Source organism: Schistocerca gregaria, chromosome 1 (genome assembly GCF_023897955.1).
Source record: "Schistocerca gregaria isolate iqSchGreg1 chromosome 1, iqSchGreg1.2, whole genome shotgun sequence".
NCBI classification, from domain to species: domain Eukaryota; kingdom Metazoa; phylum Arthropoda; class Insecta; order Orthoptera; family Acrididae; genus Schistocerca; species Schistocerca gregaria.
Genome location: NC_064920.1, coordinates 501,832,172 through 501,976,350, shown reverse-complemented (window position 1 = coordinate 501,976,350; position 144,179 = coordinate 501,832,172). Strand labels below are relative to the sequence as shown.

General features: G+C 42.7%; 1 protein-coding gene across 1 annotated transcript; it reads left to right on the top strand.

Moving 5' to 3' along the window:
* The first annotated feature begins 28,696 nt into the window (after positions 1–28,696).
* On the top strand, positions 28,697–130,666 carry LOC126354103 (alpha-tocopherol transfer protein-like). Its single transcript, XM_050003499.1, has 8 exons — positions 28,697–28,799; positions 110,529–110,701; positions 118,688–118,847; positions 119,005–119,066; positions 128,541–128,734; positions 128,817–128,933; positions 129,125–129,218; positions 129,873–130,666. Exons 2-8 carry the CDS (start codon positions 110,530–110,532, stop codon positions 130,064–130,066), a joined length of 993 nt encoding a protein of 330 aa, XP_049859456.1. The 5' UTR covers positions 28,697–28,799; position 110,529; the 3' UTR covers positions 130,067–130,666.
* Positions 130,667–144,179: the final 13,513 nt, after the last annotated feature.

Here is a 144,179-nt window from a genome sequence, read left to right as displayed (position 1 = left end):
CTGCTCACTTGTTTCATTATTCTTATAATTGCCTTTTGTTTCCTGAAAACTGTTATGGCCTGGTGTACATTTCCCCAGAAAATGAAACCGTACTTCAGTATTGAATGTACACGAGCAAAGTATACAGCCCTAACTATTTCTGCACTAATATTGTTGCAGAGGATTCTTACTACATAACTCATTTTTGTTAGTTTTGAAGTTAGGGCTGTGCTCCATTTAAGATTTTCCTCGATATGAATCCCAAGAAATTTGAATCCCAAGAAATTTAGTTTCATTGACAGCACTAATGTTTTGGTTATCTATACAAATTACAGGTTGTGCTGGATTTTTATTTTGATCAGTGTGGAAATTCATGAGTACCGTGTTGTGGGGATTAACTATTAGCCTGTTTCTGGTAAACCATTCAGACACTGCTTTTGTAATATCTTGTGCAGATGCAGTAAGTTTTTCTTCTTTATTCCCTTCAGTCAATAGACTGGTGTCATCTGCAAACAGTACAGCTTCAGAATCCCTAACGTGTGATGGGAAATCATTAATGTACACAAAAAAAAGAAAGGGACCTAAAATGGAGTGGAACACCATGACTTAGTCCACATGGTTCTGAAAGGTGTACCTGGAGTTCATTTCCTTCCATGTACTTAATTTCAGTTACCTGAGAGCGATATTCCAAATATGATTTAATCCACTGATTTCACACACCTCTTACACTGTGCCATTCAAGCTTCCTCATGAGTATAGAATGATCAATCACATCAAAAGCATTTGTTAGGTCCAAGAATAAACCTGAGATATTCCTGTGTTTGTCCACTGCATTTAAGACTTGGTTCATCAGATTGGAAGTGGCAGTTTCAATTGATTGCTGTGGTCTGGAGCCTTGTTGACATTCAGAAATAATATTATTCTTGTTGAAGAATGTAATTAGTTTTGAAACAAACACTTTTTCAATAATTTTCAAAAACCCTGACAATAGAGACACAGGCCTATAGTTACCCATACATTGATGATCACCATTTTTATATAGGGTATTACTTTTGCCATTTGCAGTTGCTGATGGAAGACACCACATGGTAAAGATAAATTGCTTATGTCCAATAAAGGCAAAAGTATTTGTCTTGCTGTTATTTTTATAATATAACCTGGAATATCATCAATACCAGTCGAATACTTACTTCTCAGTGAATTAATGGTATGTAGGAGCTCTGTTGGGCTTATTTGACTGAGGAAAATGGATATATTATATATTTATTATATATTTCAATAGATGAAAGTTCTTTCCATGTTGTATTAGGTGGATTTCCAAATTTTTCCTTCACTAATTTTACAGCAACAGTTGCAGAAGAGAGGCATTCAAACAATCATTCTTCCCACACCCTTTACGTGAATGGAAAAGGGAGCAACCCTAATAACTGGCACAATGAAATGTACCCTCTTCCATACACCTCACAGTGGTTTGCAGAGTACAGATGTAGATATAGAATTATCTAACATAAATGTATAAGTATGTTCTAAGCCAAAAAACTGGCATACTGTGACGAAATTATGCGAATTGAATTGGATTTGGTAGATGTGATGTACCGGTACATGTACAGACTATCAAATGATTACAGTTTCATAAAAAAATTAGGTGGTTAATTCAAGAAAAAGAGCTTCACAAATTGGTTCACCTATCGTCCTTACACAAGCAGTTTTTTGGCTTGGCACTGAGTGATAGATTTATTGAATGTCTTTCTAATGGATATCGTGCCAGATTCTGTCCAGTTGTTGCGTTAGATTGTCAACATCCCAAGGTGGTCGGAGGGCTGTGCCCGTAATCCTCCAAACGTTCGCAATTTGGGAGAGATGTGGCGACCTTAGTGGTCAAGACAGTATTTGGTAAGCATGAAGACAAGCAATGGAAACTCTCGCCATGTGCAGGAGGGCATTATCTTGCTGAAATGTAAGTCCAGGGTGGCTTGTCATGAAGGGCAATGAAACGGATCGTAGAATATCGCCGACGTACCGCTGTGCTATAAGGATGCCACAAGTCTTTCTAGGTGGCTTGTCATGTAGGGCAATGAAACGGATTGTAGAATATCGCCGACGTACCGCTGTGCTATAAGGATGCCACAAGTCTTTCTAGGTGGCTTGTCATGAAGGGCAATGAAACGGATTGTAGAATATCGCCGACGTACCGCTGTGCCATAAGGATGCCACAAGTGACAACCAAAGGGGTCCTGTTATGAAAAGAGATGGCACCGTATGCTCCATATTGTTGGGCCGTATGGCAGGCAACAGTCAGGTTGGTATCCCACTGCTGTCCAGTTCGTCTCCAGACAATATTCACTGGTGATAGGAGCTAATTTGGAAGTGTGACTTATCACTGAAGGTAATTCTACTCCAGTCAACCAGAGTCCAGGTCTAAGACGGGATTCCAACCTGACTGTCGCCAGCCATATGGGCTGATGTTCTGGGTTGCCGTTTTTTTGATAGCAGGGCACCTTTGGTTGTCATCTGCAGTACCTTTACAGCACAGTGGTACGTCGACAATATTGTGTGTCCCACTTTGTTGCCCTTCATGGCATTCCACCCTGGGCTTACATTTCAGTATGATAATGATTGCCCGCAAACGTCTTCATGCTAGCCAACCCTACCTTAGCCAACAAGGCCAGATCCCTCCCAAACTGAGAAAGTTTGGAGCATTATGGGTAGCGCCCGCCAGCCATCTCGGGATTTTGATGATCTAACTCACCAAATGGGCAGAATTTGATATATCTTGCAGGGCTACATCCAACAATATCAATCAATTACAGACCGAATAACTGCTTGCATAAGGGAGAGAAGTGGTCCAACGCTTTACTAATTGCTTAATTTGTGAAGCTCTTTCTCTGGAATACATCATACAGTTTTTCTGAAATTGTTGTCATAAGTTTGTCTGTACATCACATCTATCAATTTCCGTGCCATTAGGATAATACCTTCGTGGAGCATCGTAAATTTTTGTTCCTTTTAGAGTATATTTGCCAATGAATACCGGTAACCAATTGTGTGTGTTATAACAACACCTATTTTGCAAGGAGTGCTTACAGTTGGTTTGGCTGATGAAATATTGAATACAAATGAATCCTGTGATCAAACAGGTGCCTGTGTTAAAATTATATTTTCTGCAACGAAAATTGCTGCTTTATCTGTTGACATTCTGAGCTCAAGGCATTGCATACATGCCTTTCAGTCTGCAAAAGATTATTTAGTGAAGAATTACCAGACACTTTTTGAACTAATAATAGCTATGACGAAATACAGAACGAACTCTACTTCCAAACAACAATTTAGTTCTCTTTGGCACTGATTGTGCCGAACTGCCACAACCAGTTATGAGGAAATTCCAAACTATAATGTATGTCAGTACAGTGCAAGCAGCTGCACTCAGTATTTCTGATTTATCAAAAGAGGAGAAAATGAAGAAAAATAAAAAGCCGGAAAAACACCCAAAAATTTGTGGCGAGGGCGTGTGAAGAGGTGTTTACCACATTGCACCGACATCTTAACATGGAGGAGTGACACAAATGACTACTGTGAATCATCAATACAACTGTTGCACTGTAAAGCTTTTAATATGTGCGCGTTAGAATATTTTGTCTCGAAGTCCTTTGAAGCATACCACAAGAAATGGTTGATTCATTTTTCCAATTGGAGAGCGAGAAATCTTACATAGCATCTGAAAAGATTTACAAATTAAATAGCAACATTAAAGATATTACACATTAGAATGACAATAGTTACTTTGTCAATGAGAAGACTAATCTGTACGTTGTTCACTCCACCGTGGTTGGTGATTGTGAAATGGAAATAACTAAGCGCTGTAGAAAAAAAGGGGGAGGGGAGACTGTACTTACCACATCGCTACATTTATATGATCCAGATCTTCAACAGTTTGCAAAATACGCTCTGAGTAACTAATTTTCAGTGTCATTCTCCAAAAATATAAGGGGTGAATCAAGTGTAAATAATGAAAGCAGCCAAGCTGACTCTATTATACAAGCTGAAGCACCAGATATATTTAAACTTCCAATAAATCGAGAAGAAAGCATCATATCTATCAGTAGTGAAAACTTTAAAGATGCTGCTGAGAATATCAGAGCTCTTTAGAAGAGAATTACTGATATTGTCAAAGCTTTTGTAGCCACTTATTGTCAAGATTCCTGATGGCTTCCGTCTCGGGTTCTTCGGTCGACATTGATGTGATGATTTTTCTGATCTTTTGTCAGTACGAATGGCTGACATTATCAAGGCTTTCTTCACACAAGATAAAACACTTAGAAAGCGCTCTGAGGAACAGTGGGTACGCCATCAGTTATATAAGAAGTGTTACGGAATCAAACATTCAGCGAAATAACGCATCGGAAAAAAAGTACGGCCTTTTATTAGACAACAAAGAAGGTCTCAGATCGGCAAAGGAGAAAACGGACCCTTTGCAATGTTGGGGATATACCGCATACCATGTACATGTGGAAAAGTCTGGACGATCAACCAATAGCATGAACACCGAACACAAGCAGCCTTGCGGCTTGGGACAAATGGAGAAATCGGCAGTGGAAGAGCATGCGCTGCCTAAAACCAACCACATAACAAAATTCGCTGAATGGAAGTTCTTGCTGTCGAGAAGAGCAGCTACACCCGCTTGTTCAGGGAAGCTATAGAAATCCACAAAAATGCCATAGCCTGAACAAGAAATGATGAAGCCTCAAGGTGAATGATCATGGATTCCCGTTCTGCAACGAGCGATTGTTGTGTGTAGCAGGGGAGAATCACAGCACTTATAGCCACGAAAAGCCCTCGGATATTGGTACCCCAGGTACATACAATCTCTGACCACCAGGTCCAGTTCAGTAGTGGAGGCTGAAGATGTGAATGCCGGCCACTCATGCTGGCGAACTGTCAGAAAAATTTCAAACCAAAATTAGCTGATGAACCAGAGACAGAAACCAATAGGCCACTGGTCAATCACTGGTATGTTGGAAAGAAATTCAAATGCTGAACAAACATAAATTCTCACAAACTTTGGATATGGTTTGTAGAATCTGCAGTCTCCATTAAGTATGTATTAAACCAGGGACCTAGAAACGACAGAAGGGCTTCATCCCGCCGTAGCCCTCAGTGGTTCACAACCCCACAGTAGTCCACCCACCCCACCGCAGCCCCACACCGAACCCAGAGTTAATGTGCGGTTCGGCCCTCAGTGGATTCCCCTGGGAACGTCTCATTCCAGACGAGTGTAACTCCAAATGTCTGCATGGTAGAATAATTGTGGTGTACGCGTACATGGAAATGGTGTTTGCACAGAAATTGCTGACACAGTGTATCTGAGGTGGATAAGCGTAACCAATCCGCATTTCCCGAGGTAGATGGCAAACTGCCTTAAGGGGGGTAGGACGTCAAACTGGCCGACTTGGAGCAGGAGAGGCACCACAGGACATTTTAATTTCTACTGTCTATACTTTTACAAATAAATTCATAAAACTTTGTCAGCATGACCAGGAATGGTTCAGGATTCACGCTCATAGCAGTGGAAGTTCAAAAATATAACAAAAAATTAATATTTTTTACATGTGAAATGTCATCACTTTTTCACTTACTATTGGCTGCATTCGTTGCTATAGGTACACTTTTCTTCATAAGTGAGGGAGATTCTTCGATGAATTTTGCACAACATACAAACCATACTTACAGGTGTATGAAACTCTAGAACTTTCCAAATCTATTAAAAACTGTGCCAAAAATTGAGATAATTAACCATAAAATTTGAGTTTTTTTCTAAACATGACGTTTAAAATGTAACAGCTCATTCATTTTTTCATTAATTAAATAAATTCTAGAGTTTCATACACCTGTAAGTATGGTATGTATCTGTTGAGAGGCCAGACAAACATATGATTCCTGAAGAGGGGCAGCAGGCTTTTCAATAGTTACAGGGGCAACAGTCTGGATGATTGACTGATCTGGCCTTGCAACATTAACCAAAACGGCCTTGCTGTGCTGGTACTGCGAACAGCTGAAAGCGAGGGGGAAACTACAGCCGTAATTTTTCCCGAGGACATGCAGTTTTACTGTATGATTAAATGATGATGGCGTCCTCTTGGGTAAACTATTCCGGAGGTAAAATAGTCCCCCATTCGGATCTCCGGGCGGGGACTACTCAGGAGGACGTCATTGTCAGGAGAAAGAAAACTGGCGTTCTACGGATCGGAGCGTGGAATGTGAGATCCCTTAATCAGGCAGTTAGGTTAGAAAATTTAAAAATGGAAATTGATAGGTTAAAGTTAGATATAGTGAGAATTAGTGAAGTTCGGTGGCAGGAGGAACAAGACTTTTGGTCAGGTGAATACAGGGTTATAAATACAAAATCAAATAGAGGTAATGCAGGAGTAGATTTAATAATGAATAAAAAAATAGGAGTGCGGGTTAGCTACTACAAACAGCATAGTGAACGCATTATTGTGGCCAAGATAGACACAAAGCCCATGCCTACTACAGTAGTACAAGTTTATATGCCAACTAGCTCTGCAGATGACGAAGAAATTGAAGAAATGTATGATGAGATAAAAGAAATTATTCAGGTAGTGAATGGAGATGAAAATTTAATAGTCATGGGTGACTGGAATTCGTTAGTAGGAAAAGGGAACATAGTGGGTGAATATGGATTGGGGTTAAGAAATGAAAGAGGAAGACGTCTGGTAGAATTTTGCACAGAGCATAACTTAATCATAGCTAACACTTGTTTCAAGAATCATAAAAGAAGGTTGTATACATGGAAGAATCCTGGAGATACTAAAAGGTATCAGATAGATTATATAATGGTAAGGCAGAGATTTAGGAATCAGGTTTTAAATTGTAGGACATTTCAGGGGCAGATGTGGACTCTGACCACAATCTATTGGTTATGACCTGTAGGTTAAAACTGAAGAAACTGCAAAAAGGTGGGAATTTAAGGACATTGGATCTGGATAAGCTGAAAGAACCAGAGGTTGTACAGAGTTTCAAGGAGAGCATAAGGGAACAATTGACAGGAATGGGGGAAAGAAACAAGTAGAAAAAGAATGGGTAGCTCTGAGGGATTAAGTCGTGAAGGCAGCAGAGGATAAAGTAGGTAAAAAGACGAGGGCTGCTAGAAATCCTTGGGTAACAGAAGAAATATTGAATTTAATTGATGAAAGGAGAAAATATAAAAATGCAGTAAATGGAGCAGGCAAAACGGAATACAGACGTCTCAAAAATGAGATCGACAGGAAGTGCAAAATGGCTAAGCAGGGATGGCTAGAGGACAAATGTAAGGATGTAGAAGCTTATCTCACTAGGGGTAAGATAGATACTGCCTACAGGAAAATTAAAGAAACCTTTGGAGAGAAGAGAACCACGTGCATGAATATCAAGAGCACAGATGGCAACCCAGTTCTAAGCAAAGAAGGGAAGGCAGAAAGGTGGAAGGAGTGTATAGAAGGTTTATACAAGGGCGATGTACTTGAGGACAATATTATGGAAATGGAAGACGATGTAGATGAAGACGAAATGGGAGATAAGATACTGCGTGAAGAGTTTGACAGAGCAGTGAAAGACCTGAGACGAAACAAGGCCCCCGGAGTAGACAACATTCCATTAGAACTACTGACGGCCTTGGGAGAGCCAGTCATAACAAAACTCTACCAGCTGGTGAGCAAGATGTATGAGACAGGCGAAATACCCTCAGACTTCAAGAACAATATAATAATTCCAATCCTAAAGAAAGCAGGTGCTGACAGATGTGAAAATTACCTAACTATCTGTTTAATAAGTCACAGCTGCAAAATACTAACGAGAATTCTTTACAGACGAATGGAAAAACTGGTAGATGCGGACCTCGGGGAGGATCAGTTTGGATTCCGAAGAAATGTCGGAACAGGTGAGGCCATACTGACCTTACGACTTATCTTAGAAGAAAGATTAAGAAATGGCAAACCTACGTTTCTAGCATTTGTAGACTTAGAGAAAGCTTTTGACAATGTTGACTGGAATACTCTCTTTCAAATCCTGAAGGTGGCAGGGGTAAAATACAGGGAGCGAAAGGCTATTTACAATTTGTACAGAAACCAGAAGGCAGTTATAAGAGTCGAGCGGCATGAAAGGGAAGCAGTGGTTGGGAAAGGAGTGAGACAGGGATGTAGCCTCTCCCCGATGTTATTCAATCTGTATATTGAGCAAGCAGTAAAGGAAACAAAAGAAAATATCGGAGTAGGTATTAAAATTAATGGAGATGAAGTGAAAACTTTGAGGTACGCCGATGACATTGTAATTCTGTCAGAGACGGCAAAGGACTTGGAAGAGCAGTTGAACGGGAATGGACAGCGTCTTGAAAGGAGGATATAAGATGAACATCAACAAAAGCAAAACGAGGATAATGGAATGCAGTCAAATTAAATCGGGTGATGCTGAGGGAATTAGATTAGGAAATGAGACACTTAAAGTAATAAAGGAGTTTTGCTGTTTAGGAAGTTTGCTTCAACCAAAATGCAGCGTCACTGTGAATGCCGTTTTCAAACACAGGATGAGTCGGCTGACATTCGTAAGCAGCTTGAAATCGCCCTGACTACTGCCAAACGATTGGCAGCTGCTGTGAATCGGTATGCTGGAAGAGCTACTAAGAGTCGTTTACCTGTGATACCAGTACCAGAGATACCGCAAGTGCTATCCTGTCCTGTGGATCCTGTCTCCTCTGCAGAAAGTATAGGATATGTCATTGCTCGTCCACTTGACTGCATGTGGCACGTCAGTGATAGATCTAGGCATCCTGTACAGGGTGGATGAGGAACAAGAAGGACTCGTAACCAACAAGTCTGAGGGGCCTTCTTTTACTGAAACTGAAACTGAGTCGCCGGGACTCACTTCGCCTGCTTTGAGGAAAACCGATTTGGCCAGAGTCAAGGGGAGGAAAATATGAAAGGGTAGAGGTCTATTAATCGTCGGCATTTGAACTGTATGGTTAATTATTTTACCCCTTAGCGAAATGGCAGCAAGGGACAGGAATGGACAACAGGTGAACTCATTGTGTATGCCTGGGAGCTTCATTCAGCATGTTGAAGAGGATATTCCAGCAGCCATTGACGGACCAAGATGCAACCAACTGCAGATTGTAGCACACATTGCAACAAATGATACCTGTCTTCTGGGCTCTGAGGTTATACTTGGGTCATTCTGACGACTGGCAGAGCAAGTTGAGAAGGCCAGCCTTGTGCATGGCGTTTCAACGAAGCTCACAATTTGTACCATTGCTCCTAGTACTGATCATGGGCCTTTGGTTGTGAGTCAAGTGGAAGGACTGAACCAGAGACTTCAAAGGTTCTGTGACAAGCTAGGCTGCAACTTCCTGGACTTGTGACATAGACTTGAGAACTGTAGGGCTGCCCTAAATGGGACAGGTGTGCACTGCACATCAGAGGCTGCTGCTCAGGTAGCTGATTATGTGTGGGGTGCACACAAGGGTTTTTTAGATTAGGCCAATCTCCATCCAATCCAAATAATGAAAGCTGTAGGAAACCCTGAAATATCAGTGTAAGATCAAAAGAAAAGCCACCTACAGGTGAGAGTATTCAAATTCTAACGATAAACTGCCAGAGCTTTCATAACAACGTACCAGAGCGTGAATCTCTCCTGAAAAGCAGTGAAGCTCACATAATACTGGGTACAGAAATCTGGTTGAAAACTGAAAATGATAGCAGTGAGATATTTGGGGAAAATTTGTATGTATATCAAAAGGTTAGGCAAATGGAAAATGGAGGTGGTGCATTTGTCACAGTAGACAAAAAACCCAAATCAGCCGAGATGGAAATTGAAGCTGCATGTAAGATTGTTTGAGAAAGACTCAGTATCAAGGGTGGACATAAAATGGCAACAGGATTCTTCCGCCGGCCACCAGTCTCATCTCCCGATGTAACCGAAAAGATTAGAGAAAACATCAGTTCATTTGTATGTAAGTTCCTCAACCACACTGTAACTCTCGGTGATTTTAGTCATCCAATAGTTAACTGGGAAAATTGCAGTTTTGTTAGTGATGGGCATGGTAATACATCCTGTGAAACTTAATGCCTTCTCTGAAACTACCTAGAGCAGAGAGTTTGGAACCTCAATCATGAGGGAAATACACTCCTGGAAATGGAAAAAAGAACACACTGACACCGGTGTGTCAGACCCACCATACTTGCTCCGGACACTGCGAGAGGGCTGTACAAGCAATGATCACACGCACGGCACAGCGGACACACCAGGAACCGCGGTGTTGGCCGTCGAATGGCGCTAGCTGCGCAGCATTTGTGCACCGCCGCCATCAGTGTCAGCCAGTTTGCCGTGCCATACGGAGCTCCATCGCAGTCTTTAACACTGGTAGCATGCCGCGACAGCGTGGACGTGAACCGTATGTGCAGTTGACGGACTTTGAGCGAGGGCGTATAGTGGGCATGCGGGAGGCCGGGTGGACGTACCGCCGAATTTCTCAACACGTGGGGCGTGAGGTCTTCACAGTACATCGATGTTGTCGCCAGTGGTCGGCGGAAGGTGCAAGTGCCCGTCGGCCTGGGACCGGACCGCAGCGACGCACGGATGCACGCCAAGACCGTAGGATCCTACGCAGTGCCGTAGGGGACCGCACCGCCACTTCCCAGCAAATTAGGGACACTGTTGCTCCTGGGGCATGGTGTGGGGAGCGATCTCCTACACTGGCCGTACACCTCTGGTGATCGTCGAGGGGACACTGAATAGTGCACGGTACATCCAAACCGTCATCGAACCCATCGTTCTACCATTCCTAGACCGGCAAGGGAACTTGCTGTTCCAACAGGACAATGCACGTCCGCATGTATCCCGTGCCACCCAACGTGCTGTAGAAGGTGTAAGTCAACTACCCTGGCCAGCAAGATCTCCGGATCTGTCCCCCATTGAGCATGTTTGGGACTGGATGAAGCGTCGTCTCACGCGGTCTGCACGTCCAGCACGAACGCTGGTCCAACTGAGGCGCCAGGTGGAAATGGCATGGCAAGCCGTTCCACAGGACTACATCCATCATCTCTACGATCGTCTCCATGGGAGAATAGCCGCCTGCATTGCTGCGAAAGGTGGATATACACTGTACTAGTGCCGACATTGTGCATGCTCTGTTGCCTGTGTCTATGTGCCTGTGGTTCTGTCAGTGTGATCATGTGATGTATCTGACCCCAGGAATGTGTCAATAAAGTTTCCCCTTCCTGGGACAATGAATTCACGGTGTTCTTATTTCAATTTCCAGGAGTGTATGTTGTAGCTAATGGCAACAAATAGACCCGACCTCCTTGAGGACGCCCACATCGAAACTGGTATAAGTGACCATGATGCAGCTGTGGCAACAATGATTAACAAAACACAAAGGACAACTAAAATAAGCAGAAAGATACATACGTTCAGTAACCTAGGTAAGAAAATCAGGGCAGGAGCATGTAGAGAAACTATAGCTCAAGTTTAAAAGAATAGCTGATAATGAACTGAATAGATATGCACCCAGTAGAACAGTTCATAATGGGAGGGAACCTACATGTATTACGATCACTTCTAAAGAAGCAGAGATTACTGCATAATAGAAGTACAACAAAGTGTAGGATTGTAGAAAGACAGATGCTGTATGAAACGTGTTTGACTGTCACGAGAACAATGCCTGACGTCTTCAATTACTACCGTAGCAGAGTATTATCAAACGATATTTCACAAAACCAAAGAAATTCTACCCGTTAGTGTCACCAAAGTTAGTATGCAGCCCCTAGCGAATGAGACAAGAGCTGAAATTGAGGATAGCAAAGAAAAAGGTGAAATCCTTAACTATGTTCTCGAATCTCCCTTTACGAAGGAAAACCCAGGAGAACAGCCCCAGTTTAATCCTCGTACCACTGAAAAGATGAATGAAGTAAATAGTCGTGTCTGCGGCCTTGAGTAACAGCTAAAATAAAAAAAAAAAATTGAACAAAGCTCCAGGGCCCGATGGAATCCCTGTCAGATTCTATACTGAATCTGTGGCTGAGTTAGCCCCTCATCTAACTACAGGGTGATTTTTTCCGCCGTGTAGAAACAGGACACGGAACAAAAAAAGACTAATGAAATTATCTCCGGAAATGCATGGTTTCCGTACTAGAGACCATTTATTCAGTCATACTTTGTTACAGAGACTGTGATCTAATCTCCACTGTACAATGTAGTCACAGTCACAGTATTCATGTTATCCTCATAGAAGGTGTGTTGGGACACCACTCTCAGAGGAAAATGTGATTAACAGTCTGGAAGACGACCGCCATGTCAGTACTAGGCAGTTGGCCCACCAACACAGGGTAAGCCAAATGTGACTGCGTGGGACGTTCTCCATGACCATTGTTACTACCCTTATCATTTACCTAACAGGCCAAAACTATTGGCGTTTCCTCTGGAGGACTTTGCCTCCCCTGCTGTAAGAAGTGTTATTGATGATTCGATGGGTTTTGCGGCTGCTACTTGATGGTATTCGAGCCCACTTCGCCATTACCGCCCAGGCACATCTCAATCGTGTCTTCCCTGGTCGATGCATCGGACGAGGGGGTCCAGTTGCATGGCCTGCTCGTTCACGAGACTTGAACCCGTGTGATTTCTGTTTTTGGGGCCATCTCAAAATTGTCGTGTATGCAGAGCCCATTCCTAAATGTGGAGACAATGGTGTAACGTATTAATACCGCCTTTGACACTGTTCCATGCAGCCTGGCCACTTGAACTTGAGAGACAGAACATGCAACGGCGCGTACACGCACGCGTTGAGGCACATGGAAACTATTTTCAACACATACTGTAGCTGTGGGTGCGCATATTAGACTGCAGTCTCTGTAACAATGTATGATTGAATAAATGGTCGCTAGCGTGGAAACCATAAGTTCACTAGACCTATTTTGTTCCTTATCCTCTCATCAATCAGTCCGTAGAGTTTGTACACGGATGAAAATGTCACCCTGTATAGTCTATTGTAGATCCGTTTAACGAAAAAAACATGCCCAGTTGTTGGGGGAAAAGTTCAGGTCACACCCATTTAAAGGAAGGGCATTAGGAGTGATCCACAAAACTACAGTCCAATATCGGTGACATCGATTTGTTGTAGAATCTTAGAACATATTCTGAGATCAGACTTAATGACGTATCTTGGACATAATCACCTCCTCAATGCCAGCCAGCATGGATTCCGAAAACATTGGTCACTTGAAATCCAACTCGCTCTTTTCTCACATCACACACTGAAAGCTTGGTATCAAGGCAGTCAGATAGATGCAGAAGTACACGATTTCCAAAAAGCATTTGACTCAGTACCACACCTACGCTTATTGTCAAGGCCGAAATACTAAATGCCTTCTTCCAAAGCTGTTTCACAGAGGAAGACTGCACTGCAGTTCCTTATCTAGATTTTCGCACAGATGACAAAATGGTATATATCGAAATAGACGACAGAGGGATGGAGAAACAATTAAAATCGCTCAAAAGAGCGGTCAGCCGTCTTCAGGCTGCTGCCTCGGAGTGTAGCGGCAGTGGAGAGTCTGGTACGTCGCAAGGTACACCCCAGGTGTTACATGCTTCACTCACTGTCCGTGCTGTCGAGACATGTTCGCGGGTACCGGGCGCGGTTGGGCCACCCTCTCCCCAAGGGGAGTGGCGGGTTCAGCGGCGTTCACGGCGCATGAGGCGGAGGGTCAATGTGGAGGCTGGCCGTGTGGCGTCGCTCGCTCTGCCTGTGAGTGGACATGTGGCTGCTCCTTCAGCAAGGTCCGAGCAGGCACACGGGGGGAGGGGTTTATTAGTTATTGGGAGCTCCAACGTTAGGCGGGTGATGGAGCCCCTTAGGGAAATAGTGGAAAGGTCGGGGAAGAAGGCCAGTGTTCACTCTGTCTGCTTGACGGGGGGTCTCATCCGAGATGTGGAGGAGGCCCTACCGGCGGCGATAGAGAGCACTGGGTGCACCCGACTGCAAATTGTTGCTCATGTCGGCACTAATGACTCCTGCCGTCTGGGTTCAGAGGTCATCCTCAGTTCGTACAGGCGGTGGTCGGAGTTGGTGAAGGCGGAAAGCCTCGCTCGCGGGGTGGAATCAGAGCTAACTATTTGTAGTATCGTTCCCAGAACCGATCGCGGTCCTCTGGTTTGGAGCCGATTGGAAGGCTTAAACCAGAGGCTCAGACGATTCTGCGGAGAGCTAGGGTGCAAATTTCTCGACCTCCGCTATCGGGTGGAGAAATGTAAGGCCCCCTGAATAGGTCAGGCGTGCACTACACGCCGGAAGCGGCTACGAGGGTAGCGGAGTATGTGTGGAGTGCACATGGGGTTCTTTTAGGTTAGAGAATTCCCTCCCTAGGCCCGACAAGACGCCTCCTGAGACGCGGAAAGGCAGGAGTAGGCAAAATGCAACAGGGAATAACAATATTAATGTGCTAATAGTAAACTGCAGGAGCGTCTATAGAAAGGTACCAGAACTGCTCTCATTAATAAACGGTCACAACGCCCATATAGTACTAGGGACAGAAAGTTGGCTGAAACCAGACGTAAACAGTAATGAAATCCTAAACTCTGATTGGAATGTATACCGCAGAGATAGGCTGGACAGTGAAGGGGGAGGCGTGTTTATAGCGATAAGAGGTGCAATAGTATCGAAGGAAATTGACGGAGATTCGAATTGTGAAATGATTTGGGTGAAGGTCACGGTTAAAGCAGGCTCAGACATGGTAATTGAATGTCTCTATAGTCCCCCGGGCTCAGCAGCTGTTGTGGCTCAGTACCTGAAGAATAATTTGGAAAATATTTCGAGTAGATTTCCCCACCATGTTATAGTTCTGGGTGGAGATTTTAATTTGCCGGATATAGACTGGGAGACTCAAACGTTCATAACGGGTGGCTGGGACAAAGAATCCAGTGAAATATTTTTAAGTGCTTTATCTGAAAACTACCTTGAGCAGTTAAACAGAGAACCGACTCGTGGCGATAACATATTAGACCTTCTGGTGACAAACAGACCCGAACTATTTGAATCAGTTAATGCAGAACAGGAAATCAGCTATCATAAAGCGGTTACTGCATCGATGATTTCAGCCGTAAATAGAAATATTAAAAAAGGTAGGAAGATTTTTCTGTTTAGCAAAAGTGACAAAAAGCAGATTTCAGAGTACTTGATGGCTCAACACAAAAGTTTTGTCTCAAGTACAGATAGTGTTGAGGATCAGTGGACAAAGTTCAAAACCATCGTACAATATGCGTTAGATGAGTATGTGCCAAGCAAGATCGTAAGAGATGGAAAAGAGCCACCGTGGTACAACAACCGAGTTAGAAAACTGCTGCGGAAGCAAAGGGAACTTCACAGCAAACATAAACATAGCCAAAGCCTTGCACACAAACAAAAATTACGCGAAGCGAAATGTAGTGTGAGGAGGGCTATGCGAGAGGGTTTCAATGAATTCGAAAGTAAAGTTCTATGTACTGACTTGGCAGAAAATCCTAAGAAATTTTGGTCCTATGTCAAAGCGGTAGGTGGATCAAAACAAAATGTCCAGACACTCTGTGACCAAAATGGTACTGAAACAGAGGATGACAGACTAAAGGCCGAAATACTAAATGTCTTCTTCCAAAGCTGTTTCACAGAGGAAGACTGCACTGTGCTTCCTTCTCTAGATTGTCGCACAGTTGACAAAATGGTAGATATCGAAATAGACAGAGGGATAGAGAAACAATTAAAATCGCTCAAAAGAGGAAAGGCCGCTGGTCCTGATGGGATACCAGTTCGATTTTACACAGAGTACGCGAAGGAACTTGCCCCCCTTCTTGCAGCGGTGTACCGTAGGTCTCTAGAAGAGCGAAGCGTTCCAAAGGATTGGAAAAGGGCATAGGTCATCCCCGTTTTCAAGAAGGGACGTCGAACAGATGTGCAGAACTATAGACCTATATCTCCAACGTCGATCAGTTGTAGAATTTTGGAACACCTATTACGTTCGAGTATAATGTCTTTTCTGGAGACTAGAAATCTACGCTGTAGGAATCAGCATGCGTTTCGAAAAAGACGGTCGTGTGAAACTCAGCTCGCGCTATTCGTCCACGAGACTCAGAGGGCCTTAGACACGGGTTCACAGGTAGATGCCGTGTTTCTTGACTTCCGCAAGGCGTTTGACACAGTTCCCCACAGTCGTTTAATGAACAAAGTAAGAGCATACGGACTATCAGACCAATTGTGTGATTGGATTGAGGAGTTCCTAGATAACAGAACGCAGCATGTTATTCTCAATGGAGAGAAGTCTTCCGAAGTGAGAGTGATTTCAGGTGTGCCGCAGGGGAGTGTCATAGGACCGTTGCTATTCACAATATACATAAATGACCTGGTGGATGACATCGGAAGTTCACTGAGGCTTTTTGCAGATGATGCTGTGGTGTATCGAGAGGTTGCAACAATGGAAAATTGTACTGAAATGCAGGAGGATCTGGAGCGAATTGACGCATGGTGCAGGGAATGGCAATTGAATCTCAATGTAGACAAGTGTAATGTGCTGCGAATACATAGAAAGATAGGTCCCTTGTCATTTAGCTACAAAATAGCAGGTCAGCAACTGGAAGCAGTTAATTCCATAAATTATCTGGGAGTGCGCATTAGGAGTGATTTAAAATGGAATGATCATATAAAGTTGATCGTCGGTAAAGCAGATGCCAGACTGAGATTCATTGGAAGAATCCTAAGGAAATGCAATCCGACAACAAAGGAAGTAGGTTACAGTACGCTTGTTCGCCCACTGCTTGAATACTGCTCAGCAGTGTGGGATCCGCACCAGATAGGGTTGATAGAAGAGATAGAGAAGATCCGACGGAGAGCAGCGCGCTTCGTTACAGGATCATTTAGTAATCGCGAAAGCGTTACGGAGATGATAGATAAACTCCAGTGGAAGACTCTGCAGGAGAGACGCTCAGTAGCTCGGTACGGGCTTTTGTTAAAGCTCCGAGAACATACCTTCACCGAAGAGTCAAGCAGTATATTGCTCCCTCCTACGTATATCTCGCGAAGAGACCATAAGGATAAAATCAGAGAGATTAGAGCCCACACAGAAGCATACCGACAATCCTTCTTTCCACGTACAATACGAGACTCGAATAGAAGGGAGAACCGATAGAGGTACTCAAGGTACCCTCCGCCACACACCGTCAGGTGGCTTGCGGAGTATGGATGTAGATGTAGATTTGTGACTGTATTAAGGACTTTTTGGTAGGGACGACTCTGCATATTATCTTGGATGTAGAGTCATTATCAGATGTAGAAGTAACAACAGGTGTGACCCAGGGAAAAGTGCTTGGACCCTTGCTGTTCATTTTGTACATTGATGACTTTGCAGACAGTATTAATAACAACCTCAGAATTTTTGTAGATGTTGAAGTTGCCTCTAATGAAGTTCTATCTGAAAGAACTATCTGAAAGAAGCTGCATAAATATTCAGTTAGATCTCGATAAGATCTCAAAGCGGTGCAAAGGCCATGCTTTAATTATTCAGAAATGTGAAATTGCGCACTTCACAAAACGGATAAAACGTAGTATCCTATGGCTATAATATCAATAATTCATTGTTGGAATCAGCCAACTCATACAAATTCCTGGGTGTAACACTTCGTAAAGATATGACATGGAATGATCACATAGGTTCAATCGTGGGTAAAGTAGGTGGTAGACTTCGGTTTAATGGTTGAATACTGGGTCATTGTAATCAGTCCACAAAAGAGACTGCTTACAAACCACTCCTGCGACTGCTTCTAGAATATTGCTCAAGTCTGTGGGATGCATACCAAATAGGACTAAAGGGGGATACTGAATGTATACAGAGAAGAGCAGCACAAATTGTCGCATGTTTGTTTGATCCGTGGCAGAGTGTCACAGAGATACTGAAGGAACTGAACTGGAAGACTATTGAAGATAGACGTAAACTACCGCAAGAAAGTCTATTAACAAAGTTTCAAGAAACGACTTTATATGATGACTGCAGCAATATACTACAATCCCCTATGTATCGTTCACATAGTTATCGTGAGGATAATATTAGAATCATTACTGTACACACAAAGAAGCATTCAAACAATCATTCTTCCCTCGCTCTTTACGTGAATGGAACGGGAAGAAACCCTAATAATTGGTACAATGGGTTGTACCCTCTGCCATGCGCCTCACGGTGGTTTGCAGAGCTTAGATGTAGATGTAGATATGTCAAGGGATTGGATCTTCTTCGCCCTGCCTTTAACCTGGTAGTTGCCTGGAAATCCTCTCCGAAAACCCGTAACAGACCGGTATGCGGTATTGTGGTATCAGCATAAATGGTTGTTGGTACAGTTTGACATCAGGTGGGCAGAACAGTTCGACAACAACAAAATGGAGTGGTGGTTGGTGTTATCAACAGGAAAGTGAGCCTACTTTACCAGATGTGGCTCACTGTGAATTATAAACAATCGATTGGTTTTGATAAATTTTCGGGACGTGTAGTACACTGATCTGCGGTAGTTGCACAGAAAACATAGGCACAACAGGTGGCAACACAAAGAAAATTAACTGTATGAGAACATAATTAGACTAGTGGAATGCAATTCATTCTGCTGACATCAGTATAGGTTGGATACATTTCCGATAAGGCGCTTTTAGATCATCAGAAACCAATCTGTAACGTGCTTCCGGAACATTTGTCGTGTCGTGGAATCAACGATTCAAGTTGTTCCTGAAAACCTTGAGCTTGTGGAAAGTAAGGCAGATCCGGGCCTCTTCTATCGAGAAGACTGCAACGACAAGTTAATGGTAGTTTTGTATGTTGATAATGGATTAACATATGCACTAAGAAGGACACTGAAGTTTTCCTAAGGAAAATTCGAGATGAGTTTAAGATTACTATTGAGGCTAGGGTGTTTCTTAAATATTAACATTGTATCTCAAGAGAATGGATGAGTAGATATTAATCAAAAAATTGTACTAAAGACATTCTTAGACGGTTTAACATGACAGAGGCAAATCCTGCATAAAATCCAATCGGGCAGTATCAACAGCCAAATGAGATGACCAATGATAAATCAAGCAACCATGACAGCCTGGACATATACAGTAAATTGTTTGCAAAAGTTCTTAGGTGCTGCTTCTTTAGTAGTGGGAAATGGTAAAAGGTTGAATATTGTAGCCTTCCAGCCCAATTACAGTGGATATAGGTTTTCCATCTGCAAATACTTTCTCAGGGAATGCTGTCGAGCAGTAAAGAGGTGAGCTAGAATGAGTACTTTGATATTTATTTTTCCAAAGATTTGATAGCGAAGCGCATTTACTTCATCAGTCTCATCAGCAGCAGTACAGGAATTGCTGAATATCTCTGGTGCTTTCATTTAGTTGTTTTCGTCCCCAATTACCTGAAGAATTCCAGTTTTCCTTTGCCGAAAAACGACGAAGTCGTTTCGCAGCCACTGAAGGCATGTAGGGACAGAATGTTGTCTTTCGTTACTTGAGACAACTTGAAATGTCGGTAGGCTACGTCGCATTGTTTGCCTTTGCCTGGGCTCAGTAAAAATGTTGAGGGCAATGGGTCTGAAGTGGTCAGAAACACAAGAACGTCTGTGTGCCCCCCCCCCCCCCCCCCCTCAACGACAACAACACAGATTACTGAGCAATGACAACAGCAGTAACTACGATTACAATACGGCGTCCTCAGCAGCTTGGTTAATATTGAAGTGGTCACACTCAAATTGTGCAGTAAGTAAAGAAATGAGGTGCTGTTTATTTTATTTGTTCGACAGAAAGAAATCTTTTGCCATACTTAATGACGTTGTATCATTAAACGGGATTGTTAGCGCAGTTCTTTTGGTGGCTCTGCGCTGCTGCTCAGCTGATATTTTATTTGCGCTACTTCGTATTTGTTGAGGCTGTGGGACTCCCCAGAAGAGTAACAAATTGTACGCTTTTATAAGTGGTCCAGTGGGACATTTGCTTTTGCATTGAAGAAACTTGCTCACCATGCTTTCCTTCGATATTTTGGTCCATCTCGGTCAAAATACTGTCCATTCGCTTAGACAAACCTTCAACAGTTGCGTTTACCTTTTCAGCAATAGAATCTATTGAATCAATTTTGAGCCGGGAGTCTGTTCTTCAGCAGAATCTACTGTATTAACTTTTTTCGCTTGTTGTTTGCCAATTCAGTCTATTGCGTCAACTTTCTCCGCAATTGGGGCTTGTTCAAGAGACATACGTGTACTGTTAAGTTTGCTAAAGGTATCATTCATTTCCTGTTCAATAATCTGTTGAGTTATAAACTCACAGGAAAAATGGAAATATTCGTTACACCACAAAATTATTGAAAAAGGTTACTCTTGTATACATAAAGTAACTGGTGAGCGTAAATGCACAAGCTTGGTTCTAAATGTTAGTTGCCTGCAATAATGGCTAATCAAATTTAGAAAACCAATCTTACAGCGCTACGGGCAAGTGTCGTTCACGCTACATACTCTAAGTAATTCACTTAAACAAGGAAAAAATGCAAATTACTATTGAGGCTAAATTTCTGCACGCTTTATGTATTTCCAGAGATTAATATAGCTAGAAAAGAATGAGTATTGATAGTACTCCGTACAGAATTGGATAGTGTGAAGTTTACGAAAGTGAAAAAAAAATGCATGTCGGATCCAGGTAAATAGACTTGTCGATATGTTTTTTTTTTTTTTAGTTATTATGCCCCAGATGTTCATCTGCATCCGCAATCTACATGTAACAAAATTCACAGCAAAAGAATTAAATGTTTATAAGACAAATAACTGAATTTATATTAATATTAAACTATTGACTGTACGTCGTTGGAAATGGAGATCCAAACTCCTTTACACGATGTCGCCAATTTTCATATATCGATAAAAAGATTTTGTAAAGGTCAGTAATTGTTCGCTGGACACCAAGTACGAGATATGAAAACAATTATTTTATCTCTGGTCTTCCGTCACTGTTCGGCAATTGACTCTGCGAACATAAATTTGTAAAAGAGTAGTAGATGTTTTTAAATGACGGAAGAGAGACTTGATCTTTAGTTATTTTTGGGCACTGCAAATATTAATTTCCAACATGCACTCAGGACAGTCTAATATGATTTTAACTAATACTTGATATAGCACCGCAATATTTCATTAAACTATGCTTTCTTAAAATGTCATCTAAATGGGGACATCTGAGCTTTCCGAAAAAGCTTGTAACTTATTTGCGTAACGAACTAGAACTAATCTTTGATAATGTCTCCGTATCCGGAGAGAGGAAGACAGTTGGAACTCCATGGGTTAAAAATGTAGATCGCTGCTTGCTAAAAGTCATACAGAACGACGTACTTAAAATATATGTTAGGAAAATGTACTTTCTATGCTGGAGGCGTTAAAATGAGATGTTACATGGTGTTACGGTATGGGCAATGTTTTACGTAGTTTTGGTGTGGTTCCCTTATTGCGACCAACGGCGTCCAACGTCACTACCTTCTCTGGTTTCGGCCCCTGAGGAAGGATGGGCTGCCATTCATCCACAGATATCTAGGCTTCCCATTGCAAGTGTCGCGAACAGAGTTCAAGCCTTCATAAAGGCGAAGGGTGGACGTATCACTTACTAATGTCCACTGATAGGTTTCCAGCTACTTTTGATCAGAAGGTGTATGAGTGAACAGCTTTCGGATTTACAGCCGGATGGTAATGTTAAAATACTGCGACGTTTCGAAGAGTGCCATATTTGTCATCTTCTAGCGAAAACTTTGTCGCGGTATTTCAACACTGTCATCTCCCTGGAAACTGAGATCTTTCCATCAATAGCATACGACAGAAACGTCTACATTCACAAGTAACGTATATTTCAACATTTTGTAGTGCTACATTTTAGTTACAGTGTTAACGGAAGGATACAGATGAATTAAATGTTGGCTTGTGAACAGTTACAGATACACTTTTCTGACGTTTGAAAATAGATAAGAATTTTATACACCTGTATAGCTCTTATTCTTTTTATGAATTCCAGAAAACAGTTTCGTTTTTCTTCTACGTACAACTGTACATTACATTTCTCGCAGACTGGTGATGGACTTCCCTTGCAGTTCGGCGTTTTGCGTTTGCGACTTTCTCTGACACAAATACCCAATGTCCTACACTGCCCTGGCGAATAACTTTGCTCTGAAAGTTACAGAAAAAATCTTCTGAAAACTATTAATGCAGATACAGTTCTAAATAACCCTGCAAGACGAATCCAGCGGTAGAAGGATTGCTCGATATAGTACCCATATTTGTTGGCACTTACCAACATAATCAAGAGTATCACTAGAGGAGGCACTCTTTACCGCCTGTCACACGAGAGGAGGCACTTCTGTTCTTCCCGTAGGACGCTGCAGGTCTGGCTTTCCAGAAAAATAAGTTTTCTCGTGGATGCTTAAGCTGAAAAATATATATGTTGGCGTAATTTATTGAATTAGGAAAATCGAACCGCTTGGCACAGCCTCCATACCTTGCGCAGCAGGCTCAATTTTTAAATTCCTGTATTCAGTTTAGCTGGTAATGTCAAAGGCTTTATCTATATCCACTGATGAAAAAAATCACAACACCAAGACGAAATTTTACGACATAAACAAAAGTTGTTACGCGTGTTTCTACGTGTGAAAGATGATGTCTATTCAAATTTTGCGCGAGTCTCATACGAGTGGCGCTGGTAGTTCCACTAGAATGCGAATCAGGTTTGCTTTAAATTCATGGTCTAATGATCGTGATCATTAGCTACCTTTGAGACTGTACGTGGTGAGTTGATGTTAGTCAATGCTGCCTTTAAGGCGACAAAGACGCCATTATCACCACCTCACTGAGTTTGAACGAGGTCGTGTAATAGGACTACAAGCTGGATCTGGCTTTTGCGATACTGCAGAAAGACCTGGCCGGGACGTAGCCAGTGTATGTGATTGCTGATAGTGGCGGTCACTACAGTCGCAAGAAGACCGGGCTCTGGACGGCCACTTGGCACAACCCAGGGGGCGTAAGGCTCAGGGACATCGTAAGGCATATGCAGCAGTTGGCTCCATAATGACACAACTAACTGTTACAAATCGATTACTTCGAGTACAGATCCGAGCTAGGCGCCCTGTAGCGAGCATTCCACTGACCCCAAACCACCGCCAAGTGCGACTTTTGTGGTGTCAAGCGAAAGCTCATTCGAGGTCAGGACTGAGGTCTGTTATGTTTTCTGATGAAGGGCCTGGAACCAACTACCTGCATGCTAGATACACTGGATCTGCACCGGGAGCTCTGGCCTGGGGTGCGATTTCGCGTGGCAGCAACAGCACTCTCGTGGTTGTCCTACGCACCCTGACTGCAAATTTTTACGTCAGTGTGGTGATTCGACATGTTGTGCTGCGATTCATGAACAGCATTCCAGGCGGTGTTTTCCAACAGGATAACGCTCGCTGACGTATCGCTGTTGTAACCCAAAATGCTCTACATAGTGTCGACTTGTTGCCTTGCCCTGCTCGTTCGCCAGATATGTCTCCAATCGAGCACATATGGGACGTCATCGGACAATTCCAGCGTCATGCACAAACAGCAATAATCGCCCCTCTATTGACCGGCCAAGTGCAAAAGGCACGGAGCTCATCACACAAACTGACATGTAGCACCTATACAACACTATGCATGCACATTTGCTTGCTTGCATTCAACAAATTGGCGTTTACACAGATTATTAATGTACCAGCATTTCATATTTTCAATTGCGTATCTCACGCTTACATTAACCAGTGATCTTGCAGTGTTAATCACTTAAATATGTTACCTTACTAATGTATTCCCGAAAATGCATTACTCTATATTAACCATTTTTCTGATGTTGCAATTTCCTTTCCGTCGGTGTATTGTAAGTTCACTAGATCTGCAACAAATTCGTTCACGTTAGACTAAACTCGCAAAACTCAACTGCTGAAGCGTTACAAATCTGCGACGTGTGTCAGTTGCGGGAAAATGCTTCTCGCTATACAGAAGCAACAATGTACTGGTAGTGTTACAAACTTGTCGAGCTCCTCCACAGAGGGTTAATACAGGGAGAGTACGATTTCCTTATGGATGTCACTGAATTTAGGAGGAAGAGGGAGAGATGTTTAAAAATATTTGTCACGTCATTTAATGAGTGCGATATATTTATGTTGCACCCATCTACATCAGACACAGTGTGAAAAAAGTGCGAAGCGAAAACTGGTCGAGCATTGTTACTCCAACGTTTTGGAGACTTTGTATGACTAGAAAACTTTTAATGAGAAAAGACGCATTGTTAATACTGCACATGGAATTAGCGAATATTTTGTTAGCAGCTATTCACTGTTTACGAAAGCCTTTGACGTTAACAACGAGAGGAGATATAGCAACTTGCAAATTGACCTGCTACGCGAAGTAAGAGGCTGTTGCCAGACCGTTCGATCTTTCGAATTCAATGAATACTGTGTATTCACAGCGCGCAGCACGCCAGCTTGTGAGGCAGATGAGCCAGACGCGGAATAACGGCCGTTAGTCAGGTAAACCGGCGAGTCTGTGTGTGGCTTTTAGGCGGGTTTTACGCTCTTTTAGCAAATGCAAGGCTGCCCTCACATCTCCGCCTCGGAAAATACCAACCACAAACACTTGAAGTACGATTGCATACTGAACAAATTTTGCACGATTCGTAGAATGGTGGTGCAAACGACTTCCCCCTCTCAGGTTGACTGACAACTGTGGCGATGGGGATTTGCTCTTATTGTTAAAATAAAAAATAAATTTGCCAACAGCGGGCCTCATAAGATGGGATACACACTACGAATGAGAGAGTAAATACAATGCTGAGCCAAAACATTACGACCTCTGTTTAATAGCATGTTGGTCCACCTTCGGAATGTAATATAGCAGTTACCCTGCGTCGCATGGATTCGATAGGTCCTGGTGGTTTTCCAAGGTACCGGTTGGTTATAATTAAAGCGCAGCTACTCACGGGTGAGGTTGATGTGGCACCTGGAAGAGGAAGGTGTACTGTCCTGGTGGAAGTTATTGACGAGGTTGCTGTTGCTGTAACTGAAGTGCAGCATGAGCTCCGTGCATTGCTACCGCCCGCGCAGTGTCATGTAAATTGTCCATCTCATGGTCAACAGTATGGCAAGTTTTGCGGTCTGTTGGACACTAGTACTCCTACAAGATCCAAACGGTGCAGCGACTGTAACCTCATGATTCATTACAACGCTCTGAATTTGTTCTTCGTTTCCTGCCACGCATTGAAGTTGATGACATCTGGCCGTTCAACATTCTATACACTGACAAGGCTCATTTTACCCTACAAGGTACTGTGAATGCACAGAACTGCCCAATTTGGAGTACAGTTACGCCGCATGTTGTGCGCTCACCGTATGTCACGTGTCGTGTGGATTGACAAGCACCGTTATATTCGATCCGTTCTTCTTTGAAGAGAATTCACCCAGAGGGCCTGTCCGGTGTACCGACACCTCCTTGTACAGCATAGCTTTGGAAGAGGGCAACTGAGTGGCAACCACTGTTTTAGGTAAGATGGGGCAACACGTTGTGTCGCTCACCAAGTGGAAAATGTGCTTATGTAACCTTCCACGAACGTGATATTTCTAGAGGTTTTCCAGATGCATGGCCTGCGAGATCAGCTGATCTGAGTATATTTGAATTTTGCAATTTGCATGAAAATGCTGTGAGACGACGCGGCCATTTGGATGCGTTTTTAGTAACTTGACCACACTTTTATTTTTCAACAACCTTACGCGTTTCGACTTCCCACCATTTTCAAAGACAGTGTTATGTCAGTCATATAAAATTGTTCACTAGTGATTGAGAATGTTGACGTGATACAATGTATCTAATGAAAAGTTTCATGTTCAAAAATGTTCAAATGTGTGTGAAATCTTATGAGACTTAACTGCTAAGGTCATCAGTCCCTAAGCTTACACACTACTTAAGCTAAATTATCCCAAGGACAAACACACACACCCATGCCCGAGGGAGAACTCGAACCTCCGCCGGGACCAGCCGCACAGTTCATGACTGCAGCGCCTTAGACTGGTCGACCAATCCCACGCAGCGCAGTTTTATGTGACTGATATAACACTGTATTTGAAAACGACGGAAAGTCGAAATGCGTAAGATTGTTGAAAAATAAAAGTGTAGTTAAGACATAAGAATCGCTGTTAAAAGTGCATATGACTTTTGGCTCTAGGGATATCTAAAACAATGAATTTACCAGCGACACGGTCGGCATCTACCTGATGTGGTCGCCAGTATACAGGAACACGTTCCTCAGATTCCACCAGAACTGCCTCAAGCAACTGTTGGTCAAGCTGTTTTGCGGATGCAGCATCTCGAAGACGTGTCCGGTGCTCATACTGCACAAACTGTGCAAGTGGTGGTTTATACAGGGTGCTCCATTGATCGTGACCGGGCCAAATATCTCACGAATTAAGCGTCAAACGAAAAAACTACAAAGAACGAAACTCGTCTAGCTTGAAGGGGGAAACCAGATGGCGCTATGGTTGGCCGCTAGATGGCGCTGCCATAGATCAAACGGATATCAACTGCGTGTTTTCAAATAGGAACCCCCATTTTTTATTACATATTCGTGTAGTACGTAAAGAAATATGAATGTTTTAGTTGGACGACTTTTTTCGCTTTGTGATAGAAGGCGGTGTTATAGTCACAAACATATGGCTCACAATTGTAGACGACACAGTTGGTAACAGGTAGGTTTTTTAAATTAAAATACAGAACGTAGGTACGTTTGAACGTTTTATTCCGGTTGTTCCAATGTGATACATGTACCTTTGTGAACTTATCATTTCTGAGAACGCATCCTGTTACAGCGTGATTACCTGTAACTACCACATTAACGCAATAAATGCTCAAAGTGATGTCCGTCAACCTCAGTGCATTTGGCAATACGTGTAACGACATTCCTCTCAACAGTGAGTAGTTCGCCTTCCGTAATGTTCGCACATGCATTGACAATGCGCTGACGCATGTTGTCAGGCGTTGTCGGTGGATCACGATAGCAAATATCCTTCAACTTTCCCCACAGAAATAAATCCATGTGCTTCGACGACCAATCCACCTATTATGAAATATGCTATTCAAGACCGCTTCAACCGCACGCGAGCTATGTGCCAGACATCCATAATGTTGGAAGTACATCGCCATTCTGTCATGTAGTGAAACATCTTGTAGTAACATCGGTAGAACATTACGTAGGAATTCAGCATACATCGCACCATTTAGATTGTCATCGATAAAATGGGGACCAATTATTCTTCGTCCCATAATGCCGCACCATACATTAACCTGCCAAGGTCGCTGATGTTCCACTTGTCGCAGCCATCGTGGATTTTCCGCTGCCCAATAGTGCATATCATGCCGATTTACGTTACCGCTGTTGGTGAATGACTCTCCGTCGCTAAATAGAACGCGTGCCAAAAATTTGTCATCGTCCCGTAATTTCTCTTGTGCCCAGTGGCAGAATTTACACGACGTTCAAAGTCGTTGCATGCAATTCCTGGTGCACAGAAATATGGAACGGGTGCAGTCGATGTTGATGTAGCATTCTCAACACCGACGTGTTTGAGATTCCCTATTCTCGAAAAATTTGTCTTCTACTGATGTGCGGATTAGCCGCGACGGCAGCTAAAACAGCTCTTTGGGCATCATCAACGCCCTATCCGGCGTACGGTCCGGACACTTGGATGATGTCGTCCAGGATACCGAGCAGCATACATAGCACACGCCCGTTGGGTATTTTAATTACAATAGCCATACATCAACACGACATCGACCTTTTCCGCAATTGGTAAACGGTCCATTTTAACAAGGGTAACGTATCACGAAGCAAATACTGCCTGTACTGGCGGAATGTTACGTGATACTACGTACTTATACTTTGTGACTATTACAGTGCCATCTATCACAAAGCGAAAAAAGTGATTCAACTAAAACATTCATATTTCTTTACGTACTACACGAATATGTAATAAAAAAAAATGGGGATTCCTATTTGAAAAAACGCAGTTGATATCCGTTTGACCTATGGCAGCGGCATCTTGCGGGCCAACCATAGCGCCATCTGGTATCCCCCTTCAAGCTAGACGAGTTTCGTTCTTTGTAGTTTTTTCGTTTGACGCTTATTTCGTGAGATATTTGGCCCGGTCACTATCAATGGACCACCCTGTAGTAAAATCAACATTGCGCTTTTCTCATTTGTTTGACCTATTTTGCCACGTCCCGTCCCTAATCCACTACACAAGGAAACGTCTCTTTACATTTTTTTGCATTCACTGCTTCAGTTTTGCACCTGGTGGCCAAAATTGGAATTAATTGTTTTCCAGCAAGTGCTTTCAATTAGACGCCACTTCGGTGCCTTGCACGCCCTCTTCTTGCCCAAATAATCCTACCGGGTAAAAGGGACCTGTTGTTTCAAAAGTGGAGTCTATCGGAAATGCAGATTAAAAAATAACAAGGACTGACCAGGATTCGACCCCGTGACCTTTCGGTTTTCGGGCTCGCACTTTGACGTCAGACGACCGAGCCCGATGTAGTGAGATGCGGTGTAGCGGATTCCGTGGTTTCCGCGAGCGGGCGGCTGCCAGACGTCGGCGGGTAGGGACCCGGCCCGCTGCAGACGGCATAAAGCTGCACGCGGCGCAGCGGCTTTCACTCCTGTGCGCGCAGCGGCGGCAGCAGGGTCCACACCGCAACACAGCACGCAGCTACAGGTGAGGCTCGCGCCTCGTGCGCTCTTGCTAGAGTGACCTTTTTACTACCCGTGTGAAGAACTTGCCTCAGAATAGGACCTCAACATGCCTGCCAGTTTCGGTATCGTACTGGGTAAAAGTTTCCACATTCAAAATTAACGTTCGGGTTTCAAGATTTTGTAGCATTTATTACATTGAACATAAAGTTATAAACAATACATCAAATGAAAGAGCAACTCATACGTTTGTAGACTTATGCAAGGAAGGAAGAGTATGGAAGGACCTAGATTGATTGAGGAACCTGTTGAACGAATGAGAGTCTACCATGCGCAGCCCCAAGAAATCGGTTCGGAAGGCTAATCGTGAATTAGTAATTCCAGTGACGTGTATGTGCAGACTTTTTAGGAGATGCTTATATTTACGTGCCGGCCGGAGTGGCCGTGCGGTTCTAGGCCCTACAGTCTGGAACCGAGCGACCGCTACGGTCGCAGGTTCGAATCCTGCCTCGGGAATGCATGTGTGTGATATCCTTAGGTTAGTTAGGTTTAATTAGTTCTAAGTTCTAGGCGACTGATGACCTCAGAAGTTAAGTCGCATAGTGCTCAGAGCCACATGAACCATACAACGACGTCATCATCGTTTGCAGTTGTTACAAGCTCTAAAGCCTGCAGACTACGTTTTACGTGCCAACTTAGGAAACGAAATGTTGCTGCGTGTCGATGAAGATTTTTCTGGAACATGTCGTTTTCAGTGATGGTTCGATATTTCACCGAAGTGGTAATCTGTTTGCATCTATGGTCAGCAAATCGCCGTGAAATGATATATTTGCAACGAGATACATCTAAAGTGAAAAAGCATTGATGCAACAATTACTCCAGACGCACTGATCAAAGCTTGAGAAGAAGTCGCGTAACGACACGAAGTGTTCATATTGAACAATTGTCAGAAAAACTGTTTGAGTTGCAATTTCGTTTGTTGTTTTATTTATAATTGTTAACTGAGTGTAATAAACGCTACAAAGTCTTCAAGTCCACGTCTTAATTTTGAAACACACTTTCACATTTTGCTGTAGATTGAGAAGTCTGTGCTTTTGTATTAACGCTGTTGCGGTCTTCAGTGCGAAGACTTGTTTGATGCACCCCCCCCCTCTCCGCCTCTCCGCCAAATAACTACTGCAACCTACATCTGCATCTGCTTACAGTATTCAGGCCTGTGTTGCCTCTTCAATTTGTAACCCCCCACCCCCTTTCCCCGCGTCCAACCACTTACCTTCATAACCAAAACGACTTTCCTTGATGCTGCAAGTTGTGCCCTATCAAGCGATATCTTATTTAGTCAAGTTGTGCTATAATTTTCTTATTTCCCCATTTCGATTCAGTACGTCCTCATTAGTTACTCTAACTACCCATGTTCCTGCGGCACGAGGTGTGTACTTTGCTAGTGTCGGAAGCCACACGCGCGAATGACAGACGGCGCATCGAGCAGCCGTGTGTGTCCCACACCTGGTGTGCGCCCGCAAATTCGACAATCACTACGGTCGTTGGATGCCGCTCCGGGCATTTTTGCATTGATGGTCCGGTACTATTGACATCAAAAGATACCCGCTAAATTTCGATTACACTGTAACTCTAACAAATCTAAATCCTTACGGATTACAGTTAGAAATGTCTTAAAATGGAACGATAACGTAGATAATGTTGTGGGGAAAGCAAACAAAGACTGCAACTTATTGGCAGAACACTTAGAAAGTGCAACATAACTGCAAAAGAAAGTTCCTACACTACGCTTGTCCACCATCTTCTGGAGTATTGCTGTGCGGTGTGGAATCCGCATCAGGTGGGACTGACGGATGGCATCGAAAAAGTTCGAAGAAGGACAACTCGTTTTGTATTATCATCAAATACGGGAAAGAGAGCCGCGAATAGTCATTAAAACAAAGACGTTTTTCGTCGCGGCAGCATCTTCTCGTGAGATGTCAATCACCAGCTTTCTCGTTCTACTGCGAAAATTTTCTGTTGGCACCAACCTACGTAGCGAGAAATGACCATCATGATAAAATACGAGAGATCAGAGTCCCACAGAAAAAAGTAAATGCTCGTTTTTCACGTGCGCCATTCGAGAGTGGAACGGTAAGGAAGTAGCTTGAAAGTGGTTCGATGAAGCTTCTGTCAGGCACTTAATTTTGAGTTTCGGAGTAATTATGTAGAAGTAGGTGTCTGCGCCTGCTTCCTTTGGAACTGCAATTATTACATTCTTCTTAAAATCTGAGGAAATTTTCTCTGTCGAATGTATAATGCACACTCGGTGGAAAAGTTATGCCATAATTGGCTCTACCTAGGATCTCAATAATTCTGAGAGAATGTCATGTAAATGTCATCTACTCCATGAGTCTTGTTTCGGCTTACATTTCTCAGTGCTTTTGAATCAATATCAGTGTAGATTTAATGAGTACTTGCTTTGTTCACTCGTAATTATCGTCAATCGTGGCATGTCTGAGAAAGAGACGTCTGCTCTGTTTGTACCACTTCATTTTAAGAATTGCACGTGCCCAACGGTTTAAGCAACGTAGTGTTTAATATGCCGGTTACTACTACCCCTCATAGTGTTGCTTTACACGACGGCCGAACGTGTAGCTCATAATACATTTTCTGATCAGCTTGTCAACATCCGGATCATACTATAGATTTGAAGTTATACAATAGAGCCCTCATCATTTTTGTGCTCTAAGTTTTGAAACATTTCATTTTGTTCGCTGTCCAGAAACCCGAAACATCCGATATAATAAGCGAGAGCAAAATCGGAAAGTATATTTATTAACTTTCGCGTCCTCCTGACACTTTGTGGCCGCCACATAATAATCTGGCAAGAAACGTTATATAAGGCTACACTTACAACGGACCCGCAGCTTTCCGGAGGCGACAAATGAATGGAAACAAACACCAAAACTACAATGTACGTTACTGTTACCTGACATGGTCAATCAGTGCAGGAAGCGATCTATGAATCTGTACTGTAAAGCAGGGATGGCTATAACACAAATATAAGGGCGTAGAGGCAAATATCACTCGGGATAAGATAGATACTGCCTACAGGAAAATTAAAGAGACCTTTAGAGAAAAGAGAACCGCATGTATGAATATCAAGAGCTCAGTTGAAAACCCAGTTCTAAGCAAAGAAGGGAAAGCAGAAAGGTGAAAGGAGTATTTAGAGAGTCTACACAAGGGCTATGTACTGGAGGACAATATTATAGAAATGGAAGAGGATGTAGATGAAGATGAAATGCGAGATATGATACTGCGTGAAGAGTCTGAAAGAGCACTGAAAGACCTAAGTCGAAACAAGGCCCCGGGAGTAGACAACATTCTATTAGAATTACTACAAGCCTTGGGAGAGCCAGCCCTGAAAAAATTCTACCATCTTGTGAGCAAGATGTATGAGACAGGCGAAATACGCTCAAACTTTAAGAAGAATATAATAATTCCAGTCCCAAAGAGAGCAGGTGTTGGCAGATGTGAAAATTACCACTAAGTCACAGCTGCAAATTACTAACACCAGTTCTTTACAGACGAATGGAAAAACTGGTAGAAGCCGACCTCGGGGAAGATCAGTTTGGATTCCGTAGAAATGTTGGAACACGTGAGGCATTACTGACCCTACGACTTATCTTAGAAGATAGATTAAGGAAAGGTAAACCTACATTTATACAATTTGCAGACTGAGAGAAAGCTTTTGACATTGTTGACTGGAATACTTTCTTTCAAATTCTGAAGGTGGCAGGAGTAAAATACAGGGAGGGAAAGCCTATTCACATTTTGTACAGAAACCAGATGGCATTTATATGAGCCGAGGGTCATGAAAGGGAAGCAGTGGTTGGAAAGGGAGTGAGACAGGGTTGTAGCCTATTCCCGATGTTTTTAGTTTGTATATTGAGCAAGCAGCAAAGGAAACAAAAGAAAAATTTGGAGTAGGAGTTAAAACCGATAGAGAAGAAATAAAAACTTTGAGGTTGGTCGATGACGTTGTAATTCTGTCAGAGACGGCAAAGGACTTGGAAGAGCAGTTGAACGGAATGAACAGTGTCTTGAAAGGAGGATATAAGATGAACATCAACAAAAGAAAAACGAGGATAATGGAATGTAGTCGAATTAAATCGGGTGATGCTGAGGGAATTGGATTAGGGAAAGTGACAAAGTAGTAAATGAATTTTGCTATTTGGGGAGCAAAATAACTGATGATGGTTGAAGTAGAGAGGATACAAAATGTAGACTGGCAATGACAAGGAAAGCGTTTCTAAAGAAGAGAAATTTATTAATATCGATTATAGACATAAGTGTCAGGACGTCGTTTCTGAAAGTATTTGTATGGAGTGTAGCCATACATGGAAGTGAAACGTGGACGATAAATAGTTTGGGCAAGAAGAGAATGAAAGCTTTCGAAATGTGGTGCTACGGACGAATGCTGGAGATTAGATGGGTAGATCACGTAACTAATGAGGAGGTATTGAATAGAACCAGGGAGAAGAGGAGTTTGCGGCACAACTTGACCAGAAGAAGGGATCGTTTGGTAGGACATATTCTGAGGCATCAAGGGATCATCAATTTAGTATTGGAGGGCAACGTGGAGGGTAAAAATCGTAGAGGGAGACCGAGGGATGAATACACTAAGCAGATTCGGAAGGATGTAGGTTGCAGTAGGTACTGGGAGATGAAGAAGCTTGCACATGATAGAGTAGCATGGAGAGCTGCATCTAACCAGCCTTTGGATTGAAGATCACAAAAACACCAGCAACAATCTTCTTGTGAAAACCATCTTATTTGCCAAGATCGCAGTATTAACACAATTACTAGACTGCTAGTTTCGGGAATATGTATTCCCATCTTCAGATCTATAAAAAGAAAACATGCCGAGGTATCAGAACTACAGCGACGTAAAAACTGTAGTAGGCCACACACAACAGCTCAACGACAAAAATGATGAACCCATAAAATCGAGCAGCGGTAGCTACATCATACAATACAAATTTTACTTATTAGAGGTATTCATTATTATATTTTTACTTTTGACTGTATTCGTCCATGTGGGCTAAATTTTGTGAAAGTTATTATTTTACAGCATATAGCATATTCCTAATGTGACAGTGTGGTTTAAGCAATGCATCATCTAGCTCCCACTGTCCGGTGTTATGGGTACGTAATTTTTGTCATTGAGCTGTTGTGTATGCCCTCCTAAATTTTTATATAGCAGTAAGCCTGTAACCTCGGCATGTTTTCTTTTTATAGAACTGAAATGGCGATACATATTGCCGATACTAGTAATCCAGTAACTATGTTCATATAGCGATCTTGACAAATAAATCTGTTTTCACAAGAAGACTACAGTACGATGTAAATGCCTAGAATGGAAACGGAAGCCCGATATGACAACAACAGATGACGCCCGGTTATACGGAGCGACTAGTTGACGCACTAAAGATGTTTATTTCCAGTCCGACATCTCAACCCGACGCCACACAATGATGGCGAAAACTGACAGAGAGCTTTTGATTTGTCCTGTGAGGAATGAACCTCGCCTGTGGAACTAGTGGATCAAAGACAACCATAATCTGAACATTAAACCTGACCTGTAAGAATCTATTTGGGAGGAACTATTAGTAAAATGTAAACATCGATCACAATATTTTTTAAAATATTTAATGTAACAGTCCCAGTTGCAATCAGTCAAACTCGATAACTAGTTTCGATCACATTCCGTGATCATCTGCAGATGTAAAAGTTAAATTAAATAAAACATTAATAAACAACTACTTCATTAGATAACATAGACTGAACTATTTAAAATCTAACATTCTTAAAATGGTACCTGAATAAGTTGTTAATACAGATCGACAATATTTAAAATCTGAAATTTTTAAAATTTTACGTAATTAATGATGTGTCGTGAAAAATCAAAATTTTGTAAAAATAACATAGTCACACACTGCACCAAAAGGGACAGCACTACGGTACACTTCCGACTTGGAAGGTTGGAGGGGGGAGAGGAAAAGCACTGACACTTTGCAGTACTAAAATGTAACATAGAAGCATTTTAGACAGTGCGCCTAATATTGGTGCATGAGACATCTTGTTAACATTCTTAATTAAACCAACACATATATCGACACATTGCTACTTGTTTCCGTCGCCCACTGTGTGCCCCCCGGCCATGTTGCCACACAGCCACGCTGTCAGCAACGTGCGGCTGTAGCAAGTCTGGAGAGCTGCTGCTAACTGAGCCGTCTGATTACAGCGTCGGAATTCTTAAAATATACAGAATTCTTGACGTCACAATACAAATTGTGTGTTTTGTCTGATTATTTCAGATGATGGCCATCTATTTCAAGTTCTTCCAAGATGTACAAATAAACTGCCTTAGGTGCTGTGTGTGTCTAAAATTCGAAGATCTGTCTCTATTGGCTCTTACGGAGTGTTTAGTTTCAGTTAAATGATCTCGAAATACTACCTGCTTATTATGTATTGAAGTGCGTTCTTTGATTGGTTTTTCTCGTTTTCAGAGTATTGAAGGAGCGATCTGTTGTACTTTTTAAAAAGCATTCGAAAGCCTATATCGCATAAAATATTTCTTTATTGTACTTATTATGCGCTTATTATATTTATACGCCTTTTAAAGTAAATTTTGACTGTTGAGAATATGTTCAGCTTATGCAACCACGTGTGCTACTGTGTACTGTGTTTTTGCGATGTAACAAGCATCTGTAAGCGATATACGTATGGACATGGCCTTTTGCACAAGGTGCTTTAGGTTTTCAAATATTTTTAGTTATGGCACATTTTTTGAATGTACCGACTTTTATCCATTTGACAACTTGGTGTTAGAATCAACGTAAAATGAACACCTTTCACAACAAAAAGATTTTTAAGACCTGAAGATGACAGCAAACTCTGTCGAAGGCGGTTGTCTTAAATAAATAAACATTATGTTCAACAGGAAATTTAACTTTGGGGTGATAAGCACTAAACTTGGAGTCATCGTCACTGATTTAATTTACATTCCCTTTTAATATTACAATGCAATCAACATGTTGATAATAGAGTATTATTTTCTTAGCTAACTTTGGGTTTTCATCGAAAAATGTCTGTCCTATATGGTCCACGAAAATTTCAGCCATGGTACTAGCGAGATCGTTACCCATTGCTTAACCGTCTGATTGGTCGTAAATTTTACGGGTAAAAGTGAAATAATCAGAAGCCAGCGTTAGTTCTAACAACTCTACTAAATACGTCGTTTCTCCTACAGATACTTTTTATGTATCAGTAAAGTGTTTGTAATTAAATCCGGGGATTCACTGATTGGCAAATTTGTATACAAGTTCACTATCTCAAGTGGCACAAGCTGTGCCTCCGCTGGTATTGCAATATGTTTGTCGCTACCAGCAAAGTCATAATTTTTCTTAACAATAAATTTTTAATTGAACGTATGTAAAGCTTTTAATTTTTGCACCAAATAACTGTCAATAGGTCCATTAGGGCTCGATTGTGTTTCGGAGATTAGCCCCCTGGCCTATTTTGGTAGCCCAGCTTAACCTATTCTCGAGCGATAGATGTTTTCGGGTTCATAACAAGGAAACCTTAGAAAATTAGACTTTTGAATTTTACGTTTCAAATCAATACGAACTTTCGCTTTAGGATCCTTGTTTACTTCTTTTATTCCAGCGTTTGCGAAAATATTCTGTTAGATATGTAGCTATTTTCACTCATGATGACTGGTGTTTCGTTTATCAGCCTTTATGACTACTGCGTTATGCCATTTTAATTTCTTATTCAGAAACAACATGACCTATATTTGTATTTGTTATTGAATTGCTTTAGTAATTTTACTAGCGATCACGCTTTTTTAAGCTACAGGGCGTTTTGCCACATGACTTTCGCATTGCATCTCAGCTATAATTCGCTTTCGAGTCGCCTAATGTGGGATGTGAATTATATTTAAATCGTTTTGAGGGATGGTAAATATCATTAGCGAGCGTGAAGGTCTGTTAAATTACCAGATTTGTCGTAGAACTTATGCACATTCTATGGGATGCCATTTCTCTTACCTTTACCTACTGCAGATTTAAGATTTTTCTCTGGAGCCATGCCTGATAACGCTAGCCGTTTGTCCGTATCGTTGCAGTTCTTGCATTCTCTGCTGGAAAACAAATATTTCACAACATCTCCACTTGCAGTATATCACAAGCTCAAGATAAGGTAAATTTTATATCTTCAGGCTGACTGAAAATGGCCAGTTTACCGTGCTGCTGCACGCACTGACAGTACCGCAGGCGCAACCCGTACGTCCGCTTAACACTGATGGCTGACGGGCTGCATAACTCACTAAAAACGCTTCGAATAAGTTTTGACGCCACCGTTCTCAGACTTCAACTCCTCACAGCACCTAAACTGCTCATTTACAGACATGAGTTTCCTGTTGAAAAATGACTATTTAACCGTCCTGCGCAACGTACGAAATGTTGTCGGTGTTTTATTGATATACGCTGTATGCTCTTTGACTTTGGAAGTACAGTATGGTGTGAAACCCTCGTGTGTTGCCCCTATTACTCCACAAAGATAGTTCCTGAGTCCGCAAGGCATGAAAAGTGGCTGCGGTAAGTCTGTAACGCACAGGTGGGCAACCAACCGTATCGCGGACATGTTCATGGAAGTAAATGTCGAGCGATCGAGCGCGCCTGGAGTAGGAGTGGTTCCTTTCGTTCATCAAAGAAGGCTTTGCACTTTCCACACCACCCATGAGGTCGGGCATTGCCCTACTGAAAAAGCCACGTAGGATTGCCTGAAAGGAGGTGCAGCTCTTCGCGCTTTAAAACCTCTGCGATGTAGCGGTTGCTGTTAAGGTTACTGTCAATTGATAAGTGTCACATACTGTTAAAATTCATGGTGAAACCTTCAGCCGTCATTTATTTTGACGATTCGCAACTAGTTTCGGTCATCGACCATTATCAAGCTTAGGTGCCATAAACGGCAGGAAATTTATACCATAATTTTAACATATTGCATCCAATGAGGCTCCTAATCGTAACAGTTAACTTTCTCCGCTGCACCTAATAACTGTGACATCTGCTCAGTGAAGAAAATAAGTATGAAAGGAGCTTAGGAAACTTCCTGGCAGATTTGAATTGTGATGGAGTGGGACTCGCACGTGGAACCTACACATGCACGCAACATTGTTTCACTTACGCTAGTACCTCTCCCTTACTTTACAGTCTCCACAGAAGTTCTCATACATACTTTGCTAGCCAAGCACTCCAAAAAGAAAGATTGTTGAGGGGTTATGTTTTAGCCAAACCCAAGAGGATTATTTCCAGCGAAAATCTTTCTTTCTACAGCGGATTGAGTGCCCTTTTGAAGAAAATCGAGCGCAGGTTGTGAATCGGGTCTATCAGAGGGTAAGAGCATTGCCACCAAATGGCAACATTCTGGGTTTGAGTCACGGTCCTCTATACAGTTTAAATTTGCTAGTAAGTCTGCTGCAGCGTGAAAGAATTGTTTAGGAAGTTTATACCTGACGTCCCGTCGACGATGAGGTGATTAAGACGGCCCACGAGCGTATGTTGGTGAAATGTGGGAGTGGAAACTGGGTTGCCCTTTCAAGGGTTTAATCTCGACATCACCTTGCGATTTAGGGAAAACACAGAAAATCTTAATCTGAGGGCTGGATACGGAGTTGATTGGTTCAATGGTTCAATTGGTTCTAAGCACTATGGGACTTAACATCGGAGGTCATCAGTCCCTAGACTTAGAAACTACCTAAACCTAACTAACCTAAGGACATCACACACATCGGACCACTTACGTGCTTTCTTCTTCGTCCTGGACACTAAAGCAGATTAACTGCAAACAAACAAAATAGTTTTAACATTGCTGTGAATCGTTTAGATAAAGTTAAGTTAATAGTTTGCAGACAACAGTTTTCGGGGAAGAAGGTGGTTGTCATAGTAATAATATAATCTGAAGGACATTTTCTTTCTGTATTTGTTCTTTTTTCAATGCACAGTACACAAATATTTAAAAGTGTCACACATTTGCAAAAATAATTAGCTTGCCTGCTTAATTTTCTGCTGCAAATCGTCGGAAAAATTGAAGAAGCTCTATACAGCGACGTCTTTTAAAAGCTGCATACCAACTCCTGGTCGTAGCATGCAAATTATCGTTCCAAATTATGCTGTTTCAACTGAATCCAGTAATCCCTGTGTATTGCGTGTACACATTTCTACCGTTCTGTGCGTGAATGTGGAAACCGAAACTGGAACGTTTCTTAGTGGTATTATTTGCATTTCTCGAATATAATTTTCTTTAAATTATATTGCGCACTTAACTCACTTATAGAACTGAATGCCACTTCTTGTCCTGCATCGATTACTGCATCCGTATGCAACACAATTCTTAAAAGTGCTGGTTCAAAACATAAGACACAGAACCACTTCAAAGGCGCAACCACGATCACAATGAACAATTCTGAATGCCTCTCTCCAGTATGGCGGCTGTGTGACGTTTTTGTAGGCAGATAGGCCTTTGCGCTGTCTCTTTAGGTTAGTGCTGAGCTCAGTGGACAGCGTTATGGAAGAACTGCCACTCAGCACGCCGTCAGTGGCTTTCATGCGTCCAGTGCAGCCTTAGATACGTGTATACTGGAGCTCTGGTAAACAGTAAAAGCGTCGAAGAGAGCAGCGTGGCAGCAACTAAAGCAAAGTTGGCTATTAACTTTTATGAGGCATTCGTTACGGAGCTCTGATAACAGCTTGGAGCTCAGTACCGAGCACTATTCTTAAAGGAGGCACTAACAATACGAGACTTCTTCTCTGTTCAAGCCGGGCGCGGTAGCGCAGTGGTTGGCACATTGGGCTCACATTCGGGAGGACGACGAATCCAACCCGCGTCCGGCCATCCAGATTGACATTCTTCGTAATTTCTGTAAATCGCTACTTTGAATTGCTTCGATGGTTCCATTGAAAGGGCACTGCCGATGTGATGTACACGTGCAGAAAAACAAATAATTGCAATTCAGAAAAATTGGAGGAGTTGTTCAAGGGAAAGAGCTCCACAAATTGAGCAAGTCAACAACGTGTTGGTCCATCTCTGGCCATTAAGCAGGCAGTTATTAGGCTTGGCATTGATCGACAGAGTTCCTCGATGCCTTGCAGACCGATATCATGCCAAATTCTGTCGAACTGGTGTGTTAGATATCAAATTCTCTGGGTGGTTCGAGGTTTCTGTCCATAATGCTCTGAATGTTCTCAGTTAGGGAGAGATGTGGCGACATTTCTGGCCGAGTCTAGGTTTGGCGAGGACGAAGGCAAGCAGTAGACACTGTGGCCATGTACCGGCGAGCTCTATCTTGCTGAAGTGCAGCCCACCGTGGCTAGCAATGAAGGGTAACAAATGGGGCGTAGAATGTCGTCAACGTACCGCTGTGCTGTAAGGGTGTCGTGGCTGAGAACCAAACGGGTGCTACTATGAAATGAAGTGGAACCCCAGACTATCACTCCTGGTTGTCGGGCTGTATTATTGATTTGCACAATTTGAGAAACTCTTTCTCTTGAGTAAATCATCCATTTTTTCTGAAAGTGCAATCATTTGTTTGTCTGTACATGTATATCATATATACCGATTTTCGTTCCGTTCGAATAATTCCTTCGTGGTGCATCTTTTGTTTGTCCTAGAATGTATTCCGATCATGTACTCCATCTCTAACGCCTCGATGTTGATGGTTGTTAGACCCTAATTTTCACTCCTCTCTATCTTTAAATACTACTTGTTATTATTTAATTGAAAGTGTACAAAGGAGTGGAGATGTGTCGCTTACGCTATTAATTCTGAGTAGTATACGTTTGGGCAACTTCAGCATATTTCTTGCGATTTACGGAAAAATCCTACAAAATACTCGGAATATATGCGAATTAAAATAGAAAGCTTCGATTACAAACTGCCAAAACTTTCGAATAAATTCCGAAAGCAATGGAAGAATTGTCATTGTAGGCACATCTTAAAAGAGGAGTATTTAGTAAAAGATATACAGAGTGTTTCAAAGTCTTTGCTACAAAGTCTAGGAGTGATGTATCAAGCCATGGAGAACAACTTTTGTTGGAGACAAAATGTTTTCTGACGCTTCCCAGGCGCTGGCCGTTGTGGCCGAGCGGTTCTAGGCGCTTCAGTCTGGAACCGCGAGACCGCTACGGTCGCAAGTTCGAATCGTGCCTCGGGCATGGATGTGTGTGATGTCCTTAGGTTGGTTAGGTTTAAGTAGTTCTAAGTTATAGGGGACTGATGACCTCAGATGTTAAGTCCCTTAGTGCTCAGAGCCATTTGAACCATTTCCCAGCCATACTAGGCATCCTCTGGAATTCGCCGGCTATGGGACGATGAGATTTCACCGAACTAGCAGGGTCTACACAGCAGGTATGCTGCATAATACCTATTCCAGTAAACTGATGGCGATTTTCAACAAGAAAACCACAAGAATGAGTGTCTCTAAGAGAAGAAAGATATTTCAGAAGCGAATCAGGAAGTTCAGCTGTGTCCGACCTATCGCCTTTCACGCACAGAAAATGACTGAATGATAGACAACACACATTGCATAAGAGATTGTCTATGCCCTGCGCCCTCTCAGGAGCGTAACCAGTCTTAACCGACGCCTGGCGTCGTCGGGAAGTGCCAGCGGACATTTTATCTCCATAAAAAGTTGTTCTCCGTGATGTAATGTATCAAATGGTCCAAATGGCTCTGAGCATTATGGGACTTAACATCTATGGTCATCAGTCCCGTAGAACTTAGAACTACTTAAACCTAACTAACCTAAGGATAGCACACAACACCCAGTCATCACGAGGAAGAGAAAATCCCTGACCCCGCCGGGAGTCGAACCCGGCTGTAATGCATCATACTTAAACGTTTGTTGCAAGGAGTTTGGAAAATACCGTGTAATCAGAATAGTATTACAAAAACGTTTTAGAAAAATAAATATAAAGTAATAAAAAGACTCGCCAAAACTGAAACAGTTACCCGGTTTTAAACGATTTGCTTTTTTATATAATTATTTTTCAACAAAAGAATAATGGAACCTAAACAAACGCTCAACACATGCAACTTCTCAACACCTGACTCAGTTGTGCTTCACTTGACCTGAACCTCTTTTTATGAATTCATTTCACGTGAATCTAATAAGTTCATATGACTTTCAGCATCATCATAGTCATTTGCAATCGATTTATTCCACTGATTAAGTCATCAAATCGTAGTCATGGTAGATACTATCAAGCCAGACATTGTGGGTTTCAAAAACTGTTCAGCTGGATTCGTTACCTTCATTCTGTGTCAGCTTTATCTTGAAATGAAAATGTTTGGAAGTGCGTCGTTTTCGTCTGGTATAGTTTTCTCTTCCTGTCCCACATGCAGTAATGCTTCGCGTGCAACTGCTTTCGTCGAGTGTTTTTGCGACTGTCCTCTCTAGCGGAGGTTGAAGGTCGGTGGGAAGGCGCTGTACCGTTACTTCGTTCCTCCAACGACATTTCTCTTTCGGTTTTATTATCCTTGTCACTTTTTGCCCTGCAGGTCATTATCGAATTGCTTATGAAAGGTACATTGAGCCTGATTCCCTTCGACAAAAAAGCGTCTAGACTTTCAAAGTGTGAACTGGTGTTTTTTTTTAAACAAAGACTGTTGAAGTACTACTGTTCACCTCTATAGTCAGTCATCACCACATTTTCGATTTTGAATGGAAGCCAGGTGGTCCTAAACGTATCAACTACTGCAGTCCAAATGGGACATATGATGATGACCTTTGTCTTTCTGGCAAAGCAAAGAAAAGTCAAGCAAGGGCTATCGGTGCTGTTTCGCTGCTCAGTTGCTATTCCTGGCTGAAACCGAAGAACCAATACAGTGCTATTGAGATGCTGTTTACACTTTTCACCGCTTTGTCGCTGGTGTCTTCATTGCAGCTCCAATATCAACGTGCGAGTCATCAAACCAGCCCGTAGCAAACGCTGTCGAACCCTCATCACCGTTAGATCTACAACTATATCTACATCTGTACTCCGCAAGCTATCTTACGGTGAGTGGCGGGCGAATAGTGCCTGAGAAGGACGATTGTCGCTAAGCTTCCGTATGAGTTCTATGTGTTTTCCCTGATTTTTCCATCGTAATCATTTCGCGAGATCTATGTGGAGGGACGTAATATGTTGCATGACTCTCGTTGGAAAGTACGTTTCATAATTTTAACAGTAAACCTACGCGTGTTGCACAACGCCTCACTTTTAGCTTCTGCTACAGGAGTTTGTTAAGCATCTCCGTTAACACTCGCGCTTACTAAACGATCCTGTGCTGAAACGCGCGGCTCTAGTCCGCTCTTCCGTATTAATCCAATACGGTAGGAGTCCTAGACTGACAACCAGTATTCGAGAATCGGTCAGATGAATGTTCTATAAGTCACTTCTGTCAAGGATCATTTACGTTTCCTTAACGCCCTTCCAGCGAATCTCAGCCAGCAGTTTTATATGATCAATCCACTTTAGGATGATTCAGACTGTTACTACTTCTAGCAGTTTATCACCAATGCTGTAATCGAACAGTATCGGATGTATGGCCACGCCTGTTTATACACATTATATTAGCTGTATTTACATTCAGGAATAAATGCCAGTCCTTGCAGCAAATCGTCAGTCCTCTGCACGCCTTCTCGCATTTTACTGCTGTCTTTTGGCGTTGTAAACATCATCGTTCTCCAACAGCCTTGCAGAGTTTCCGCCGTTATCCGCTAAATCGCATATTGTAAACAGTAACAGCCTGTAGTACTCACGAATTTACTTATATTACTTTGTCGAATTCATCCTGTTAAAAATGACGAGTTCGGTTCTGTCTGCAAATATGTTCTAAATACAGTCACAAATCTGGTACTATAGTAAGATCGTATTTTGTTCAGTGAACGACATTATGGAACTGTGCTGAACGCGTTCCGGAATTCAATGAACACGTGTCGGTGTGACTTCGACGAACTGAGTTTCGTTCTCTAAACAAGGCACAGTGTGTGTCACATGGTGCAATAGATTGACGTCAGCATGTAGATCTACGGCTGTGTGCATCTGTATGACACTTCCTGAAAAGGGCAATGATCTGTATTTCTTCCCCACTCCCTTGGTACGACACAAGGTAGTAGATCTGCTGGGTCAAGTCAACACTGCGGACGACACAGTGCGATCAACGAGCGCAAGGTGGCAGTCCAGCACCTTCTTGCCACGTGTACCCTGTTACTCAATCCACTGGTCACACAAGCACCGCTGTCAGAAAAGCGTAACATGTACGAGGTGCAACGTCACGGTATTCCAAACTCGTTTTTCGCGGGACACCCATTCTGCCTAACCTACATCTACATCTATGTGGATACTCTGCAAGTGCCTGGCAGAGGTTTTATCGAACCACCTTCACAATAATTCTCTATTATTCCACTCTCGAATAGCGCACGGAAGAAACGAACACCTATATCTTTCCGCGCAAGCTCTGATTTCCCTTATTATGATAATCATATCTCCCTATGTAAGTCGGTGTCAACAATATATTTTCGCATCCGGTGGAGAAAGATGGTGACTGAAATTCTGTGAGAAGATTCCACCGCAACGAAAAACGCCTTTGTTTTAATGGCGCCCATCCCAAATCCTGTATCATGTCCGTGACATTCTCTCCCCTATTTCGCTATAATACAAAACGTGCTGCTCTTCGTTGAGCTTTCTCGCTATACCTCGTTAAACCAATCTGTTAAGGATCCCAGACAGCGCAGGAGTTCTCCAAAAGAGGACGGACAAGTGTAGTGTAGACAGTTTCTTTAGTAGATCTGTTTACATTTTTTAAGTGTTCTGTCATTAAAACGCAGTCTTTGGGTTACTTCCCCACAACATTTTCTACGTGTTCTTTCTGTTTAAATTGTTCGTAATTGTAATTCCTAGGTACTTAGTTGAATTTAAGGCTTATAGATTAGACTGATTTATGGTGTAACCGAAGTTTAACGGATTCCTTTTAGCACTCATGTGCATGACCTCGCACTTTTCATTATTTATGATCATTTGCCAATTTTGGCACCATTCAGATATACTTCCTAAATCGTTTTGCAATTAGTTTTGATCTTCTGATGACTTGACTAGTCGATAAACGTTATCATCATCTGCAAACAACCTAAGGCGGCTGCTCAAACCGTCTCCTAAATCATTTTAATAGATAAGAAACAGCAAAGGGCCTATAATACTACCTTGGGGAACGCCAGAAATCACCCCTGTTTTAATCGATGGCATTCCGTCAGTTGCTACGAACTGTGACTTCTCTGACAGGAAATCACGAATCCGGTCACACAACTGAGACGATATTTCATAAGCACGCAATTTTATTACAAGCCGCTTGTGTTATACAGTGTCAATAGCCTTTTGGAAATCTAGAAATAAGGAATCAATTTGAGATCCCTTGTGAATAGCACTCATCACTTCATGTGGACTCGTTCGAACTCACTCGTATACATGAAGTTGCTTTTTTTTTATTTTTGCGATTCGTTTGACTGCTCTTCGTAACCTCATATGTAACACTAGCCTTCCCAGTAACAACGGAGCAACGTGCATTCCATCTTTCTGCCGTATTAATCATGTATTGCTGGTACATTCTTTTTACATATCCTTCTAGTTTCGATTGAATTGGGTCGTAATTATAGGCCTACCTATTGTTGGCGGCAATCTTTTGTGGAAATGTGAAACGTATTCTGTGCTCACGTATTACGACGTTTTGGTTAACGAAAATCACCTCTTCAAAAATCAACAGGAATTCTGCAACGGAGAGCTTGCGAATCTCAGTTCGCTCTGTCCCTCCAGGAGATCCACAGCGCCGTATATAACGGCGCTCATGTTGATGCTGTATTCCTTGACTTCAGAAACGCATTTGACACCGTCCCGCTCTGTCATTCACTGAAACAAGTAGGAGCTTACCAAGTGTCGGATCAGATCTGCGACTGTATTTAAGATTTGCCTGCAGATAGAACTCAACACGTCGCTCTCAACGAAAAAAACCAGCAGATGTGAAGGTAATTTCGGGGTCATCCCATGGAGTGTGATAGAATCGTTATATTTTATAAGTACACAGATGATCTAGCAGAATGCGTCGGAAGCTCTTTAACGGTGTTCGCAGATGATGCGGTAGTCAACAAGTAGTTAGCAACGCCAAAAGACAGTAACGATCTGCAGAAGGACCTGCAGAGGATTGATGAATGGTGTAGATCCTGGCAGTCCCCCTGAACGGAAATAAATGTAACATCTTGCGCAAGCACAGATAAAGAAATCCACTACTGTATAAGTAGACTATAGATGAGAAACTGATGGAAACAGTTTATCACCATAAAATATCTGGGAGTAACTATTCGGAGCGACCTTAAGTGGAGTGACGACATAAAACAAACAGTAGGAAAAGCAGATGCAAGACTGAGATTCGTGAGAATAATCTTTAGAAAATGTAACTCATTCACTAAAGAAGTTGCTTACAAGGCGCTTGTTGGACCCATTCTTGAGTATTGTTCTCAAATCTCGGAGCCTCAGCAGGTAGGATTGATAGAAGACGTAGAGAATATCCAGCGAAGTGCGCCTCATCTCGTCACGGGATCATTTAGTCGGCGCGAGAGCGTCGTAGAGATGTTCAATAAAGTCCAGTGGCAGACGCTACCGGAGAGGTATTGTGGTTCACGAAGATATTTACCATTGAAATTTCCAGAGTACATTCCGGGAAGAGTCGGGAAGAGTCGGACAACATATTACTTCCTCCTACATACGTCTCGCGAAATGACCACAACGAGAAAATTCGAGAAATTAGAGCTAATACAGTGGCTTACCGACAACCCTTCGCACGCGGGGGGGTGGGGGGGGGGGTGGTGAGGGGGGGGGGGATCCGTTACTGGTAGTAGAAGTACTCTCCGCCACTCACCGTCAGGGGGCTTTCGGAGTACTGGTGCAGATGTAGATGTATTTACTGTCCACCGAAATACTCGCCATGTTTTGTTCTATCATTCTGTTAGATATCCCGAGCCAGTTATGAAATATTAAGAGCCTCCATATTACGTGGAACACGCAGTGTATCTGCCAGGAACACGCACATGTGTGCTTGGCTCATTGAGTAGATATTTCTGCAAGTGTCTCCTGAAGCGATATAGCCTGATGTCTAGCATACCGGTCATTTAAGATGATCATATCTGATTTCACTACAGAGGCGTGTCGAAACAACTCAGTCGCCGGAAGCATTTAATATCTCGCAATATGCAGGGTGTCCCATTAATCATGATCACCCAAATGCGGCAACTTTTTATCCAGAAGCAAATTTTTAAAAAATGCATCACGTAAAGGATCTATGGCTACCTGGAAGACATTAACCAACACGATTACCTTCCTTCTTTGTTCATTAAGAAGACACGAACAGCAGTATGTCTTTCTTAAATAGTACTCTGCCTCAAGACCTATTCACAAACGTATCACAGTCCCATTCATGTAAACATGACGTTATTAAATACGAAACAAAAAACTGACACGGATTCTCCTGTACTAGTACATCGTGAACAGGAGTAACGAAACAGTAAAAAAATGGAAACAAAGAAAATGCACACTGGCAGGCAGTCAACAGTTTCCATTTGAAGGTTTGTGTGAATACAATGTACGCCAACAAAAGGAAGGTAGGAATGATGCTCATCTACGGAGAATATCAGTTAGCAGAACAGTGACCGCTGTTTTTCTTATTTACAAAGTAGGTACTTGTATTACAGTACTGAAGTGTTGTTAAAAGATATGTTGTCTACAGTAAAGGCAGTCAACATTGGCTTCATACATTTTTTTAATTTTGCTTCTGGACAAAACGTCACTTCAGGTAGGCAAGACAAACGGGGAACCCTGTAGTACTTCAGAGCAAAATCGGAATCTTCATAGTCTTTCAGGCAAATAATTGTAATTTAATGCCAACAGTGCAGCGGTCTTCAACCTCGGGCATCAGCGTGTCGAAAAAGCTTTGTACCTTAAGAAAGCGTCCCTTGTAATTCTTGTGTGTTAAATTCCGTTCTACATTTAAAGAGGGTGGGGGGGGGGGGGGGGGGGGGGGCACGAACAGAGTGATACGCGACCCACTTGGGAACACTACGGTAACGGTTTCTATCGTGTCAGATACGTTCCATGGCTCCGCGACTTGCCGGAAGCGCGTGTTTGTAGAAAGTGTTTACGGGGCGGGCGACGGCTTCAGAGACTCTCCGTTTCCACTTAGAGAGCGACTCAATCGGAGGCTACTCGAGTAGGCTAGAGCAGGGTTTTCCAAACTGTATTCCGCGGGAAGTGAAAGAGTACTCCGCGAAACACTATTATTAGCACGGCTTTATTTTCTACATTTTGCGGCACTATTTTTAAAAAAATTTTATAACTTCTGTGTTATTAGTTAAGATTTAAAATTGCAGTAATCATTGAATGAAAAAGTTTTTCTTATTTTTTACAATTTTATTAACCTTCAAAATAAAGGTGTACCATTAAAGTACCAGGATACTCAAAGTGTTCCGTAAGAGGAAAAGTTTGGGAACCTCTGGGATAGAGAACTAGTGGTACTCGCTGCAAACGGCTACTGTTTTATTTGTTTAAACTGGTATCTGGCTCCTTGAAGTACACAGTATCACGCTAGTGCTGCAAACGGCTACTGTTTTATTTGTTTAAACTGGTATCTGGCTCCTTGAAGTACACAGATATCATGCTAGTGCTGCAATCTATTCATCCTTCTACACTCTACATTGTGTTTACCTACTAACACAGTTTTCCTTGCGTCGCAATTCATAGTCTGTGTACCATATATCTTCCTCTGCCATGTTAATGGAGAGAGCCGATACTCCGAATGTGTTTCTATACTTTATATAAACGAAATAGCAACATTTTTTATTAATGTGGTATTCAAAAATAATACACAACAGAAATTTATTGGGTTGGCGCATAAGTTCGTAGCATTTTTCCATAAGTTTAATGAAAAGAACAGATACGCATAACACAGACATTAGTCATCAATAATATAAAAAAAATGGCTTTGAGCACTATGGGACTCAGCTGCTGTGGTCATCAGTCCCCTAGAACTTAGAACTACTTAAACCTAACTAAACTAAGGACATCACATGCCCGAGGCAGGATTCGAACCTGCGACCGTAGCAGTTGCACGGTTCCGGACTGCGCGCCTAGAACCGCGAGACCACCGCGGCCGGCCATCAATAATATATTTCCCTTCTATATTTATTACAGTGTGCCAGAGCTTTTCGACTCCGCGGCTGTGGCTATCACGTGGCATGGAGGCGAAGAACTCGTCGAGCCACAATCGGAGCGCATTTCATCTGGAAAGGAAGCTCCATGAAAGTTGTTCGACAGAGAGCGGGAAATGTGATATTTTTAGGGCGCAAGATCCGGTGAATTATGTGGTTGCGGAATGACTTTCCAAACCAACTCGTGTATAGCGTTTCTTGTCAGTCTAACAGAATGCAGGCGGGCTTTATCGTGGAGTAGCAGTCACCTTGGCCGTTGTTCTGGCACTGCGCCTGCAAGACGTCTCGGTTGTTGCCAACAAATGTCAGCAGTGATGGTTACAACTCGGGGAAGTAATTCATGGTACATCACAACGTCGCTGTTACGCCAGATGCACATTATCTTTTGTGAACGCGCGCAGGTCTGTGTAGGTGGAGTTGCTCCTTTGTTTGGGCTCAACCATTCCTTTCTTTTCTGATGTTAGCATAAAGACACCATTTCTCGTCACCAGTAACGATACAGGATAGAAAGGGGCGATGCTGTTCACGAGCCAATTGATGATGGCCATCAGAGATGTAAATATGACCACCTGCTGATTTTTGTGATTTTGGCTTAGGGCATGCAGTACCCATATACCGGTTTTTAAACCTTCTCACTGCATGCAAACATCGCACGATGGTTGAAGATTGTAGTTCATCACATTTGTCAGTTCTCGAGCACCCTGATGTGATCATTGTGGATTAATGAGTTTAAACGATTTTTATCAAACCTTAAAGGGCTTCCTGAACGTGGAGGGTTACTAAGAATAACAAAAGGTACTGTACTGATTATCTGATAATAATGAGTATGTAGATTCAAGTCTTATTGGTATGATATCATATCACGTTACAAACACTACAAATATAATTTTTCATTCGTTGATTTTACATTGTTTTCTGCATATGTATACAGGTGCAATTCTTATTCCGAACATGCATTAAATACGACCCCAAGAGAGAGCGACTGGACACACAGAGATGTAATTTTTTCTTTATCACATTTTTCATTAGCTCTTCTTGCTGAATCTTTAATAGCGGGTAAGCAAACAGGGGGCGCTACACATCGCCAGCTGCTTCATTTCCCCACTCACAACTGGGTGTGTCATGAAGACCACTGCGGTACAAATGACTTGGAAAATTCGCATAGTTTAGCCTCACCCATACTAATCTAGTGACATCGCATTTAAAAACACGCTGGTTTCTGAGAAATCATATTAAACAAGTATCAGCTGTTTTACATATCAGCTAGTATGATTCTCGGGTACGTTGAACCTCAAAACAGTCTTCTATATGTAGAGCAACTCTGGCATACGCTTTCACTGTTTTTTACTCTTGAGTAGCACACAACCCACCGTTCTGTGACATTCCTTTTCTTCTCACTTGGGAGTGTGTTCATTGGGAAATGAGCCCATCCTTCTGCCTGAAATCTCATAATGGTGGCACCCTCTGATGCTCGCTCGCCATCAGAGTACTCAGGTAGCTGCGCACTTCTAGTAGTTGCTGTCATCCCTCCTCATCATCACCACCAAGTGTCATGTTTGTTGTTTAATAATATCAGCTACCACATGAGACGTATGACCTTTTAAAATGCGTTAAGAGATATCTTTTAGAAACAGATCTCCATTCAGTCATACGGTGACTCCCGCATTAGCAGCTGAGCTCGTTATAGGATTTAAATGGCATAGTAATGCATGCGACTACTTTGTCATTTTATGCGGTTGAGTTAAATTGGAGATACTTTTGCTGTAGTTGGTTTTGTGGAACAAAGATTTCGATGGTATCTTGTGATTATAATGCTGAATTAGCGTGCTCCAGCTCGAATGTAATTGCTGGTATCACAAAATAACGAATGAAAAGTACCGAGAAGCGAATGGTAAGACTTCTTTTCCCACATGGGGAGATGCAGATATGTGTACTGTCAAACATATCTCTTTCAAGTACATACAGCGACGAAAAATTTAAAAGTTGCGTCCATGTCCGAAGTGGGAAGCGAACGGGGTTGGTATGTTCTACAAGGTAGGAAAACACTGACTGTAGATAACGAGTGCATCGTGAAGCACGGAGTACTTATGGAAACATAAAAAGCTCTGGGGGGGGGGGGGGGGGGGTTAAAATAATAGTTGCCAAGACGAAATACACTAGTGTCTAAAAATAAAGCAACAAAACGAAATTTTGCAAGGTTGCGTTTATTTTGCCACAAGACAGTATAATCAAGTGATGGTAAAGTAAAAACAATATAATGAATACAGAACCTAAGCAATTGCAAAACATGTGTAACGGTTCCTCGTTGTTTTTTTTTTTTTCAACTTAACGGAGTGCTCGCACATTCCGACAAGTGATTAATGCGCTCAGTATGTAGTGTGATCACCTCTGGCAGCAACACAGGATTGAAAAACGACGGGGCATGCTGTGAATGATGTCATCAATCTCAGTTGACGCAATAACGTCCATTCTTCTTGCAGCGCTGCTCGCAAGTCTTGGAGAGGGGCTGTTGGATGCTGATGTGATGCATCCCGTGTCCCTAATGGATCCCAGACGTGCTCTATGGGATTGAACTAGGAAGAGCGATTAGGCCACGCCGTGCGTGCGACATACCCGTTTCCAGGAAAACATCAGCCACATGTGCTCTGTGAGGTCGAGCGTTATCGTCTGGTCCCACAACACCTCGCAACAACCGCACATGAGGTCCCAAGATCTCGTCACGACACCTGACAGCAGTTAAATCTTGCTGATTTAACCATACAGTTTCATGAAGAGGTGTTCGAGTGGTCTACTTTATCCCTGCCCACACCATTACGGATCATTCTCGATATCAGTGTCTTTACATATTGGTTGGGTCCCAAAATCGGATCCTGATGTGAATCCGCCGAGAATCACTATCCAGACCAAATCATCTATGAAAAGAACAGTGGCCCACTGTTCGACCGTCCAGGTGGCATGTTGACAGCTCCACTCTAGACGTTGTCTTCCGAGAAGTCGCGTCAGAGGTATACATACAGCAGGTCTTCGAAAATAAAGGCCATCTGCCGAAGCCTTCTTTACACCGTTTGCCTCACTACAACGCGTCCAGTGGGAGCTGTGAGGTGAGGTCCAGTTGCCGTGTAGTACTAAGGCGGTTATGTCGTGCCCTTAGAGCCAAATAATAGTTACACCTGGTAGGCCCCGTCCTTGTCTTCGGGATACAGTTTCTGTCTCTATAAACGGTCGCCACATTCGGAAAACAAGAGAATTATTCACATTAAGCCATCAGGCCACATCAGTTTGTGAATGTCCTGCTTTTATTCTTCCCAGGGCCCTGCATCGCAGTCGGCCGCTATGGCAGGGCGGTTCTAGGCGCTTCAGTCCGGAAACGCCCGACTGCTACGGTCGCAAGTTCGAATCGTGCCTCAGGTGTGGATGTGTGTGGTGTCCTTAGGTTAGACAGGTTTAAGTAGTTCTAAGTTCTAGGGGACTGATGACCTCAGATGTTAAGTCCCATATTGCTCAGAGCCTTTTGAACCCTGCATCGCAGAGAGCCTGGTAGGAGTCTTCTCTGTGCCATACTGCGCCATCTGTGAGAGTGTACACAGCGATTGTGGATGTGCCATTACCTGGCAAACACTATCCCGTTTGATAAGTGCTCTGACGTCATCGTTGGCGTGGTTGTCCGTTGACCAGAATACCACGTTCCGTACAGGACACGATCGTACGTATATCCGTTGACAGTCTGTACGATTATATCGTGAATTAGACACAGGACAGGTAAATAGTAGTTTCTTGCTTCAATTTTGCACAAGAGTGTAGTTCACAGGTGAACGGCCAGATGTCAGTGTTCAACAGACACGATTTTTCGGCAAGCGATCGCGTTGTTATCATCAGGCGGCATCCAGCCTTTCACCAGTAACCTATACTGACAGAAAAAAATCGAAGCACACAAAACTTGTTAAGGTAGAGTAATGAAATTTCGTGAATTCATTTGTCTAGGTAACTTATTTAAGTGATTAAAACTGTAAGATCAAAGGTTGCTGTAAATACGAGATAAGAAATTGCAAATGTGACATCCTGGTACATTAATCACCGGTGTAAACGCCAGAATGTTGAATGCGAGCATGCAAACGTGTATGCACAAGTGCCGCATGTCAGTTTGTGGGATGGGATTCCATACCTGTAGCACCTGGTCGGTCAATACAGGGATGATTAATGCTGCTTGTGGATGACGCTGGAGTTATGGGCCGATGAGGTCTCATATGTGCTCGACTGGAGACAGATCTGGTAATCTAGTAGGCCAAGGCAACATGTCGACACTCTGCACAGCATGTTGGCTTACAGTAGCGGTATGTGGGTGAGCGTTATCCTATTGCAAAATACCCATAGAATGCTGTTCATGAAAGGCAGTACAACAGGACGAATCACCAGACTGACGGACAAATTTGCAGTCAGGGTGCTTTGGTATAACTACGTGAGTGCTCCTGCTGTCATTCGAAATCGCACCGTAAACCAGAACTGTAGGTGTAAGTTCAGCATGACCAGCACATTGACAGGTTGGTTGCAGGCCCTGAACTGGCCTCCTCCTGACCTACACACGCCATCACTGACACCGGGGCGTACCTCCTTCGTGCCCTCCAATGAGCTTTCGCCTGAGACCACTGAAGTCGCATATGGCGGTGGTTTGGGGTCGATGGAATGCACTCTACAGGGCGTCTGGCTCGGAGCTGTCCTTGAAGGAACCGATTTTTAACAATTCAGCAGTTCGTTGTGTCACTTTGGTGCCAACTGCTGCTCAGATTGCTGTCGCAACTGCAGTATTATGCGCCAGAGCCGTACGCCGAACACGATGACCTTCCCTCTCGGTAGTGCAACGTGATCATCCGGAGCCCAGTCTTCTTGCGACCGTCAATTCTCGTGACACCGCTGCCGACAGTCATGTACAGTGGCTACATTCTTCATTTTTACCAAGTCTTTATGCAGTATCGCAGAAGGGACATCCAATTTCTCGTAACCCTACTACATGACCTCGTTCAAACATCGCAGTGTTCATAATGATGTCTTTGTCACCTTAAAGGCATCCTTGACTAACAAGAGCTCACCTCGTCCAATCTAAAAGACAACTAACGCTCACGACCGTTACAACTTGTACTTAAAGGAAAAACCTGATTTGCATCCTCATAGTTCCACTACTAGCTCCCCTCTTATGCGACTGGGGCGAAATCTGAATGGACGTCATCTTTCACGTGTAGAAAAAAGTCTGTCACTTTTCGTTTACGTCGCATTACTACTTCTTAGTGTTGCGATTTTTCTTCCGTCAGTGTATTTCGTCATGAGGTACGCCTCGAGAAACAAGAGTCCCGGTTGTTGTCAATATGATTTAGTGACACTTTTCTGAATTTTTGGCAGTGACACGGTGTAACATTAAGTAAATCATGACGCCGTCACACAGGCAGAAGACTTCTTCCTGAATTTGACGTGTAGGTCTACTGTAACTGATGGTATTACAATTACGCAGTTCCTTTGTTTTTGTATTTTATTCACTTTCCTTTGCGCTCCACCTAATTTTAGAGTAATATAGGATCATGAGGCTGTTGTTTAATTTGTTTGTTTCAAAATTCATAAACGCCATAGTGAGAACGAATTGGAACGTCTCTACGATTACACTATTTGTCATTAAAATTGCTACACCACGAAGATGACGTGCTACAGACGCGAAATTTAACCGACAGGAAGAAGATTCTGTGACATCTAATGATAAGCTTTTCAGAGCATTCACACAAGGTTGGCGCCGGTGGCGACACGTACAACGTGCTTACATGACGTACGTTTCCAACCGATTTCTCATACACAGGCAGCAGTTGACCGGCGTTGCCTGGTGAAACGTTGTTGTGATGCCTCGTGTAAGGAGGAGAAATGCGTACCATCACGTTTCCGATTTTGATAAAGGTCGGATTGTAGCCTATCGCGAATGCGGTTTATTGTATCGCGACATTTCTTCTCGCGTTGGTCGAAATCCAATGACTGTTAGCAGAATATGGAATCGGTGGGTTCAGGAGGGTAATACGGAACGCCGTGCTCGATCCCAACAACCTCGTATCACTAGCCGTCGAGATGACAAGCATCTTATCCGCATGGCTGTAACGGATCTTGCAGCCACGTCTCGATCTCTGAGTCAACAGAAGGTGACGTTTGCAAGACAACAACCATCTGCACGAACAGTTCGACGACGTTTGCAGCAGCACGGACTATCAGCTCGGAGACCATGGCTGAGGTTAACCTTGACGCTTCATCACAGACAGGAGCGCCTACGATGGTGTACTCAACGACAAGCCTGGGTGCACGAATGGCAAAACGTGATTTTTTCGGATGAATCCCGGTTCTGTTTCCAGCATCATGATGGTCGCATCCGTGTTTGGCGACATCGCGGTGAGCGCACATTGTAAGCGTGTATTCGTCATCGCCATACTGGCGTATCACCCGGCGTGATGGAATGGGGTGCCATTGGTTACACGTCTCGGTCACCTCTTGTTCGCATTGACGGCATTTTGAACAGTGGACGTTACATTTCAGATGTGTTACAACCCGTGGCTCTACCCTTCATTCGATCCCTACGAAACCCTACATTTCAGCAGGATAATGCACCACCGCATGTGGCAGGTCCTGTAAGGACCTTTCTTGATACAGTAAGTGTTCGACTGCTGCCCTGGCCAGCATATTCTCCAGATCTCTCACCAATTGAAAACGTCTGGTCAATGGTGGCCGAGCAACTGGCTCGTCACAACACGCCAGTCACTACTCTTGATGAACTGTGGTATCGTGTTGAAGCTGTAAGGGCAGCTGTACCTGTACACGCCATCCAAGCTCTGTTTGACTTGATGCCTAGGCGTATCACGGCCGTTATTACGGCCAGAGGTGCTTGTTCTTGGTACTGATTTCTCAGGATCTATGCACCCAAATTGCGTGAAAATGTAATCACCCTTTCTTGATACAGTAAGTGTTCGACTGCTGCCCTGGCCAGCACATTCTCCAGATCTCTCACCAATTGAAAACGTCTGGTCAATGGTGGCCGAGCAACTGGCTCGTCACAACACGCCAGTCACTACTCTTGATGAACTGTGGTATCGTGTTGAAGCTGTAAGGGCAGCTGTACCTGTACACGCCATCCAAGCTCTGTTTGACTTGATGCCTAGGCGTATCACGGCCGTTATTACGGCCAGAGGTGCTTGTTCTGGGTACTGATTTCTCAGGATCTATGCACCCAAATTGCGTGAAAATGTAATCACATGTCAGTTCTAGTATAATATGTTTGTCCAATGAATACCCGTTTATCATCTGCATTTCTTCTTGGTGTAGCAAGTTTAACGGCCAGTAGTGTAATTTTTTTTTTCGCACACGTACGCAACTGTTTGGATAGCAGACTTTCATTTTACCATTTCTTTACCATTTTGCTTTATTAGGCAGGTCAGGACGCTTCTTCACTTGTGCGTGAGTTTCCGATTTGAAAGCGCTTTCCCTGCCTCTAGTAGAAGTGCCGCTGTAATCATCTGTTGCGAAACCCACAGTGTTCCGGATGTTATAATTCATCTCCATCACAAGGAAATGCTTACGTAATACAGGCGGTCAGGAACGAGTACGCGCGATCATTAGTCCCCTGGTGGTCTATTTGTTCCGATGCAGCTGATGGAAGGAGGAAGGGAGTGGAGTGTACCGCTTCTTTGCGTCACATTTCCGCGAGTGAGACCTCACGCGGAAGGAGTTTCTTGTGGCCGCCGTCCAGTGTCCGCACTATGGTGACCAAGGCGGGAGAAAGCGCACTGAGGGCAGAAAGTGTGAAGCTCTGGCCCTTTCTATTTCTCCGAACGCCTACTTAAGAAAAAGCGATTGTAAGGGGCCACGCAGAAGTCGTATGAGGTTGCGTTGTTGCGCCGCCAGAAGTTCGTCTGCAGTATTTGCAATCAGTTTCAGAATATGAATAGTTCAAAGCACAAAAAACTGGTCTCCAGTATGTTACTCCAAGTTTTTGAGTATCTTCCTTAACCGCTACATTCACCAATCTCCATCATCAGTGGTTTCCACAGCTACGTCTGCAGTTCACCAGTAGTTTTTTGCGTAGAACCTGCGTTCCTCGATTAGATTGTCGGTAGAATCGAAGATTTTCTTCACTCGGGGACTGTGTGTCTGTGTTGTTCTTAACATTACATCTCAACATCATCATTATCATCGACACGCAAGTCACCGAAGTGACATCAAGTAGAAAGACGTGCCCCAGACCAATGGTGGCATACGATCATTTTATTTTGTACAGCTCCGTCTACGTAGGAACTACAGAAAGTAAGTTACAAATGTCGTCCCACACAAAAATGAAACATTGTCAGAACAGAGTATAGGTTTCGTGTTTACTGCAGAGACAGTTCTGCTGCAATTCGGATAACGGGTGCATGGCACAGTGCGATTGAAATGGCGCGGCGACTGTAAACATAGTCCAGAGTTGAAGTATGCGGGACAGCACGATTCTTGGGGCAAAATGTTTAAACTGCTCTCAGACTCACCATGAAATTCAGTGGCCGGCCGGTAGTGGCCGAGGGGCTCTAGGCGCTTCAATCTGGAACCGCGTGACCGCTACGGTCGCAGGTTCGAATCCTGCCTCGGGCATGGATGTGTGTGATGTCCTTAGGTTAGTTAGGTTTAAGTAGTTCTAAGTTCTATGGGACTGATGACCTCAGATGTTAAGTCCCATTGTGCTCAGAGCCATTAGAACCTTTTTTTTTTTTTTTTAATACAGTGCCGCGTCTGTGGTACGTGAAATGGTGTCAACATTTTAACCAAGGCCTCGCAGACGTAGATTACACTTAGGCGACAAAAGACGTTAGATGCCTCCTAATATGGTGTCAGACCTCTTTTTGCTCGTCGTAGTGCAGCAGCTCGACGTGGTACGGACTCAACAAGTCGTTGAAAGTCCCCTGCAGATGCACTGACACGTACTGCCTCTAACTACGTTCATAACTACGGAAGTGTTGCCGGTGCAGGATTTTGCACACGAACTGACCTCTCCATAATGTCACATAAATGTTCGATGGGGTACAAGCCTGACGATCTGGGTGGTCAAATCATTCGCTCTAGTTGTCCATAATGTTCTTCAAACCAATCGCGAAAAATTGTGGCCTGGAGACATGACGCATTACCATCCATACAAATTCCATCGTTCTTCGAGAAAATGAAGTCCGTTAACAGATACAAATTGTCTTCAAGTAGCCAAACTTAACCGTTTCCAGCCAATGATCGGCTCAGTTCCATACCGTTATGAAGTAGCCACCAGCTTTCACAATGTCTTATTGACGACTTGGGTCCACGCCTTCTGGGGTCTGCGCCACACTCGAATCGTGTCATCAATTCTTACCAACTGAAATGGGGACTCATCTGATCAGGCCGCGTTTTCCCCGTCGTCTACAGCCCAACCGATATATTTACGAGCCCAGGAGAGGCGCTGCAGGCGATGTCGTGCTGTTGGCAGAGGCACTCGCGTCGGTTCTCTGCTGTCAGTAGCCCCTTAGAGCCAAATTTCGCCGCGTGTCCTAACAGATAAGTTCGCCGTACTTCCAACATTGATTTCTGCGGTAATTTCACGCAGTGTTGCTTGTATGTTAGCACTGACAACTCTACGCAAATATCACTGCTCTCGGTTGTTAAGTGAAAGTCGTCGGCCACTATGTTGTCCGTGGTGAGGGATAATGCCTGAAATTTCGTATTCTAGGAATATTGAATTCCCTAACGATTTCGGAAATGGAATGTCATATGCCTCTAGCTCCAATAACCAATCAGCGTACAAAGTCCGTTAATTTCCGAAGGTCATAATCACATCGGAAACCTTTTCACGTGAATCACTTGAGTACAAATGACAGCTCCGGCAACGCACTGCCATTTTATGCCTTGTGTACACGATACTAACGCCATCTATGTATGTGCATGTCGTTATCCCGTGGCGCTTGTCACCTCGGTGTATGTTGATCGTGCAATCCAGATATCGCTGCAGCATGCAATTTCCATCTTTTCGGCGAGCTCAGAGAACATCTTTGGGGAGGCGGGAGGGGAGGGGGAGGAAGGGGGAGAGATATTCTAACGACGGGAACGTTCACACAACTGTTCCCGAATGTCTCCGCGACCAAGGAGCAGATGTCTGTCCTCGAGGCACTGGCCGACTGGTACAACATTCCGATCGTTGTTTACAGAAATTTTGTGATTATTTTTGGAAAACAATGTCATCTATCTGTGTCACTTTGAAGTATAGTGCAGCAGTCAATGAAAGTTACTTGTCCTGCCATAACAATGTGTAACGTACTTTTTGTAGTCCCGTTGTACATCTACTGCTATACTTCGCTAACTACTGCGAAGTACAAGGCAGAGAGTGGTTCCCATACTACCGCTGCCTGGGGTTTCATTTTTCGGTCCATACGTGTTTGTGTGTGGCTCTGTTCTCTCCGTAATCGGTGTAATCTTGTCTTCGTAGGAGTTGTAGTACGTTCCTGGATTTCTCACTTAAAGCTGGTCCTTGAAACTTAGTAATTAGGCTTTCGCGGGATAGTTTGCGTTTATCTTGAAAGCGTCTGATAACGCGCCTCAGCATGTCCGTGACGTTCTTCCGTGGGTCAAATAAACCGGTTTCCATCCATTTGGACCGCTATAGAAAGCATAAGAAGAGTAGACATTCAGTACTCATGAAGGTCCCCACCATGTGGCGCAGGAATGGCGAAGGTTCGAGTCCCGGTCCGGCACAAATTTTCATTGTCGTCATCCAGTTCTACAGCTGATGGTAGTCCTTATTCGCAAATGCTAATTCATTTGATGTGTTACGTAACGGCTGTGGTCGCCGCAGTGCCTGTTCCTTTTGATATGCATGCATGTCCAAAGGAACTTTGGATAGTATTTAGAATAACACAGGCATTGCAATATCGTATCGTAAAATCGGATCTGTTTGTACTGTGATAATCGCAGGCAATGTGTTTGGAGACAACCTGATAATATCGAATGCCTACAACACACGTGCATCACGGTGGTGGTGGTGGTATGTTCTGGGGAGGCATTACATGGAGCCACTGTACACCTTTCGTATTTGTCAAGGGTCATCTCGCTGCTCTGTGGTACAGGGACTAGATTATGCTGCCAGTAGTGCAGCCATATCGCCAATACTTTGGTGACAATTTCATCTTGATGGAATGTTAATGCCCATGCTCATCATGCTGTTCTCGTGAAGAAGTTCCTTCAGCAAGCTTGGATTACCAGAATGGAATGGCCTGCCTGTTCTCCGGACACGAACCCAACTGAAAATTTGTGAGATCGATTGAAACGAGCTGTTTTTGGATGGCAATGACCGCACATTGAAGATGAATATATACGTATGGCTAAGTGCCAACATTTGTTTTCTCTGACGTGAATTTCGAAAAAATTGGTGATGCAATACTTATGTCGATGTGTGTAATATTGGTGCGCTTCCCCCTACACATTTCTAACAAACTGCAACGACCTTTGCCGGTAATTTCGCAGCTGTCCAATATTAGGAACAGGTATAAACGGAAATTAAGAATATGTTTAAATTGGCATTGTCAGTTTTTCCATGCCCTGTTGCATAATATCATTCAAGAAAGAGTTATAAAGGAATTTATTTCTGTAAATTAATGTAGGACAGTTACCAATAATATTTATTATCTATGTGGATGTTATCATACAAGTAGTTGGGGGTAAGGTTTAACTAACCCAAACCGAATTTAAAAAAAAATTATGAAATCTGAATAATTTCTAATTTAGTAGAAAACTCACATCGTGAATAGAAACTAGTGTCGGAAGAAAAGCACGTTCAACACGTAATGAAAAATGCAAGTGCAGCGTTGTAATAAATGTGGGTGAAAAACGCTAGAAATCTACCATCTGGAGTATGGGGACCGAATGAACAAATCTTAAGGACCACACATATGGACTAGCAACACTGAAAATCGAAACTCCAAACGATAATTTAACCTCACGAAACGTCTGCTGCAAAAGTTGTTTCTAACCTGAAAACAATATAATAACATGAGGAAACGTAACATAGGATCGTACTTGTAACTATTACATTATCGATTTAAAAAAAAAAGTGCCTTTCATTTAGTTGCGCAGACGGAACATACCTTTTTTAAAATCTCATTTTTCTTCGTTTTCGTTAGTTGTATCTGCTCTGGGTGGACGTCGAAAGACACCCGTTTCAGTTCGTTGTTGATCCATTAACTCAGTTTTTTTTTTAATTACAGAGGGCAGCTAGCCCTCTGACCGAACACGCTGAGCTACCGTGCCGTCGTACCTTCATGCATTTTGAAGCAACTAAGAAAGCAACTAAGTCATCAAAAGTATCCGGACACCCCCAAAAACATACGTTTTCCATATTAGGTGCAATGTGCTGCCTTCTGCTGTCAGGTACTTCATATTAGCGACCTCAGTAGTCATTAGACTTCATGAGAGAGCAGAATGGGGTGCTCCGCGGAACTCACGGACGTTGAACGTGGGCAGGTGATTGGGTGTCACTTGTGTCATACGTCTGTACGCGATATTTACACACTCCAAAACATCCCTAGGTCCACTGTTACCGATGTAATGGTGAAGTAAAACGTGAAGGGACACTTACAGCACAAAAGCGTACACGATGACCTCGTCTGTTGACTGACAGAGACCGCCCACAGTTGAAGACCATCACACAGGAACTCCAACCTGCACCAGGATCCACTGCAAGTACAATGACAGTTAGGTGGGAGATGAGAAAACATGGAATTCGTCGTCAGGTGGCTGTTCATAAGCTACACATCACACCGGTAAATGCGAAACGGCGCCTCGCTTGGTGTAAGGAGCGTAAACATTGGACAACTGAACGGTAGAAAAACGTTGCGTGGAGTGACGAATCACGGTACACATTGTTACGATCCGATGGGAGGGTGTGGGTATGGCGAATGCCCGGTGAACGTCATCTGCCAGCGTGTGTAGTGCCAACAGTAAAAATAGGAGGCGGTGGAGTTACGATGTGGTCAAGTTTTTCATGGAGAGGGCTTGCATCCCTTGTTGTTTTGCGTGGCACTATCACAGCACAGGACTACAATGATGTTTTAAGCACCTTCTTGCTTCCCACTTTTGAAGTGCAATTTGGGGATGGTGACTGCATCTTTCAACAAGACTGAGCACCTGTTCATAATGCACGGCCTGTGGCGGGGTGGTTACACGACAATAACATCCCTGTAATGGACTGGCCTGCACAGAGTCCTGACCTGATTCCTATAGAATACCTTTGGGATGTTTTGGAACGCCGACTTCGTGCCAGGCCTTACCGACCGACATCGATACCTCTCCTCAGTGCAGCACTCCGTGAAGAACGGGCTGCCATTTGCCAAGAAACCTTACAGCACCTGATTGAACGTCTGCCTGCGAGAGTGGAAACTGTCATCAAGGCTAAGGGTGGGCCAACACCATACTGAATTCCAGCATTGCCGATGGAGGGCGCAACGAACTTGTAAGTCATTTTGAGCCCTGTGTCCTGATACTTTTGATCACATAGTGTAGTTAGTGACTCACCCTGTATAGGATTACGCCATGGTCTATACATCAAAAGCCTTCCTAAAAATACAAAACATTTACAATGGCCGTAGCTTTTTACTCCACTACCATTCTCAATTTGGTGCAACTAGACAACTGATGAGTCATTTCCAAAACCAAACTGCGAAAGTGATAGTAAGTTGTGCTGGGAGAAATAGACAACTATTCTACTGTGTATTTTCTTCTCAGAAACATTTAACAACATAGGCAACACTTAAATGAGCTTGTAGTAATCATCATGATCTTTTCGGTAATTCTCGGGAACTGAATGTTTAAGTCCCTCTGGCGAAAGATATGCTGTAATATACAATTGTACTGTTAATGTAAGGTTCATAAATCTTCACAGTCCTACTTGAATCTGCTACTAATCATATCAATCATTACTTCATAAACGCCTCGGTTGCCAAACTGTTGTTCTGTAATAATTTCCTCACTGCAGATTCTCTTAAAAACCGCGCTTGTAAGTAACGTACATAAATGGTGTTGAGAAAGTATTTGGATTCAGATCAACCACAAAAGACAACAGATTAGGAGAGAAGATTTTGTATATCTGAATTACTTGCTTACTTCATGCGACCAGGCCCAGAGGACCGTGCAACGTCATAGTAAAGATTTTGTCTTCTGCTACCTATCTTCAGTTCTCCAAGACTCCCAGATACAGCAAGTCTTGCGCTACACCGTCTACCCGTCTCATCCTATATTCCTATTGGTCTGCTGCCTGTTGGATCCAGTCCATTGCAATTTTAGGCCATCTCATTTCGCCCATACTCACCACGTTTCCATCCGATTGTAGTCTTTTGCCCCTCATCACACCAACGACGTTAGGCTACTTGTACTGTTTTTCTAGTTCTATATTTTGGCACCTTCTCCATTCCCCAGGAATTGTGCCCCAGACTGATCAATATACACTCCTGGAAATGGAAAAAAGAACACATTGACACCGTTGTGTCAGACCCACCATACTTGCTCCGGACACTGCGAGAGGGCTGTACAAGCAATGATCACACGCACGGAACAGCGGACACACCAGGAACCGCGGTATTGGCCGTCGAATGGCGCTAGCTGCGCAGCATTTGTGCACCGCCGCCGTCAGTGTCAGCCAGTTTGCCGTGGCATACGGAGCTCCATCGCAGTCTTTAACACTGGTAGCATGCCGCGACAGCGTGGACGTGAACCGTATGTGCAGTTGACGGAGTTTGAGCGAGGGCGTATAGTGGGCATGCGGGAGGCCGGGTGGAGTACCACCGAATGGCTCAACACGTGGGGCGTGAGGTCTCCACAGTACATCGATGTTGTCGCCAGTGGTCGGCGAAGGTGCACGTGCCCGTCGACCTGGGACCGGACCGCAGCGACGCACGGATGCACGCCAAGACCGTAGGATCCTACGGAGTGCCGCAGGGGACCGCACCGCCACTTCCCAGCAAATTAGGGACACTGTTGCTCCTGGCGTATCGGCGAGGACCATTCGCAGCCGTCTCCATGAAGCTGGGCTACGGTCCCGCACACCGTTAGGCCGTCTTCCGCTCACGCCCCAACATCGTGCAGCCCGCCTCCAGTGGTGTCGCGACAGGCGTGAATGGAGGGACGAATGGAGACGAGTCGTCTTCAGCGATGAGAGTCGCTTCTGCCTTGGTGCCAATGATGGCCGTATGCGTGTTTGGCGCCGTGCAGGTGAGCGCCACAATCAGGACTGCATACGACCGAGGCACACAGGGCCAACACCCGGCATCATGGTGTGGGGAGCGATCTCTTACACTGGCCGTACACCTCTGGTGATCGTCGAGGGGACACATAGTGCACGGTACATCCAAACCGTCATCGAACCCATCGTTCTACCATTCCTAGACCGGCAAGGGAACTTGCTGTTCCAACAGGACAATGCACGTCCGCATGTATCCCGTGCCACCCAACGTGCTCTAGAAGGTGTAAGTCAACTACCCTGGCCAGCAAGATCTCCCGATCTGTCCCCCATTGAGCATATTTTTGACTGGATGAAGCGTCGTCTCTCGCGGTCTGCACGTCCAGCACGAACGCTGGTCCAACTGAGGCGCCAGGTGGAAATGGCATGGCAAGCCGTTCCACAGGACTACATCCAGCATCTCTACGATCGTCTCCATGGGAGAATAGCAGCCTGCATTGCTGCGAAAGGTGGATATACACTGTACTAGTGCCGACATTGTGCATGCTCTGTTGCCTGTGTCTATGTGCCTGTGGTTCTGTCAGTGTGATCATGTGATGTATCTGACCCCAGGAATGTGTCAATAAAGTTTCCCCTTCCTGGGACAATGAATTCACGGTGTTCTTATTTCAATTTCCAGGAGTATATGTTCCTGAGGACCATTCTTTCGAATGTAAGCACTACTGGCGTTGTTGTTGTTGTGGTCTTCAGTCCGAAGACTGGTTTGATGCAGCTCTCCATGCTACTCTATCGTGTGCGTGCCTCTTCACCTCCGAATAAGTACTGCAACCTACATCTTTCTGAATCTGCTTACTGTATTCATCCCGTGGTCCCCTTCTACGATTTTTACCCTCCACTAAATTGGTGATCCGCTGATGTCTCAGAATGTGCCCTACCAACCGACCCCTTCTTTTGGTCAAGTTGTGCCACAAATTTCTTGTCTTTCCAATTCTGCTAAGTGCTTCCTCATCTGTTACGTGATCGACCCATCTAATATCCAGGATTAGTCTGTAGCACCACATTTCGAGAGCTTCTATTTTCTTTTTATCTAAACTGTTTATTGTCGATGTTTCACATCCGTACATGACTACACTCCGGACAAATTCCTTCAGAAAGCACTTCCTAACACTAAAATCTGTATTTGATGTTAACAAATTTGTCATCTTCAGAAATGCTCTTTTCAGCATTACTAGTCTACATTTTATATTCTCTCTACTTCGGCCATCATCAGTTACTTTGCTGCCCAAATATCAAAAATCATCTACTTCTTCAAGTGTCTCGTTTCCTCATCTGTTTCCCTTATCATCACCTGATTAAATTCTACTACATTCCATTATCCTTGTTTTGCTTTTGTTGATGTTCACCTTATATCCTCCTTTCAAGGCACTGTCCATTCCGTTCAACTGCTCTTCCAAGCCCTTCGCTGTCTCTGACAGAATTACAGTGCCATCAGCAAACATCAAAGTTTTTTTTATGTCTTCTCCATAAACTTTAATTCCTATTCCAAATTTGTCATTGTTTTCCTTTACTCCTTGTTACGTATTAAATAATATGGGGGATAATCTGCAACCCTCTCTTCTAGGATAAGTTGGGTCAGTCTTGCCCCGCCTGTTCCTACATTCCTACGGAATCCAAACTGATTTTCTCCGACATCGGCTTCTACAGTTTTTCCATTCGTCTGTAAAGAATTCGTGTTACTATTCTACAACCATGATTTATTAAACTGATAGTTCGATAAGTTTCACACCTGTCGGTAACTGATTTCTTTGGAGTTATAATTACTACACTCTTCTTGACGTCTGAGGGTATTTCGCCTGTCTCATACATCGTAACCACCAGATGGAAGAGTTTTGTCATGATTGGCTCTCCCAAGGCTATAAGTAGTTCTGACGGAATATTGTCTATGCTCGGGGCCTTGTTTCGACTTAGATCTTCGAAAGTTTTCCCAATTTCTTCTCGCAGTATATCATCTCATCTTCATCTACGTCCACTCCTCTTTCTATACTATTGCTTTCAAGTACATCTCTCTTGTATAGGCACTCTGAATGATTTCGTCTTTTCATGAGTTAAATACAGTATCTCTTGTGTCATCCAAGGATTTCCACCAGGCCTTGTCTTTTTACCTATTTGATCCTCTGATGCCTTCACTATTTCATCTCTCAAAGCTACCCATTCGTCTTTAGCTGTGTTCCTTTTTCCATTTCTAGTCAACCGTTACCTAATGCTCCCTCTGAAACTCTCACCGACCTCTAGTTCTTTCAACATATCCACGACTCATCTCCTTAACTTCCTGCCTTTTTGATCGTCAGTTTTAATGTACAATCCATAACTAAAATATTGTGGACAGAGTCCGCATCCGCCCCTGAAAAGTCTGGTCCCTAAATTACTGTCCAACCATTATATAATCAATCTGAAACCTTCCAGTGTCTGCAGGTCTCTTCCACGTATACAACCTTCTTTCATGGTTCTTAAACCAACTGTCAGCCACGATTAAATTATACTCTGTGCAAAATTCTACCAGCGGGTTTCTTCTCTCGTTCCTTTATCCCAATCCATATTCACTTACTATTTTTCCTTCTCTTCCTTTTCCTGCTATCGAATTACAGTCCCCCATCACAATTAAATTTTCGTTCCCTTCACCTATCTGAATTTTTTTTAAATCTTATCATACACGTCTTCAATCTCTTTATCATTTGCGGAGCAAGTTGGCATGTAAACTTGTACTACTGTTTTGGCGTGGGCTTCGTATCCACCTCGGCTACGATAATGCGTTCACTATGATGTTCATAGTAGCTCACCCTCATTACTATTTTCTTATTCATTATTAAATCCTCTCCTGCATTGCCCTATTTGACCTTGTATTTGTAACTCTGAATTCACATGACCAGAAATCCTTTTCCTTCTGCCACCGACTTCACTAATTCCCACAGTGTCTACCTTTAACCTATCCATTTCCCTTTTTAAATTTTATAACGTACTTGCCCGATTAAAGGATCTAACATTCCACGTTCCGATCCATAGAATGCCATTCTTATTTCTCCTGATGACTACACCTTCCTGGGTAGCCCCAACCCCGAGATTCGGATTGGGGACTATTTTACGTTTGGAATATTTTACCCAAGAGGACGTCATCACACGTTTGTCTGGCCTTTCACAAATATCCCATCCTTGTGGTTGTTGCTGCAGTACCTCTATATGTGACGCTGAGGCACGCATGCTACCCCATCGACGGCAAGGTTCATGGTTCATATGGGGGAGGGGGGTGGGCGTTAGGTCGTTACTAATGTTTTATATAGTCATAGTTTTAGGTGTTGTGATACATTTCTAGATTTTAATACAGGATTTAGGTAGTGATAGCATCTGTTTTCCGCCAGCTGTCTTGCCTTAATTCCTGCTCCAGTCGAAGTTATTTCAGTAAAAATCGATTCAAGTATTTCAGTTCTATCACATGTTTATACTACGTAGAGTACACTGTTAGATCTTGGGAGTTATAGAGGGTTGTTCCTATGGCCATGTACGCAGTCTTTTCCACATTAGTTTGTAGCCCGAACCTCGATGCCACGTACACTGATGGGAAAAAAAATCGCAAAACCAAGAAGTAGTTGTGTCGTATAAAAGAAAGTTGGTAGGCGTGTTTCTACATCTGAAAGATGATGTCTATTCAGATTTCACGCCAGTCGCATAAGAGTGGTGCTAGTGGTGTCACCATGAAGATGCAAATCAGTATTGCTTTAAACACACGCAGTATTGGTCGTGAGCATTAGTTGCCTCTTAGATTGTTCGTAGTGAGTTGATGTCAGTCAAGACTGCTTTTAAGGCGACATAGACGCAGTTATCAGTACTTTACTGAGTTTGAACAAGGTCGCGTAATAGGGCTACGAGAAGTTGGATGCTTCTTCTGCGATATTGTATAAAGATTTGGCAGGAATGTAGCCAGTGCACTCTATTGCTGGCAGCGGGGGATCACGAGGATGTACGGTAGCAAGATGACCGGGCTCTGAACGGCGACTTGCACTACCGAGAGGGAAGACCTTCGTGTTTGGCAAATGGCTGTGTCGCGTCGTACTGCATCTGCAGGAGCAATCTGAGCAGCAGTTGGCACCACGGTGACACTACGAACTGTTATAAATCGGCGACTTCAAGGACAGCTCGGAGCCAGACGCCCTCTAGCGTCCATTCCACTAACTCCCAACCATCACCATTTGCGACTTCAGTGGTGCCAAGCGAGAGCTCATTGGAAGGCAGGGTCGAGGTCTGGTGTGCAGTCTGATGAAAGCTGGCTCTGTCTCGGTACCAGTGATGGCTGTGTATTGGTTAGATGGAGGCTAGTTGAGGGCCTGCAGTTAACCTGTCTGCGTGCTAGACACACTGTAGTTATCATCTGGGGTGCGATTTCCTACGAAAGCAGGAGCACTCTCATGGTTATCCCACGCACTAGTAATTCACTTGTGCTGTAATTCATGAATAGCATTGCAGGGAGTGTTTTCCAACTGGATAACGCTTGCCCACATGCTCTACAGAGTGTTGAATGTTGCCTTGGCCTACTCGATCACCAGATCTGCCTCCAGTAGAGTACATGTGGGACATTATCGAACGACAAGGCCATTGTCATTCACAATCAACATTAACCATTCCTGTACTGACCGACAAAGTGCAACAGGAAGGAGCTCCATCCCACAAACTGACATCTGGCACCTGTACAACACACTGCATGCACGTCTGCATGCTTGCATTCGACACTCTGGCAGTTACACCAGTTATTAACGTACCAGCATTTCACATTTGCAATGGCTTATCTGGCGCCTACATTTACCTGTGATCTTGCAATGTTAATCACTTAAATGTATTACCTAGACAAATATATTCCAGAATTTTCATTGCTATGTCTTTTGGTGTTGCAACTTGTTTTCGTCAGTGTATTTCAGGGTCTGAATACATCTTTTCATTTCTTCCTGTGTGCATACTACGAGGGCTATTCAGAAAGCAGGTAACGTTCTGGCATTAAAATTTTATTATATACATCTGAAAGAGCGACTGACATACTACTTTTCCACATAGTCACCAAACACGTTCAGGCACTTATCATAGCGGTGGATAAGCTTTGAAAGACCTTCGTCGCAAAATTCTGCCGCCTGAGACAAGGAACATAGCACAGATTACTCTGTGACTGGCCATTGCACATCACACATTCACCCGTTGAGCGTGAAGAGACTACTCGATCACGAAATGCGGATTCTCAGTCCCCCAAATACGCCAGTTTTGCTTGTTAACGAACTCATCCAAATGAAAGTGAGCTTCGTCGCTAAACCAAACCAAGCCTGTGCATACTAATTCCCATCATGTCCTGTGGCCAACCGTGCAGCTTGAACGTCCTAACTCAAACCGTTCACATAGTTCAGTAATTGTATTGTATTGTATTGTATTGTGTGTTAACCGGGGACCTAAAAACGACGGAGAGGCTCCGTTCCCGCCGCAGCCGCAGTGGTCCACAACCCCACGACGACTACCGCAGTCCACTTCACCCCTCCGCCGCCCCACACCGAACCCAGGATTATTGTGCGGTTCGGCCACCTGTGGACCCCCCCCCCCCCCCTCAGGGAACGTCTCACACCAGACGAGTGTAACCCCTATGTTTGCGTGGTAGAGTAATGGTGGTGTACGCGTACGTGAAGAACTTGTTTGCGCAGCAATCGCCTACAAAGTGTAACTGAGGCGGAATAATGGGAACCAGTCCGCATTCGCCGAGGCAGATGGAAAACCGCCTAAAAACCATCCACAGACTGGCCAGTTCACCCGGTTCTAGGCGCGCAGTCCGGAACCGTGCGACTGCTACGGTCGCAGGTTCGAATCCTGCCTCGGGCGCGGATGTGTGTGATGTCCTTAGGTTAGTTAGGTTTAAGTAGTTCTAAGCTCTAGCGGACTAATAATCACAGCAGTTGAGTCCCATAGTGCTCAGAGTCATTTAGCCAGTACACCGGACCTCGACACAAATCCTCCGGGCGGATTCGTGCCGGGGACCAGGCGCTCCTTCCCGCTCGGAATGCCGTGCGTTAGACCGCACGGCCAACCGGGCGGCTAGTTCAATAATTCTAACCCTGTACAAGACGACTTAGACAAAAGTTCCAGTTGGGATGATGAATGGTAGCTAGCTCTAAATGTGGAAAAATGTAAGTTGATGTCGATGATTAGGAAGATCAAACCTGTAATGTTCGGATACAGTATTTCTAGTGTCCTGCTTGGCCCAATCATGAGATGGATCGGGCGTGTAAGAACTGTGGTCGGGAAGGCGAACGGTCGACTTCGGTATAGTGGGAGAATTGTAAGAAAGAGTGGTTCACCTGCAAAGGAGACTGCATGCAGGACGCTGCTGCGACCTATTCGTGAGTACTACTCGAAAGTTTGGAATCCGTACTAAGTCTGATTGAAGGAAGACATCGAAGCAATTCAGAGGCGGACTGCTAGATTTGTGATCGGCAGGTTCGAACAACACATGAGTGTTACGGAGATAGTTCGAGAACTTTCCTGGAGGGAAGGCGATTTTATTTTCGAGAAACGTTAATGAGAAAATTATAGAACTGACATTTCAAGCTGACTGCCGAACGATTCTAATGCTGCCAACATAAATGCATTTAACGGCCACGGAGATAAGATAGGAGAAATTAGGGCTCATAAGGAGGCATACAGACGGTAGTTTTCCCTCGCTCTATTTGCGAGTGGAACAGGAAAGGAAATGACAAGTAGTCGTACAGGGTCCCTTCCGCCGCTTGCGGAGTATCTATGTATATGTGTATATGTAAGTCATTTATTTCAGATCGAATACATTGTTTGTGAGAAGCAATATGAAGGTTCCGGCCCGCCACTATTTTGATGCTCTCCCTATTCATTTAAACACATTCTCTGTTTTCCTGCGATTTTGGTCTAGAGATAATTGATTATAGAATTAATTTTCTCTCTGCGGCGGAGTGTGCTCTGATTTGAAACATCCTGGCAGATTAAAACTGCGTGCTGGACATGGGACCTTTGCCTTTCGCGGGCAAGTGCTCTATCGAGTGTGCTATCCACTCACGACTCAGGACCCACCCTCACAGCTTTATTTCTGCCAGTACCTCACCTCCTACTTTCCGAAGGTCTACTGTGTACCTTGCAGGAATAGCACTTCTGGAAGAAAGGATATTGCAGAGGATTGGCGTTGCCACAGTCCAGTGGATTGTTTCTAGAATTAATTTTCACTCTTTAACTCAGTGCCCGAATTTGAAATTTCTTGTCAGGTGAAAACTGCGTACCGGACCGGAGCTCTAACTTGGGACCATTACCTATTGACAGATTGAGTTATCCAAGCATTTCTCTGCAATACGCTTTCTTACAGAAGTTCTAGCCCCGCAAGGTATGCAGGAGAACTTGGTTGCAGCTTGAGAGATAGGAGAAGAGGCGCCGCCTGGAATAAAGCTCTGATGGAGGGTCGTGAGTCGTGACGGATAGCTCCGTCGCAAGAGCGCTCGTCCGCGAAAGGCAAAGGTCCCAGGTCCACGTCCCCGTCTCGCGCACGATTTTATTCAGCCAGGAAGTTTTAACTGGTTATAGCTCGCAACAAACGAAATACCTGAAACCATGTAGTGGTTGCACTATTCAGCGTCACGTTCAAAATTTCTGAGCATCGGCACACCCAGTTGCGCAAGAGAGTCTCACATGCCGCAGGTGCTTGCAACCCGGTGAAAGCTAACGTGCAAAAGGAGGACACTGCGGGAAAACAATACTCGCTGTTCCTAACCAGGGCTGTGCAGACCGCCGTTACGGGATCGACACCCGAGACCACCAGAGAAAGCGGCCAGCAGCTGCTTCTACACTGCACTGGCCTCAAGCCAGTATATTTTTCTTCTCAATTTAGCAAACAAAGCAACACCAAGAAATAGGTAAGTGTCCAATCTGTGGAGATGAGATAAAGTTCCTTTTCAGCTGCAATACCCGTCGCTCACTTTAGTGTTACCACAGCCCCCTCCGTAACATGCAGAGCTAATGCATATGAAAGCTGTCATTCCGTGTGAACCACCTTCCAAACCGACAGTGATTTCTGACAACGAATATCACGCTGATTCCAAAGTGCTATCCACTACCTTATTGCGAGGAAAGAAGTAAGCAAATATATACACCAAGTGTGGCAATACGAAATTATATTTTTTCTAGCGATCTGACCAATAAACCTAACGAATTTTGGTATCAAAATTGTCTGTACCGTCACTCTGTGATCATACCGCACGTAAACGGTATAAATGGGAGAAATGGCAGATACTGTGAGATGAAAGGTCACAGTGCAGAAAATCAACTAAATCAACAGAGGGAAGTCAAGCGGATCTGAATGGATTTCTGTACGAATTGCCATGAATTTTACCAAAGAACTTGCTCCTCTTTTAGGTACCGCTCATTGTATATCGCTGGAATAGCGAAATTTTCCAAGCGAGTGAGTTAGGCAACAGATCATTTCCGTCATCAAGAATGGTTAGCTGACAACTACATCTACATGGATACTCTGAAAATCATACTTAAGTGACTGGCAGATGGTTCATCGAACTGCCTTCAGAACATTTCTCTATTATTCCATTCTCGAACAGCGCGCTGAACAAACCAACACCTACATCTTTCTGTGTGAGCTCTGATTTCTCATATTTTATTACGGTGATCATTTCTCCCTATGTAGGATTCCTTTAGCACTCATGTGCATGACCTAACACTTTTCATTATTTAGGTTCAATTGCCAATTTACGCACCATTCAGGTATCTTTTCTAAATCGTTCTGCAATTTGTTTTGATCTTCTGATGAGTATATTAGACGATACACGACAGCATCATCTCAAAACAACGTAAGACGGCTGCTCAGATTACCTCCTATATCGTTCGTACAGACAGGGAACAGCATAGAGCGTATTACACTACGTTGGGAAACGCCAAATATTATTCTGTTTTAATCAATGGCTTTCCGTTAATTACTTCGAACTGTGAACTCTCTGACAGGGAACCACGAATCCAGTCACATAACTGAGACGATATTCCGTAAGAACGCAATTCCACTACAAGCCACTTGTGTAGCACAGTGTCAAAAGCCTTTTGGAAAGGTAGAAATACAGAATCAGTTTGAAATTCCTTGTCAATAGCACTCAACACTTTGTGTGAGTAAAGTGCTAGTTGTATTTCACAAGAACGATATTTTCTAAATCTGTCTTGAGTGTGTGTCAATAGAGCATTCTCCTCGAGGTAATCCATACAGTTTGAACACAATATATGTTCCAAAATCCTGCTGCATACTGACGTTAATGATATGGGCCTGTAATTTAGTGGATTACTGTTGCTACGTTTCTTGAATATTGGTGTGACCTGTGCAACTTTCCAGTCTTTGGGTACAGATCTTTCGTCTAGCGAACGGCTCTATATGATTTGTAAGTATTCTCTCAAAGGAACCTAACTGGTATACAGTTTGGAGCAGACTTGCTTTTGTTAAGAGATTTGAGTAGCTTCTCTACACCGAGGATATCTGCTTCCAAGTTACTCATGTTGGCAGCTGTTCTTGGTTCAAGTTCTGGAATATTTACTTCGTCTTCTTTGGTGAAGGAGTTTCGAAAGGCTGTGTTTAGTAACTCGGCTTCCGCAGCACTGTCGTCTATAGTATTTCCTTTGGTATCTCGCAGAGAAGGCATTGACTGTGTCTTTCCTTAGCATACTTTGCATACGACCAGAATATCTTCCCATTTTCTACCAGGTTTCGTTGGAAATGGAAACGCCGTGTGGCTAGGTCTCCCGTCGGGTAGACAGTTCGCCTGGCGCAACTCTTTCGAGTTGACGCCACTTCTGCGACTTGAGTGTCGATGGGGATGATGGCTCTGAGCACTATGGGACTTAACATCTACGGTCATCAGTCCCCTAGAACTTAGAACTACTTAAACCTAACTAACCTAAGGACATCACACAACACCCAGCCATCACGAGGCAGAGAAAATCCCTGACCCCGCCGGGAATCGAACCCGGGCGTGGGAAGCGAGAACGCTACCGCACGACCACGAGATGCGGGCTAGTTCAGGATTATTTGTTGCTAAGAGATCTAGTGTATTTTTGCAACCATTTACTATTCGTGTGGGCTCATGAACTAACTACTCGAAATAATATTCAGAGGATTTCTTAGCACAATTTCGGATGATATTTTTCGCATACCTGCGGATTTTCGACAACACTTGCTTCTTGTGAGTCGTCTACTGTATTTCTATTATGGCAAGCACTCGACAAGCAGAATAGCTATAACAAGGTGTGATTTTTACTCTCAGTAGCAGCAGCTTTATGACAGACAAAGAACAATTCGATTGGCAATTGCAAGCCCATTTCCTTAGCCAACCTATCTGACGTCAGTCAGTTGTAGAAATACGGAGCCTGTTTAATGCTCACTTGTTATTACGTTAAAATTTATTAGAAAGAACATCTCTGTTGAGTGAGTAAGGATTGAGGACACAGCAGTCTTGAGAACCCCGTGTACTCTGTTCATCCAGGAGATCCACAAGGTAGAGAAGCGTGTAAAGTGGCCACTGTGCTGGACATACCATAATTTAGATAGACCGCAAATTATTTAACATGTCCACGCGTTGTCCTTGACAAGGGTGCATTAATGCTTTATTCCGCACTGTGTCTTAAATCTCTTAACTGAAAGTCCATATTTGCACTTCAATGACGAATAAGGAAAGAACTCGTGACAACACAGCAGTTCCTGTTTTGAAAAAAAAAAGGAAGACTCTGATAGTACTGCATGTGTAAACATACACTGATGTCTATTAAATTACAACACCAGGAAGGATAGAAAATAAGGAAATATTACTTACTGTATTGTAGGAAGAGTACATGAGTAAACTTTTTGGTGATTTTGAGGTAAGTGGAGTGCGAAATTTAATGCGCAGAGCTGTCACCTCTGACAATAACTAAGACTCTAACGTGGCTGGGGATCGAATGCAACTGAGCTCTGATGGCGGAAAGTAATTCCATGCTGCTTCAACTGTGTGAGAGAACTCATCAGTTTTAGTGGCTGACAAGTCTCTCCGTGACCCCTAGACAGATGCTTTCAGCAAGTGAGAGACCTGGAGAACATGCTGGCCATGGTAACAGTCGAACACCCTTTACATCGAGGTCGGAAACGACAGCACGGGCTGTACACAGTCTCGTGTTATCATGTTGAAAGATAAAGTCACGGAGATCTTGAAGATAGGGCTCACCATCGGCCTTAACACATCAGAAATGTAACGGGCTCTGTCCTGATCACCGGCTATGTGAACCTGAGGTAACTGTGTTGTGTGTCCGACGGCACCCCATCATTAAGCCAGGTGCTACATTCGTGTGATGATGAACGAAGTCTCTCATTGTGTGTTCTCCTCAGAGCCTCCACAAAGGTATGCTGTATGCAGATCCAGTACCTGCCTCAAGAGACAACTGGGTGCCACTCCAATATCCAGTATTGTAGGGTGCACTACTGTTCTCGCGCCTCTTGCTGCTTCTGTCATAGGGAAGCTGCAACAATAGCCACTGCGCTTACAGACAAAGTGCACTGTCAGCGTAGATGCTTGTCTCGCCGCAAACAAGCCCATTTACCAACGCAAAGTAAGACCATACACTGGCAATATTTCTGTCGACTCAGGCACTAGCCGCCTGGGGCCACTGAGATCCTGCGCGGCGTGGAGCTGTAGAGTATAATTCTCTTGAACCTACTAATTCGACATTCGTCTAACAGTCGTGGGATCCCGATCAACAAGCTAAATTTCAGTTTCGATGGAGCAGGATTCTGTCGCTGTCGAATTCCGACACGTGCTGGTAGAAGCTTTCCCTCTTACCCGAATTTCAAATGGTTCAAATGGCTCTGAGCACTAAGAGACTTAACATCTGAGGTCATAAGTCCCCTAGAACTTAGAACTACTTAAACCTAATTTACCTAAGGACATCACACACATCCATGCCCGAGGCAGGATTCGAACCTGCAACAATAGCGGTTGCGCGGTTCCAGACCCAAGCGCCTAGAACCGGTGCTTACCCGAAGTATTACAAACGTTTTCTCACAAACGAACAACATTCAAATGCGATTTATTAAAGAGAAACCTGTTCCTTAACCTTTCGTTATATACAGACTATAGATTGTGTTAGTCCTACATATTTTACTTTGGTCTCACTGAAATGCTAATAATTTTAATATACAAGGATGTAGTACATTTGGGGACAGTTCGATGTTAGTTGCATGCCATCTTGATGGTGTTGTAGTTTTAATGGTCAGCAGTCTACGCACTATTTGAAGTAAATGTTTAGCCTTTTGCCAAATAATATTTCATCTGAAAGGTGGCACCAACTTTGGGTTATTGACCTTCTTTAACTATAATAAATTAGTTGTCTTCTGTCCGCCCCCTTAGTTAAGTGGTCATCGCGTCTGACTGCCATGCAGCGGGCTCAAATTTGATTCCCTATCGGGTTGTCCTCATCATCATTTCAGCATCATCGACAATCAAGTCGCCCAATATGGCGTCAACTGAAAAGACTTGCAACTCGGCAGCCAAACTTCCCCAGGTGGCCTCCCGGCCGTCAGTGCCATACAATCATTTCATTTCAGTTATCTTCTTTTATTATTTTCTTCGAAATACCTTCCATAAATTTCAAATAACGGTTAACTTTCATTGCACGATTCAGTACAAGTGTTTACTATGAGCTGGAGCTGAACTTAAATCTGACTGTCTGTTTTTTACGCAAATTCTAAGTTTATTTTTTCGTTGTCATTGTTAACTTGCTCTTCCGTCGTTTTTCATAGAACAGAGTACCCTGAGGTCTGTCTTGGCGCTCCGCACGCTGGCTGCAGCTACATGCAGCACCTGCTGTGATGAAGGGGCTGGCTGCTGACAAACCCCATCCGCCCCACGCCACCCAACTAGTACCTCAAACAAACAATAAAATAGAAAACAAACACATGAACACATCTAGGACTTCAATTATACAGTAATATAATGTTTTGAGAAAACGTTCAATCCATTAAATAAATATTAGAACTATGATAGAACCATTTGTGTATAAGCTTGCTCATTTGTAGAAGATGAGGGTACAGAAAATTTCGTATCTCAAATGCTTTTGGGGAATTTCGGAATATAATTCGCCCTGATTCTCTACTGTCACACATTATGACTCTTGTGAGTCTGCTGCTCCTGACTGTCTGTTACATAGTATTGTTACTTCAGCCACTTGTGCTTTTTTTAGGCTTTCCATTTGTTAGCCTACAAACAACGACTGTATGCAAATACGGGGTTTTACAGAGACATGACCTGGATGGGTATTAGAACAGATAACGCTCCGTATTTTAAAATAATTTTTATTCGGTTTATCTGCTCGATGTGAAGTGACTCCCTTGTGAGATAACTTTACCGATCAGCCACAAATGATATCAAACAGATCACAAGTTTCATACCAGTCTCGAGTGTGTGCCCATTTAGATTGCTTTGCCTTCTTTTGCATCTTCTGGGACAACAGTTATCCTCCGTATTTCTCTCTGACCATTGGCATATGTAACTCTGCTAATGATGGAAACTGTTACTGTTCATTCACACCCCACACTTCCGTCGTACAAGGGAATGTCTGTCCCTCGTGCCCACACCTCTACTACCCTCCCCCCCCCCCCCCCCCTTCCTCTCTTTCGCCCTGCCAGTATGCTAGGTTCCATCAAAAATGAATTCTAGACCAAACAGACAGTCTTTAATTATGTCAAACACTTGCTTCACTTCACACGCTGCTTATGGAATATAAAGATGTAGACTTCGAGCTATGCACAAAAGGCGACCTAGTACAATAAAATACAAAACCAGCATGAAACGAACTGGAAAGAAGCTTACCTTAAAATAATTGTTCTTTCATTTTTTGCCATTTGTTTTCAATATTCCACTCTTGAGTCATACAATTTTAACGTAAAGGAAATGATATTTTTAATGACAAATATTTACAAGTACTTCATTTTTATTGACAGTTTCTCATTGCTCAATATTTAGACTACTTTATAGCATTTACTGTAACATACTTTAAACGTATCCGAAAGATGCTACGCTTAAAAGTGGGGCGCAGAGGGAAATACCGCAACTGCAGAACCTCCCCCCCCCCCCTCCCATCCGCCCCCAAACCCACCTCATCACAAAGAACTCGGAAGCCCGAAATGCTCCTATCGATCCATTGGGTTCTGAAAATCGATTTTCTGAAGCTAAGACGCCACAGAACAATGCAGACATTCATCGACTGAAAGCCACTCGATTATATTACACACTTTAATCTGCACAATCGCACTGAAGGAGTGTATTACGATAATCGGGACGTTAACATGTAATCGAGACGCTTGACTCGTTGGTCGAAGTTCTGCAGTGACGTGTGAAAGTGGCTTCTAAATAAATTGCATGCCTGTGGAGAAGCGACTCATTTGGGCCACTAAATTCCTGATTTCCTGTCGGAAAGGTCGCAGTTCGTAGCAGTTGACGAGAAATCATCTAGTGAATACGAAGTGATATCTGGGGTTACCGCGGAAGCCTTACAAGCCTTTGTTGTTCATAATCTGCATAAACGATTTAGGAGACAATCTGGGCAGCCTTTTTCGGTTGTTTGCAGATGAAGCTGTCGTTTACTGTCTTGTAAAGTCAACAGAAGATCTAAACGATTTGCAGAATGACTTGGACAAGGTATCTGCATGTTTCTTTAAATTTCAATTGTCACTAAACAATAAAAGGTGTGATGCATTCCAAATGAGTACTAAAATAATGCCGTTAAATTCCAGTTACACAAGAAATAAAACGAATTTAAAGAATGTCGATTCAGAATGAGATTTTCACTCTGCAGCAGAGTGTGCGCTGATGTGAAACTTCCTGGTAAATTAAAACTGTGTGCCAGAGCGAGACTCGAACTCGGGACTTTTTTAATGTCGGTTCAGCTATAGACATTAGGACCACAGTTACAAACAACTTACTTTGGAGCCGTCATGTATAACAAGTTGTAGGAAAGGCAACAGATTGCCTACGCTACCCTTCTGCAGTACTGCTGCGCAGTATGGGATCTTTACCAGATTGAATTTTGTAGGACTGGTTGAGAATATCGAAAAAATTCATGGAGGTGGTTTGTTTTGTAAGTTCACGGAGGTAGTTCGTTTTGTATTGCCACGAAACACGGAGCAAATGTTACGGATATGGTAAGCGAGGAAGGATGACAAACATTTAAGATAATTTTCATTGCGACGAGATCTTTTCGAGAAATTTCAATCATCAGATTTCTCCTCCGAATGCGAAAATATTTTGCTTATCCCCGCCTACTTAGGAGGAAATGACCATCGTGATAAAACAAGAGGAACCAGAGCTCGCACAAAAAGATTTAGGCCCGCCGCACTCTGCACGCAACAGAGCGAGGCAGAGCAGGAGCCGGCCAGAACAGTAGAGTTTCTGCAGGTCAGCAGCAGAGCCACGGCAGAGCTGAGTACTCGCACAGCACTCGCGAAGCACTGAGCCCCTGATATGTCCACCGCGGCTCTTGTCTGTGCTGTTAGATCAGGAGCCCTTTACGTTTTCTTGGGTGACGAAACATTTCCGTTATTAAAACACTTAATGGGACCTACCCTAAATGCAAAGTTACTGTTAACGTCAAAAATAGAGTTCTTATCTACAGACGAACGTGCTCTGTAGAGTGTGCATTTGGTATACTGAGTTCCAGGTTCCGTCTGTTTAAAAAACCTTTCGAATGTAAGATAGAGACTATAGGTATAACTGTGATGGCTGCATGTATACTGCTTAGTTACTTGCAGACTGAAAACATTACATTAAGGGATCTCGCCAAGGAGGCAGAAATGATAGCACTGGCTACTAACCAGATTCTATGTAAGATACAAATGCTGTGCTGTAGAGCGACCGGTGTGGTTGAAAATGAAAACACTTCATTTTAATTAACTTCTGCCACCTGCTACAAGTAGGTGTAGCAACATGAGTGCAGCTTCTCTTAGAAAGATTTTACGAATGTTTCATCTTACCAGTAGGTTCAGTTCAGTGGCACGATGCAGTCATAAAAGACGCCATTACTAAAGCGAAGAAGTTAAAGTAGTTAATACGTATTAAACGTTTATTGTGAAGGTGCATATAAAACAAATAAATAAAATGAATGATAAAGAATACTTACATTGCTATGATGCAATGCCTCTGCAACGTTCTCCCAGTTTCATCTTTCATTATTTCTCAGAAAAAGTCCGTAGTTTCTTGAATATCGCCATAGACATGGAAATTTTGAATATTAATCAGTGGTAAAATACTTTCCTCTTTGTGTGCGAGCTTTTACCAAAATCTTGTTTCGATATCTCAGACTGTTTGTGATATACGAGCGATTTATGGATAGTTCATTATGGCTTCTTTGCTGGTACTCACGTTTAGGACGGAGCGCTTTAAATACGATCAATTTTCTCGAGATTGGAGACGTAGTGATATCCTTCCAAGTTCAGAGAATAATTCAAGACGTTAGCTGTATTTCATACGTAGCAACATATGACCTACGCACATTAGTAGCGAACCCTATTTTTCAGTGCTAACTTTAAGAATTTTGGCTGGCGTGCTTTACCATTCGCACAGTGAAGCGAGCCTGCTAGCTACTGCGCGTCGAATCAATGGGTGCCGAGAGGACGGCACAGGTAGAGCAAAAGTGTGGGGCTCAAACAACGGGACAGGCTGCCGGTGCACCTAGAGGGTCGTGCGAAGAAAAAAGAAATGTTCTCTAGACAAGATTCTGAGAGCTAATGAACATCCTCTGAGAAAGTTTTCAGTTTCGTGTCCATAAAAAATTTGAAGTATTTCCTTCTCTCTAACGCCCTTCCTTCTTGAGAAGATCCTCGGTTTGTGTCGCCTGCCGTGTCCGGCTCAGAACAAACGCGTAATGTTACATTTTATTCACCTCGCTCAAACATGCAAACTATTCAGTGTTCAACTATGGAACTGGCATCAGTGTGTTCCGGAAGAGTTGCACAACGTTTCGATTTTACTTTTATGTGCGGCAACATATTATTAAGACGGTTACGGACAGTTTACGAAAATGCATTGTCTTACGAAGTTACCGAATTTTCCTCGTGCGGAAACTTTTTTGTTATTGAAGTTAAATGAACACATTATCCGAACGAAATCTTAGAATTACAAGAAATTTTCATCTATTCCAAGTCGAACTCTGCCAGAGTATTCTAACGTGAGATAATTTTGGCTAAATACGACGCATATTGGTCCTCTCGCTCGTCATGTACGTAAGGGGTCACCAGTACGGCTCGTTATGACGAACAGTTCGTTAGGTTCGTAATAAACCAGTCCGAAAACTTGGATATGCTAAATATTTAAATCTGAACTTCTTTGACAGGGCGCCGCCTATTTATTCGTTTTCGGAGAGTAAGTTCTCCAGGTAAATAATATTTTTATTGTGAAACTACGAGGGTAAGTCAATTGTTATCCGCTATTTAGTTATATTTTTGTTTATTTTTGTAGTACTGTCGTCTTACGTTGATGACGCATGCTTTATTTATTTGTTATTATATCTTTGCAATTTTCAAGCTGCTAGGCTAGTTTCGTTATCGCTGTTTGCACCAAAGAAGAACGTTCAGTGATACTTTATTGTGGTCGGAAGGCGTATCAGGGGCCGAAATTCATCGAAGACTTTCGGTACAGTACGGGAACAGTGTTTTGCCACAACGGAGTGTCTGCGAATGGATTGAAAAATTCCGAAATGGTTGCACAAGTATTACGCGCTATTAAGGAGCCGGGCGACCGTTAACCGCCACAAATGAAGAAACCATTGAGCGTTCACGTGAAATGATTCTCTTAAACAGACGATTAACTATTGACGAAGTGGCTCATCGCCTGAAAATTAGTCACGGTTTCCCTACGAAATCATCCACAACAGACTTGGGTTTCATAAGGTTTGTGAAAATGGGTCGCAAAACAACTGACACAGTTCCATAAACAAACGCGCTTGGACATCTACAAAAAAGATTTGGATCGCCATGGTAACGAAGGGGACAACTTCTTAGACAGGATCATTACTGATGACGAAATATGGATCCATCATCACGAGCCGGAGAGTAAACGGCAGAGCATGGAATGGAAACATCCAAATTCGCCGTGCAAGATAAAGTTCAAGACCCAACCGTCCGCAGGAAAAGGGGCACAACAATAAACAGTGTATGTTACAGTGAGATGCTTACTGCCAGGCTAAAGCCTACAGTTCGAAGGAAACGCCGAGGATTGCTGTCAAAAGGTGTTGTGTTGTTGCGCAACAATATTCACACTGCTGAAACGCTCCAGAAACTCAAATTTGAAATACTGGATCATCCTCCATATCTTGCCCCTTCTGACTTACACTTGTTTGGTTCATTCAAACAGGCATTAAGGGGCCATCGATTTGCCTCGGACGAAGCAGTGAAAGAAGCGGTGCATTCCTAGCTCGCAGCTCAACCGAGAACCTTCTTTTATGAGGGCATCAGGAAGCTTGTACAACGATGGACCAAGTGCGTAGAAACGCAACGAGACCATGTCGAAAAATGATGTTCTCGTAAGTTTCCTATTTGATTACAATAAAATCTTATAACTACTTTGCGGACAATAATTGACCTACCATCGTAGTATAAAGTACTACAGTTTTTCTCTTCATATCCATTTTTACCTTCCAAGCAACATGAATGCTCACATTTTTACTAAAAAAGAAAAAAAAGCTCGGTAAAACTTAAAACTTAACCTCAAGAGAACTTACTCAGCTCGAAGTATGCTACAGAACTCACTTCAAACAACGGAGATGTTCTCCGCTTGTGAGAAACTGCTCTAGTTTTATTCACAGGAAATCTGAGAATATTCATTGTTTTGAGCCACCTTTGCAATCCTTTTACTCACGCTGAGCACATCCTCGTGTGAAGTATGTTCTCTGACTCGGTGTATTCATGCGAACCTAAGAATGTTCTCTGAAATTTCGAGTCTGAAGTATATTCTCCGCTTTACTTTATACGACCCATTGTCCTGTCCTGAGCCACTGTAGCTTCCAGAGTGCGGCGCTTCATCGAAAAGACTGCTTCGTTCGCAGGTTCGAATCCTGTGATGTGTGTGATGTCCTTTGGTTAGTTACGTTTAAGTAGTTCTAAATTCTAGGGGACTGATGACCATAGCAGTTGAGTCCCATAGGGCTCAGAGCCATTTGAACTAATTTTCATCGAAAAGAGCGCCTTACGAATGCCGCGCCGCCTCCGCTCTCCCACTGCTGCGTGCACTGTCCGGCGGGCCTTATGTGTTCATTTTTCCCACGTGCTATTGAAGAGTGGAGCGATCGAAAAATAGTCTGAGAGTGTGTACATTAACCCTCTGCCAAACAGTAAGTGTGAACTGCAGGGTAATCTAGTGGATGTAGTGTCCCCGTAGCTCGTCGTGGGAGTCGTCTCGCCAGCACCACACTTGGCGGTTGGCCGCGGCCAAAGATGACGGCCAGCCACGGCCGGGAGGCTGTGCGGTAACAGTCTCCAGTCGCGGCCGCGATTATTGTTGCGTCATCGTGTCTGGCGAACCCACTTTCTCCCGAGAGAGTGTGTGGGCAGGCGTTCCCGCTGGCGCGAGACTTCCGTAATCACACCTCTTCTTTTTACCTCCATTTCTTACTTGCGCTTTTTGTTGTTATGCAACGACGTGCGAAAATACGCAACAAAGATTGCAGTTCCACATTCACTTAGAGGATATTGCCAGCGAACCATCTCTCTAATTGTCTCGTGTAATGTCAGCTCTTTAAGGGCCGAGCTACGCCGAGTGGCCATTCTGCTGTCTCGATGTTTCCTTGGCGATCTTCTCATTTCTATTGGCAACTAACACGCGGAGCAGGAAATCTGTCGTAAATGTCGGTAATCATTGAGTAAGAAACAACGAATTGACTCTGTATCTGACGTTATTTTGTAAAAGTTACAGAAGATCCTCTATAAAGATATTACGATCTCTGACTCTTAGCTTGACAGGGCAAGGGGAACGGAAACGGTCTCTAAATGAAACTTGCACGTTTCGGTATCGTCGCCTTCTTACGTACGATTATTAGACATGTACCTGTTCCCTTTTTTCGAAGTTACGTCAGTCGTTTTCTTGGTCGACCTACGTCTCTTCTTCCTTTCGGGTTCTAGTTCAGCGCCGCGCGGGATTAGCCGAGCGGTCTATGGCGCCGCAGTCATGGACTGTGCGGCTGGTCCTGGCGGAGGTCCGAGTCCTCCCTCGGGAATGGGTGTGTGCGTTTGTCCCTAGGATAATTTAGGTTAAGTAGTGTGTAAGCTTAGGGACTGATGACCTTAGCAGTTAAGTCTCGTAAGATTTCACACACATTTGAACATTTTCATAGTTCAGCAACTCCATGTGTAATCGATCATCTTTCATTCCACGCATACACTAGAGTGACGAAAACCTTGGGCTAACGACATGTACATACACAGATGGCGGTAGTATCCGGTACAGAAAGTATGGAAGGGCAGTGCATACGTAGAAATGTCATTTGTGCCCGGATGATTATGGAAAAAGGTTTCCGATGTGTTAATGGCCGCACGACAGGAATTAACAGACTTTGAACGCGGAATGGTAAGCATTAGACATTCCATATCGGAAATCTCTAGGGAATTCAGTATTCCGAGATACACAGTGTCCGTGTGTACCGAGGAAATCAAATTTCAGGTCATTACCTCTCACCACAGACAAAGAAATGACCGATGGCCTTCATTTAAGGTCCGAGAACAGCGACGTTTGCGTAGAGTTATCAGTGCTAACAGAAAGCAACAATGCATGAAATACCCACAGAAATCAATGTGGGACGTACGACGAACATATCCATTTGGACAGTGCAGCGAAATGTGGCCTTAACGGGCTATGGTAGCAGACGACCAACGCGAGTGCCTTTTCTAACAGCACGACATCGCCTGCAGCACCTCGTCTGGGTTCGTGATCGTATCGGTTGGAACCTAGAGTCTGGTAAACCGTGGCCTTCTCAGAGTAGTCCCGGTTTCAGATGGTAAGAGCTGATGGTAGAGCTCGAGAGTGGCGCAGACCCCACGAAACCGTGGGCCCAAGTTGTCGACAAGGCACTGTGCAAGCTGGTGGTGGCTCGATAACGGTGTGGTCTGTGTTTTCATGGAATGGACTAGGCCCTGTAGTTCAACTAAACCGATCATTGACTGGAAATTGTCACATTAACCTACTTGGAAACCATTTGCAGCCATTTACGGACTTCATATTGCGCCATTTCATAGGGCCACAGTTGTTCGCGACTGGCTTGAAGAACATTCCGGACAATTCGAGCGATGATTTGGCAACCCAGATCGCCCGACATGAATACCATCGAACATTTATGAGACGTAATCGAGAGGTCAGTTCGTGCACAAAATTCTACACCGGCAATACTTTCGCAATTATGGACACCGTTAGACGCAGCATGGCTCAGTATTTCTGCAGGGGACTTCCAACGGCTTGTTGACTCCGCGCCACGTCGAGGTGCTGCACCGCGCAGAGATTAGGAGATACGACACGATATGAGGAGGTATCTCACGCCTTTTGTCACCTCAGTGTCAGTTACTCCCGCCTCTCTCAGTATTACGTTATTTCTTCAGTAATAGTATCTACATTCAGATCATTTCTAAAATCTGAATTCTTTATTAAATCTCGTCTTTTGTAACCCTGTACTCTCCTCAAGAACCTCATCTAGCTGCTTGTATTTTTCTGTCATCTCTCTTTTTATCTATGCAGTTCTAGCTTCCACAAAATATTAAGGTGCCGCCGTAGTCTTATAAAATTTAATTTTTGTGTCTTTGCGGGTTTATAGTTAAAGTGTTCTGTTTATTGTTCCGCACATTCCCTGAAATTTGTGCGGTTTTATCATAATCACATATTTAAAATGTGATACTTGATCGATTACTCTGTTGCTAATTAATAGCCATAACTTGCATCTAACGTAATAAGGAAAGAGTGGGTGAAAGGTAATATCCGTGTCTCACTCCTTAATTATTTTTTCATCGCATTTATTTTCTTTCCTGTACTTATTACTATTTTGGTTTCACAATATAATCTTTTGATTCTCCTTATGAGATGTGGTGGGTAGCCAGTGTCATTAATTATTGCCCGTAATTTATTTCGATCAACTTGTTCGAGACTTTTTTTGCAAAATCTATAAAAGCAATGTGGATTTCAAAATTAAATTAACTGTGTTCTTCTGTGAGTCGTGTCATTGCAAAAATATTGTCATTACACGAACGTTCGTGTCTATATCCACTTTTATGTGGGTGGGGATGAGCAGTGTGACGTCAGTAAGTGCACCCGGCCACCCCTTAAATTAAACACGACAAGTCTGCTAATGACCATTTCGATCCCGCGTGGATGCGAGGAGAAAAGCAAAATAAAAAGAAGAAATTGGTTACCGTAATTTGTGCACTTGCCAGTACAACAGTGGATTATGTTACAATTGATTAAGAACACATTATCTAGACATCTGCTGAAGAAAGCATTAAATAATTGCGTTATAACATCTGTTCGCCTGAAACACGTTTTTCCAGTTAGCTACAAGCCATAGATTGTACCGGACGGATATATCCGTCGTACCAATTTAATGGACTTAGTAAATCTTTTGCGATTTTAAAATCATATTATCCATATCGGATAGGCTTCCTGATATCTGAATAGTCAGTTCCACAAGAAAGTATATGTCATAATTTTAAATTTAGCGTCCACAGCGACATCTCTGGTAGTGGTCTCGAACCTGTAACCAAGACGCCTTTGCACAGTGTGCAGATAAATAGTGTGAAGCTAAATGTTTTGCATTGGCGGTTGCAGTTTAAAATGAGTGCAAAATATCTGAAGCGTCACGAGGCAGTGTTCCTTGTAAATTATCCAAACGAACCAAAACTTTCATATGGAGCTGCTGCTAAAATTCTTAGAAAGTCAAAGACATTCGTTGCGAAGTGGGTCAAACGATATTTACAGGTTGGAAACATGAGTTATTCACCGGAGAGAGGACTAAGGTGCCAAGCTGTAATCGATAATGGCGGTGAATGGACTAACTGTTAGGTAATTGTGCAATTAGTAACAACATGTATTTTAATGTAAACACATATTTATAATAGTGCCTTTTATTTCATGAAGATAAGAGCTTACACTTTCTTGTGGAACTGACTGTTGTTGCTGTTGTGGTCTTCAGTCCAGAGACTGGTTTGATGCAGCTCTCCATGCAACTCTATCCTGTGCAAGCTTCTTCATCTCCCAGAACCCACTGAAACCCACATCCTTCTGAATCTGCTTAGTGTAGTCATCTCTTCGTCTCCCTCTACGATTTTTACCCTCTACGCTGCCCTCCAATACTAAATTGGTGATCCCTTGATGCCTCAGAACATTTCCTACCAACCGATCCCTTCTTCTACTCAAGTTGTGCCACAAACATCTCTTCTCCCCAATCCTATTCAATACTTCCTCATTAGTTATGTGATCTACCCATCTAATCTTCAGCATTCTTCTGTAGCACCACATTTCAAAAGCTTCTATTCTCTTCTTGTCCAAACTATTTATCGTCCATGTTTCACTTCCATACATGGCTACACTCCATACAGATACTTTCAGAAATGACTTCCTGACACTTGCATCAATAGTCGATGTTAACAAATTTCTCTTCTTCAGAAACGCTTTCCTTGCCATTGCCAGTCTACATTTTATATCCTCTCTACTTCGACCATCATCAGTTATTCTGCTCCCCAAATAGCAACACTCCTTTACTACTTTAAGTGTCTCATTTCCTAATCTAATTCCCTCAGCATCACCCGACTTAATTCGACTACATTCCATTATCCTCGTTTTGCATTTGTTGATGTTCATCTTATATCCTACTTTCAAAACACTATCCATTCCGTTCAACTGCTCTTCCAAGTCCTTTGCTGTCTCTGACAGAATTACGATGTCATCGGCGAACCTCAAAGTTTTTATATCTTCTCCGTGGATTTTAATACCTACTTCAAATTTTTCTTTTGTTTCCTTTACTGCTTGCTCAATATACAGATTGAATAACATCGGGGAGAGACTACAACCCTGTCTCACTCCATTCCCAATCACTGCTTCCCTTTCATGTCCCTCGACTCTTATAACTGCCATCTGGTTTCTGTACAAATTGTAAATAGCCTTTCGCTCCCTGTATTTTACCCCTGCCACCTTCAGGATTTGAAAGAGAGTATTCCAGTCAACATTGTCAAAAGCTTTCTCTAAGTCTACAAATGCTAGAAACGTAGGTTTGCCCTTCCTTCATCTAGCTTCTAAGATAAGTCGTAAGGTCAGTATTGCCTCACGTGTTCCGACATTTATACGGAATTCAAACTGATCTTCCCCGAGGTCGGCTTCTACTAGTTTTTCCATTCGTCTGTAAAGAATTCGCGTTAGTATTTTGCAGCTGTGACTTATTAAACTGATAGTTCGGTAATTTTCTCATCTGTCAGCACCTGCTTTCTTTGGGATTGGAATTATTATGTTCTTCTTGAAGTCTGAGGGTATTTCGCCCGTCTCATACATCTTTCTCCCCAGATGGTAGAGTTTTGTCATGACTGGCTCTCCCAAGGCGGTCAGTAGTTCCAAAGGAATGTTGTCTACTCCGGGGTCCTTGTTTCGACTCGGGTCTTTCAGTGCTCTGTCAAACTCAACACGCAGTATCGTATCTCCCATTTCATCTTCATCTACATCCTCTTCCATTTCCATAATATTGTCCTCAAGTACATCGCCCTTGTATAGACCCTCTATATACTCCTTCCACCTTTCTGCTTTTCCTTCTTTGCTTAGAACTGGGTTTCCATCTGAGCTCTTGATGTTAATACAAGTGGTTCTCTTATCTCCAAAGGTCTCTTTAATTTTCCTGTAGACAGTACCTATCTTACCCCTAGTGAGATAAGCCTCTACATCCTTACATTTGTCCTCTAGCCATCCCTGCTTAGCCATTTTGCACTTCCTGTCGATCTCATTTTTGAGACGTCTGTATTCCTTTTTGCTTGCTTCATTTACTGCATTTTTATATTTTCTCCTTTCATCAATTAAATTCAATATTTCTTCTGTTACCCAAGGATTTCTACTAGCCCTCGTCTTTTTACCTACTTGATCCTCTATTGCCTTCACTACTTCATCCCTCAAAGCTACCCATTCTTCTTCTACTGTATTTCTTTCCCCCATTCATGTCAATTGCTCCCTTAAGCTCTCCCTGAAACTCTGTACAACCTCTGGTTCTTTTAGTTTATCCATGTCCCATCTCCTTAAATTCGCATCTTTTTGCAGTTTCTTCAGCTTTAATCTACAGGCCATAACCAATAGATTGTGGTCAGAGTCCACATCTGCCCCTGGAAATGTCTTACAATTTAAAACCTGGTTCCTAAATCTCTGTCTTACCATTATATAATCTATCTGATACCTTTTAATATCTCCAGGCTTCTTCCATGTGTACAGCCTTCTTTTATGATTCTTGAACCAAGTGTTACCTATGATTAAGTTGTGCTCTGTGCAAAATTCTACCAGGCGGCTTCCTCTATCATTTATTTGCCCCAGTCCATGTTCACCTACTACGTTTCCTTCTCTCTCTTTTCCTACTACCGAATTCCAGTCACCCATGACTATTAAATTTTCTTCACCCTTCACTATCTGAATAAATTCTTTTATTTGATCATACATTTCTTCAATTGGAACTGACTATAAGTACTGAATACACTACCGAGCCGAAAGTTACTGTCAGTTGAACTGATAAATCACGGCTATTTCTCTTCTGTCGCAAATGCCAAACCACCGTAGCAGTTTGAATCACTCGTTTCATGCAGATCAGAGCCTTGGTGGGCGTCTGCGTAGTCTGCTCATGGGAGAAAGGATGCCGTAACCATGTCGTGTCGTGAAAGGAGAAGCTAGCAGCGCTTCCGTAATTTATTATAACTGGGGCATTCTGTTCATTTCCGCCATGTTATTTTCCACAACGGTTAGGTTAGGTTAGTGTTGTTTAACGTCCCGTCGACAACGAGGTCATTAGAGACGGAGCACAAGCTCGGGTTAGGGAAGGATGGGGAAGGAAATCGGCCGTGCCCTTTCAAAGGAACCATCCCGGCATTTGCCTGAAACGATTTAGGGAAATCACGGAAAACCTAAATCAGGATGGCTGGAGACGGGATTGAACTGTCGTCCTCCCGAATTCGAGGCCAGTGTGCTAACCACTGCGCCACCTCGCTCGGTTTTCCACAACGGGTGCGAACTTCTTTCAACTGCAGCACTTACCCTCTTGAAACCCGTTGTGACTATACCATAAGGGGTAGTGAAAAGAAAAAGAGACAAATGGAAAAAAAGGAAGTTAACTGATTATTATTTCAAAAGTATTCGCCATAACTGTTAATTATTTTATCCCACTGTGATACGAAACAGTCAGTGCCTTCATGGAAAAATGTTTTCGGCTGCCTACGAACGATAATTGTATCCAGGCGCACACCTCTTCGTCCGAAGCAAATCGACGGCTACGAATGTCCTTCTTCAGGGCTCCAAGGAGAGATCAGGGCTGTATTGATGATGTACAGAGGCTTCCCACCGAGATTCTGCAGCCTCGGCAACACGTGGGCCCATCTGTCTTTGGACTAAAATGAGCACGTCTAGGCACGGTCGTGATTCCAGAGGCAACTGCAAACATTTTTCCGCGAAGGCGTTGACCCTCTTGTCTTCGACGAGATAAATATATCAACAGTTATGGCGATTACTTTTGAAATGGTTAAACAGTTTATTTACATTTTTTCATCTGTGTCGTTTTAATTCGACTGACCCTTATATGTAATATAATGCTACTTACTGCAGTCAAGAATCCGTCGCATTCTGCAGTTTTTACCCCCACACACTTCCCTCCCTTACATACCGATGAATATTCATTAGTGTCTCAGGACGTGACCTATCAACCTATACCTCCTTTTAGCGAATATGCGCCATAAATTTCTTTTCTGCTCAGTTACATGCAGTACCACTTCATTAGCTACTCGATCTAATCTGTAGAGTTCTTCTGTATGTAGCACCACATTTCAGTACTATAGCCTGAGCTGGTTCTCGTTCACGTTTCACTTCAGCACAAGGTTACATTCCGGACAACTGTCTTCAGAAAAGACTTCCTGACACTTAGATTCATATTTCATGTTAATTAATCTCTCTTTTTCAGAAAGATATTTGAATACGAATCATATTATACGTAACCTTCACGGCCACAATAGTTCTATTTTTGTGACGTTTTTTGACAAAAGACAACAGATGATACGTTCAGAAGTGGTCACGAAAGCATCCACAAAGTTACAATTTTTTAAAAATTAGTTTAGCCTACACATGAAAGAACTTACATCTTCTTTCTTTTCCCGTTTCTTTCTTTCCAGTAGTTTTTCATTCTTTTCCTATATTTTTCTCTTCTTTCTTCCATCCAGTGGGCACCTGTCTTTTCCTTTGCTTGCTCCTGGAAGCACTTGAAACATTTTACTTCTGCTCCGAACTTTTCTCTTCCACTTATTTCTTTCTCCATTATTTCCATTTATCTCAGGCCTGCTCTAACTTCTTTCATCTACATCACTGATATTTTCTGGATTCTGTCTAAAAAGTTAAAAAATTCTTTTGTTATTCTTTTTTCCTCTAGCCTTTTTACGTGTGCATATTGTGAAAATTCGTTGTATTTTTAATAAATTTCTTTAGCATTTCTTAATTTCCATTTTCCGTTATCATATTTATTATTTTCCTTTCCTCCTTTTCTATTTCGCCTAATTGTTTGGCTATGTTTAACGGAAGACATTCTGAAGCATAAAGTTGTCTTGTTAAAGTCGGGTCTTGAGATTGATACAAACATAAGCCAACAAATCAAGTAGCGGCAACGTATCTAAAGGGAACCGCAGCGCAATGATATACACGTACACCATCGTTTGCGTTTTCTAATACTAAAACACCGCAAAGACTGTCAACATTTCGACGCAAATGTCGGTACCGTCACAAATGCAAAAAAGAATGAGTACGTCGCATTTGAAGAGTTAGCGGTGTTTGAAACAAGTAACTGTGAAAGTTCGAGGCGCTTGTTTTGTGCAATGGCTTTCGGTCACCTCGCGGATCCGAGGGGGAGGAAAGTGTGGCACACACGGGAGAAGTCGCGGAATGGGGTCAGTCGACGGCGGCGCGCGCATACAGCAGTCACGAACGAGCGTGAGCCTGCAGGCTGCGCGCTGATCGCGTGAGAAGTAAGCTCGCCGTCACTTAAACAGCCGACCTTGGACAAACACTTCAGAAACTCCGCAAACTTGGATCAAATCGGATTATTTTCCCGGACACACAATAGTATGTCGACCATAAGCTGATCGATGGCCACAGCGTCTCTCGGGGCGCGTGAAAGTGAGTAGTGTGCAGACGGGGGAGCAGACGTTTCCTTGTTTGTCTTGCTGACAACACCAGGAGCTTACCAATCGGCAGCTGTGATATAAATTACACACTCGGTTTAGGGAATTAATGGAATCCAAAGACAGGAGTGACCTGTGGTGAAACGCTGTGGGGTAAAATAATGTATCTTCGGCTGCACGAATCAGATTTTCTTCGGAGCCGGGTATAGTCTTTTCAAAGAACGTAGACTGTTTGAGCTACTAGCCTGCTGTTTTGTACTATCTGTATGTTTTCTTTACTTTGTCTAATGATCACTTATGTGAGAATCGCCGTTACTTGCAATCGAAATGGTTGTTGAACAAATTGTGAACACTACTTCCCAGTTATGATTTCCTACACATAAAATTGGATATTTGTTTTTCAAATCGCTATGAAATGTGCATTTACGTTTTGACATTTTGCTTCTGGGAACAATAAATCGTATGTTGCTAAACGGGCTTTAGAGTGCTTAATTATGTGATTATTAGCATGCATCAAACAAAAGAAATGCACAAGAGATACAAATAAAAGCATGCCCAGTTTAAAATCTTAACGAATATAAATTATGCAAACTAAATAAACGTGGCAATATGTGAATAAAATAGCGTCTAAACGTGCTTGCCATTGATTTTTTATATAAAACGAAGGAAACTATCTACACGCCGGTCCTCATTTAGTGAATTTTAACTAAGGTCTATTAAAATATGTTTATTTCCTATCACTCGAATTTCTCCAGACACAAAAAGAGTCATGATTTACCTGAGAGGCCAACAGCTTTGCCCCACTGGTAACACCGGTTCCCAATGCACTCAGCCCTTGTGAAGCCAATCGAGGAACTACTTGGTTGATAAGTAATGGCTCTGGTCACCTGGTCACGAAAACTGACAACAACCTGAAGAGGGGTTTGCAGACCACATGCCCCTCCATTCCCGTATCCAATTGAAGCCTGTGGGCTGAGGTATTTAAAGAAACCAGGACGCCCTCAAAACTAGGACAGGTCCGGGGAAGCTCGTATGTATGGCACCCATACTGTAATATATTGATTATTCCTTGCTACCGTAGTGTTATCTTGAAGCTGTGAGAAAGGAGGACAGGCGCTCCAAGGCACGGAAGCAGAGACGATGCTGAGGGCAGACGAAACTAGGAGAGATACTGTTACGTGAAGTAAACCATAAGGGGAGAGCCTTGCGAAAATGCAGACGCTACCAGACGCGGTCCCAGGACGTTAGTTACTCTTCAAGGAATTAACATGTAGTCTCATATGTCGTTTAGACACTGTGGTAGGTTGCCACCGTACAACTTTGTAACCAACAGGCACGTACTAGCATATAAAGCCAGCTTGATACCAGCCCTGAGAACAGCAACGTCAGTAGGCTCACAAGGGTTAGAAAGAGAGCGAAAACGCCAAAAACTGTTGACCTAGCAGTCCCTACTCCGGGGAGACCGAGGGGCGGGGCTAAATGACGTTTGACAATAATGTTGCTAGCCTTGTTTGGCAGAGCAGTTACGTTTAGCTTTCAGCTGAACAATGTTGATACCAAATACGGACTTAGTGCAACTGCCTTAGGGACAGTAGAAGGAACCTAACTAAACAGTGATTGGCAGGCACTTGCAAGAGACCTACGGGATTGGCTGTGTGGCTTTAAATGGGAAAAATAGTGCCCCCGCGCGACTCTTTAATACCCCTAGATTCCGCATTTTGGCGGAGTTTTCAGTCAGACGATCTGGGCGCCGTATCCGAGTCCGTCGATTCCAGCCTCGGTCCAGTTCCGCGTAAGTCTGCTCTCTCACTTGGAGTGCCTCAGTGAATAGTGTCCCATTCAGTATGTTTTGTTTTGCAACTACGTTGTTGCCTTAAGATGCAGTTAGTGTTTGCTACTGTGGTTAACATCCACTCGTGGAACTTCTGCACTGGCTTCTGTTGTAACAGTGTTATTCATGCTTTTTCTAACCCTAGAACTAGCCTCCAGTGTATTAGATAGTCCTCTCTGGAATAAACAACTATTTCAAAACCCTGTTTGTCCAATAGTCTCCACAGCGAGTTCCCTACCTAGTGTCACCATCAGCATTTCTAGTAAATGCGTGTACCAGTGTTGCCTCAGATAGAAGAAACAATCAAATGCCTTCACTGTGAATTGTCCTTCAGTCTTCTGCTCTGTACCGCTCGGGAGCGCAGACTGACCAGTAATCCCTTTTTCCCCACTCCCACCTATGTCAGGACACGACAATACGTCAGGGCAACTGGTCCGGTCCAACGATCTGACCTTCAGGGAAAGCTAGCACGCTGGACAGCTGTCTAAGGTACAGTGGATGTTCTCATTAAACAGACCCCTCCGCTCACATGCCTGTTAGTATTAGGGGATACCTAACGACGACAGGGAAGGCCAGATGCCAGCTCCCATCCCCCTCTCCACCGGAGAAAAAAAAATGATGATCTTCGCAAACCAAATAATGGCCTGTCTCGCCATACAGACAAGCATATCAGCTGGAAGAGAGCTTGAACACGTAGACTAGAGGAAAGTGCCTTACGCTGGACAAGCCCCCCTCCCCCTCCGCACCTCTCTAAAAAGGACCACTGACCTCTTGGCTTTGCATTCCTCTGAACTCTACTGTGGCCAAGTGCAAGTAGTAATTCACGCTTCTACAACTCTGTAGCGGAGAGAACAAGTCGCCCACTTTACTTGTTGCTTGTCAGTTCTCCATTATATGCTTGGACAATCGAAAAAAACACTTTTCGTTATTTGTTATAGATATTAGCAGGTATGCCTTTCACCCTACATTGTTCCTAATAGTAAGGCCTAAGGTTAATGTTTATGATTAAACCGTTTCATTTAAATGTTTGGTCAAAAATTTATTGAGTTACCAAAATGTACGCTACAGCTGCGTACAGTGGACTCGCTTCCGCTGCTTAAACCAGTCTCCTTGATTTTCATGTTTAAAATATGGCGGTATCGGTGCACGCTCTTATTAGCTTGAAATACTCTCGCATGTTCCAAGAGAATAACAGAGAAGGATGATCAAATAAAGCGTAGTCCATTTAAATAAACTGCAGCTCCTGATTCAGTTTGGAGAAAGAAGATGGGGTGCAAGAAGGCTAGTAAATAGAGTAATGTTCCAAAAATAACACTTATGAAGTTGTCCAGCATAAAGTATAGTACCTGAGGGAACAGCAAAAACAAAAAGAGGCAGCTCTACAATTTTGGATTACGATCTTGAAGAAGAGCTGATTTACTATTTCATTACAATGGAAACTTGTTTCTTCCGGCTTACTCATAATGACTTGCGAAGAATGGCCGTCCATTGACAGAGAGAAACGACAGTGACACACTTTTCAAAGACAAAATTGCTGTGAAAAACTGGGTTAGTCTTTGACTCAAGCGCCACAAAAGCAGTCAGAAAGGATGCCTAGAGCAACATCCTGTAGCAGAATTCTTGCGCTCAGTAAAGAAAGCAAAGAGAAATTTTATAACCTTCTGGATGACGCTCACGAAAGGTAAATTCACCCCTGGCAGAACTTGCAATACTGAAGAGAGTGGCAACACTGTGGTACGATCTAAAGTAGGAAAAGTGATTGACTTTAAGGGTGAAGAAAGCTAGTTTCCTTGACAGCAGATGGACGTGGGCCCTTACAATGAATGTTGCCTCTATGGATGTTAGTGGCTCATTCGTGCCCCCTTTAGTAATTTTTCCAAGGAAAATATGAGTGAACACTTAAAAAAAGGAGCTGCACAAGAACAATATTTGCAGCTTATCTTTCAGGATGGATCAAAACCAACTGCTTCACTCAGTAGTTTAAACATGTCATCGAGTTTTCAATCCTATGAAGGAAAAACCTCTGTTGTTGTTTTTGGAGGGACACTTTAGCCATACACAGAATATTTATTTGATTAACGTAGCAAAACCAAATCACATTATCATTGTGCCGCTGCCACCTCACTCCTCACACAAACTACGACGTTTGGATAAAACTTTCATGTATTGTCTCAAAGTTTAACACGACGAGGAAATTAGTCAGCGGTTAAGGCATTATAAACACGCTATTAGCGCTTTCAATGTAAACGACCTTTTTGGCAAAGCCTATATTAGACGCCAAACAGCTCAAATAGCAATCAATGGGTTTAAAGAAACAGGCATATACCCCCTGAACTTGCTATTCTCAGATAACCAATATATTGAAGACGTAAACACAAAATACGGCTTTCCTCTTTCTATGAAGCTGTGTTAAGAACCAAACAGCAGGATGTCGTAGCTTTCCAGACAACAGAGAAAAATGAAGTGTGGTCGAATCACAAGTTGTTGCAGAATTTGATCCGAATCAGTCATCAACATGTTTGGCTTGTCTGGGTGCTCCTTTGTCACCAGCTACACTTCAGGATCTTCAGGTTTCCGCATCTCTTAAGATAAATCCATTTGACATTACTTCCATTCCAAAAATCAAAAAGAGGACCTCAAATACGGGACGAAAGCCCTGCAATTGTGCATTCACTACATCTGCGACTTATCAGGGCCGGTTCAAGAACATTTCTCCACACAAGCGACATATAATCACCCCCCCCCCTTTTCACTTTCCTCATATATTAGTAAATCTAAATCTGGTGAGCGTGGAAATGGGTTGTTTTCATAGTACAAAATTAGTACACACTGTGTACACAAAGCTAAAAGGGGCACCAGAGGCTCCCTAGAGAAAAATTTGTATACCCTGTGTCGCTTGGGCCTTAAACCGGCCTTGCGCCTTACAGGGCCCAATTGGTGGAAGCGATAAAAGCTAAGGAAGCTGGGCAATAAGCGCGCAAAAGCAGTCGTGGCTGGGAACGAGGGTCAGAAGTAGCATGTTCAAGAAAAGGGAAGCAGCTCGTGAAAAATCGTAAACGCTTTGACAAAGCTATCAAAGAATCAAGCACTGAAGATAAAAAGGACGTGTCCTCTGGAACACTTGAATTGGAGATTTTCCAGGGATTTTTATCATCCAAAGATGATGGCGCTTTGTATATGTTCTGTTACGGGAAATTTTCGGAGATTCTAAAAGAAAACTTCGATCATGTGTGTTATGTGCTCGCTCCCCATGTGGATTGTACTGGGACTGAAAACGAAGTAAACATTTACAATTTTTGTTGGTAAACGATTTAATTCTGATGCACATTTTCTATATCTTCTACTGCATTCTGTATTTTTTTTTAACTAAAAGCTATAACTGTTATATTTCATTGTGAGACTAGAATACGTTTTCTCTGATTTAATGCCATTTTATAATTTTGTTCAGTGTTATTTTGATTACTTTTACGAGGGGTCCGATTTTGGCACCTATTTTTCAAACTCGCTTAGTGTAACGTTTTTCAAAATAAACATTTGTAATTATTTTAATTATATTTTATAAAAGCAAAATATAAATAGTGCATAACCCTAAAAAGTAAAAATTATATGATTTTAAAACATAATTTTACTTTTTCGTATTTTTTTTAATCAAAAACAAAACGGGGCATTTTTTTCTAACAGATACTTAATGATAACAAACACGTCCTGAGACTTTTGTTATGGATCTCAAAACTACAGTACAATGTATGTCGCTGTTGATCACTCCTCAAGCCACCATACGGTGCATGACGGATGGTTCCTTCTAACACTGCTAGTCATCTCCTTTCCAGTCCCATTCGCAAATGGATTGAGAGAAAAACGACTATCCATACGCTTCCGTATGAGCGCTGTCTTATCTTGTTTTCTCTGCCCTTACGTTAGATATATATTGGTGATAGTAGGATCGTTCTGAATTCTGTCGCAAATGTCGGTTCTTTAATCTTTCTCAGTAGTGCTGCACGAAAAGGACGTCTTCTTCTATCCAGGGATTCCTATTTGAGTTCACGGGGCATGTTGATCGTGTGATGATCGAACACACTGACAACAAACTGGTAGCACGCCTCTGAATTGCTTTAATGTGTCCCTTAAATACTACCTTGCTGGGATGCCAGACTCTCTAGCAATACTCAACAACAGGCCACACAACTGTATTGAGCGCGGTCTCCTTTATAAATGAACTGCCTTTTCCTAGAATTCTCTAGGTAAACCGCAGTCGACTATTCGCCTTCCTTACAACCGACACTGCGTGCCGGTTCCATGTCATAACACACCGACTCGTACAAATACATTAACTTAGGTTTTCCCACATTTAGAGCAAGTTGCAGTCCATCATACCAAATAGAAATTCTGTACAAACCCTCCTGCTTCCTCCTGCAATCACTGACAGATGACTCTTTACCGTACTCTTCAGCATCATTAGCTGACAGTCGCTGTTTGCTGCTCAGGCTATCCGTCAGAGCGTTTGTCTATCTTTGTCGCTATTCTCCTTGCAACTTAAAATACCAGATGGTTCTTTGTTCCAAAACCTTCCATTAGCACTGTGCCTTCAATCAGCGATTTTTTTTTTTCTTCCTATTACCAGTCAGTGTCAAAAGCTATTATAAATGAGAATGTAGAAGGTATTCGTATGTGTCTAAACGGCCCCTGCAAAACTAAATATTACAAGGCATAGCCATAAAGCTTTTATTAACACCTCGAAAAAATATAGTTAGATAAATATTTGTTCGTTTATCTGCAAATGAATGAGCAGTCGTGCTACACATTGAAATTCACGCTTCTGTTCAATGTACATCTAGTGCTTGCAGAATAATCCATACTTGAAAATAACTGGATAATGAAATCACTGATGGTATCTAGTATTAATAGGCGAAATATGTTTAGTTAGAAACAAAACAAACATTTAGTTGCGAAAGATGGAATTCTTCTTGTCTACATGATAAACTTAATTTAGTCTCAGTTACATGCAAAATAACGTGGACAGAGGTAGTCATGGGACGGTTGTGTTTGACGGTCAACAATGCAGGTAAGGTGCTGGACATTGCATCTCTAGTACGGACTAGGCATCAGTGCAGGTTGTGTACGAGTTGTGCACACTTCGTATTTACAATCAGAGGCCAAGGTCGACGTGACATGAAAGATCTAACAGAGTTCCATAGAAGGTAGATTGTGAGGGCCCGATTAGCTGGAACTTCGGTAACCAAGACAGCCTATATATTGAATGTTTCAAGAGCAACTGTTTCAATAGTCATAGTTGTTTCAAATGGCTCTGAGCACTATGGGACTTAACATCTGAGGTCATCAGTCCCCTAGAACTTAGAACTACTTAAAAGTAACTAACCTAAGGGCATCACACACATCCATGTCCGAGGCAGAATTCGAACCTGCCACCGTATCGTTCGCGCGGTTCCAGACTGAAGCGACTAGAGCCGCTCGGCCACAGTGGTCGGCTTCAATAGTAATGACAGTCTACACAAAACATGGAAAGACATTGTCGTGTAAATGTAATAGTGGGCGCAAGTCAAAATCGACTGACAGAGATCGTTGTACGCTAACACGAATTGTGTCTAAACAACACAAAACTATGGCGGCTAAAGCGACTGCAGAGTTCAATATCCATCTTCGAGACCCTGTGTCTATCGACGCTGTCCGCCAAGAACTCCATAAAGCGAATATTCATGGACGAGCTGATGCGCCAAAACCATTAGTCACGACAAACAACACGAAGAAGCGTAAAACATGGTCTCAGGAGCATAAATCCTGGACGTCTAATCGGTGGAAACACGTCATACGGTCCGACGAGCCACCGTTTTCATTATTTCCAACATCGGTACCGGTTTACGTCTGGAGAATGCCAAAAGACGCCTACAATCCTGATTGCTTGATTCCAATGGTTAAGCATGGAGGTGCAGGGTAGAGCCACACGTCGTAACACGTCTGAAATGTAGCGTCCACTGTTCAAAGTGCCGTCAATGCGAACAAGAGGTGACCGAGACGTGTAACAAATGGCACCCCACACCATCACGCCGGGTGATACGCCAGTATGGCGATGACGAATACACGCTTCCAATGTGCGTTCACCGCGATGTCGCCAAACACGGATGCGACCATCATGATGCTGTAAACAGAACCTGGATTCGTCTGAAAAAAATTACGTTTTGCCGTTCGTGCACCCAGATTCGTTATTGAGTACACCATCGCAGGCGCTCCTGTCTGTGAAGCAGCGTCAAGGGTAACCTCAGCCATGGTATCCGAGCTGATAGTCCATGCTGCTGCAAACGTCGTCGAACTGTTCGTTGCAGATGGTTGTTGTCTTGCAAGCTTCCCCACCTGTTGACTCAGGGATCGAGACGTGGATCCGCGATCCGCTACAGCCATGCGGATAAGATGCCCGTCATCCCGACTGCTAGTGATACGAGGCCGTTGCGATCCAGCACGGCGTTCCGTATTACCCTCCTGAACCCACCGATTCCATATTCTGCTAACAGTCATTTGATCTCGACCAATGCGAGCAGCAATGTCGCGATACGATAAATCGCAATTGCGATAGGCTACAATCCGACCTTTATCAAAGTCGGGAACGTGATGATACGAATTTCTCCTCCTTACACGAGGCATCACAACAACGTTTCACCAGGCAACGCCGGTCAACTGCTGTTTGTGTATGAGAAATCGGTTGGAAACATTCCTCATATCAGCATCATAATTAACTGCGAAAAGAGACACGTGTGAAAATATAGGGTAAGAAGAAGCAAAATCATTCCAATAAACCTGGGTCCGCAAAAGAGATGTTTATGACGTAATTGTGAAAGTGTGTTTACGAGCTGCCAATCACTTTAATATGAAACATTGTTCTAGTTAAATTTATTAACCTTGTGTGAATGCTCTGAAAAGCTAATCATTTGCATATCACAGCATTTTCTTCCTGTCTGTTAAATTTCGCGTCTGTAGCACGTCATCTTGTGGTGCAGCAATTTTAATGGTCAGAAGTGTATTAGTCTATAGCCTGACATTCGTATACGTAAATTTTCATTGTAAATAACTTTTCTGTATAAGGTTCTATATGGTTGCAGATGATAAACAGTGGAAGGAAAACAACTGCAACGCTAAACAAAAAACCACGAAAGACAGAGCGTGTCGTTACAAAGTATGTCTATAGCCGGTAACAAGCGTTTTTTTTCAGTTGCTTATTAGAAAGAAAAACCTACCGATGAAGTTGCAACAGCAGTGAAAAAAGCGTATGTGAAAGAAGAAAAAAGAGTTGTGTATCGCTCAAGGCAGATCCCATCTAAAAACAAATTTAACTAGAACAATGTCTCATACTAAAGTGGTGGCAGCTCGTAAACCCAGGTTTATTGGAACGTTTTTGCTTGTTTTCATTTTCGCGCCCGGAAATCATAAACTTTTTAAAGTTTTTTAGCCCATTAGTGAGCTACATTACTGGCACATTAAACGGCCATGTTCCATAAACGGCGGCTGATGTTACCATTCTTCTTGAACGTGGCGCAACGTCGCCTGCTTCGTAAGATGTCAAGCAGCTATACAGACGACGGACAGGACCATATCGATCAATTATATGGATGCATGGAATCCGCAGCTGTGATACGTTATATGTAAATTTTAGGTGGACTGGGAAGAAAGGAAATGGAAGGGAAGGGATTGGAAGAGATGGGATGGGATTATTGATGCTAGCTGCATCGGGACTTCACGCGGAATCAGCGACAACTAGTTGCGTTCACCACTGGGCCAACCGGACGCAGCATTTATCGAACTGTGTGGACTATCTCGGTACACTCCCACCTATCACCGTCTGTCCGCAGTGCCTTTCCATGTCCTCCATGATCGCTACTTCCAGATTCCTGCAGGAAGTGTGACATAATCGTGCATTCGCGCTGAAGAAGGTGGATTCGCTGTCCATTGAGGCAATGTGTCGTATAATTGACCCGCCTAGATGGGCAACGAACCCACCTGTTTCAGTGCGGATACACGAATAGGTCTCACCCCTTGCAGGAATCTGGAAGTAACGATCATGGAGGACATGGAAGGAGACTATGGATAGGTGGTGCTAGGTAGGAGTGTAACGAGATAGTCCAAACAGTTCGATAATTGGCCCAGTGGTGAATGCAGCTGCCTATTATGCAGGAGATCCCGGTTTCGGCACACATTTTCACTCGTCGCCGCTGATTCCGCCTGAACTCCCGCTACAGCTGACACCAACAATCCCTTCTTTCCTTTCCTTTCTTTCTGCCCCTCCACCTTCAGTTTACGTATAACATACCGATTAAATTTTCTTACTGTTCCAACATAAGGACAAGCGCCGGCACGAAGATCAAGCACGATACAGCGGAGAGGGCTGTGGGATGACGTCAACCAATTCCACGCTGACTAGTCCGTCATCACGACAGGAGAGCATCTACATGAAGAGAATAAAAGCGACGCGCTGCCTAGCCTCGGACACTCTAGTAGACCCGGACTAGAAGAGCCGCAGTGGTATTAACGATAGCAGTGACTTATGAACTTGTTTGATCAGCCTGCATGGAAATTGTATCTATCAAAGGACACTGATTTTTTACATGTCGCCCATTGCTTGCGTCCGATCATGTAGAAACGAAAGTTAAGTATTGTCAATTCAATTACTGTAATAAACTCCATTAATATGATTTGCTTGTATGTTGTCTAGTTATGCGAAAAAAAACGGCTTCCTAGCCACCGTATTATAGACGAGTGGGCAGGATCCCACTCTTATCCTTAGGACTAGACCCCCCCGAACAGGCATCGGGAGGCGCAACGGTACAGGGTGACCTCAGCCTAGTGGCACCACTGGAAGCGGATATCGACGTGCATGTGATCAGCACACCGCTCTCCCTTCCGCAGCCCGTGGAGTTGAGGTAGCGTTCTCGCTTCCTGCGCATGGGGTCCCGGGTACGATTCCCGGCGGGTCAGGTATTTTCTCCGCCTCGTGAGGACTGAGTGTTGTGTGTCATTCGTCATCATTTCATCGTCATTGACTCGCAAGTCACCGAAGTGGCGTCAGCTAAAAAGGACTTGCAATGCGGTGGACGAACTTCCCCGTATGGGGCCTCCACGCCAACAATGCCATACGATCATTTCAATTTTCGTGATCGGAGCCGCTACTTCTCAGTCCAGTAGCTCCTCAGTTTGCCTCACAAGGTCTGAGAGCACCCCACTTGACAACAGTGATCGGCAGACCGGATGGTCACCCATCCAAATGCTAGCCAAGCCCAACAGCGCTTAACTTCGGTGATCTGACGGTGTTACCACTGCGGCAAGGCCGATGGCTCACCCTTACGACAGCAGTAGTTAATCTGATCCCTATCGCCCACTAGTGGTTTTCTTGGTGGGCGGTAGGGACTTTGAAAACAATATTAACAAGCTTTCATAAAATTTTGAAATAAATTATTTGGTACGTAGTTATTAGTATTATGTGCTTCTACTTGCTGTGATTCTGCTGTAAAAATTTTATAAAAGTAAAGTTACTTTCCTATTTTATGAATTACCATTACTCTGGAACCAGAGGGTTATCTTACTTCTACAGAGGTGCAAACTTGGGCGGTAGATAAACAAAGGTTGACTGTCCCTGCCTTACGAGCTATCTCAACAGAAGCTGTCAGAAAATAAAATATATGACGTGAGAATAGAAAAGGAAACACATGGTCAACGACATATTTTCTCAAACAGCGATAAGAAGCACTCCCCACGCTAGTGGGCTTCTAGCCATCCTCGAATTGTGACACTGAATGCACGTTATTTTAGTGTTACCCAGCACTACATAAAGTCACAGTGTTTTGATCCGGAAACTTTTCACAATACCACTGAATAGTACACGTCTGGTCGTCAGAAAGAGTTTCACTTCCGTCTACGTGCTCTGCCGAAACAAAAGTCCTGCCCGTAGTGGTGGTAAGTTCCTATGGGACCAAACTGCTGAGGTCATCGGTCCCTAGGCTTACACACTACTTAAACTAACTCACGTTAAGGACAACACACACACCCATCCTCGAGGAAGGGCTCGAACCTCCGACTGGGGAGCCACGCGAACTGTGGCTAGGCGCCCAAGACCGCACGGCTACCCCACGGGGCAGTCCTGTCCGTTAAGAGAACGAAGACATTAGAGACAAATGTGCGGACTCCTGGCAGCGTGCATTTCGGCACTTTAGCATCTGTATTAGACCAACCTATCATCGAGATACCCATCAAACTCAATGTTAACTTCCTAATAGCTGTTGTCAGCGTCTAAAATTTCAGACATCGCTTTTATAAAAGGCATATTACTCTAGGGGATTCAGAAGGCGAGAATTACACATGTCGGCGGATGCAGTGCATTTTTACATTCCTGGTTGCACATTGGTTCGTGAACTGCTTACTGGCTTTTTTTCCTTTCCACATGCCACAGCACCAAACTGCCTCTTCTATGTCTACACCATCACTTTGCAAACCACTGCGAACTGCATGGCAGAGCGTACATCCCATTGTATAGGTTATTGGAGGGTTTTTCTGTTCATTCACGTATGGAACATGGTAATAATGACTGTTTAAATGTCTCTCAGTGTCTTATAATTAATCTAATCTTGTCCTCATGATCCCTATGGGAGCGTTATTTTTGTGACATTCTCCCATGGGCCAAACAAACCTGTGACCAGAATGAAATTTTCACTCTGCGGAGGAGTGTACGCTGATATAAAACTTCCTGGCAGATTAAAACTGTTTGCCGGACCGAGGCAAAGGTCCCGAGTTCGAGTCTCGGTCGGGCACACAGTTTTAATCCGGCAGGAAGTTCTATATCAGCGCACACTCCGCTGCAGAGTGAAAATCTCATTCTGGAAACATCCCCCAGGCTGTGGCTAAGCCATGTCTCCGCAATATCCTTTCTTCCAGGAGTGCTAGTTCTGCAAGGTTCGCGGCAGAGCTTCTGTGAAGTTTGGAAGATAGGAGGCGAGGTACTGGCGGAATTAAAGGTGTGAGGACGGGGCATGAGTCGTGCTTGGGTAGCTCAGTTGGTAGAGCACTTGCCCACGAAAGGCAAAGGTCCCGAGTTCGAGTCTCGGTCCGGCACAGTTTTAATCTTCCAGGAAGTTTGAACCCTGTGACCTTTCGTGCTGCCCTTCTCTATACAAGTTTTATATCAGCTGTTAGTCCTATTTGCTACGAGTCCCACACCTTCCAACATTATTCTAGAGGGGGTCGAAAAAGTGATCTCCCTTGTTGACTAATTGCACTTCCCCAGTATTCTACCAATAGATCGAAGTCTGCCACTTGTTTTACCCACTCAGCCTATGTGACCGTTTCATTTCATGTCCCTAAAAAAAGTTACACCCAGATATTCGTATGAGTTGACTGATTCCGAGTGTAACTCACTGATTCTATAGTCACAGGACACCAAGTTTTTTTCGTTTTGTGAAGGGCACAGTTTCACTTTTCTGAGCATTTAAAGCAAATTTCAATCTTTGCACCATTTTGAAATATTATCAAGATCTGCCTAAATATTTGTGCAGTTTCTTCGCCGAAGATAGAGTTATCAAAAAAGCCTGAGGTTGCTATTAATATTGTCTGCAAGTTCATTAATAAATAACATGAATAGCAGGGGACCGAACATGCCCGAAGTTACTTCTATAATACATCTGTCAGTGACTCTCCAGCTGAGATAACTTGCTACGTCCTGCCTATCAAAAAATCCCCAATACGACGTCTACTCAAAAAATTGTCCACAAAATTTTTCTGCGCACGGCCTCCTTCAAAAAACTCCCCTCCACAATTAATGTACCGCTCCTAACGTCGTTTCCACTTCCGGTACCAGGCTTCGTAAGCCTCTTGGTGGATAGCGTGAAGCGCCGCCTGCAAATTTTCTTTTATCTCGTCTGTCGCACATCTTTCAACGGGTTTCTCAACTTTGGAACTAAAAAACGTTCGCAGGGGGCAGATCTGGAGAGTACGGAGGATGAGACAGCACAGTGATATCGTTTTTTGTGCAGTAGTCACTCACCAACAGGGATGAATGTGCGGCCGTGCCCTTTCAAAGGATCCATCCCGGCATTCACCTGGAGCGATTTAGGGAAATCACAGAAAACATTAATCATCGATTAACAGCCAAAGAAAACTCTCAGCACAGCTTTGACATTTGACCTGACCTGACGACCGATGGCGCAATCGTTAGCACACTGGACTCACATTTGAGAGGACGACGGTTCAATCCCGCGTCCGGCCATCCTGATTTAGGTTTTCCGTGATTTCCCTAAATCGCTCCTGGTAAATGCCGGGATGGATCCTTTGAAAGGGTACGGCCGACTTCCTTCCCCATCCTTTCCTAATCAAATGAGACCGATGACCTCGCTGTCTGGTCTCCTCCCCCTAAATAACCTGACCTGAGGAGCCTTTTTGGTCTTGGAGAAACTTTTCCGACCCATTGTGAATAATGAACGTTGGTCTCGACGTCATAACCGTAGATCTACGTTTCATCATCAGTTACGATTCTCTCAGGAAAATCTCGTTCTCAATTGCGCGATCCAAACGCTCTTCACAGATTGCAAGGCGAAGGTCTTCCTCGTCTTGACTCTTCAGCCGTGGGGCGAACTTGGGACCAACACGATGCATTCTAAGACGCTCTGTCAGGATTTCCAACTGAAATGTTACATTCTTCTGCAATCTCTCGGACAGTCAGTCTTCAATTGACATGCACAGTTTCGTCGACGTTCCTGACATAAGCGTCGTCGGTAGACGTCGAAAGGCGTTCTGAACGAGTGTCATCTTTAGCTTCCATCTGGCCATTTTTAAACCGTGTGAACCATTCGCAACATCGAGTACGCTTAAGCACTCATCACCATCACTTGACGTGTCATTGCAAAGGCTTCCTCAGTACCACGCAAAATTTAATGCAGGTGCGTTGCACCTCTAACTAACTCTGCCATCTCGAAATTCGCAAAATGTGGGACACAACGTTTTTCTCAGTAGAGCTCGGAACAGTAACTAACAGACATACAGAACTTCCGGCAGCTACACATTAAAAGCTGGAATGCACGGATGCAAACTGCATTTCGCTCAAACATACCACTGGCGCGAAATTACGAATGTCCCGAAATTTAACAGATCGTGTGCAGTCACAAGTTTCGCTTGATATCCCATACAATCGTACTTCTGATAATAAGCTTAGACGTACGTAGTACTGAGTCAGATATTGTTTCTACCTGAAGTGCGAGTTGGTTTTCACATGATCGATGTTTTCGAAATCCGTGATGGTTGGCATGGAGGCAGTTATTCTGTTCGAGATACATCATTATGTTTGAACGCAGAATATTTTCCAGTATTACACAACAAATGGATGCTAAAGATATTGAACAGTAGTTTTGTGGCTCACTTCTGCCATCCTTCTCGTAGACGCATGTTATCTGTGGCTTTTTCCCAACCGTGGGGCATGTTTTATTGTTCGGGGGCTCTACAATAGATTATGATTAACAGACTGGCTAACCCAGCTACATTTGGGCACGGTATAAAATCTGATAACGGTTCCATCATCCCCTGAGCCTTTCTTCAGTTTTAACTATTTCAGCTGTTTCTCAAAGCCGCAATGTCACCCTTCTTCTCAGAGATACGAGGATTAAATTTGGGCAATACTTCTGGGGTTTCCTTTGTAAAGAAACGTTTGAAAACAGAGTTAATAATTACTGTTTTTTGTTTGCTATTCTCAGTTTCAGTTCCAATCTCGACCGTAAGTGGACACTATCTTTTCTGTCACTAACGGCCTTTACACATGACCAGAATTTCTTCAGGTTTTGTGAAAGATGATTTGACGATATTCTGCTATGGTTGTCTTTCAAAGCTTCCCGCAATGATCTGTTTACAGCCAAACGCGTTTCACTCATAGCCTCTCTGTCTATAGTCACAAGCTTGTTTTACACCTATTACGTAGTAGACTGTTTCTTTACACTGAGTGTATACCATAGAGGGTCCCTCCCGCCATGAACTGTTCAACTAGGTACGTATCTATCCAATGTATTGTCAACTATTCTCCCCAACTTGAGCCATATGTAGTGCCCTCTACTTGGTTCTGTCCTGAGCTAAGAGTTTCAGATTAAATATTTCTTCCTGTAAAACTCAAACTGTTGCACCTCTTTGAAGTTATTTTTACAATTGATTTATTTACAGTACTGAGCTATGCATTGACGAGAAAACAAAGGAGTATTGCGAACAGCTGGGCGACGAAACAATTTGAATTACCTAGTATTACATAGCCGTTGACTTCGAGTTATAGTGTGTTTGCGGGGCGGTCTGTCATGATAATCGCTTACGTTTATTAACTGTACCAAAAAATGTACGATTGTGTCGATTTTTGTAGTTTTTCAAGAGACTTGATAAAAAGATCGATTCATCAAGATTCGAACTTTTTTATCACTACTACACTCCTGGAGATGGAAAAAAGAACACATTGACACCGGTGTGTCAGACCCACCATACTTGCTCCGGACACTGCGAGAGGGCTGTACAAGCAATGATCACACGCACGGCACTGCGGACACACCAGGAACCGCGGTGTTGGCCGTCGAATGGCGCTAGCTGCGCAGCATTTGTGCACCGCCGCCGTCAGTGTCAGCCAGTTTGCCGTGGCATACGGAGCTCCATCGCAGTCTTCAACACTGGTAGCATGCCGCGACAGCGTGGACGTGAACCGTATTTGCAGTTGACGGACTTTGAGCGAGGGCGTATAGTGGGCATGCGGGAGCCCGGGTGGATGTACCACCGAATTGCTCAACACGTGGGGCGTGAGGTCTTCACAGTACATCGATGTTGTCGCCAGTGGTCGGCGGAAGGTGCACGTGCCCGTCGACCTGGGACCGGACCGCAGCGACGCACGGATGCACGCCAAGACCGTAGGATCCTACGCAGTGCCGTAGGGGACCGCACCGCCACTTCCCAGCAAATTAGGGACACTGTTGCTCCTGGGGTATCGGCGAGGACCATTCGCAACCGTCTCCATGAAGCTGGGCTACGGTCCCGCACACCGTTAGGCCGTCTTCCGCTCACGCCCCAACATCGTGCAGCCCGCCTCCAGTGGTGTCGCGACAGGCGTGAATGGAGGGACAAATGGAGACGTGTCGTCTTCAGCGATGAGAGTCGCTTCTGCCTTGGTGCCAATGATGGTCGTATGCGTGTTTGGCGCCGTGCAGGTGAGCGCCACAATCAGGACTGCATACGACCGAGGCACACAGGGCCAACACCCGGCATCATGGTGTTGGGAGCGATCTCCTACACTGGCCGTACACCTCTGGTGATCGTCGAGGGGACACTGAATAGTGCACGGTACATCCAAACCGTCATAGAACCCATCGTTCTACCATTCCTAGACCGGCAAGGGAACTTGCTGTTCCAACAGGACAATGCACGTCCGCATGTATCCCGTGCCACCCAACGTGCTCTAGAAGGTGTAAGTCAACTACCCTGGCCAGCAAGATATCCGGATCTGTCCCCCATTGAGCATGTTTGGGACTGGATGAAGCGTCGTCTCACGTGGTCTGCACGTCCAGCACGAACGCTGGTCCAACTGAGGCGCCAGGTGGAAATGGTGTTCTTATTTCAATTTCCAGGAGTGTATATTAAAACGTTGCCACTATATATAAAGAAAGCGAAAGCATCGTAGCGCACACGTGATGGTTCTAGAGGGGTTATAGTTTTTTACTGTCGTCCCCTCCCTCCAATACAGCTTCCCGTCACGTATGCCTACGGTTTTAATATTATTAATATATTAATAATTTCTTTTTATAATAGATAAAACGGAAACCGTTGGTACAGTCATAGAAAATGCCAGCGCCTGGAGTGACGCGTAGTGATTGTTGATTTGCTGTTCCGCAGAATGGCTCGCGAGTGGGTGCGTCCCGCGGACGAGTACGTCTGCCGCTTATCAAAGGAGACACAGGAGCTGGCGCGCGTCGAGCTTCGCGAGGACCCCGCTACGCGGCAGCATGCGCTGCAGCAGATGCGCTCCTGGATCACCTCCAACCCGCGCATCGTCAACTGCCGGCTCGGTACGTTTACCTCACAGCGCATTGTAATGGCGCATGGTACATTAGCCCACATTGTATAAACATTTTAACAAATGACAATATTCTCGCAATTATTGAACTTATTCCTCTTTTCCTCGCTATCAGGAATCAAACATGGATTGTCTCCGTATTTTAACTGAGGCTGGTGCTATTTTTATGAAAACAGTACATCAGTCAGCCACTATTTCGTCAAATGATCGATTCATTTACATCTGAGGCTCCTTTTTGTCTTGACAGCATGCTTTTTTCACCAACGACCAGCTTCGCCTAACATAGCTTGACCATAGCCCCTTTAACCGTCGCTTTTTCAGGTTCCCATAGGGCCCTACCTTTTCGGGGCACAAGAAATCCCACACAGACAGTCACGTAGTTCATGCCACTACCCATCACCGACGACTTGGACGAGTAGCTGGGCTTACAGGTCGAAAAGTGTGACAGTAAGAAGTGCACCATCTACAAAGATGTAGCTCTGTTAGCCACTAAATCTCAATCAGACCATCCTTCTAGTCAAAATAAGGAAACCTGTTGAGTCAGCAATTGAGGATGGGGAGGGACATGGTTTTAGATTTCATTGATCAGATACTGACCTCATTTTTGTCACAAGAAGGCTGTATGAGAAGTACTGGCAGTAAAATAAAAAAGTGTAACTTTTTTATTTAAAAAGAACTAGGGCATATACCACACATACATATATGAAAATGACTCAGGTATAAGAAATTTCATGATAACAATATAGCATGAGTAGGGTGGTGATGGCACATGATGAAATGAAGAGCTGAATAGTAAGCCAGGCTGGATGGAAACAAGGAGTGGAGTCAATAAGGAAGTTGATTTTCATTACTCCTCTTTTTTTTGTAATATTGGTAATGGATTAAGTCCCAGACACAGTCAAAATAATGAGACCAATAACTAATGTATTAGTTTTTGCCAGTGATGTAATGGTATGGGGTGAGACAGAAGTGGAGGAATAAACCAAACTAGATATATTTGTCATACAGAATTCACAAAAATGGGTCTTAAAATCAGCAAAACCTAGACAGTTGGTTCAGTGTTGAAGAGAAACTCTAGACGTTTCATTTAAGAACTGGAGACAGATATGGCTAATAACTTCCAGTACTGTAGCTGGGTTGTATTGATTCCTCAGAGAAAGAGATTGGGGAAAGAATAGCAAAAGCTTCCAAGTTCTACTACACAGTACAACAGATAATTTGGAAGGGTCATCATCATAACCTTCTAAGATCAGCCAGATCAAAAGATATGTCTTACTTATGCCTACACTAGCATATGGACTAGAAGCAACTAATAAGAACTGTCTCCAGGCAACACAACTGAAGTTCCTTCATTCTTGTTTGCATTAAACCAGATTAGAAAAATAAGGAATGACATGTCGAAAAACAGCTGGGGTTGGAAAGAAACGTGCAGGAGATCCTCAAACTGAAGATATTGAAATGGTATGGGCATACAAAGAGGATGGCCTCATGGGTCACCTCAGGTTTATTTTGACAGAAGTGTTCCAGGGAAGGACCAAGAGGAAGTCCTTCTAACTACTGAAAGGAGGACATCCTCACAGATTTCACAATTCAAATTACCAAATGGTATCAAATAAACAAGATAAGTTGGAGGCGTCTTATCTACAACTAACTCTTTGTTGCTGGAGCAGAAATATTAAAGTAATGATAATGAATCAGTCAATTTAATCATAATTGGCTCTTTATGTAAATTCACCTTAAAGCAGCAATACGAAATTTTCAAAAAATTTCTTATACAAAAAATAATTGTCTCTCTATAATAATTCATATTGCCTTCTATATATCATGTTGCCTCCCTGTGACACATTTGTAGGGGAAGCTTGCGTGCCTCAGCGATACAGATATCAGTACCATAGGTGCAACCACAATAGAGAGGTATCTGTTGAGAGGCCAGACAAGTGTGGTTCCTGAAGAGGGCAGCAGCCTATTTAGTAGTTGCAAGGACAATAGTCTGGATGATTGACTGATCTGACCTTGTAACATTAACCAAAATGACCTTGCTGTGCTGGTACTGCGAATGGCTGGAAGTAAGGGGAAACTACAGCTGTAATTTTTCTCCAGGACATGCAGCTCTACTGTATAGTTAAATGTTGATGTCATCTTCTTGGATAAAATATTCCCTCATTCAGATCTCTGGGTGGGAACTACTCAGGAGGATGTCGTTATCAGGAGAAACAAAACTGGTGTTCTATGGATCGGAGAGTGGAATGTCAGATCCCTCAATCAGGCAGGTAGGTTAGAAAATTTACAAAGGGAAATGGATAGGTTAAAGTTAGTGAAGTTCAGTGAAAAGTGGAAAAGGACTTCTGGTCAAGTGAATACAAGGTTATAAACACAAGGTCAAATACGGGTAATGCACGAGTAGCTTTAATACTGAACAACAAACTAGGAACATGGGGAAGCTACTATGAACAGCATGTGAATGCATTATTGTAGCCAAGATAGACTGAAGGCTGCACCCATCACAGTAGTAAGAGTTTATATGCCAAGTAGCTCTGCATATGAGGAGGAGATTGAGAAAATGTTTCATGAGATAAAAGAAATCAGTCAGATAGTTAAGAGAGATGAAAATTTAACAGTCATGGGGGACTGGAATTCAATAGCAGGAAAAGGAAGAGAGGGGAACGGAATGAAGGAGGAAGATGTCTGGTAGAATTTTGCACAGAGCATAATTTAATAGCTAACACTTGGTTTAAGAATCATGAAATAAGGTTGTATACTTGTAAGAGTCTTGGAGACACAGGAAGATTTTAGATTGATCACATAACAGTAAAACAGAGATTTAAGAACCAGGTTTTAAATTGTAAGATATTTGCAAGGCAGATGTGGACTCTGCACACAATTTACTGGTTATGAACTGCAGATAAAAACTGGAAAAATTGCAAAAAGTTGAGAATTTAAGGAGATGGGACCTGGATAAACTAAAAGAAGCTGAGGTTGTAGAGAGTTTCAGAGGGAGCATTAGGGAACAACTGAGAAGAACAGGGGAAAGAAAACAGTATAAGAAGAATGGGTAGCTTTGAGAGATGAATTAGTGAAAGTAGCGGAGGATCAAGTAGGTAAAGAGACGAGGGCTAATGGAAATCCTTGGATAACCCAAGAGATACTGAATTTAATCGACAAAAGGAGAAAATATAAAAATGCAATACATTATACAAGGGAATACAAATGTCTAAAAAATGAGATCAACAGGAAGTGCAAAATGGCTAAGAAGGGATGACTAAAGGACAAATATAAGGTTGTAGAAGCACACATCACTTGTGGTAAGACAGATACTGCACACAGGAAAATTAAAGAGACCTTTGGAAAAATATCAAGAGCTCAGACAGAAAACCAGTCCTAAGCAGAGAAGGGAAAGTAGAAAGGCAGACAGAGGATATAGAGGGTCTATACAAAGAAGATGTATTTCAGGGCAATATTACAGAAATGGAAGAGGATGTAGATGAAGATAAGGAGGGAGATATGATACTGTGTAACGAATTTGACAAAGCACTGAAAGACTTAAGTTGACAACATTCTGGTAGAGCTACTGAATGGCTTGGTAGAGCCAGTAATGACAAAACTCTTCCATCTGGTGAGCAAGATGTATTAGACAAGTGAAATACCCACAGACTTCAAGAAGAACATAGTAATCCCAGTTACAAAGCAAGCAGGTGCTGACAGGGGTGAAAATTACCAAACTATCAATTTAATAACTCATGGTTGCAAAATACTAACACAAATCTTTTACAGAAGAATGGAAAAACTGGCAGAATCCGAACTCGGAGAAGATCAGTTTGGATCCCGGAGAAATGTAGGAACATGTGAGGCAATATAGATGCTATGACTTCTCATAGATGATAGGTTAAGGAAGATAAACCTATGTTTATAGCATTTATAGACTTAGAGAAAATGTTTGATAATGTTGACTGGAATACGCTCTTTCAAATTTTAATGGTGGCAGAGATAAAATACGGGGAGCAAAAGGCTATTTACAATTTGTTCAGAAACCAGATGGCAGTTATAAGAGTTGAGTTGCATGAAAGGAAAGCAGTGGTTGAGAAAGGAGACAGACAGTGTTGTGGCCTATCCCTGATGTTATTCAAGCTGTATATTGAGCAAGCAGTAAAGGAAACAAAAGAAAAACTTGAAGCAGGAATTAAAATCCATCGAGAAGAAATAAAAACTCTGAAGTTTGCCCATGACATAACTGTCAGAGACAGCAAAGGACCTGGAAGAGCAGCTGAACGGAATGAGCAGTGTCTTGAAAGGAGGATACAAGATGAACATCAATATAAGGAAGATGGGAATAATTGAATGTAGTCAAATTAAATCGGATGATGCTGAGGGAATTAGATTAGGAAATGAGACACTCAAAATAGTAGATGAGTTTTGCTATTTGGGAAGTAAAATAACAGATGATGGTCAAAGTAGGAAGGATATAAAATGTAGACTGGCAATGGCAAGAAAGGCATTTCTGAAGAAGAGAAATTTGTTAACATCAAGTATAGATTTAAGTGTCAGGAAGTCCTTTCTGAAAGTATTGGTATAGAGTGTAGCCAAGTATGGAAGTGAAACATGGGTGATAAGCAGTTTAGACAAGAAGAGAATAGAAGCTTTTGAGATTTGGTGCAACAGAAGAATGCTGAAGATTAGGTAGATAGAACACATAACTAATAAGGAGGTACTGAATAGAACTGGGGAGAAGAGAAATTTGTGGCACAACCTGACTAGCAGAAGGGGTTGGTCAATAGGACACATTGTGAAGCATCAAGGAATCACCAATTTAGTACTGGAGAGAAACATGGAGATCAAGACATGAATACGGTAAGCAGATCAGTTTTCACAATGACACCTATTAATATTCAATCATCATTCACAAAGTGATTTTATCATATCTGAACTTATAAAAATGTATTACATACATTAAGCTATTTTAGCTTAATGTTTGCTTGCTTACAAAGGTATTTTAAAGGAATTAGTTACCAACAAAGTAAACACAGAGTCTTCTTTATAACATATTACTTCTTATACTGCAGGTTTAAAATGAAGGTGCTACTTGCCACATAGCTAACAGAACTTTTCAAAACTTGAATGTAATAGCTCTCGAGCTATGTTTTTAATTTTCTTTTGAACTCCTTGGGATTCCCAATTCTTGCTTTATGTTAGATGTAAGATTGTATAATAAAATTTCCCCAGGTACATAACTCTGAATATTAAACAAGAAGGAAAAGGTCAGCAGTTACTGCCAGTTACTATCAAATTAATGGTATATGATATATTTGCTGTATATGATATCATAATGAATTAAAAGCTTTTCTTCAAATTATACATATCTCATTTGATGGTGGTGTTGCTTTGACTAGACAGCTGTGATCAAACATTACATTATCTAAAGAGTACCATGATGCTGCCAGCACAGTATTGCTTCTCTGCTATTAGTAAGCCTTGAGCCTTGGGGTGCCTAATTCTGAATCTGTAGAAGTGGGAAGACTTTGGGCCAGAAGAGTTTTACATATATCCACTGTCAGCAATATGTTGTGCAGTAACACCACAGAAGCCACTGTGGAATGTCACATTACAATTTTGCTATGCTGCCTTTGTACTAGAATGAGTGACGAAGTAGTTCCTGGTTAATTGTGGGTGCTATTTCTGACTTCTTCTTAGAAACAAAAACTCACTGTCAACAGTGAGGACACACACACTACAGAGAGAAGAAAGTATGGCTGTGGTGACAGCATTGTGTGAGGGAAGCTAGGTCTATCCTCCCTAAGTACTGAAGTACGCTTTCATCCTCAGCTCCCTGCACATGCCTCTTCATCTACTCACAAAAGATATTACGGGTTGTGAACATGACATCATGGATCAACATGAGGCTATAGAGATGCATTTTACTATCCTTATTAACAACCAGAAGGAGGTTCTTCCTGGGCTCTGTCATTTCATGTTCTTGTCATAGGTGCAGGCATAATGGATATAAACTGATAACAGATATGCAATGGTACATTTATAAGCAGCCTAATTACTGCTGTAGGGTGCAGATTACAGAATGTGGCTTGGTGATCAGTCCCATCTCTCCCAGAATCATTTCTAATAAAATACTATGTACATAAAATTGGCAACAACTACATTTATTCATTTCTTGAGCATATAGTTTTTGGCAAACCAAGTAAATGGAGGCCATGTAACAAAGAGCTCACATTATTTCAACTGTCAAAGATTAAAATTCTGCACATGCTCATCTGATATGTTGATTGGTTTGACATTCATACTTTTCAGATGTAAGTTTTATCCTCTGTACAGTGTCCTCTCATTTTGCATTTTTCTTTCCTTCATTATTCTGTACATGGTATTCATCTGAACTCACAGACAATAGGATAAATTTTGCCATGTGTATAACATAATTGCAGTAATTATTAATGTTCAGCAGTTACATGTTGATGTGAACAGTGTAAAATCTATTTCATGAAGGCTGGTACATATTTGACAACATGTTTCTACTGGCTCAGAACTTTCAGTTATAGGCAAAATTACAAATGTACACACTGAACTGAAGAAATTGCCATAGACTCAGATTGTAATCATGCAATTCAGCAATTAAAAAGAGAATATTTTGTCCATTACAGTACCTTATGGTCAGGATTTTTCTAAGACTATAAGCCAAGATTTCTGAATGACTTAAAATTAGTATCATAATCTTCACACTTATTTTCTTTTCATAATTAGCTGCCAAAAATAGGATCATTTTTAATGCTTGCATTGCTGTCAGCTTTATCATTGTCCTACAATTGGTAAGTGTACTAATTTTACATTTTTTAATGGTATCTGTGAAATACTGCCATATTAATTTATTCCCCTTTTTTGCTTCAAGAGAAGAACAAAGATTACAAATGAATTTAAAATCAGTTTAAAAGAAGACATATGTGACTTGGAGGAGACATAATCAGAGTATTAGGAGGGAAAGTATTGATAGTTATATTTTTATTATTACTGGAAATGAGTTTATCCACAAGTGGAAGTACACATAACAGATCTTACTAAATGTATATACAGTAGAACGTCGATTATCCGAACGTCGGTCAACCGAATGACCGCTTAACCGAACTGTGTACTTGCTCGCACCTGTTACTCCCCACCTGACCGTCCATCATCCCCCTCACTCCCAAACCAAATTTCCCACAGTAGTCGCCGCACTGGGCCACCGCTGGCGGTATGCTAAAAGAAATAGATTGCCACGAATGTGATGAAGAAGATGTTCATGAATGGATGAATATCGATGATGCAGATCCAGGACACCAAATCATGCAGGACAGCGAGATTGTAAACTGCCTTGCGATGGTTTGAAGCCCAAAATGAAAGTGACCAGTTTCAGATATATGTAATGAAAAAAGTATGTGACTTAGCTGTTCATAAGTGTGTAGGCTTGCTTAGACAGACCAAAATAAAGGATTTTTTTAAATGTTAATTTTGTATACTGTGTGTATTGTTCATGCAAAATGTGTATGTAATATGTATATATTTTTGTTTAATAAACTGTGCCACATACTATATATTCCTACTGAAGTTGCCTTTGTATGATAATTTGCAATACTAAAAGAGATGCCTGTTTTTATGAATAAATTTACTGTACAGTACTTCATTTTGGCAAATAAACATGTACCGTTCGATTATCTGAACAAACCAGTTTTCTGAACACCCATGTCTCCCAATTACTTCGGATAGTCGACGCTTTACTGTACTTCGATAATTTTATTTCAGTATTGCACTAACAAGCTACAGATTTGTGTTTGTATGATAAGAAGCTAGCTTTAAATTAACAAAGTCATTTGTAGTTTATAATTTGTTTGCATAGATATAAATGTTTTGTATAAGTGATACATGTATCTTAACAGAAAAAGTTATATTAGTGCACATGGATCAAAGTGGTGTGAACACAATTTTCATCTTTCAACCTCCACAGATGCTAATTTCTTACTTCGCTTCTTGAGAACAAAAAAATTCAGTTGTCCAATGGCCCAGGAAAGTTTAGAGAGGTATCTGCTTTTACGCCAGACCTTCTCGCATGCATTCCGAAACTTAGACATTAACAACCCAAGAATGGACTATCTTATTTCTGCTGGGTAAGTGAAATAATTACAGAAATATCCACATGCACGAGCCTTGTTGGATTTATTTCAATGATCTTTAAGTTACATCTGATTAACAAGTAAAAATGTATAATCCTACTAATGGTAAGCTCTTGCAATACAATATTAATTTTGGCCACTTTCATTTCAGGTATGTTTTTGCAACGCCACAAAGAGATAAACTGGGGCGCCGTGTTGTTATTTATCGTCCAGGTAAATATTACAAACTTAGCTTCATTCTATTGGACAAAGGCTTATTATGCTTGAGAAACCAAATATAGAAGAAGGCTTTACATTCAAATGCAGCTTATTTTGTGTGGCTGGTGTGCCAATCAGCTGGCTTGTAATCTAATTGAAGAAACTGATATATATATATCTGACACATTGTTTAAAGGTTAATAATTTGTTAAAATTGTGTTACATTTAGTCTCTTTCTCCAAATGCAAGGCCAAAGAAAACATTCAAACAGGTCATATCATTTTACATTAACATCATGTTTCTCCATCTTCAACAAATAAGGTATTTGAAATACAGTATGATGTGTATTCGAAAGTTCTTAGTACATAGCCAGTTGTGAATGACACCATTTCATATACAAATCAGTTCTTGTTGATTACAAGATGGTTTGTGAGTGAGTGCTCAATGGTATCACATTTATTTTTCATAGGCTGGGTATCCAGCATACTAGGAGACCAAGACATCAACCGGAATTCAAAGGTATGAAAAATGCTTGACTGTGGTCTTGTAGGATGAACAACTGTCACATATACTGGAGAAGATTTCAGTCATCAAGGAGATTAGGTGCTCAACAACAATGACAACAACATTAACATGATAAAGCAGTCATTGGTCCCAGATGATCCAGTCAAATGTCAATCAAGCATAATACTACATCAGAAGAATGTATGCATTCTGTGTGTTCTTCAGGAAAAAAAGCATCTTCTGCAGTGACCTCACATAACAGGAAGCATTATTTAACTTACCAAGCAACCTGTACCTGTGTTTCACAACTCACTTTACTGTATTTCTATTTATTTTTAATTGGTGGTATTACAACATAAATGAAGCCATAAACTATCTGCTGTAAAGACCCATTTGCTACAGTAAATGATGAACAGTGTGCTGTGAGATACTTGTGCCTTCCAAAACTTGTACTCAATCTTAAGCTGCACCACAGGCTGCCACCAGTTGTAAGATGTAAGAGATTCCAGGACATCACAATGTACCCTTAGTTGAAATCAGCAGGTTCCCCATTTCTCTCCACATTGAAATGGATGAATGATTTCATTCAGAAGATCTGTTGTTCTATTCAAAGTAAGCAGTTCATAAAGCTGTATAAAACTGCTGTACAGTAGCTACAGAGCAAAACATAAAACTTCAAAATGGTAGACATTAATCAAAATATGCTTGGCTTCCACAATTCATTACCCATGACATCTACTGTCATATCTCCAAACTTTTCCCAACACAATAAAAATTTTTGTTTTAACACTTGATGATGTGACTGATTTCAGTTATGAGTGATCAGCTGTAAAAATAAATAAATAAAATGGTAATGGAAAGCCCTGGTGGAATGTATATAATTTAAGGAGTAAAAAAACTCACCAGAAAGCAGCAGCATGAATTCATTACCTTGGTTCCGAGAGTTCCAGAACTTGCACAGAAAATTGGAATAGAGATCAACATAAACATCATTTCATTTTATCGCTCATGAAAGCCACACATTGCATGTTGTACCACCATACAGTGAGACCTTCAGAGGTGGTAGTCCAGACTGCTGTATACACCAGTACCTCTAATACCCAGTAGCACATCCTCGTGCATTGACGCATGCCTGTATTCGTTGTGACAAGTTCATCAAGGCACTGTTGGTCCAGATTGTGCCACTCCTCAATGGCGATTTGGCATAGATCCCTGACAGTGGTTGGTGGGTCATGTCACCCATAAACAGCCCATTTCAATCTATCTCAAGCATGTCCGATAGGGTTCATGTCTGGAGAACATGCTGGTCACTCTAGTCAGGCGATATCGTTATCCTGAAGGTAGTCATTCACAAGATGTGCACAATGGGGACACGAATTGCCATCCATGAAGACGAGTGCCTCACCAATATGCTGCCGATATGGTTGCACTATTGGTCAGAGGATGGATTCATGTATCGTACAGCCATTCGGTGCCTTCCATGACCACCAGTGGCATACATTGGCCCCACATAGTGCCACCCCAAAACACCAGGGAACCTCCACCTTGTTGCACTTGCTGAACAGTGTCTCTAAGGCATTCAGCCTGATTGTTACCCTAAACATGTCTCCGACGACTGTCTGGTTGAAGGCATATGGAACACTCATCGGTGAAGAGAACATGATGCCAATCTTGAGCGGTCCATTCAGCATGTTGTTGGGTCCATCTGTACCACACTGCATGGTGTCATGGTTGCAAAGATGGACCTCGCCAGGGACTTTGGGAGTGAAGTTGTGTATCTACATCATGCAGCCTATTGTGCACATTTGAGTCATAACACGACATCCTGTGGCTGCACGAAAAGCATTATTCAACATGATGGCGTTACTGTCAAGGTTCCTCAGCCATAATCTATAGGTAGCAGTCATCCACTGCAGTAGTAGCCCTTGGGCAGCCTGAGCGAGGCATGTCATAGACAATTCCTGTCTCTCTGAATCTCCTCCATGTCTGAACATCATTATTTTGGTTCACTCTGAGACGCCTGGACACTTCCTTTTTTGAAAACACTTCCTAGCACAAAGTAACAATGCAGATGTGATTGAACCATGGTACTGACCGTATAGACATGGCTGAACTACAGACAACACTGGCCGTGTACCTCCTTCCTGGTGGAATGATTAGAACTGATTGGCTGTCGGCCTCCCACCATGTAATAGGTGCTGCTCATGTATGGTTGTTTACATCTTTGGGCAGGTTTAGAGACATCTATGAACAGTCAAAGGGACTGTATCTGTGATACAATATCAACAGTCAATGTCTATCTTCAGGAGTTCTGGTAACTGCGTTGATGCAAAACTTTTTTTTGATGTGTGTATAATTCTAATATAAAGAAATCAGTGGATTTTACAGTTACTCGAAATTAAAGTATTAGTGTTACCCAGTGCTTTTCATTTCCTTTCCTGTTCCACTTGCAAATAGAGAGAGGGAAAAACAACGGTCAGTATGTTTCCATGTGAGCCCTGATTTTTCACTTCTTATCTTCGTGGTCCTGACATGCAATGTATGTTGGTGGCAGTAGAATTGTTCGGCAGTCAGCTTCTAATGTTGGTTCTCTAAATTTTCTGAATAGTGTTTCTCGAAAGAACATCACCTTACCTCCAGGGATTTCCATTTGAGTTCCTGAAGCATCTTATGTGTTGTTCGAACCTACCAGTAACAAATATAGCAGCATGCCTCTGAATTGCTTCAATGTCTTCCTTCAGTCTGACCTGGAACGGGCCCCAAACAAATAAGCAGTACTCGAGAATAGGTCACACCAGCGTCTTGCATGCTGTCTCCTTTACAGGTGAGCAACTCTTACCTAAAATTCCCCCAAAAATCCAAAGCTGACCATTCGCCTTTCCTACCACAGTTCTCACATGCTCATTCCACCTCATATCACTTTGCAAGTTATGCCCATGTATTCAAACAACTTGGTTGTGTTAAGCAAATGTTAGTAATTATGTATCCAAACAATAGGTTTGATCTTCCTACTCATCTGCGTTAACTTACATTTTGCCACATTTATGACTAGCTGCCATTCATCACATCAAATGGAAATTTTGTCTAGGTCATCTTGTCTCTTCCTACACTCACTCAACTTCGACACCTTACTGTACACCATGGCATCATCAGAAAACAACTGCAGATTGCTGCCGCCGTGTCAGCCAAATCATTTATTTGTATACAGAACAGCAGCAGTCCTATCACATTTCCCTGGGGCACTCCTGACAACATCCTTGTCTCTCATGAACACTCGCTGTTGACTTCAACGAACTGCGATCTATTACTTAAGAAGTTTTTTGAGCCACTAACATAAATGTGAACTTATTCCACATTCTTGTACCTTCATTAGCAGCCTGTAATGGGGCTCTGTGTCAAATGCTTTCCAGGAATCTAGAAATATTGAATCTGCCTGTTGCCCTTCATCCACAGTCTTCAGTATATAATGTGAGAAAGGGCAAGCTGAGTTTTGCATGATCGATGCTTTCTAAAATCATGCTGATTTATGCACATAAGCTTCTCAGTCTCAAGAAAGTTTATTATATTCGAACAGAGAATATGTTCAAGAATTCTGCAGCAAATAGAAATTAGGGATTTTGGTCTGTAATTTTGTGGGTCCATTCTTTTACCATTCTTATACAGGGTGGAGAAAAATTGTGACACAAAATTTTAACCCTCGATAGCTGATTCTAGTAGAAACCAAAATTACTAATGTGTAGGTCGACAACACACCATTCTTAAACTATGGAAAATTGGCATCACACGATCCGATTGGCCGTGGGATTGCTTTGCCATTTGTCAGTTGACGAGCAGTGCTATGGTTTCGGTTCGCACATACAAACATCACTCACCCCGTCACTGCCCCAAGGTGATAAGCACATGTGATGAATAGCTCTTGCTGTTGGTCTCACACGTAAGCTTCACTTCGGAGCACACACTTGTCACCTGCGATTTAGTCATACAGTAAGCATGGCGGCACAGTATTTATTTGAAGAACGCTGAGACATGGTTTTGTTTATGGACTAGCTGATGGTAATGCGCATGAAGCTCAATGGTTGTATGAGGAACAGTACTCAGCAAGACACCACCCACACCTGCAAACGTATACCCGCAAATGTTTATAGCAATTCACCAGCGACTTGGCTAAACAGGCTCATTAGATGGATATCATGGTAATGCTGGAAGACCTCGAACATGACAGGATGGTGCATTTGAAGAGAGCTTCAAGGAAGCACCTATGACAAGTACTTGACATGATGGACATGACATGATGGTCATTTGTCGGTTAGTCTGAGATGTTTTGAGGGATGATGGCCAGCACCCATTTAGTTTCCACCCTGACCAAGACCTAAATCCTGAGGTAGATTATGAACATTGGTTACAGTTTTGCCAGTGTTTCCTGTGAGGGGCTGCTTGAGATCCTGACTTCCCCACCATTGTGTTGTTCACTGATAGTGCACCCTCCATCGGGATGGCCTTTACAACACTCGAAATGTTCATTACTGGGCAAGGGGAAATCCTCATGTTACGTACATCCACAGACACCGGGAACATATTTGCTCAACTTTTGGGCAGGCACTGTGGGTGACCATCTGACTGGGCCGATCCAGCTACCTCCTCGACTTTTCAGGGCAAATTACCTTCACTTTTTGCAAGAAACTCTACCTGGCCTGCTGGAAGATGTTCCCCTGGACATAGGCTACGCAATTGGTTGCAGCATGATGAGGCACCTGCACATAACAGTCGTACTGTGCCCAGTTATTTAAATGAACTCTTCAATGGCTGGTTAATCGGCAGAGGTGCTAATGAGACATAGCACCTGTGATCACCAGACCTCACGCCACCGGCCTTTTTCCTGTGGGGATTCTTCAAGGTTCTAGTTCACCCACCATGACACAAACCACCTAGAAATGAAGAGGAATTAATGGATCCCATTCAACATGCCACCAATCACATCAGGGCAATCCCAGGAATCTTTGAAAGAGTTCAGCTAAACACCGTTCGACATTACCAAGCTTGTGTTGCATCAGAGGGTCGCCATTTGAGCACTGCTTTAAGTAAACAACATTCTAGCTACAAGAAAGGCCCTTTTTAGGGCCAACACAATTTGTAAAAGACTTTCTGTATGCCAACTAACAGCTGTTGATGGGTTTGTTCCCAGTACATCTTATCATGAAACTACAATGGATGTGTTGGGACCCCAGCAGGTTCGCCCCCAGGCCTCAGAGTGGAGGGCTGGTGCACTACCACCGAGCGTGCGGGCTGCCTTAGATACATCACGATCTCCAGCAGGCAAAGCATTCAAGGTCATGTGTTGTCCAGAGCATCACAACAGGACAATTCTGCAGCCAATTGGAGCATGTGGCGCGAAGTTACCGTAGTTTAAAAATTGTGCATTGTTGACCAACACAACATTAGTAATTTTGGTTCCTATTGGCATCAGCTATCCAGGGTTAAAATTTTGTGACACGAAGTTTCTCCACCCTGTATACTGGAGTCACCAGTGCTTTTTTCCAGTAACTTGGGACTTTGCTCTGAGTGAGAGAGTCATGATAAATGCAAGCTAAGTAAGCAGCCAATGTCGTAGAGCAGTCTTTGCAAATCAGAAATGGGTCTCCATCTGAACCTAGTGATTTATTTGTTTTCAAATCTTCCAGCTGTTTCTGTATGCTAATTACTATATCATCCATACAGGAGTCTGTATGATGGTATGTTTATACGATTCTCCTGTGTGAATGATTTCTTGAACGTGAATTTAAAATTTCAGCTTTTGTTCAATTACCACACCAGATGGGGCACCAAGGGACTAAATGGAAGCCTTAGACCCACTAAGCGACTTTACATATGACTAGAATTTTCTCGGGTTCTCTGCCATATCTTTTGCTGAGTTGCGACAGTGGTAATTGTATGCTTCGCACATAGATCTTTTCAAAGACGCACGAATCTCTACTAACCTTCACTTGTCATCATTTACACAATCCCTTTCAAACCTCTGATTCCTCAGCATCCACTTAATTTCATTATTAAACCGTGGGTTTTTTTTCTATCTTTATCCACTTACTAGGCACATAACTCTCCAGACCACAATTTACAATCTGCTTAAACTTTGCCCATAATTCCTCTGCATCCATCTTACTGCAATTAAGTGATGCCAATTCACTGTCTAAGTGAGGTGTTAATAACTGGTTACTGCTCTAAATAGCAGAAACACTCTCCTGGCTTTCTTGACTGATTTATTAACTGCCATAATCATAGGTGCTATAATGACATCACGATTGCTAATCCCCATTTCTACTCTGACAATGTCAATAAGATCTGGCCTATTTGTAGCACAAGGTTTGACATGTTTCCATTGTGCGTGGACTGATGGGCAAGCTACTCAAGACAGTTTTCAGATAATGTGTTCAAAAGTATTTTGCATGACTGTCTGTACCCCCCTCCCCCCGAAATGAATCCATAGACACCCCAGTTCATACTCCACATGCTAAAGTCACCTCCGACCAGTATTGCATGATCTGGGTATTCAAATGCTATTGACCGTAGACTTTCTGTGAATGACTCCAGAACTGTCACAGCAGAATCGGGTGACCAGAAAAACATTCAACAATTAACTCGGTTTCACCTACACCTGTTATACATGACCAGATGACTTCACTGTCACACTCATCTTTGACCTCAATAGAGAGAACATTTTTGTTGACAGCAATGAACACTCCCCCTCCTATGGCCTCTAATCTGTCTTTCCATTATATGTTCAATGACTCATTAAATATCTCAGAGCTTTCCACTTCTGGTTTCACCTGGCTCTCTGTTCCCACGATAACCTGAGTACGAGAACTTTTTTGAAGGGTAGTAAATTCGAGAACTTTATGATGAATACTTGGACAGTTTACTGCTAAAATTGTGACAGTCAAAATGTCTTTATTCTGAAAGCTAGTTGACTTCCATTGCTGAATATCGACTGGCAAGTGTTCATCAGAGCCTAAAAAACCCCCATGTGCACTCCATTAAGTTTTCTGTTACCCAAATAGCTGCTTCCTTTTGGTATAGCACCACTGCCCTATCAAGGGGAGTCCTGCAAATCCCCACATGATAACACAAGTCTAGAAATCTGCACCCAAAACTGTCACAGGGTCAATGAAGCTTTTGGTTGAAACCTTCCACTCGGTTCCAAACCAAAAGACTCTGATCATCTCTGGGTCGCAAATTGTGAGCTCTGCTTTCACCTATGCGCGAGGCCAGCAGTTCTCACCACCTCCGCCAGCCACCAGTACAAACTGGGGATTGCCTCAGAACTCATGCGACAATCTTCATTAGTGCGACTGTGAGACACAACATGCAGACGAGTGCAGCCTGCACACTCAATAGCCACAGGCAATGCTCTGCTTCCACTTTTTGGATGAGGCACCTGGCAGACATACTGAATGCACATTGGCTTTCTTTCCATACCTGTACACAATCTGTCTAAGGGGCTCTGTAACACGTCCAACATTAGAGCTCCCATGTGCCTGCTTGGACCCTGCTGAAGGAGCAGCTACCTGCCCACTCACAGGATGAATGGGTTGCCTCAAGCAACATGAATGCTGTACCACCTGCCACTCTGGCAGCTATAAGGGTGAATCCACCACGTCAGGTGCACTAGGAGGTGCCTCGGAAGCAGAGCGCATGGGCAAAACAAGTGACACCTGAGATGTCCCATGTGATGCATCAGATTCTCCGCCACCACTACACCCCAAGGCAGTAGCCTGAAGGTGACTGACCATAGCAAAAAGTACGTTCAGCTGTTCACAAACTGTAGCCAGCTCTTTCTGCATCCACACACAGCTTGTACACATCCTAGCCATTCTAGCAAGACTAACTGAGGAAGTGAAGTATGAAAGCAGAAAATCCTAGATATGCAAGTTGCTACACTCCTGTTGCGTTACCAATGGATGCTGATGTGTTAATAATCTCATAGCTGGCTATTCAGTGAGCAATTATTGCACAACAGACTGAATGAATTTACACTTACAAAAACGCAAGATTAAACCTCTTACAAAGAGAAACATGCACAAAATTTAATAAATATACTATATGGGAAATGCAGAGAAAGATAAACCCTTAACTTGCCACTTGGTAGACACATATCACCTGAGAGCTAGAGTCTTATAAACTGGCTTACTAAATGAATGGATGGTTGGTTGCTTTCAAAATAAGTGAGCAATTACTGTGCTACAGACTGACTGAATTTAAACTTACAAAAACATGAGATTAAACCTCTTAAACAGAGAAACAGGAACAAAATTTAATAAATGTACTAGTTGGAAAACACAGAAAGAGGTAAACACTTAAGGTGCCACTCTGACGTGTATCAGCTGAGGGTGTTTGAAGCTGACTGCTGAACAATTCTTCTGCTGCTGACACATATTGCGTGTAACGACCATGAAGATAAGACACAAGAAATTAGGGCTCATATGGAGGCATACAGACAGTCCTTTTTTCCTCTCTCTATTTGCAAGTGGAACAGGAAAGGAAATGACTAGTAGTGGTACAGGGTACTGTCCACCACACACCGAATGGTGGCTTGTGGAATATCGATGTAGTTGTAGAAGCATGAAATGAGGTTTTGATACTGTGACGTTCTGTGGGGGTGCTCTTGAAATTTACAATTTTTAAATTATTATTGTCATGCTTTTCTAAGCATTTCAAAAGTGTAAATACAACACACCAAATAGGCATCTCAATATCTGCAGCTCTCTCTCTCTTTCTTTCTTTCTTTCTTTCTTTCTTTTTCCATCAGAGGTACCAGTACAGCATACCAGTATGATCCAGCACAAATCAAGCACTGTTGTTACCACTTAAGTTTTGTTCATTGAGACTAACCTGCACATAATACAATAAGATAATATGGGGTGCATTTGACATATTCAAAGTATATAGATAAGATAACTATGGATCATAAGTCACCAATTTTTTTTCCTGTAGGTGTGTTTGACCCATATAAATTCACAAATGAGGACATGTGTCGTGTTCATGGGATTGCATGGGAAACTTTGATGGAATGTGAAGAAAATCAAGTGCGGGGCTACGTACACTTTGGTGATGGAGCTGGTGTTGGCCTCCCATATTTGACATTGTTCACGCCACGAGAAGCTGTTCGGATAGTTAAAAATGGAGAGGTAAGTTTGAATACCTGTGGCTGAATGTTTATATTTTTATGTATGACACATATTAATAAAATATAAATATATTTTATTGCAGCGCACCCTTCCAATGCGACACAAGGAAGTTCATGGGTTTAATATTCATCCTTCACTGAAATATGCCTTGGACTTTGGATTTTCATTGATAACAGAAAAGATCAAGAAACGAATCAAGGTGATACGACATGACTATTCTTCTTTTGCTCCTTGGCATAGTGATAATATGGTTAAAAATAAAAATGTTCCACTATGTTACAATAACATGTTCATAGTGGGTGTTGTTTTCATTCCTATATTAAAAAAATTTTATGCCGTCTCTTATGTTTCTGTAAATATGGAACTAATACAGAGTTCATTTCTTTTCAGCTATACACTTGTGTTGAAGACACACTGGACTTCATAGATCGCAAGCTCCTCCCTAAAGAATATGGAGGTGTTATGCCAATGGCTGACATGATAAGTATGGCTTAAAACTGGGAGTTATATATAATTACTGTACTTAAAATATGTGACTATGTAGCAGATCATTCAAAATCTTATTTCAGACATTGAAACTACTCCCATTATCTGTCTGTAAACCAAAGAGTGAGCAACACTCATGCTGGAGGAAGTGAACTTTCCTAATGAGTATCACAGCCCCAAAAAATCAATTTTCCCTATAGCAAGGTAGTGCGGCATGCAGTGATTTACGTAGACTCTATTCATGTGCGTTAGTTATATAAGTTAGTAATTTCTGTATTCCACACAGAATTGACATTTTTGTGAAAAATAAACATCCTCCAGGATGTATGAGCACTGCATTGCTATTGGTTTAAGAGGCACACTGTGGAATGTCTGTTACAAGTTGGTGAATCAGACTGTATTCACTCCTTGTGGTGTAGCTAGGCAGACAGTGTGGGGACTTGGCTGCTCAGTCTCCAGTCCGCAGGCAAATTATAAAAAAATGTGAAAGTCATTTAGGCAATTGAAAAACTATTTAACCTTGAAGATTTATTTAGTGATCTTTATTTATGGCTTTGTAATTTTGATGGCCTTTTGTTACTTGTATTATAAATTATATGCAAGTTTCAAACATATGCACAATAGATACAATTTTCTGCAATTCCTTTCACAGCTTTATGGAAAGAGGAACTGAGACAATCCAGAGACATACTATTGGCCAATGATGAGATGAAGATCCGAGAAGAAATGTACAGTGCAGCAGCAAAAGAAGGTGCAGTGTCTGCTCTCAAGAAGGGGATGTACTGTGGCAGAGAAAATGACATGTTTGGTATAACAGGAAGTTTTCGGAAACTAGAAGTTGATTAATAATGAAACTGCTTTCATCTACTGCAGATTGGCGACATGTCTTTTCAGCTTCAAAGTGTTGTCCAGAACTGTTTCCCCATATTACAATAAAGAAAACTGGAAGAACAAGAATAGTAGCCAATCAGCAATTACATAAACTAATTGTTTATTTATGTGGCTTCCAGCAGATATGCAAAATTAGTACTGTGAAACAGAACTTAGTAAGACTGGTCACACACAAATTGTTATAACTTGACTTCACAAAACTTTCCAAAGATGATGAAGCATACATCAGAAGTGAAAATTTACTTGTCATATAATAATTTGAACTATGCAATTATTTATAAATACATATGTACCATGTCTAATGTTAAATACTTTAAAAAATTAAATTTTATATATACATAATATAAAATTATTTTTTGACACACCTATTAATAATCTTTTGTGCACATTAACATTACTGTGAATGTCAGTAAAGTTCCTACTAGCTTTAAACTTATTTAGATGATGCAGTGTCGCATTTAAATTGGTGAAAAATTTGTGGTGTTTCCCAGATGGTATAGAAGACAGGACTCAATAAAGTTTTCAGCAACTGTTGGCTCTGCCTATCTGAACATAAGCCTAATGAAACAAATCACGCTTCAGTTACTCACAGTCACTCCCAAAAATGAGGAACATCCTACCCACAACCCTTCCCACCCCTCTCAAAGTAGTATCTGACAATCTCCTAGCCAGTACTTATGCTACACTTACAGCCACCACCTTGCCACATGGGCTAAACCCCTATAAAAGACCCAGGCACAACCTGTCCAATACACAAAACTGGTAAACCCAACTCCACTACCAGTCTACTCCTCCACAAAACAATTCCCCCTACCTGTAGCTGAAACAAGATCTCCGGTGCCACATTTTGATCCTGTGCACTTTCTTCCTTTCCCTTTCAGTCATCAGCCATCCTTCACCAACCCTTCCTCCCACTCCCTGCTTCCTTTCACCCATAACAACCGAGTGTCCTAATCAAGTTCCAGTGCTGGCCCAATGAAGTCAGCAGACGTAGAGATGCAGATGTACAGATGCATGTATGGATGTTAAACAGTGGAAAGCCCAGGACGGAACAACAAGAGTATCACAAAAAGCATAAATTACAACTAAGCAAAAATTGCAGCTCACCATATAGAGAAGATATTGAATCAGATGGCACAATGAGAAGCCTGTTATACATTAAAGCTTTTGGCCAAAAGGCATTCTCCAAAATACAACACACACACACACGGCTACTGTCTGTTGCTGCTGTGGCCAGACTGCAGATAGCAACTGCACCTGATGGAGCAGCAATCTGGCATGGTCGGTGGACATAAAGATGCAGCAAAGGGCAAAGGGGAGGGGGGGGGGGGAGATAATATGGCAGGAGCAGGGGAAGGTGTAGTGCTGCTTGTGGGAGTGAGCACATATGCAGTGGGGACACAGTAGGACTGTCAGGTTATTCAGGAGATTAGGGAAGATGGGGGGTGGGAGGCAGAAAAGGAAGGAAGTAGAGTAGAGGAAAAAAGAGTAGTGGGTGCATTGGTGGAATAGAAGGCTGAAGGCTATGTAGTGCTGTAGGGGGAGCAGGGAAGTGGGTAGGTAGGTGGAGAACAAAGGTTTAGACCAGGAAATTACAGGAATATAGGATATATTGCAGTGAGAATTCAGAAAAGCTGTTGTTGGTAGGAAGGATCCAGATGGTGCAGGCTGTACAGCAGTCATTTAAGTGATGCACATTGTGTTGGACAGCATGCTCAGCAACTGCGCAGGCCAGCCATCTCTTAGCCACAGTTTGTCTGTGGCCATTCATGCAAATAGACATCTTGTTAATTGTCATCCCCAGGTAGAAAGCAGCACAGTGATTGTGTGAAGGGTTTGGGATTCTGGGTGGTTATAAAGGATTTCTCTAGACAGCCTATGAATAGTTTAGCACAGGACGATGCTGTGTGAGTACCCATAGGAGTCATCGCATCTGTTGTTATGAGCAGTCCCACTTGAAATATACCACGAGCCTAACTGAGGTCTTCTCAGACAGAGAAGCCCAGTTTGTGGATCACATGACTGCTTTCACAAGTAGCGCAACCATTGCTGGGATTGGAGATACACTAGACCAGAGTAGGTGGTCGTGGTAGGATTTATGGGACAGGTCTTGCACCTAGGGCTATTGCAGCGATATGAACTATGAGGCAAGGAGTTGGGAGCAAGGGTGGAGTAGAGATGGACAAGAATATTGCATAAGTTCTGTAGGTGGTGGAATGCTACTGTGGGAGGGGTTGGAAGGATAGTGGGTAGGATAGCTCTCATTTCAGAGCACATTGATAGGTAACCGAAACCCTGACGGAGAATGTGATTCAGTTGCTCCTGTCCTGGGTAGTATTGAGTCATGATGGGAGTGCTCTTCTGTGGCCAGGCAGTGGGTATGTGGAAAGTGTTAGGTGACTAGAGAGACAAGGCATGGGAAACGAGTTTCTGCATAAGGTTGGAAGGATAATTTTGGTCAGTGAATACCTCATTGAGACCCTTGGGATATTTGGAGAATCACTACAGATGTGACAACCATGGGTGGCTAGGCTGTATGGAAGGGACTTCTTGGTATAGAATCGGGGCAGCTTTTGAAATGGTAGTGATGTGGCCATCCTCTATGTGGAGGTCAACATTGAGATGGCTAGTTGGGTTTAGGAGGACCAAGTGAAGCAATTGGGGTACGAAGTGTTGAGGCTGTAGAATAATGTGGATAGGGTGTCCTCACCCTCAGTCCAGACCATGAAGATGTTATCGATGACTCTGAACCAGGTGAGGGTTTGGGATTCTGGGTGGTTATAATGGATTTCTCTAGGCCTCCCACGAATAGTTTAGCACAGGATGATTCTGTTTGAGTACCCATATGAGCCATCACATCTGTTGTTATGAGCAATCCCACTCAAAATATACCAAGAGCCTAACTGGGGTCTTCTCAGACCGAAATTACCCTCCCAACTTCGTCTAGAAACAGATCTCCCATACCTTATTCCTCATCATCTACCATCTCCCACACCTCCATATACCCACCACCTGGCCACAAAGGATGGTGCATCTAGCAGCTCATTACCTGTCCCACCATGTCCATGCATACTTTCACAGGCAGCACTACACCTCCCCTAACCCCCTACCCTTCTATCCCTCCCCCCTACCCATACCAAATTGCTGCTCCCACCAGGCACAGTTGCTGTCCGCAGTCTGGCCACAGCAGCCAGATACAGTGATAATGTGTGTGAGTTGCGCGTTTTCTACTTTGGAGAAAGGGCTTTCAGGAGAAAGCTTAAATGTATAACAGACTTTTCATTGTCAGTTGGCAAGTAAAAGTCTCCTCTATATGATAAGTAGCAATCTATCCTTTTCAATTTTTGTTGTGTATGTATGTTAGTGTATGGGTACTCTATAGCTCTAAAGAAAGATATAGCCAGAAACTACCATTGTTCTCAATCTTGTGTATGTGCCAGACAGTGACTCAGCATTTCATCCTTCTAGCGAGTTGTAACTCCCTTTGATTCAGAATCTTGGCTACGGAGGCAAAGTCTACAGAGACATTTTTATTTCTTATATTGTGGTTGTGTAAATTACAGCATTAGTTAAACTATGATTGATTTAAAATAAGCAATACCTTTTGAAATTCTCATTGGGCCATTTAGCAAATAAGGGGTGGGAGAAATCTGTGCTTCAAAATTGTTAAGATCTTGAAACTTCTTGAAACCTATGCCTGAGATGCTGGTGCTTCCTATTAATGTACTAATATTGATTAACAAAACTGAATAATGTACTACCTTTTTATTTTAGGAATGATTGAGCCATTATTATTCAATTGACTGACTTCTATTTCATTTATTTTCATGTAAGGTAGTACTGACACAATTAAAAAGCATTTTGAATAGATGGCTGCATACTTTCCCCTTAACCTGATGGCCATGTGTTCAGGCAGGTCCTTTAGTTTTACCAATATGTAAAAACTTAAATAACTCAGCTGTAACTTGATAGCTATTATATCTTTCATGAAAGGAAGAAAAACAGATCACATAGTAGTAAATACATATTCATTCTTAGATACGTGCATATTCAGAACAAGTCAGAAAACAGATAACCTTGTCTCATGTGTATACCCATTTATATAAGCAATAATAATTGTACATCACTCCAATTAAAAAAATCCCTCACCCCAGTATTCTAAACAGCCATTAGATCTTCCCAGCTAGAGTGTTAAGTGTGGTGTGATATAACATTCATTCATTTGTTTACTACTAGACATGTTTTAGGTGCATTTAGAAAAATACACTGATGATTGACAACTCTCTCACCAAATGAATTTTAATACCACAGCATATCAAATCAGCTATTTGTTTTGGCCTCAACTGCAGTCCTGTAACCGAAGTCTTATCTTTCTTACCACTTGAGGTGCTGTTACATAGAAATCTTAATTATCATACCTATGAAACAACAGATTAGTCAAATAAAAACATTTTATCACATAGGGAATACATTGACTTACCTGGCATAAAAAATGTTCCTATAATTAAATGATTCTGCCTATGATTGTGCATGTATTTATTTAATTAAAGAACTTCTAACACAAAAGAAAATTTTATTGTTTGTAAATTAATTAGAACTACAAAAATAGAGTAATAGTTTGATAATAAGATAAGTTGTCACTAAGTTATGAAAATCACTCTTTTAAGAAATCTATATTAACCTTAAAAAGACCTACTGAAACCACAGGGAGTGGGCAGACAGTACTCTGGTTACAATGACTCCATCTGGAGATTAGTCATGCAAGTAAGTTATTACTGGAAACATTGAGATGTAGATTATGCTGTGTCTGATGCATGACCACGAAAAGAATGACACGCTAGCCACACCATGTGATTTTGCATCCTGTTGAGCTACTACTAATGACCTGAAATTACATGCTCAACTTTGGTGAGGGCTTGTTGACTCACATTAATGTGAGGAACAGTTTCAGCTATTTGTCTGACAGCATCCTACATTGCGTAGCTTAAGCTTATGGTCCAACCTGTTATTGCCCTGCACCAATAGTGACTACATCAGCTTCACCAAGATCTTTCCCCCAGAAAGCCTAAACACCATGTGACACTGCCAAATGATGCACTTAAAAATACTTGGTATTCACAACAAAAAGACCTCTGTATTAGTTGACATCTCCCTCCCATGACTACTTCTGAGTGAGACTTTCATGATGTTTTTAGCTCTTTGAATATTGTTGGCCTCAGCTTGCACTTTTCCCCCTATCTTATTAGACTGTTCCTGAATTTTGCGACCTGCCTGCATACTCATGTCTGCAGTCTCCTGGGCACTGAAGCTTCTGAAGACAAGTAAACTAAAACACAGATACTTACAGCATCCCTTAAATATCTTGCCTATTTTGGCAGGTTGGACTACAGTTTAGTCATCTATGCTGTTCCTAACCACAATGCTGTTAACTGAGTCCTGCGCATGTTACTTCCAGGTTAACTGAGTTTATAGCACCAAAATCCAGTCACATCTCCTCTGAAGCAGGTTGTTTCATTGCACCCTATAATAAACAGCATAGACTCTTTATACTGTCAAATGCTGCAGTTTCCACATTTGTCAACAGTGATGATACCTCTTTTGCCTACAGTGATGAAAATGCATTTATGCAAGGTCATTAATTTTACAAGAGAACCACACATATGAGTTATCAAATAACCATGTATCTGGTTAATAAATACTTTTCTTTGGAAGATATTTAATGGGAAGGTGTTTACTGTGTTATTTAGCAACTAGCTCTACAGTAGACTGAGATTAGGTTAAATTGTACTTAGTAAAGCAGTTAATTGTTCTCTTCTATAAACAGACAAGAAAGTTATGCTCTTTATTAAATATTAACTACTTAGACTTTTCTGTGTTTGGTGACAATGTACATTGACAATAGCTGAAGCTAATTACTGCAAGCATGAATATGCTAATACTTCCACAGCTGCAGACATACTAAAATTAAACTAGTAGTTAACTATTACTACATCCTGCATTGTCCCCCACTCGTGGTCTCGCGGTAGAAATACATGTAGGCATAAAATTGGATTCTGATAACCTGTACGTTAAAGGCATGAAAAAACACACACACACACACACGCACACGCACACGCACACGCGCGCGTGCGTGCGCGTATTAATTGTGGAATCTTTCTATAGCAGAGCTGTACCATGTAATGGGTTCACATCCATTGGCTTTGCAGAATGTTATCAAATGAAGATGAGCTCAACATGGAACCAGTGAAGGAATAAAAATATACTGGGTTATGACAACCAAATTTGACAGTGTTACCTATGTTGCCATTATTATAATCACAACGTTTTTCTAAATTGAATATTTTCAATCTCTGATATTTTCTATACACTAATACTCATTGCGTTTAAATCAGTCACAGTCATAACATTACTCTATTTCTCCTTTTTCAAAAAATTGATAAATATGTACAGATTCCTTGTATCAAGCATGGCATTTAGTCTGGAGTGGTTTTCATCTCTAACATTAACTGAAATGAAAAATTGCAGCAAAATTTGTTTGACTTGCTGATTAATACTGTTTCATAATGTATGTGTCAGTTGTTATTCAACTGTTTTATGAATGTGTTGCCATTTCTAGGTAAAAGCTGGTGAATAAAGTGGATACAAAATCTGAGAGTGCCTTCTAGATGGTAATAATATATTTCAAAGTCTTTGCCACATCTAGTGATCCAGTCTCTTACAGTACATTCTGTAGTAGGTCATTCACTGTGACTAGCTTTCTCATCAGAAATGTATTCATGGCTGTAATTATCAGCAACTGTAGTATTATTTGTTCAGGATAAATTTCAGTCACGAGTTGCAAATAAATTTTATTACCTTTATATAATTATAATAATGATGATAATGATAATAATAATAATATATAATAAAATTTATTTGCAATTGACTGAAATTTATCTTTAAATAATATCCAGGAACATGAAGCTTCCATCACATATCAAAACTGTGAGATCCTTCCTGACCCTTGTCTTTTGTGTGTACTGCTCCAACAGACTGGCACACATCACAGCTGTCTCCTACTTTCTAAACTCCCAGAAAGCTCTCCAAAATACTTTACTGGACTGATACTTCTTGGAGATGGCAATGGTTATGTCACACCTTGGTGTTCATTTCAAGAATGAATCAGATTGGATTCAGGAGCATATTTCACCACTTAGATTATATTTTGAGCATTAGAATTCAATTTTTTTATGAGGTAGATCTTTCTTTGGATGTGAGGGCGTGCATTATAAATATAGTCCAATCAAGTATTACAGTTGCTCAACTTATCCTCATTCCTATCTTATCACAAAGTTGTCCAAGAAGAAAAATCCATGACTCAAAGGCATCACTTTGGTTAGCTGCTTGTTTCATGATTAACATTTTTGAAGTTTTACTATTGAAGAAGTAAAACCACTGTTGGATCACCTGCACAAACATTGCAATGTGACATTTTGTAAGTGAAGGCTTATTTACAGTCCGGTATAAACTATGGTTTTCTACCAAGTAAAGTCCTGAAACAAATCGTGTCCAAGTCATTATACGTGCAAGGGTAACTCAAATTATGAAACACAAGACAGATTTATTATCCTTATGTTTAAGTATGAGGTTGTGTTTGTAATTACACTTCTTGAAAACTGCTAAGGAGCAACTGCCAGTTACTACAGAACAACCACTAATGATAGTAAAAGGAAATGTAGAGGGTGGAATGTGTTAACTGCAGCAACGCCTGTGCAAAAATGCTCTGTATTCTTTCAACAATTCATGCAGTACGGTGTTTGACAAAGGTAGTTGTGGAACCAAGATTCCACGTGCTACAGCAACATGTCTGCAAGGCACGAGTTGAGCACTTACAATCGTGGACTAGCAATTGGGTGGCTTGGAGCTGGTCAAAGAGTCATTACTGTGGTCAAAGTAATGGGTGTGTTCTAAAGTGTCATCTTACAATTAAAAAAAAAGCCACTGAAGAAGGCCAGAGGTCATAGACAGACCACCATTCCACAACAGGATCGATGTGTAGCCCTAGTAGTGACAAGGAACAGACACCTCACTCCTAGACAGATTACTGCAGACCTTGCAACTACTACTGGTACACATCTCTGCCTGAACCATTCCACGGTGATTAAATGAGACTGGTTTGTATGCTTGGAAGCATGTTAAATGCATCCCACTTCAACCACACCATTATCAAGAAGGAATTCATTGGTATAAGGGCATGCTGGTTGAGGTTAGGAACAGTGGTCAAAAGAGGTGTTCTCTGACGAATCCTGGTTCACTGTGGCAAGTGATTCTGGCACCAATTAGTGTGGAGAGGGAGAGAGAGAGAGAGAGAGAGAGAGAGAGAGAGAGAGAGAGAGAGAGAGAGAGAGGGGGGGGGGGGGGACTACATTATACATCACAGTACATTCATGAATGTCATCGGTATGGCCTCGACCAGTGGCTGAACACCACTACCTAATCTTTGCTTGAGGTAATATTACAACACAGCACTACTATAGGGAGATTATCCTGGATCGTGTCCACCTCTTTAGAGGTGCAGTACACTATACACCACAGAATGTTCATGAATGTCATCAGAATTGCCTAGGCCTAGGTGTTATGATGTAGGCAGGCATTATGCACAATGGCCAAACACTGTCATATATCTTTGTGCAAGGCACCATAACAACACAGCACTACTGTAGGGAGATTATTCTGGTTCATGTAAATCTGTTTAGGATCTGACTTTCTGTTTATGGACGGTGTCCACTGACACAGGACTGCTGAGGTGTTGAACCCACTGGAAATCGAAGGTGGATGGATGAACTGATGGGGTTGAAAGGACAAAGCTGTGAGGTCATTGGTCCCTTAATCATTTATGCCTCAAGCTGGGAATAGCTCCCAGAGAAGAAGTACACAAGTAGCTACATGGACATGATAAAATCTCAAGAAAGAGAACAAAGACAATGAGTCTGTCAACCAACGACAGATATAAACAAATAAGAAGAATTACAAAGGTGCGAAGGTCAGGAGCCGGGCCAGACCACAAAGAAAGGGCAGCCATGATCCTCCCCCTGTTCAGAGCAAGCAACAAGGCGCCCTTCCACTCCCTCAATCAGCTATTCGATGACGCCACAGTGGCCTAAATTGCAGAGAGGAGTAAAAGCCACTTTCATGGGTAAAATGTAAAACCAAATCAGCCACTCTGACATTGACCGCTAGCACCAGAGGTATCATGTCAGCAAGCCTATAGTTTCGCCTTAAGGTGGCCAAATTAGGCCAGTCCAGTACGATGTACACCACCATGAGAGAGGTACCGAACCAATAGCGTGGATTATTGCATTGGAAGATGTCTCCATGGGCCAGCCAAGCATGGCCACTGCAAAGCTGACAGAGGACTGTAGATTCCCTGCGAGATGCATGGAGGGAATACTGCACATGGTTGAGATCTCTTTAATGATCCACAGTTTATTGAGAAAAATGAGGGTATGCAATATGCATTCCAAGCCTCCTACAAATGTTGGCACACAGTCAAATGAATGTCCAGTTCCAGTATCCCTATCCCCAAAGGCAGCATTCGGTGGCCAACCAGCCCACGTTCACATGTTCATTCCTTGGGATCTCAATGGACCAGGGGTTTATACAAAAACAACTGGCCATCCAGCATGGTGGAGGTCATACAGTAGAGCAAGGATAGTCACAACCAACAGGTGTTGACGGTAGCACTGGCTTACAGTCTGAAGACAAGGTTCACAGTCTGAAGACTACTCAAGGAGTCAAAGCTGAGTAAGAAAGATTTGTCAGTGCAAGAATGAAGGTTGCTGAGGGCTTAAGCAATAGCCACCAATTCTGTAGTGACTGCACTGCATCCATTCAGCAGGAAGCAGAGGTGACTGCATCTTTCATGTATGTAGCCAAAGCAGTACATCCATTGGCCACAAAGCCCTCAGTGTACACCACATCAGAGTCTGGAAATGCATCAAGAACGTCCAGGAAAAGTTGGCTAAAAACCATAGGGTCTATTGAGTCTTTCAGATCAAGTGAGAGGTTGATGCAGATCCAAGGACAGAGCACACACACAATGGTGGTGCACACAGTTTCTCTCTGACAAGAGGCAACAATGGGAAAAGATGTGAGTTCAGAGCAGAGACTTTGTTTCCATAGTGCGATCATGACTCTAGACCTTGGCTTCTGTAGTGTAACATAGTCCTTCCTGTCAGGAAAAACTACACAGTAGTTCAGATGCTAAGGGTTGCAGTCAATGCGTATTGCATAATTAAGAAGCAGTTGTTGGTGACTGATCAGTAGGGGAGGGATGCCAGCCTCTGCAAGTAGACTGTTCACAGGGTTGGTCCAAGAGCCACCTATCACAAGTCTTCCCCACAATCGTATATCGGCTCCACTATCCACAAAGCTGAAGCCGATGCTGAGCCATGCACTAAGCTCCCATAATCAACACCTGACATAATCAGAGCTTTCTAGAGTCGCAAAAATTAGAGTAGTCTACACCCCAGCTGACATCACTAAAACAGTGAAGCAGTGAACAGCATGTTGGCTTAGTTTGGCAAAGATGGGGAAGCCATATCGACTAGGCATCAAAGAACTATCCCATAAAATGATAGACTTGACCACATTGAGCATCTGGTCCTCAACATAGTATTCAGGTTGGGGATGAGCAATACTATGGAGACAGAAGACATCACCGATGTCTTGGTGGTAGAAAACCAGAAGTTATGGGTGAGAATCCAGGACTGTGCCTTTCGTATGGTATCCTGCAACTCAGCAACACCCAAGCTGAAGAGCAATAATAGATGCAAAAGTCATCAGTGAACAGGAAGGCTAACACTGTAGTTCCCACAGCTGTAGATAAATGATTGAGAGCCACTAGAAAAGGGGGAACCTCAATACAGACCCCTGTGGGACATCACTCTCTTGTATATTGGGAGTACTGTGGGAAGCACCAACTTGAACCTGGAAAGTGTGGCAAGACAAGAAGTTCTGGATAAAAATTAGGAGTTGACCCAAATACCCCTGTCATGGCTGGAAGCGAGGATGTGATAATGCATGTGGTGTCGTAGGTCCTACACAAGTAGAAGACAACAACAAGATATTGATGCTGGACATAAGCTGACCAAATAGCAAACTCCAGGTAGACCAAATCATCAGCAGTAGCATGGCCTTGGTGAAAACCGCCCTGGGACATAGCCAAAAGACATCATGACTAAAGGCACCAGTACAGTTGTTGGCTCACCATATGTTCAAGCAACTTGCAGAGATCATTAGTGAAGCTAAATGGGTGTGAGCTGTCCATCTCAAACAGGTGTTTATCCAGTTTCAGTGCTGGGATTATCATGCTTTCTCACCGATGAAACAGGAACTCAACCTGTTGGCAATCCACTGATAAGTGTTTGAGCATTTGGCTATGGATGTGGTACGGCCATGGAGCTGTTGTCAGGACAAAGGTGCGACACTGATGAATTCTCATTCACTGAACAAAGCATTATAAGGTTCCAGGTACAAGTAGTAAATGTTAAAGGAAGTCACTCTACCCATTGGTTGAGGACAAGAAATGCAGATCGATAATTCTCAGACATAGAGCCTCAAGCATAATGAAAAGCAAAATGTTGAGCAATAGCATCTAGATCAGTGTAGACATCACCATTCACAACGTACCAGGTTCACCTGTGGGATACTGGCAGGCATACAGGTGTCTGACCTTCACCATAATCTGTGAGGAGGGTACATGGTCCAATGGTAGAAATTTACCACTCCCAGCATTCTCATTTCTGTTGTTTTATGAGATGTTGGATGTGGGCATGGAGCCGTTTAAATGCAATGATGTGCTCCATTGACGGATGTCATTTATGTTGTTGGAAAGCCCACCTCTGATCTCTAATAGCCACGGTCATTGTGGGGATCCACCATGGTACTGTCTTCTGACAGACAAAATGCACCCTCATTGCTCGAAACTAGCACACAACTCAACAGTCTGTAAAAGGAGATTTTGGTGTAAAATGATACCCTGTACCATATTCAGACTTTTATGTGGGGCTAAAATGACAGGAATATTGACCAACTTGTCAACAGGCGAGCAGCACCTGTGACTGAGCAGGGGAGGCCATTTTAAGCTGAATGGAGCCACTTTCCATTTTTGAACTCATTGTCACTTCCCGAAACATGTCCTTGAAACGTTCAATGTAGTCAAAAAGGAGTCCCCCGTCCATCCCAGAATAAATCAAGAACTGGAGGAGCGTTTCCCACCTTGTCTCTGAGTGCTTGTGATCCTTGTTGGGTTTGACTTTATGCTTTTTTTCTATATTTTACAGAAGTGTGGATCATGTGGAGAAGGTCACTCAGTGGTGTAGCCATGGGAGGCAACATTTTGGAGTCATGCGTCTCTGCACTTCAATATATCTTATCTTGAGAAGAGGTTGCTGGGGCTGTGTGGCCACAAATACAAGAAAGTTTGACTTGCATCATGGGCGAATCATCAGGCACAAACTCCTTGGCTTGTGTGGAAAGGTTCCAGCTCAGGCACCAACAGTGTGATGCCTATGTGGTCAGGGGGTTACCACTGTATAGGTACTCACAACGTCCCAGTCCACAATGGAATGGCTATATACTGGATTTTGGGTGTAGCAGCATTGCAAGAAAAAAGGGTGCAAAGAGAGAGAGGCACAAAGGTGGAATATTTGCTACACTGAGTGACCTTCCCCACATGATCCACACTTCTGTAAAATATAGAAAAAAAAGTATCGAGTCAAGCCCAACAAGGATCACATAATTAATAATGAAGTTTAGAAGGTTGGAAGGGAAGAAAATGAGTTTCAAAACACAAGCCACATCCAAGAACAATTGGCAGCAACAAGACCATCCAACGGAGAGGTAGAGAGGAAACAAAGAGAGACCTGCAGCACAGAAAGCAAAATAGTGTTGCAAGGGTTGGGGACCTGTGGTGGCCAGGCATGTACTCACAAATGAGATGTGAGCCCATTGGGGAGGGGGGATGGCCTGCATGCTCCACAGATTTGATTCCTATACAGCACACCTGGGACACTCTTGGGAGATGTTTGTCTCAGCGAACAGCCATTCCACAAACTGTGCAAGAATTGAAAACCACCATGAGAGAGGAGTGGGGAAATATTCCACCCCAAACACTCAACAGTTTGGTAGCCAGCATGAATAACATGTGCAAGATGTGCATTAATGCCTGAGGAGGGTATGTTCCTTACTGAGAGTCCAATATCGACCTTTATGTTTGGCGTCTGCCCTGTACCAAACATTGTTCAAATGTGTGTCAATTCCTAAGGGACCAAACTGCTGAGGTCATTGGTCCCTATACTTACACACTACATAGACAAACTTATACTAAAAACGACACACACACACCAATGTCCGAGGAAGGACTCGAATCTCCAGTGGGAGGGGCCGCACAATCCGTGACATGGCGCATTAAACCACGCGGCATCAAACATTAACGTTATTTATTTCTGTTATCCACTTCCGTTGTAGTCAAATCTGTATCATTTTTGTGTTACATATAAACCACTTTACCCATATCATGTATCATGTTTCATGTCGTCCACCACTGCCTGTGATTGTGTGTCTCTTCCTTAGCAACTGTCAAGCAGTGTAATTACTTCTTATATGGTTCAGTATTTACACAAAGGTACTAGCTGCACTATACAAAATGAAATTTTTTGTGGCTCACTCCACACAATCCTGTAACTCAGAAGAACAGCAGTGTAACTTGGTGGTAATAGACCTAGAGCTGCAAACTTGCATGGTTGCACAGTTGAGCATTGCGGCAAAGCCATGGCCACTGTCTCAGAATTCTAGTAGTATAATCCCACAATAGAGATGAGAATTATTAGTAGTTACACTGCGTAATTAGGTTAGCATAGGCCTAAATATCTGCATCATTCTAAAATCTGTAGTTACCTGCTGGAACAAGATTGGCCATGACACGCTACACTGCATGCAAGCACAATGTGCGAGACTCTGTGCGGGTTGAGGGTTCGCCTGCCTCAGCTTTACCTGGTATTTCTTGGAAGTAATCATTACAATGCGA

Coding starts and splice junctions, on each gene's coding strand:
- LOC126354103 (XM_050003499.1), top strand. CDS start 110,530: ATGGCTCGCGAGTGGGTGCGTCCCGCGGACGAGTACGTCTGCCGCTTA. Junction 110,702..118,687: donor CATCGTCAACTGCCGGCTCG/GTACGTTTACCT, acceptor CAACCTCCACAG/ATGCTAATTTCTTACTTCGC. Junction 128,735..128,816: donor GGATAGTTAAAAATGGAGAG/GTAAGTTTGAAT, acceptor ATTTTATTGCAG/CGCACCCTTCCAATGCGACA.